Genomic DNA, 144,179 nt, shown 5'->3' with positions numbered 1-144,179 from the left:
TTTTGTTGTTTTTAATGGTGGTGGTGGGGGGTTGGTAATTTTATTGTAAAGGTGGTATACTGAGGGTTACAGCCACATGAGTCAGGTAATGAGTGCATTTTATTTAGAAGAGTGTCATCCTCTCCCTTGTTCCCTCCCAGGTTTAATTCTCCTATTTATCATTCTCCCTAAGTTAGAACACTCTTCTATTTAAGCATATTCTATGCCCTCTCTGTCCTCCCTAGGGTTAAAGGAAATGAACCAACCAAACTTTACTGTCTCTGAGAATCTTGTTGAGTCCTGCCATTAAAAGAATCTATGGTATCTCTCATCTCTTTTGCTGTCCTTTGGTGATTTCATATTATTACAGTATTTCACCTTGTTATCTGATATATTGTATATATGCTGTGATTCAAGTAATGGAACACTAGCCATGGGTAAAAGAACTAAGGGACATATTATCTGAAATATTGTATATATGCTTATTTGGTTATTTGAAATAGGATAGGGAAGGGGGGAAACAAGATGAGGGATGGGGGTTAGGGGAGGGAAATGGGGACCAAGACATGAGAAAGGGTATCAATGTTTGTGAAGTAATACACCTTTTATCTGGTGAATATAATGTAACCCTTCTATTAATTACAATAAAAATATATGGAAAAAAAGAATCTTGTAGAAGAGCAGAGGGCTGGAGGTGAGAGACTGAAACTTTAAATGAATGAATTTTTGTTTCTCCTTAATCTTATTTTACTTTAATGACACAGATTGGCACTATATTCTTCTAAGGCAAGAACTCCCATAGATGATGCTTCAGTTTTACAATTTTACTTTTTAGTAATTTTGTGATTCTTCTCAGTCTTATAGACCTCAATGAATATTTTTTTCTAGAACTTATCTCATCATTTATCCGTGAGTTCCAAACTTGCCTTAATTTTGCAAATTATTTTGTTTTAAGAATACATCTGAATTATACCATCGTTCCTACAGGAATTCTGACTAATGTTAATTTTACCACAAAAATCTTATTTTCAAAATGTATTCTGAAATGGGATTGCTATTGTTTTTGAACAATGTTGATAGCCTCTACGAATGCACCAAATATCCATAATTATGATTACAAAGTTATTAACAGTAATGATATGGAATAAATTTCAGGTTGAAGGATAGTTAAAAGAAGATTGTAGCAGGCATGATGGCTCATGCCTGTAATACTACCTACTCAGAAGGCTGAGACCTGAGGATCGAGATTCAAAGCCAAACCAGGCACTAAAGTCCATGAGACTATTATCTCCAGAAAACTGGAAGTGGTACTGTGGCTCAAGACGTAGAGTGGTAGCCTTGAACTGAAGAGCTCAGCGACATCGGCCAAGCTCAGAGTTCAAGCCCCACAACTTGGGGGCGGCGTTAGAAGACTGAACAGTTGAAAGAATTAATTGCTATGGTGATATTGTTGAGACCATTAATTGCACAGAATGGGATGGTAGGCGAGTTTTCCAACGACACTGAGGAGCCCATCAAAAGAATGAAAGGGTATGAAGGACTTAATTTCTTAACTCAAGGCATGGACAAAGAATCAGAAGGCATAATATGTGATCTTACGAGAATCTCTTTTTTTATCAGTTACATAAAGTACATAGATGAAGATAAAATATACAATGTGATTGGACAAATTCAGGGTTAAAATAGGTCCTGCATAAAGGTTATATGGCAACCTGAAAAAATCAAGAGTATTTTCTGGTAAAGAGTTTGATTTGTAATCTTGAATGCCCTCTTCTTTTTTTGGTAAGATTTGCTAAGGGTTTGTCAATTTTGTTAATTCTTTCAAAGAACCAACTCCTTGTTTTGTTGATTCTTTGTATAGTTTTTTTGGATTCCAATTCATTTAATTCTGGTTTGATTTTAATAATTTGCTTCCTTGTAGTGGGATTAGGGTTGGTTTGTTGCTCTTTTTCCAGGAGCTTAAGCTGACACATTAAAGTGTTGGTTTTTGATTTTTCCAATTTGTTATTGTAGGCATTCAGAGCTATAAATTTTCCTCTGAGTACTGCCTTTGCCGTTTCCCAAAGGAGCTGGTATTTTGTGTGCTCCTTTTTGTTAAATTTCATAAACTTTTAGATTTCTGTTCTGATCTCTTCGATGACCCATTGGTGATTCAACAATGTGTTTTTTCATTGGTAGGGATGGGTGTTCAGTTCCAATTTGATGCCCTTGTGGTCTGAGAGAGTGCAGGGAATAATTTCAGTGTTTCTGAATCTGTCCAAGTTTGTTTTATGGCCTAAAATGTGGTCTATTTTCGAAAATGTTCCATGTGCTGCTGAAAAAAAAAACATATACTTTGTTGTTGCTGGGTGAAATAATCTGCAGATGTCTGTTAGATCTAGTTGGTCTATATAGTTGTTCAATTCTAAGGTTTCTCTGTTGAGTTTTTGCCTTGTTGATCTGTCCAAAGGTGAGAGTCATGTGTTAAAGTCACCAACAATCACTGTGTTTCGATCTATGTGTGGTTTCACTGAAAGTTAAGTTTGCTTGATGAAGTTCGGAGCTCTGGGATTAGGTCTGTAGATATTTAGGATGGTTATGTCCTCCTGGAGGAAAGATCCCTTTAGTAGTATGTAGTAACCTTCTTTGTCTTTTCTCACTAGTTTTAGTTTGAAGTCTATTTTATCTGATATGAGGATGGCAGCTCCTGCCTGTTTATGGGGCTGTTAGATTGATAGAGTTTATTCCAACCTCTCATATTCAAAAGGTGTTTGTTTTTTTGGGTAAGATGTGTCTCTTGAAGACAGCGGAATGATGGATCTTGCTTTTTGAACCAACTAGATAATCTATGTCATTTAATTGGAGAGTTAAGTCCATTGATATTGAGTGTCAGGATTGCAAAATATTTATTAGTTCTTGCCATTTTTACAAGCTTTCATTATGGCATGTGTCTTGATAGTTTTGGTGGTACTTAGATGTTATGAGTTTTAGGTGCCATGTCTTTCTCTGTATTACATTTGTGTTGGTTTTCTATGTGTAGAACATCTTTGAGAATTTTCTGTAAAGTTGGTTTGGTTGATACATAATGTTGCAGTTTTTTCCTGGAATGGAATGTCTTTATTGTTCCCTCAGTTATGAATGAGAGGTTAGCTGGGTAGAGTATTCTTGGTTGGTAGTTTTTTTACTTCAGGGCATAACATATATCCTTCCAATCTCTTCTTGCTTGCTTTGTCTCTGCTGAGAAATCTGGGGTTATTCTGATTGGTTTGCCTTTATAGGTGATTGTTCTCTTCTCCCTGGCTGCTTTTAGGATCCTTTCTTTGGTCTCTATTGATCCAGTTTGGATTATAATGTGGCTATGGGATGTCCTTTTCTGGTCAGGTCTTTTTGGGTTCTAAAAGCTTCTTGTATTTGGATGGGCCTGCCCTTCTGGATATTTGGGAAGTTCTCTGAGATGATTTCCTGAAGTATATTTCCAATACCATTGACCTCTTTCTCCAGATCCCCCTCAATACCAATTAGCCTTAAATTAGGCTTCCTAATTGTATCCTGTAGCATTTTCTCATATTTCCTAGATTTGAATTGACTCATTTTCTGTTCTTTTTCTATAACAACTAAATTATCTTCAACTCCGTAAATTCTCTCTTCTGCATTGTTTAATCTGCTATCAAAGCTATCTACTTTAATCTTCATCTCCCTTGCTTCTAATTGCTCATTTTTGATGCCTTGCATCTCTTGTTTTAGATCATGTATGGATTTCCTAAGCTCCTTGATTTCCATTTGAGTGGTTAGCTCAGTAGCTTTATTCTCTTTGGATATTTGTTGGAGTTCAGTCACCTTTTTGTTTGTGGATTTTGTGAATTCGTCCATTTTTCTTTGAAAAATCTTTATTATGGCCTCCTTTATGGCTTCCCCTTTTTCACATATCACCTTGTTTTTGTTTTCCTCTTGTTTAGCTGTGGCTTCCTCCCTTGTCCCTTTCTTTATGTTTTCACATTTTCATTAATGATGTTTATCAATTGCATTTGTATAGCACTTGGAAGGCTCTCCTCTAGATTTGCCACTGACTGCTCCATTGCCTGTTTATGTTGGGTGGGAGATGCTATTCCTTGATTTGACATTTTTCTTGAGTTTCTTGTTCTGCCCATTTGAAAATGGGAGGAACATTAATACTAAACAAGTTTATAATTTTTCAGATATAACCAACCTAGACCTTTTTAGTTGGCTGACAATAGATATTAGGTGTTTTAGATTGATAATATCACTCTCTCTTTCTTTTTGTGCACTTACATACAAATCTAATACAACCACAGGTTACCAATTTATGACCAAAACAATAAGCCCCTCAATCTAATCTCTTTTGTATTTAAGTCCCTCTGGATCTCGGGTATAATTGAACACCTAGATACACAGCATTGCTCAACAACTATCAAATGTAGATTCATGCATTATAAGAGCTGAAGGATCAACAGAGGACCAGAGATAGAAAAATTATATGAAAGATGACAAGGTAGATAGGAAAAGAACAATACAGGAGTGTAAGATTATTGTAGTAATGAAGAAAAGTTATCGTGTAAGGATAACTGACCTAAGATGATAGACAGGTAGTGTATTTGAGCAGAAAGTTTAGATGAACTTAGATAAAACTTATGAAAATAAGAAGAGTAATAAGAAGACTATATAGAGAAAAGAGGGTGGTAGATATAGGAGATTTCAATGACACAAATTTTAAAAAGAATAAAGAAACAAAACAGCAACAAAATAAAAGAAAACAGAAGACATACACACACACACACACACACACACACACACACACAAACAAAACAAAAACAAAAAAACAAAAAAGAATAGGTGGGGGGAGATTCCTCACTGTTCTGAGTTCTTACCCAAGAGATACTAGGGTTGAGAATCAGGAGTTTAAAAAGCAGGTGACTGTATCAATATGGATATTGTCTTTATTCAGACTGTACCCAGAGCTGTCACTGTGTTTCTAGGAATGACCACAGTGACAGCAGGGTTGCGGGCAAAGAGAGGAGAAAAAAAAGAAAAAAAAAAAAAGGAATGAATCATAACATTAGTAAAAAAAAAAAGGTGTAGGTTAAATGGCAAAGAGAAAAATAAGAACATCTAAAAATGCAAATGAAATGGGGTAGAAGAAAAAAAAAGGTATTCTTCAGTTTTTTTTGTTGTTGGGGGGGCAGGAGAGGAAACTCGTGTCTCCACTAAATTCGGGATCCAAACACTTCACAACGTCTTCTTCTCTTTTGATTTGGCTTTGCGGTTTTTCGGATCAGATTGCTTGTTTCGTAAAACAAAGCTGAAAGATCCGTGAGTGGCTTTGTTTACCAGGTCTGGGGCTGGTGCAGGGGATGGACTTCAGCAGCACTGGGGCTGGATTTCCGGCTAAGCAATTTCTGGGAAATCCTTTGCCAGTTAGAACGATGGCGCTGTCAGCAACACCTCTAATTCTCCAATTGCTTTGGTGGGGTCTTTGCCTGCAGTCAAGATGGCGCTGCTCTCAGCTGGAGGGGGAGGGGCTCCCTCCCAATGCTGTTCCGCCAGCAGAAGGGAAACTTCTCCTCGGAGGTACTCACAAATTGTTGGATTGTCGGGTTCCGTGAAGCTGGCAGGTCCGTGCATGGCTGGGTGTAGGCTCTGGGCTCGCAAGCTCTGTGTGGCTCTGTCTGCAGCTGGCGGGTCTGCGCTACTGAGATGTGCTTTCTCTACTCTGGCTCAGAAGAGCCTTTGTTTCCCCGGCTGGCTGGAGGGGCTCCACACTCTCTTCTCGAGCTGGTATTCTGCATTTTTTTTCCCTCTCTGCCTGAGTTCTCTCTGTTCCTAAAGCTTACTTTGGCTCAATCCTGGGAGAGGACTGTCTCCTGCACTGCCAGTACATGAATCTTGGCAGGAGCTCAGTACATCTTACACTGAACCGCCGCCATCTTCCGCTGATCTTTTCGAACCTGAGAACTTTAAATCCTCACATCCTGCTGGAAAATAGGGTCTATTCATAAATTGTGTGAACTAGCCTTTCTCTGGGAGAATAAAATTATCCATGTGTGCGTGCGTGCGTGCGTGCGTGCGTGCGTGTGTGTGTGTGTGTGTGTGTGTGTGTGTGTGTGATTGAAAGCATGACTTTCTTTGGTGCTGTCATGAGGTCAAATCCAATGCAGAAATAGTTCGCACCTAAGAAGAAGCAGTAGATGTACCAGAAGGATTGCAGTATAGTAAAGATTATATTCTAGAAGATTAGATCAAATTAGTATATTTAGGTGGAGTATATCCTTGTGATTCCTGTGTTTACTACGTTAGCTTAAGAATGTAGGAGTTTATCCACTATTGGGTTGAACTTAAAGGCAAGATGCAATAATGACCCATTGCCATTGGTATTTAGCTATGTGGTTTGAGGCTTACACACAAAAGTCTCAAGGCTTAAGGAGAGATGTTGGAATGAAATTTGTTATCCTTCCTTGGGAGTGGTATTTCCAATGATGTGATGATTCCAAGTTATGATTCCAATTATTTTTATTTCATACTTTCTGCTGGAATATCTAGGAGTTATATTCTTGAGGGAGGAAAAAAGCACGATCATAAGGAATGACTGTGGAGAAAAAAAATTTAGTAAAGAGTCCTTTAATAGCATAAGGGAAGAGTTAAGGAAGCCAGCGAAGGAAAATTAAAAATCAATAGGAGAAGAAATGGTTATTAAAGGAGGACTACAAAGTTATCAAGAGTGATTTGTCTGACTTTGGAGACTGAGAGAATGTGGGGGATTCTAATCAGGAGCTATGACAATAAGGAAGTGGAGATCGCCAAGGATTGTTGCAAGGCATGGAGAGCTCAGAAATGAATGATGAGATGCTTTTCATTTGATAAAACCTTAATAGAATTGGGGATGGGGTGTGAGGTCAGACAGGAGAAATTCCCATGGAACACAATAGCATGCAGGAAGGTGAACAATGAATCAGAAGAAAAGAAAAATCTATAAGAACATACTAAATCCACCAGCACAACGATGTTCATTGCAGCGCTATTTACCATAGCAAAGATATGGAACCAACCTAGATGTCCCTCAGTTGATGAGTGGATCAACAAGATGTGGTATTTGTACACAATGGAATTTTATGCTGCTGTCAGAAAGAATGACATTGCCCCATTTGTTAGCAAATGGAAAGACTTAGAAAAGATCATATTAAGTGAAGTAAGCCAGACTCAAAGGAACTTAGGCTCAATGGTTTCCCTCATTTGTCATAATCAGTAGAAACCTTGGGCTCTCCTAACAGAGATTTGCAATAAAGCAAAACCTTGATACAAAAGGCCATATAGTAGGACACTAAAGGAAAGGATCTCTAGGATATAGAAACATAAGCCATATAATGAATGATTGTTGTTCTTAAGGTACTCTGTTATCTCTCATCTCTTTTTCTGTCCCTTGGTTATCTCATATTGTTACAGTGTCTCACTTTATTACCTGATATATGGGATATATTTGTATTTGGTTATTTGCAATTGGATAGGGAAGGGGGGAAAACAAGATGAGGGGTGGGGGTGGGGGGGAGGGAAATGGGGACCAAGACATGTGAAAGGGTACAATGTATGGGAATTAATGCACCATCTATCTGGCAAATATCATGTAACCCTTCTATTAATTACAATAAAAATATATAAAAAAGAGAAAAATCTACTTCTTTGCCCATTCATACTTCAAAATATTTTTAGAAGTTAATGCAAATCATTCCATATTTTACATCACCTTAATTATCAACTCATTTTTCTATTCAGACAAAATTATATATTTATATATATATGGAATTAAAATTCCTAAAGTTCCTTTTGTACATGCACATGTACATTTATAGTAATAAACATAGATTTGTATTTAAGTAATATTTATGAGTTAATTGTAAATGGAAGTACATATTATTCATAAATAATGATATGAGTTAAGTATGCTAAAAAAAAAAACTTTTGTAACCAGGTATAAGTTTCCCTCAGGAAAACTTAAGAGATTGAAATTAATTTATTTTAAAAGGAAATGATGAAACAGGGGAATATAAAATGCCATTATTTGCAGATATAATGCTTATCATCCTGAAACACATAAAGTTAATAGCTAGGACTATTATTTTGAATCAGTTCAGCAATGTTTATAAAAATCATAAACTTTAAATACTAGTAAAAATTTAACAGTACCAATAGTCAACAAGAACCCATAAGAAGTATATATAATTCACATCATCACAAATATATAATGTATTGAGACTGAAACTTAAGAAAATAATCAAACGTCCTGTAAGAAAGTGTAGACTGTGAAAAAGTACACACATGAAAAGCACTGTTCCTCGATGGGAAGATTATATATGCTATCTGTGCAAATTATCTTTCAATTTAGCCCATAAGTAGAATATCATTTTTCTAAAATATAGTTATATTTATTGTTTAACTTAGCAAACTTTATATAAAGTTTAAATAAATGCATTAACTTGCAGAAAAAAATTAAGTGAATTTATAAAACAAACTAAAGTATGCAGATAAATGCATGTTCATGTGAGAAATTAAGATGTAATATAAACTTATAAATAGAATAATAAAACCAAACAATATGATTTTATTTTAAGAACTAAAAAACAGACCAATGAAGCATAACTTGTTACAGAGATACTCATATATTTGAGAGAATCATTCTATTAAAGTGGTACCACACACAAATCAAGGCAGAAAATTTATTATTTGATAACTTTGGAAAACTGGTTTATTATATAAAAGATAAAACTTAAATACTAAGCATAGTTGGACTGTACTTGAAAATTCTACACATAAAATAAAAAAAATTATGACATTAGTGTTGGCTCAGTGGTGGAATGCTTTTCTAGCATAAATGTGCTCTAGGTGAGCTTCCCTACACCACTCCCTGCAAAGACATTAGAAATATGTAAAAGTACAATAATTTTGATGTGGATTGACTGAGACTTTAAAAACAAGATTTCAGAAGCAAAAACCACTGGGGATAGTAAGATACAATAGGATAGATCAAAGAAAACGCATTACTATAAAGGAGAGTTTATTGTGGGAATAGAATAAAAGAAAAGAAAAATGTTAGTTTAACATTCAAAAATCAAACTGCAATTCAGCATAAGTGGAACAAAACATAAAAATGGGATTTTGTAAATGGGTACAGAAAATATTTGATAAAATTTGATATATATTCATTTGAAAAAAAACATAGCAAAGTACAATTAGAAAGGCATTTCCTCAAGCTGAAAAATCTATTGACAAAATTGTACTTAATAATGATCCACTGAGAAGTGAATGGTGCACTTTCTAGGTTAGGGGAAACAAGCAATTCTGCCTAGTCTTATCAGTTTGTTGCTAAATTTTTAAAGTAATAATCACTGCAATAAAGCATTACCTTATTTATATCTGTAATGCCTCTGCTAATCATCTTTTCAAAAATAATAATAATAAAGAAAAATAATAATACTCAAAACAGTCTCTCGGAAAATCACAAAAGTAGAAGACTTGTATTTCCTAATTTCAATTTCATGATAAAGCTATTTTGATCAAGAATTTGTTTTGGGGCCGGAGTTTGGCTTAGTGGTAGAGTGCTTGCCTAGCGTGCACCATGACCCCTGCTTGATTCCTCAGTACCATACACATAGAAAAAAGCTGGAACTGATGCTGTAGTCAAGTGTTAGAGCTATAGCCTTGAGAAAGCCCAAGGACAGTGCTCAGGCCCCAAGACTGTCAAAAAAAATTGTTTTCTCCTTAAACATGGACAACTAGGTTGATGTGATATCATGTATGGAAATATACATATGTGTCTAAAAAACATATATCAGATACAAATTTATATACATTTTTCAGTTTTTAAGATAGATGTATTGCATGAACACACTAATTAATATTCATACTTTTGATAAATAGTCCTAGTGTTGAGAACAAATATTGATTATTTCCCTTCTGGGAAATAATGAACCATGACCATCACATAATTTATAAGTATTTAATTAAAATGTTTAATAAATTTCTATTTGAAAGCTAAGATTATAAAACTGAAAGAATTAATCTAAGTTTTTTTTTTTTTTTTGCCAGTCCTGGGCTTGGGCTCAGGGCCTGATCACTGACCTTGGACTTTCTCAAGGCTAGCACTCTACCACTTGAGCCTCAGCACCACTTCCAGCTTTTTGCTATGTATGTGGTACCAAAGAATCAAACCCGGGTCTTCGTGCATGCTAGGCAAGCACTCTACCACTAGGCCAAACTCCCAGCCCTTAATCTAAGTTTTGAAGGACTCTGTGGTAAAAAAATTATCTTTGTGAAAATTGTGATCAATTGAATAAATTTGGCAATCAAATTATTGAAAAATCTGTTTTCAAAAGGCAGCACTAAAATTCAAAGCCAAAGATTGAAAGACACTATTGTCAGAATATACCCAACAAATAATTTTATGTATCTATTACAAAGGACAACTCAACTGTAAGGAGGCAATCCAGTAGTGAAAGAATTGTTATTTTTTGTAAATACACTGCACAATAGAAAGATGTAGATAATCTTAAGTATATAGAAAGATATTCAGCACCATGTCTTTGTGATAATTCAAGTGAAAAAAATCAAAAAATTCCAAATAAGATGATTGGGAGGGGATGGGAGGAAGGAAATGGGACAAAAACAGAAAGGGTATCAATGTGTGAATATCTGGTGAATATTACTGTAACCCCTCTATACATTACCTCAACTATAAAAATAATATTAAAAATCACAAAATTCCAATAAATGCCTACTGTATATAATGAAATTTAAAAATTTAGTCATATCAGGTGTTGTCAAGGATACAAAGAGACTAATATCCTTTTATTTTGTAAGATAAATCATAAAATGACAAAAATGTGGAAAACAATTTCAGTAGTTTCTTATAAATTTCAACATACATTTTTTATACCCTTTGAGTTATTTTTGTTAAAGACTAATGAATACTTTTTATACCAGGATTTGTGAAAATTGTTCAAAATCTATTTCTTCTTTACAATTTTATTAAAATTTAGACATAAAATTCATGTGTGTTTAGCATATACAACACAATGTTCTGAGATATGTGTAAATAGTGGAATGACCAAATTTGGCTAAACAAGACACACTATATATATTTGTTGTATGCTCATCAACTGTGTTCTGCAAAGCACTACTGACTCCTGCCTGGGCCCATGAATTAATTAAAAACAGGAGAAAATCTTGGCATCCTTGTCCCCATACATTGATACCCTTTCACATATCTTGGTCCCCATTACCCTCACCCCCCCCATCTTGGTTTTCCCCCTTCCCTATCCAATTTCAAATAAACAAATACAAATATATCCAATATATCAGATAACAAAGTGAGATACTGTAACAATATGAGATAACCAAGGGACAGCAAAAGAGATGAGAGATAACATAGTACATTAAGGACAACAATCATATTATATGGCTTTTGTTTCAATATCCTGGAGGTCCTTTCAATTAGCTTCATACTATATGGCTTTATGTATCAAGGTTTTGCTCTATTGCACATCTCTGCTAGTAGAGCCCAAGGTTTCTACTGATTATGAAAAATGCGGGAAACCATTGAGCCTAAGTTCCTTTGAGTCTGGCTTACTTCACTTAATATGATCTTTTCTAAGTCTTTCCATTTGCTAACAAATGGGGCAATGTCATTCTTTCTGACAGCAGCATAGAATTCCATTGTGTACAAATACCACATCTTTTTCATCCACTCATCAACTGAGGGACATCTAGGTTGGTTCCATATCTTTGCTATGGTGAATAATGCTGCAATGAACATTGTTGTGGTAGTGGATTTAGTATGCCCTAGTTTCTGGATGATTGGGTAAATGCCAAGTAGTGGAATTGCTGGGTCATAGGGGAGCTCTACGTTTAGCCTTTTGAGGCACTGCTATACTGCTTTCCATAGTGGTTGAATGAGTTTGCACTCCCACCAACAGTGTAGTAGTGATCCCTCCTGGTCACATCCCCTCCAGCATCTGTTGTTATTAGTTTTCCTGATCCTGGCCATTCTAACTGGAATGAGGTGGAATCTTAGATTTGTTTTGATTTGCATTTCTTTTATGACCAGAGATGTTGAGCATTTCTTTATGTGTCTATAGGCCATTTTTGTTTCTTCTTCAGAGAAGACTCTCATTAAGTCTTTGGCCCATTTTTTAATGGGATGGTTGTTACTTTGGAGATTAGTTTTGGAGTGATTCAATTTTTTTGAGCTGTTGACATATTTTAGATATGAGGGCTTTGTCCACTGTATGGTTGGTGAAAATCTCCCACTCTGTAGGCTTCCTGTTTTAGGAAGGACAGAATTGATCAGTAACTGGGGACCAGAACTATCTAAGAGGAATAGTATAAACTTGAATGGAACACCCATCTCCTCCCCACCCCCCCACACACATACACAATTGAGTGCAATTAGCCATAATAATGAGGATTTACTTTGAAGCTGGAACAATCACATCTTATGGGACTAGATTGTTACTTTCATATGATGACAGTGATAACAACTTTTCTGGAATCCTCAGAGAATCAGAACTAAAATAACAATCAATTAGGACACACTTTGCAACTAGAATTGTCTAATTATGCTTACCCTTTTCTCCTTGACCCAATTCTTCCTCTATTTAAACCTTAAACTCATATCCATACCCCCAAAATGAGCTGAAAATTACTGAAGTGTTTAGTTTGTCTTTTTTAGTAATGTGTTTTTGGTCTCTTAATAAAGCTGCTTTCTTAAGATCTTCACTGTTGGAAATAGAGCTGTGGCTCAAGGGGTAGAACACTAGCCTTGAACAGGAAAACTCCAGAGATAGCACCCAGATGCAAAGTTCAAGCCCCAAGACTAGAACAAAAACAAAATAAAGCAACCATAGACATACCATTTCTTCATTCTTCATTTGGTGAGTAGCTATGAAACTGAAGTCTTATTATTTAGTTTTTTTTTTTTTTTTGCCAGTCCTGGGCCTTAAACTCAGGGCCTGAGCACTGTCCTTGGACTTTCTCAAGGCAGGAGCTCTACCACTTGATCCACAGCACCACTTCTGGCTTTCTTTTTATGGATGTGATACCAAGGAATAAAACCCAGGTGTTAGTGCATGCTAGGCAAGCACTCTACTACTAGGCCAAGCTCTGGGCCCTGAAACTGAAGTATTAGCACTCAGTCTCTACTCTTGGAATTGCATGTGTCCGGTACAGCCCCATTGCTCCATCTATAATGTGAAGAAAGAGGTAAGGGATAGAGAAAGCTTTATTGTCAGGCATGGGCATCCAGGAGAAGTCAGGTGTATCTTGCCCCTCACCTTTGGGCACTTTCCCAACTTCTTAGTTGTCAAGAGAAGATCAGCTTTCTTCTGTCACAATGGTTTACTTTTTCCCACAGGTTAAAAGCAATGGAGTCAAAAAATAATGTACACAAACACCTAAAATGGCTAGACAAATTAAGAAAAAAACCTCCCTCCTCTACATTTTTTCTCAAATTTCATTTTTTTATCATAGCAATAAAGAACTGATCAGGGGGGCTGAGAGTTTGGCCTAGTGGTTAAAGTGCTTGCCTAGCATGCATGAAGACCCGGGTTCGATTCCTCGGTACCACATACATAGAAAAAAGCCGGAAGTGGTGCTGAGGCTCAAGTGGTAGAGCTCTAGCCTTGAGAATGTCCAAGGACAGTGCTCAGGCCCTGAGCTCAAGCCCAGGACTGGCAAAAAAAAAAAAAAAAAAAAAAGAACTGATCAGGATGGTTTGGGGAGAGCTGATTTTTCATCTATGGAAGTATCAGGTCAGACCCTATCCCACAGCATATGTGAGAAACAGGTCAAAATGAATGTAATACATGGACATAAGACCTGAGCCAATAAAGCTACTAGAAGGAAACACAAAGGAAAAGCTTTGTTCATTCAATGTACAAATTTTTTTAAGTATATGACTCCAAATTGACAGACATCGACAGCATGAATAGACAAATAGAATTATATAAAATCAAAAACCTCCTTAACCTCCAATCAGACACTTAAAGATAAAAGTACCCATTGAATGGAAAACATTTTCAAACAATGTATCTGGTGAGGGATTAATATCCACATACATGGATAAACAAATATAATGTGCTTATGGAAAATAAAATCAATCATAGGTAATCTAAGTAAGATAGTTGAATCACTTATGCTAAGTAAAAAACTCAAGACAAAGTAATATGTCCTGTATGATTACTTATTCATGAACTCCTCAGACAGACAAAAGTCAGGTAGTTTCCTGGCACTGAGAATGGTGAACAACCGCACAGAACTAACTTTTGGGTTGACGTAAACCTATGTATTTACCATGGTGGTGATTACACACTTGTTTAAACAATTGCCAAATTAATTTAAATGCAAAATAGGAGAGAATATATTATTCTATGCAAAATATAAATGACTAGAGTTGATTTAAAATATTTAAAGAATATATTAACAAATCCTAAATGAGATGATTGATTTGATGGATTAAAATTATTTTTACTATTCAACAGCATTGAATACAGCATGCCAAAAACAAGAACAAGTGACAAATTGAGGACCTATTTTATGATTTGAAACTATCCATACATTAGCAGGGAGGATATACAAATAGCACAAACATTTGGATTAAGAGGCTTCCACTTAAATAGAAAATGAATAAAGAATATTAACAGAAAAATGTATAGATCAGGTAATGGAAAAGGCTATAATGCATATATATATATATATATTTATATAATCTCAGGGACCAGGAGTTTTCTAGTGGTAGAGTACTTGCCTAGCATGCACAAAGACCTGGGTTTGATTCCTCAGTACCACATACATACAAAAAAAACCAGAAGTGGTGCTGTGGTTCAAGTGGTAGAACTCTAGACTTGAGAAAAAAAAAATCGGGCTGGGAGTTTGGCCTAGTGGTTAAAGTGCTTGCCTAGCATGCATGAAGACCCGGGTTCGATTCCTTGGTACCACATACATAGAAAAAAGCCAGAAGTGGTGCTGAGGCTCAAGTGGTAGAGCTCTAGCCTTGAGAAAGTCCAAAGTCCAAGGACAGTGTCCAAGGACAGTGCTCAGGCCTTGAGCTTAAGCCCAAGACTGGCAAAAAAAAAAAAAAATCAAGGACAGTGCTCATGCCCTGAGGCCAAGCCCAAGACTGGTAAAAATAAAAATAATAATAATAATAATAAGAAGAAGAAGAAGAAGAAGAAGAATATTTAAAAAAATCTAGTAACTTAGAAAACTAAGTATTAAATAAAACACAAGATGTGAAATGCCATTCTTTTGCCTGCTAGAGCCCATAGAAATGAGAAGGGATACATAACTGTATACGCACTGATAGCAAATGGTATGTGAGCAGCAGTCCTTTTGTATGCTTTTGAGTACATAACCATGCTACCGAATGACTGTTGGTATGTAGACTACATGATTCGCATTGATTGGTACAAATAATTGATGGCTTCTTGTTAAGGATCTATTTCCCCCATACCTCCTTGAATATCACCACTGTGATGATTCAATTCCATGTGGCAGGATTTATTAGTCAACTATTAAAAACACTTGGCCTTCAGCCTGCCTAATATTGGTAACAAATATTGATAACCTTTTGTATTAGTCTAGTTTGGCTTTCTTTATGTTTTATTCTTCTCAATTCCAAGCCACATTTGCCAGTGGTTCTTTCTCATTCAATAGAGACTGGGGATTATTCTCTGATCCATACCAATAGACTTTTGTTTATCTGTGGATATGCTTAACCTATGTTTTGTTTTACTGAGCATAACTGACCTATTTGGCCATTGATCTGACATTTGTCTTATGAAGCCTATTTTAATGGCTTTAGTTTTTTTTCTCCTTCACACTTTAGTACATTTTCACATAAATTGCAAAATTTTTCTGAGAGATTCAAAGGATGACTCAAAATTACGGAAAGATATATATTTAAATAGGACAACTCAGAATCATAAGCCCACCACATTTTCTGATGTTAAAATAAAATTTTTTCCTAAGGAAAAATTAACTTGGATTTTAGTTCTCATAGAAACATTCAAGAAATATGAACAGGTTTTGTGAATCTCATAAAAATCAATACTGACCATCAATATAGTTCTTCTTGGCCCATCATTTTCTATAACCTCATCCTAATTTCTAGATAAGAGCAGTGTTAGCTGGTTTTTAGGTCTTTTAAGGTACATTTCTAACAAGCTTTTAATCCTCCAAAAATATATTCACTGTTTTGAGATGATCTATTTAAGACATTGTCAAATATTTTCCTCTATCACAGAGGGAATGTGTTTTCTTTATGCCTAGCATCTCTATCTTCCCAGGTAAGTATCACATACCTCAGCAATGCTGGTAGTATTATTGGTACCCTACTAAATGTTGTTCACAGCAGACTCCCTTCCTGCGGTTATACTTTTTTATTTATGTATATATTTGCTCTCCTAGGAATTTCTAATGGGATTTTTTACCCCCTCTTGAAATGTTTTCTCCAAATTGCTACTTCATAAAAATAAAATAAAAAATACACTACATGAGTTATTCTATCAATTACAACCCCACCCTGTTACCTTTGTTATGCTCTGGTCTGGCTGTCCCCTAGCTTGCACATAAGGTTGAGTGTCTTGAATGGTTCTTGTATTGGGTCCCTAGTATCCTGCTTTGCCCTTGGAGTTTATCAGAGCCAGGACTTTGCTTTAGAGCTTTTGTAGTATCAAAGTGATCTCACATACTAATGTTGGATATTTTATCTCTGGACTATTCAATCTCTTCTGATAAGTTTATTCTAAGTTTCCCTCAACAAACTGATATTGACTCTCAAGGTAGAAGATCCTCCCTTGTCACAATAGCCACAATTTACTGCAAGATTCCAGCATCAGCACTGTAAATATATTCAGCCATTCATTCCATTTTAGGTGAGAACATTACTTCATTGTTGTGCCTCGTACAAATATCACACTGCCCTTGCTGTAACTCAAGAAGGAGAATAGAAAAGGGGAAATGGAAGCAAGGATGAATAGGTCACCTAGTTTGCTCTCTTGATTCACAGAACTTCAATCAGTGGCCTTAATGGTCAACCCCGACCTTACATACATGCTCTCTGGCTGCTGTCCAAAGCCCCTTCATTCAGCATTTTGAAAAGCCAGCCACATCCCATGTAGCCCAGCCCATACTGGATATTCTTGGGTTATATAAATTTTATTTTCCTGATTGTTTCAATGAATATGTTTCCATTTATTTTCTTCTTCCCATAATTCCTTGCAGTTTTGTCACTGGTATAGTCTTTTCTTGCCACCATGCTTTATCCTTGACATACCTCCCAGCTTTCATCTTAATGTTTCAGTGAATATATTGGAATATTGTGAAGTGGAAATCTTGCTGGATGTGCCATCTTATATGGAAATCTGTAATGTTTTATTATATGGTAAAACAAGTCACTACCAAATATTCCTCTTTTTCTAATTTGTCTTGGCTATTATTTTCCATTATTCATCCACAAGGAGTTTAGAATCATTTTGTCAAGTTCAAAGAAAAAATCCAATTGGAATTTTAATTGGAAATGCATTAAATTGATTAACTTGGGAATGATTGCTTTTTATTTTTAATTAAATTCCCAAGCACTGTTTTTTTAAGCTTTGCTAATTATAAATTTCTAAATTTATTGCATTTTCGTTGGAACCTGTCCCCTGCAATTTTTCCTTTGCAAAGCAGCAAAGTGGATAAAGGTATTGTCCTTAGCATCACCTAGCCCAAAGCTTGATTGAATGCAGAATTATATTCCAACTTCATCAACATTCCTGGCTACTACTAGGAATGTTAATCACTGTCTCCTACTCACTACCCCTAAATCAGAAACTAACTGGGTGGGTTTCAGCAAACTCACCAAAGGACCCTAACACAAATCTTGGTCAACAACCATTGAATTTAACTGTGATCAACCATGTAAAAATGGGGAACGGGTTTCTTGTAAGTGTCCTCACACATAAAATGGATTTATAATTGTACAAACTTTGTAATGTTGTTATTAGGTGTAAAGAATAAGGCATGGAAAAGATATGGTGTAATTTTTGATACATTGTGAGTATGTGAGTACAGAATGCTTACTAGTGATCTTTCTAATGTTATTTTACATTGAGTCATAAGAATCATGACATAATACTTATAATACAGATTGATGTTCAATATTTGTTTCAAAAAGGAGCATATTTCTCTTTTGTTGTGTATGCTGGATGAGTGTATTTTATAAAATGATGTTATAAATTTTAGATTTTCTATATGTTATTTTGTCCTTCAAATAGATAAAACATGATACATATTGCTTAACTCTCCCAAGACTACTTCATTTCTGTAAAACATTTCCTGCAGTTGAAAATTTTGGCTGATGCATGTCAAAACTCTGTTGTTATGCATATAAATTCCCTCTGGCATATCTTCATTGTGAACTGTATTTCATTCTTAAATTATCTTTTGATTTTGAGGTTTCATATAATATTAATTTCCATTCTCAGGTTCACTTTGCTTTTACCTACTTAATATACTTTACTCATTGTTTTAATTTCAAGCACTGTCTTGTCTCTCCATATTGATGCATCTTTTATACACATTATATAGCTGTTTTTCAAAATACATATAGAATCATCTGATCTAATATGAAATCTCACTGTCATTAGAATTATGATTACATAATTGTCCTATACCCATTTTCACTTTTGAAAAATCCTCTTGATTAATATTCTTAAATCAACTGATTTGCCTCCTATTTATGCTTACTCACTTTTTCACTTCTGTTATATGCAGGATGATTTGTTTTATTTTTCTCACATAATTTGGAGGAAGTATTTCCATGATTATTGGCTCATTCACTTTCTCAAAATATTTGTATGCTGTGCATTTCTGATTTTCAGTATCTAAAAACAATCATTGTGACTCATCATTTACAAGTTATTAAATATCTTATGCATTTGCTCTTAGTCAATTTAACATGAATTTACATTGCTACAGACTGAGCTGTGTTTTCACTAAATTCATATGGCTAAAGCTCTTATTCCCAAGGTAACTGTATTTGCAGATTAAGCTGTTAGCACGAAATTAAGTGAATTGAGCCCATAAGAGAGATGTTGACCTTCCATAGGGTTAGTGCACACATACTGAAGAAAGCCTATATGATGACAAAGCAAATAGGGCCCCACTGCTGCCAGAGATGAGGGTGGATCAACCTAGTGACCCTTGATCTTACATTTTGAGCCCCAGAACTGCAAGAACACACATTTCTGTTTTAATGACATTCAAACAACCTTGTTAGGCTATGACAGCCTAAGAAGACTGTGAATACTATGCCAGCTACTGTAACTGAATTATCTTCTTAAGGTTATCTTGTTTCTAGAGAAGTAATTAATATCTAGACCATTTTGTAACTATTTAAAAACAATTTTCACTTAATTTCACTTCAATGGCTTCCCCATTATTTCCTCCTTTCTATTTTTATGCTTACCTTTTGATACATTGTACTATCTAAATCTCCTCTAGTAGAATATGCACACATACACACATACACACATATGTATGCATTTCAGGGAGGATATTTACAAATGAAAATAACTTAGTTATGGGTAACCTTCTTAGGTCTCAAACTTTTTTCCTCAATAGTATGTTGCTTATAGCTCCCTACCTCAGCATCTTACTGTGCAAACAGTAGGTTTCCACCATAACTTTTAGAACTTCAGATGACATTTATTTACTTTTTGTAGTTTTGTGAACCACAATGAAAATGATCAGATATGGCTTTATATTTGAGGCATTCAAATCATGGCTTTTGAGTCTCTAGTTTTAAGAACTGAAGAAACATTTTCTTGACAGTTATGTTTAGTATTTTCATCTGTATTTATTATATTTCTTCTACTTTCAAACATTATTATAGTGGTGTGTGTGTGTGTGTGTGTGTGTGTGTGTGTGTGTGTGTGTGTGTGTACCTGTCCCAAGGATTAAACCCAGGACCCTAAACTCATGCTTAGCATTCTTGCGGTGTCTAGTGATTTCTTCAGTCATGCTTCCAGTTTAGATTTTGGCTGGCCAATAGAGATGGAATCTCATAGTTTTTCTGTGCAGGCTTTGTTCAAACCATAAGCCTCTGGTCTCAGCCTCCTCTTTTTTTTTTTTGCCAGTCCTGGGCTTGAGCTCAGGGCCTGAGCACTGTCCTTGGACTTTCTCAAGGCTAGAGCTCTACCACTTGAGCCTCAGAACCATTTCCGGCTTTTTTCTATGTATGTGGTACCAAGGAATCGAACCCGGGTCTTCGTGCATGCTAGGCAAGCACTTTAACCACTAGGCCAAACTCCCGGCCCTCAGCCTCCTCTTTAGCTAGGAGTACAGATAGATATGAGAAACTATACCTAGCTCAATGTATACATTTTTGATGCAGTGTAGGTTTTCTCTATACATTGTAATCTATTTGAGGTCTCAGTGCACTTCTCTCTGTGATCGTTGTTCAGTTCTATACTTTAGATCATGAGTGTATTTCTTGCCTTCCAATATCATTTGTCAACATATTTTATGCCATAATTTTTATTTTTGTGTGCATGAATTGTCTTACTAATCTTTTTTTCCTTTTTCATTTGTACAATTTCACCTTAGTTTTCTGCTTCTTTTTAGAATAAAACATACATTTGCATATCCTATTGCAAAAGTCAATCTCTTGAGTCTAGGAGATAATTTCCCTAGGTTTTCTATCTGGATTCCTTTCTCATTTTCGTTGTTTTTTTTTCTTCTATATTCTCATCTCAAAACAGGTGAAATTTAGCCATCCATGTATTTTATAGCTCACTATTTTTATCTAGTTTTTCACATTTCTCTTGGCATATTCGAAATAGTTGAGATCTCACTTTGCATCAGATGTGCCTCTATTGCACTCTTTCTACCATAGAATCTTCATTTGTTCCAAGCCAGATTGACTCAATTTCATCCCAAGTTGAAAGACTGATGGCAAGGTAAAGTCCTCTCCCTGATCCTGTGTCGTGCACAGTTTAAAGCTCATGGAGGAATCTATGGTTCATGTGAAAATGTGCATGCACACATGTCTAAATGAGCTCTGAGAATTTCTGACTACGAAATAGAAATAAAATTTGATGTGTAGATGACCAAGGTTTCTTTTAATAAGAGAGTAAGACTGAGGAAAGTTTTGTAACTTTATCAAGGTCATTCAGGGAGCCAGAATGTCAGGGTTATCCCAAAGGTCTTGAAACTCAGCACGTTTTACAGAAAATTGAGCTTCTTAAGAAAAGTTTCTTCACTGGAATAGCTAAGGAAAGCCTGGCAATGGGAGGAGTATATTTCCTATCTGATAAGTAATGTCAGCCACTCCTATCTTGGATCTTTGCCCTACCTCCTGAGCCACAGAAACTTCTGGCTTTTTCTGTATATGTGGTACCACAGAATAAATCCCAGGGTTTTGAGCATGCTAGGTAAGCACTCTACCACTAGGCACACTCCCAGCCCTATCCTGGATCTTCTATAAAATAGAAGCAAGATTCAGTTCATGTGTGCCTACATGTTATCTACCAAACAGAACTTCAGTGCAATGTATTTTACTTCTTCCAAATGGTTTAATTACACTTACTCAAGGGATTTTTTTTCCTATTCCAGGCTATTTTAATTCCTATTGCTGCCATTTCTTCATATGACCCTTCATCATAGTTACTGGATGTTTTGGGTCCTTGCTTAGGCTTTGTTTCTGCAGGCACCCAGTATTCTTATTTGCACAGGCCATGTTTTATTCAATTCTTTCCCCATGCCACGCAACATAAAAGTAGGCCCACAGGAAGTGTTTTCACAGTAGCTTCATCTAGGGCACCATTTTCTAATAGCATCTTTCTCTGGAGACTACTTACAGGAAAATTAAAATTTAATTAATAATCTAATAGTATCTGCATTTCTCTTAAGTTTGCTCAAAATAGCTTCTGTTTACCTTTTGCTTTTCTTTCCTCTTACATGGACAATTTTTCATCGATATTAAAATTTCTTGTTCAGCATACATTTCATGAGAGATTCTTTCCTCTGTGCTCCTCACTGGGTCACTATATTGGGAAACATAAGAGAGAAAGATGCAATCTTTGCTGAAAATTCTTTCTGATGTGTCAAACAGACATGTGTGTAACTGATCGAAGTCGAATTTGGAAAATTCTCCAATAAAGCTATGCTCAAAGAGAAGAGATCAAGTAATTTAGCTTGAGGGAGTATCAAGCTTTCCAGCTTGTTCTTTTCAGAGAATAAAACCTAGCAAGAGAATCTAATCCCAAAGTACCAATAAAGACTCAATTCTCTGGAGTCTTGAATATATATTGAGCAAGCCTTACCTCCTTCTGTCAATGATGCTATTTAGGAGTCGAAGGGCACCGAGACTTCAAAAGGACACCACTCGACCATGACCAACAGCCTCAGAAATAATGAACATTTTTACAATGATGAAAAAATAAATCCTTTTCCTGTGTCCTTCTAAATTTACTTTGACTAGCTATTGAACAGGCGTCTTGTAGATTCAATACATCACAACATATTAAGTGCTGCTCAGCTCCCGCCACTCCTGCTGCCCCGCTGTGGACGTCTCTTTCTGTTTGCATCTTGCTCATCCCGTGTGCATATAAACGAAGCATCTCCAATTCTGCTCTCAGAGTGGGCCACGTCACACAACTGAGATTTCAAGAACAAATATCAACAGTGGCTAAGCCAAACATATCTTGTCAAGAGAGTGCCACTGCAGTGTAAAGATTGATTTGTCGAGGGAGGTCTTGCATATAAGTAGATGTGAAGGGAAGGACTGAGGTTAACAAGTTTCCACCGTGGGAGTTTATTTATAACAAAATAACAAAAGGACAGTACTGCCTCTGACAATTACTCTCCACTTCTTTCTGCATCTGCGGCTAGCTACTCTGTTTATCACCCAGTATCAGGTAGGGCAAGTCCAGGTTGAGCTGTGTAAATAAAAAGTTAACCCCCACCCACAGTATATGTCTTATTTTCTATTGGAATTACTTCATACTTCTCTGTACCATATGGATGCTCTGTGTGTCCAGCTCAGAGATGTGGGGAATGTAAGGAATCAAGAGGAAAATGGAAGTCATGGAGTTTATAGTTTATGAGGTGCTCTCAAGGCCTAAGCCCAAAGGCATCACAGCAAAGAATATGTGTAGTAAAGATTTAGTTGTATCTACTTTGAATACTGAATCCTCCATGTTGAATTAGGCAGGCACCATTGGAGCAGTAAGGCATGGCTCAGTCCTCTGGTGGTGATTAGCTCAGTACTTCAGGAAGAAAGAGGGTGAGATCTGAGTACAGTTGGTTAAGTGGAATATGTGGGTGGTAACACATATAGTAAAGTGACAGAATCAGGGCCATGCAGGTGAACTGTTTACATAAAGAGAACAGGCAGGCATGAAGATGATTTTAAGCAGAAAACTATACACTCAGCATGTTTTTATTACATGCTCCACGAGCACGTCTTTCATTTTATTTCACTTTTGATATTTTGTTCTTTTCAAAGGTCATTCAACAAACACAGAATACTCTGCTTCAAGAATGGTACCATGAAAAGACATTCCTCTTCTTGCCGGTGCAAAGGGGCAATTGAACTTACTTCCATTTTATTCATCTATCAAAACTCTGCACATAGCTTAGTGGTGCCTTTCAGAGACAGTGTCACGGACAATTCCATAAAAACAGGAAAAGGAAAATAAAGTAAATCATTGTACCCAATTTGATACCTTTATTTTTTTTCTTTTACTTCGTTTGCGATCTATGAATCTCTTGAATTTAATGAATTATTTGAAGAAGAGGTATAAGAGTAGACAAATTCATATTCTTCCTCTGAGTTTCTAAACCTCATCAGAAAGAGAAGATTCTTCCACATGAAATAGACCATAAACAAAAGGCAGAGTTTCCATGTAGCCTTATTACCTGCTTGATTAGGTCCAAGTACTTTGCTTTTTATTATTCATTCATATGTTCATCCATGCAATCACTCAATGAACATAAATTGAGGACCCATAAAAGGTAAGGTACTTAAATGGCCAATGTTTTGAATGACAGGAACCAAGTCAAGGATAGCGATGATGAGTTCTTACAGACTCTATAAACCACATTCCAGACACTTCAAAACAAAAGAGACACATACCTGTTGCCTGGAGATTATAATGTCCAAGCCTGTGCTTAAATCTGCTGTGTAAATAAATGAGTGTATTTTCCTCATAAATTCCCTTAACACTGACTATTTCTTACTACTTTCCAAAACAAAAACATATACAGAATCTTTCAGGAAAAAAATTCTGGAGCATGAACTCACTATTGAATAATCCTTATAGGCTTGGTGGTCACTAATGGCTTAGAGAGGCCAATGGGAGCCTGAAGCTTCATCCCAGGATCTCCTACTATGGAAAGTTGTTATTAGGAGGAAGGAAACAATATTTAATTGTGTGATTGCTATTTTTTTACAACCAAAATAAAATTGTGGCCAAGTAAAAGTTTAAACCATTAAAAACAGCAACAACAACAAAGCAGTAGTACTATCACCCTAATACATTCTAATCCTTCAATTCTAATTGGAAACAAGTCAACTATCAAGCTTTATTTTTCATTTCTAATTGGCTGAAAACTAGAGAGCATGTGCTTTTATTAAACTTCACCGATCAAAAGCATCTGCCTTCACAGAATCACTAATTCTGCTCATTATAGCAGCCCACCTGAAGTACCCCTTGTCCCTATCCATAACTGCAAAGCCAATTACATTCACATATTTGCAGTACAGTTTTGCTTTCACTGTTACATACTGTAATTGTGAAAAGATAATGAAAATTATTACCTGCATTATAAAAAACTTAGTGAAGGTCCTACTGTAAATTATATGTCTTATGCAAGTTCCTCAATCTTGTTCTCTAGAAAATTCTGTTTGTCTGGAGCATTTAAGTTATACTTCCTTTCCATACCAGACTTGTTTCCTGCCTTCCTTTCTTTCTCCTTTCCTTTCTTTTAGACAAAGTCTGACTATGCATCCCAGGCTGGCCACAAACTCATGATTTTCCTGTTTCTACCCCTGATTGTTGTGATTAAAGATAAACCACTGCCTATGCAATTTTTGAGATTTTATATCGCAGCACAGTCCCATTGTATAGTTAAAATTCAGTTTAAAACAGGTTTACTTGTGTATGCACTTAAAAGAGCCAGTCATTGGGATAAGAATGAGACTTTTCTTTGCTGAGTTGTAAAACTATTACTGTCTCTCTCTCTCTCTCTCTCTCTCTCTCTCTCTCTCTCTCTCTCTCTCTCTCTCTCTCTCTCTCTCTCTTTCTCTCTCTCTCTCTCCATCCTTGAACATATGCACAATGGCATTTGTCACAATCCATTCCTATATTTGGACTTTCCAGGGTTTATAGCCGCTGTAAGAGGCCATTCTAAGAGTAAGTATCCCTAAGTCAGGGTTCCTGTCTTAAATCTTTTCATGTCTCTCATTTCCTACATTCCTACTTGATCAAATTTCCTTAGTCACAGTAGATACTTACGTGTACACATGAATTAAATGGATTCCAGTTGACTGGAGTCCTTTCTGCAAGGAAATTCCTTTGCTGTCCCCAATTAGGATGTGACAGAGACCAAGACCTTTTGGCTAAATGAATGGGGCTCGAGCACTATTTGTTTCTCTGATACAATTCACACAAGTTCTGATTAAAAGGGATGAAGTCCTTTAATATTATTAACGATATTAAGGAATGTGTCTGTGTCTTTTAGAAGGACAGTACACTGGTCATCTTCTAGGAAAGCCTCAGTTAACCAGGATAATGTGCGACTTAATGATTAAGCAAAATTTTTCCTTCCACAGTTAAGGAGGGGAGACAGAGAAAGCAGAAGCCAGTGTTCTTAGCTTTGAGTATCATTGCCAAAAGAATTGGAACTTTGAGGTCAGTATCTGCAAAGTGAAAGATTCTATTTTAAAAGCAAAACATAAAATACAATTCAAAAAGGGAAAGAAGTTGGCTCAATGTTAAATGTACAGATTGGTTTAAATTACCAGTGAGAGAGAGAGAGAGAGAGAAAGAGAGGGGGGGGACTGGCAAGTAAGAAAACCAAGGAATTAATAAAATGGGAGAATACCATGAAATTGGTTTTAAAACACAAATTGGTGTATTCTGTTCTAGAAATAAAATGACATAGTGTAGTGTTACCATTAATGTTGGCAAAATGAGAGATGAGGAATTGAAGATCAACAGTCCTCGGTTACAATGTTCTTCCCAGGTGTTCAAAGACAAGACAATAAGTATAAAATATGCTTACCGAAGAAAAGTGATGTCATGCACGGCTGGTAATGAGGGCATTCTACTTTGTTCTATTGTCCTTTTCCTTAGATCAGAGGTAGGGTGACTTTCTGATAGGGTTTCTTTGTTCTGGAAAAGGTGACAGGCATAACTACTGTCCTTTCTTTCTTCTCATTGGCCTCTTTCCATAGAGGAAAGGACAACTGCTTTAGGCGGACTGAGTCAGATGCCCACTGGAACTCACTCAAGTAATGCACAGGTTCTACCTTGTGTCTGTCTGAGATCCTCCATCTCCCAGGACTGATCAATCTATCTTATTGAATGTTCTTCTCCCTTGCAAGAAAGAACCCACCGCTGGACACAGTGGCTCACGCTTGTAATCCTAGCTACTCAGGAGGCTGAGATCTGAGGATCGTGTTTCAAAGCCAGCCCAGGGCACAAAAGGATCTGAGACTCTTATCTCCAATTAACTTCTAGAAAACTGGAAGTGGTGTGAAAGCACCAAGGTGTAAGGTGATAGCCTTGAGCTAAAGAGCTCAAGAGCAATGTCCAGGCCCTGTAAGACCCACAACAGACAAAAACAAACAAACAAAAATGACCAGGGGCATCTTTATTTCAGTTCATGAGGAAGTGGGGTCCATTCATTCCTGCAGACTTTTCTGACAAAATTTAATTGGGTATAATGTCCCATTTTTAGTGCTTGAATCATGGCCATTTCTTTAAGCATAGTTTATCAGAAGCTTGATTTATCAATCACTGTTTCTAAATGATTAATAGAGTTGGAGTCTTTAGTCTTGTTTTAGCTAATTATTCTTGAGCCTTTTTTCCTTTATAGATCAAAAACAGAGGGCGTCCAAATGGTGTAATTGTCACCTCAAATCAAATTGTCACCTCAGATACACACATCTGAATTAACCAGTTCTAAAGTCAACTTATTTTCGATGTAGTAAGATTCTAAGGAAGAAATAATTTACCATGCTACACCCTCCCTACTAAATAAAACTAATGTACTATGTTATCTTTCATCTCTTTTGCTGTCCCTTGGTTATCTCATATTGTTACAGTATCTGATATATTGGATATATTTGTATTTGGTTATTTGAAATTGGATAGGGAAGAGGGGAAAACAAGATGAAGGGTGGGAGTGGGGGGGAAGGAAATGGGGTCCAAGACATGAGAAAGGGTATCAATGTATGTGAATTAATGCACCTTCTATCTGGTAAATATAATGTAACCCTTCTATTAATTACAATAAAAATATATGCAAAACACATGACTTTTCAAAGGAGAAATTTCAGGATTGATACACATTTATTTTCCAGTCTTTCAGAGCAAGATTGAGAATAGGGAGTACTAGAGAACAGTTAGGAAACAGGGGAAATTAACTCTGTATTTTCCTTAAAACTTGGACAGCAAGTTGATTGGCAAAAGGGGATAGTATTTATGGATATTACTGAAGATCTACCTGAAGTACGTTATATGTTGAAATCGGCAAAGAAGTTAATGGAAATCTTAACAGTAATTACAGAAACTTCCTTTCTTCTGTTTTTTTTTTTTTTCCTTAAAAAGCTAATGATTCCTCAGGATCCTGTCTTTATCCTACATTTGTGTATGCTTTACCTATGGACATCGCCACCAAACATACATGTATCCCTAAACCAAATGCTTTTTAATTGTTTGAAATATATTGAGTATATTTTTGTGACATAAGTTCGACTCATATTCATATTGCCATTTAGAGATGTAACCATTTATTTCTACTTAGTTTATAGATCTTCACTCTATGCTTTATTGCAGAAATATTATATACCTATATTTCTTGGTGTAAATAATTATTTTTAAGTTTCTCACTTAAGAATGAAATTGCAACATCAGTGAATATACACAAGTTTAAAGAAAATGCCTAGTTGTTTCATAAATTGATGGCAAAAAATTTCCACTCCTCAATTTATGGTTTCTATCAATTGTTTAGAGCTACACATTGAATGGTTCAAAGGACCGACTGAAGTAGATTGAAGGTTTGCCCAGTCTGTTTTCTGCCATAGTAAAAAAGAATCTGAGATTTGGTGTATTATAAAGAACAAGATGTGTTTTGCCCTTGTTCTGGAAATGGAGAAGTTTAAGATCATGCTTCTGGTATCTGATGATTGCCTGTGTGCTACCGCATCCTGTAGAGAAAAACAGATGCACAGGCAGAGAAGCACAAGGAAAGACTTATGCAAGGAAAGACTAGGAGCTGCATGTTTACAACCACCTGTTTTGTGATAATTGACCCATTTCATAATGAGGTATCAATGCAGCAGTAAAGGTCATAGCTCTATGATCTAAATTTAATTAAGCCCCCTCCCCCCCTGTGAAAGCACTGAGGCTTGAACTCAAGGAAGGTGCTGTCCCTTAGTTTTTGGCTCACAGCTTGAACTTTTAATTCTCAAACCTAATGTAAAACTCCACTTCTAGATTTTTTCATATATTTTTATTGTAATTAATAGAAGGGTTACATTATATTTGCCAGATAGAAGGTGCATTAATTCACATACATTAATACCCTTTCTCATGTCTTGGACCCCATTTCCCTCCCCCCTCACCTCCACACCTCATCTTGTTTTCCCCCCTTCCCTATACTAGTTCAAATGACCAAATAAGCATATATACAATATATCAGATAACAAGGTAAAATACTGTAACAAATTGCTGTCCACTTTTATATTTTTGGTGACTATTTGAAAAATCTCACAAAGTTTCCTGCTCAGGCTAGCTTCAAACCATGACACTCAGATCTCATCTTCTTGAGTTGCTAGGATTATAGATGTGAGTCCCTGATACCGGAAGACTCCATCTTTTAATACCATTAACAAGGTCATTTACGTTTCAGCATGAGTTGTAAAGAGGAAAAGCATTAAAACAAAATAATCAGTATGTATGGTAGAGGAGATTATTTTGCCAAGAGTGACTACAATGAAATTACTCTAATATTAATTTGGATGATGTAGGAAATGAGAACTTTAATAAAGATTGGCCCATAATGGAATGTTAATTGAATGATAACTTTAAGACACTTTCACCTTTTATTGCAAACAGTGATGTGACAAAAAATAGATATTTCCTCAGACATACAGTGAAATACCCATACTTAAAAAGTAGCTCTGGCTTGAAGAGGAAGAGAGAATACAGTATATATAGATAGGACTGGGAGAACACAGCAATAGATTCTTGAAACTACCCAGGAGTGCATTTTTATTTTGAAGTCAGAGCATCTTCTAAGGAATTGAGAACAAATTTGAACCCCCTGGAGTGAAACTTCTACATTTAAATATATTTGCATCGTGTGGCCATAGCAAGGGAGAGACATAACATTAACTTTATTTAAAATACTTTTACTAAGCATATGCAACAAGGACCACAACAGAGCAAAGCAAAAATTAAAAAAAAATATTTAAGGAGCCTGAAGAAAGATGTTCAGCTCAAAGATTGAAAAAATTAAAACACTAGACTGGGTTCACAAGCCTGACTGAGTGTCCTATAAAGCTGTATACTTGGAAAGCTGACAAACATTCTGTGCATTGTCTTCTTGGAGATTTAAAGGAAACTGATCTCTCTCTTGAGAATGAGTTTAATTGTCCACAACACTAGGTTCTGCACTATACGTGAAGGAGTTTCATTATAAGTTCAGGCTGTAATGCAGAATGATTTCTGCATTATATTTCAGAACTTCCTCACCTCCAGTTTTGGAACCTCCGCACCCTTCTCTACCCAAAATGGAAGCATAACAAGTTAATATTCTACAAGTCATGTGCTAAGGGAGTGGCCAGTCTAAGGGAAGAGAGAGAGAGAGATCAGGAGTACCACACACCATGCAGAGTGTTAGGAAGCAACTGCATTCAAAGATAGGAAGAAATGCTTTTTCCTATTTAATATGCCCCCTCCAAAGGGACATTTTTCATATTCTGAAAAAGCTACACTCACAGCGAATTCAGGGCTAGACTTGATATAAAAGAATATTCTAGTTGATTTAATCATTTCATTTGAAAGATTTTTTTCTGCCATTGATTTGTCATTAGAAATTGCATGCAAAGGCCACCTATTGTTAGTTTAATTGCCATGTGTTTGACTTATTCCCTTCAGCTGTGTTAAGATCCTAGAAGTCAATGAATGATTCCTGTATACAACATGTTCACACACACACACACACACACACACACACACATCCCAAACATGCCAACCTTGGACACTATATCTACCAAGATACTCAAACAAACACTTGATGATGATTAATTACTGAGTAATAGATTAAATCTAAAAGAAGTTTTACTGGTCTAGGTGTGTTTGTTGTTGCTTTGTTTGTTTAAAACATTTTCACTTTCCTATTTGAAGGAAGATTGACAGAACCCTGGACACTGAAGAATGAACTGTACTCAACTCATGTTATGTGAGCAAGTTTCTTCCTGCTGAAGGACTGAAAAACTGTAACTTAGAAACCAGAGGTTGTTATAAGAGCAAGTGAGGTGGAGGGGATCAGGCCATTTGAGACAATCAAAAAGTTTTTGAACAGTTTGCACCAGGCAGGAGCTTTCTCCTTTTTTAGGATTCGTCAAGACTGAGAGTGATGGAAACAGAATCGGAGATACTCAGGGAGATAAATGACTGGGAGAGATTTATTGATGAAGCATGTGTAGAACTAAATGTGGAAGCTAAAACAGCAGAAAATGAGGTCCAGGAGAGGAAATTGAGGGAAGAAACAGCATGTGTCAAGGGAGAAGGAGCGTGTAGGGAACATAAAATGAAGGCAGACTGTGACTGTGAGGCATGGTGTAGAAGAGGCTGAAGCACTCACTCCTCAGGTTGTTGGGGCACTCCTCTGGCCATGACACCAGGGTTAAGACATGGGTCTCAGGAATTATTACTGGTGAAACATGAACCAATTCGTGCATTTGCACTACTTGTCAAACTGTATTTCTGAACATCATAAGCACTCAGTGATGGTCCAAATACACAACCAAGAATGATTTGTTTGCAGGACTTGTGGATATGCACTGTAGAGTCTAGTTAACTGTATGACTTAACCATATACACCTTCTTGGAAACCTGAAATAGATCCTGAATCATCATACAGTGAGAAAAGGATATCAATTACAATAGAATTTCTTGTTTTCTCCTCCCTCTCTGCCTCCCTCCCTTTCTTTGCTTTTTGTATGCCAGTGCTTGGGCTTGAACTCTGGACCTTGAATACTGTCCTTCAGCATTTTTGCTCAGGGCTAGTACTCTACCATTTGAGCCACAGCTCCATTTTTAGCTTTTTGGGTGTTAATTCAAGAAAAGAGTCTCATGGAATTCCTGCTCTAGTTAGCTTTGAACCTTGATTCTCAAATCTCAATCTCCTGAGGAGCTATGATTCCATACAAAAGCAACGAGTGCCCAGATGAACTATTAATTAAAAATTCTTGTTATAAGTGCCATTTTAAAGCATTCAATGCATGTTAATTGCTACCTTTAAAAGTTATTTGTTTTGATATCAGTTTAAAAACTCTTTTTTCATCTTTTATGTATTAAGTTTTACATTGTTTTGATAGTATCTTATGCTTCTTATATGTGCATCACATGGCTTCTGTCCTCAGGGATGAAAACATTAGAAAATCCACAGGAAATACGCTCCTGGAAAGATAGAGGTGTTTGTTCCTGTCAAATCATGTATCTCAAAGGCAGTGTCTTATATGGATCTTAGGAACAGAATCACTGTGAATGATGGACAAGACTTTTCAGGGACCATGAAACACGCAATGAACTTGAAGAGATTCAGAATAGAAGATGAGGAATGTGTGAAAGCATGACAAAAGTATAGTGTTAGAAATAGATAAGAAATATTGTAGATAAATGACAAGGGTCATACGTGATAGAGGCATTGCAGAAGCAAAATCTTAGCTCGGGCCAGGCTCTGCCATTAGAGCTTCAGTGACACAGTGACTTAGCCTTTTGAAATTTATTTATATTTTTTGAGGAAGACAGTATTATCATGTAAAGCATTATCAATGAAAGTGTTTGTGTGGGATCTATTCAAATGTACTGGAACTCTGGCAGCAGATTTCCCCTGGTATTGCATAAACATAAACTGGTTTAAGGAAGTAATAATCTGACTTCAAGGGTCCAAATAAGAATCTCCTCCTTCCTTGCTCAACTCCACTTCTACATTCCCAGATCATAACATTATCATATCGGCTCAAAGGCCCTCTCTTGTCTACTTATTATGTCAGTTCTCAATTAAAACTGTACTTCATGAAGGAGGTGTATAAGTTAGGTGTAAAATACTACAAAATTTGTAGTGATTAATGGTTATTGTGACAGCTGTGATCTATTACTGACATTGAAAAGAACATGATCATGTCACCATTACATCTCTTATTACCATATTAGGGAATACAAAAAAGACCCAGTAATTGATGAGATTATAGGTCCTGTAATGTGGAGATTTTGATCATAGATCAGCCAAAGTGTCTATGAATTTTGGAAGTTGTTAGGAATCTTGGCAGGTAAAATCTGTGCGTGTGTGTGTGTGTGTGAGAGAGAGAGAGAAAAAGAGAGGGAAAGAGAGAGAGAGAGAGAGAGAGAGAGAGAGAGAGAGAGAGAGAGGAAACACCAATCTACAAATAACTCCATTCAAATATCACAAATATCACATCCCATGCAAGCATAAGATCTAGTTTGAAAGATGTTTTGATACAGAGGGCAAGAATGTGAGAATAAGCTTCTTAGCTTTCATTTTTTACTTATTTGTTTTTTGAAAGTATTGAAGTAGAGTTTGAACTCAGGACTTGTCCTAGGCCATTATTCTCTTCTACTTAAGCCTTGCATCCAGGTTGTTTGGCTGTAGTTATTTTTTTTACATAGAACACTGCTAACATATTTTACCCCCATAGCCTTAGATTGGAATGCAATTCTCTTACTTCTATCACCTGAGTGGGTGGAATTTCAAGTAGAAAGTACTATGCCCATCCCAGGTCCCCTGATTAAGTTAGGAGTGGGAGGGAGTAAGTGAGCAATGACTAGCATTTCTATACAAAAAGATCAGGGAATTGGGTTGTGTTTTAAATCACACTTTTTAAAAGCATACACACAAGTAAAAGCTGGAAAGACAAAACAAACCACTCTAACAATTACAAAGCATCCCAGCACTCATGAGTTTGAGGCATGAAGATAGCAAATCCCACACTATTGTGTACTACATAGTGAAAGTCTATCTCAAAAAAAGTAGGAAAAGCAAAACAAAACCCTTACAAAAACACTGTCCACAATTATTAAAGTACTAATAAAACTCAAATAGCTATTTTGTATTTCCTGATGAGAAGATGCTATAAAGCTGTAATATCTATGTTTCATATTAATTTATAAAATCGATACTCCCAAACAGAATGACATAAAGGGTAAAATACTATTCCAAATACTAACACAAACAAAAATTTATTTTTATTTAAAGCTTGCATAGAGGTAAGATAATGAAGTAGAAAAAAGTCTTAGGATTGTAGATTTTTGTCTAGTTATACTTGATATCTCAAATTGGTAAAGAAATAATTGATTACAGAAAAAAATGGTTTGACAATATTGTGGTTTGGAAGAAAGAAAGGTTTCAGGTCATTGTCAACATAGGACATGAATAAACTTCTAAATTCATGATATAGAGTAGACACTTATTGGAATTTTGTGATTTCTTTTACATGAATTATCCCAAAGATATGGTGCTAAAAATATTTGTATATACTTATGACGATTTGCAGCTTTCTATTGTGTAGTGCGATGAGTTTTCTATCATGATAAGTGCATGGTATTTCAGCAGTGATCACCCTGATGTTTTCTTTTCTATTCTAATTCTCACACTCCCACAATAATAAGCATATATACATATATATACTCTTATAGATATATATATATGTGCATGTATGCATGTATGCATATATTTCCTATATATGTGTACATATACAATTCTATGTCTATATTTTTTTAATTATAAGTTTATCAATTTTAGGTCTAGCATCTACATTTAAGGAAAAACATGTAACCTTTGTCATGGTTTATTTCCCATTTTTTTTCTTCTTTTTAGTTCTTTTTTTCATAAATTTTTTATTGTAATTAATAGAAGGGTTACATGATATTGCCAGATAGATGGTGCATTAATTCCCATACATTGATACCCTTTCACATGTCTTAGTCCCCATTTCCCTCCCCCCCAGCCCCACCCTTCATCTTGTTTTCCCCCCTTCCCTATCCAATTTCAAATAATCAAATATAAATATATCCGATATATCAGGTAACAAAGTGAGACACTGTAACAATATGAGATAACCAAGGGACAGAAAAAGAGATGAGAGATAACATAGTACCTTAAGAACAACAATCATATTATATGGCTTATGTTTCTATATCATAGAGATCCTTTCATTTAGCGTCCTACTATATGGCCTTATGTATCAAGGTTTTGCTCTATTGCAGATCTCTGCTAGGAGAGCCCAAGATTTCTACTGATTATGACAAATGAGGGAAACCAGTGAGCCTAAGTTCCTTTGAGTCTGGTTTACTTCACTTAATATGATCTTCTCCAAGTCTTTCCATTTGCTAACAAATGGGGCAATGTCATTCTTTCTGACAGCAGCATAGAATTCCATTGTGTACAAATACCACATCTTGTTGATCCACTCATCAACTGAGGGACATCTAGGTTGGTTCCATATCTTTGCTATGGTAAATAGTGCTGCAATGAACATTGTTGTGCTGGTGGATTTAGTATGTCTTTGTTTCTGGATGATTGGGTAAATGCCAAGTAGTGGGATTGCTGGGTCATAGGGGAGCTCTATGGTTAGTCTTTTGAGGGCCTGCCATACTGCTTTCCATAGTGGTTGAATGAGTTTGCACTCCCACCAACAGTGTAGTAGTGATCCCTCCTGGTCACATCCCCTCCAGCATCTGTTGTTATTAGTTTTCCTGATCCTGGCCATTCTAACTGGAGTGAGGTGGAATATTAGAGTTGTTTTGATTTGCATTTCTTTTATGACCAGAGATGTTGAGCATTTCTTCATGTGTCTATAAGCCATTTTTGTTTCTTCTTCAGAGAAGACTCTCTTTAAGTCTTTGGCCCATTGTTTAATGGGATGGTTTTTACTTGGGAGATTAGTGTTGGAGTGATTCAATTTTTTGAGTTGTTGATATATTTTAGATATGAGGCCTTTGTGTGTTGTATGGTTGGTGAAGACCTTCTCCCACTCTGTAGGCTTCCTAATTAGTTTACTAGCTATGTCCCTTGCAATACAAAAGCTCTGCACTTATCCAGCCTTTCTCTGATTTGTTGTCATTCTTGGTCCTTATTTAGAAAGTTTCGACCTGTGCCAAGGAGGCCTAGTGTATCTCCTATTCCTTCCTGTAAAGTTTTCAGTGTGTCAGCTTTTACCTCCAGGACTTTGATCCATTTGAAGTTAATTCTAGTACAGAATGAGAAAGAAGGATCCAACTTTAGTTTTCTGCATGTGCTTCACCAGTTCTGCCAGACCATTTGTTGAAGAGGCTATCTTTCTTTCATTCTATTTTTTTGGCTCCCTTGTCAAAGATTAGGTGGCCATAGGTCTGTGGTTTAATATCTGGGTCTTCAGTTCTGTTCTATTCCACTGGTCTTCAGGCCTGTTCTTGTGTCAGTACCAAGCTGTTTTGATAATTACAGCTCTGTAATAGAGTCTAAAGTTTGGTATTGAAATTCCTCCTGTGCTGTTCTTTCTGCTAAGAAGTGTTTTTGCTATACGCGGTCTTTTATTATTCCATATGAAATTTTGGATTGCCTCTTCTATTTCTTTAAAGAGCGACATTGGGATATTTATGCGTATTGCATTGAATTTGTAGATAGCTCTTGGCAAGATTGTCATTTTCACAATGTTGATTCTTCCAATCCAGAAGCATGGGAGGTTTTTCCATTTCCTTAGTTCTGCTTTAATTTCCTTTTTTAGGGTTTTAAAGTTTTCGTCAAAAAGGTCCTTTACATTCTTAGTTAAGCTAATTCCTAGGTACTTTATTTTCTTTGAGGCTATTGCGAAAGGAGTTTCTTTCCTGATTATTGCCTCGTTCCTCTCACTGTTGGCATAAAGGAAGGCAGTTGATTTTTGAGGGTTGATTTTATACCCTGCTACCCTTCCAAAGTTTGAATCAGCTCAAGGAGCTTGGGAGTAGAGTTTCTAGGATTCTTTAAATACAGAATTATGTCATCTGCAAAGAGGGAAAGTTTTACTTCCTCTTTCCCTATTTGGATCCCCTTTATGCTTGCTTCTTGCCTTATTGCACTGGCTAGGAATTCTAATACTATGTTAAAGAGGAGTAGAGAGAGTGGGCATCCTTGTCTCATTCCTGATTTTAGAGGGAATGGCTTTCCTTTTCGCCATTAAGTATAATACTAGCTGTGGGTTTGTCATACACAGCCTTTATTATATTGAGGAATGTTCCATGGATTCCTAGTTTCTCCAGAGATTTTTAACATAAAGTGGTGTTGGATCTTGTGAAATGCGTTTTCTGCATCTATTGAGGCAACCATGTGATTTTTGTCCCTGCTCCTGTTGATGTGTTGAATTATATTAATTGATTTGTGTATGTTGAACCAGCTTTGCCTCCCTGTGATGAAACCTGTTTGATCATATTGTATAATTTTTTTGATGAGTTGTTGTAGATGGTTGGCCAGTATTTTGTTGAGAAGTTTTGCATCGATGTTCATCAAAGAAATGGGTCTGTAGTTCTCTTTCTTTGATGAATCTCTGTCTGGTTTGGGGATGAGGGTTATACTGGCTTCATAGAATAAGTTTGGTAAAGAACCTTCATTTTCAATTTCATTGAAGAGCTTGAGGAGTATTGGTGTGAGCTCTGCTTTGAAGCCCTTATAGAATTCAGCTGTGAATCCATCTGGCCCTGGGATTTTCTTAGGTGGAAAGTCTTTTATTGCCTTTTCTATATCGTTGTTTGAAATACGCCTGTTTAGTTGGGTTAGTTCTTCTTGGTTCAGTGTGGGTATGTTAATATTGGTTAGGAATTCGTCCATTTCTTCTAGATTCTCAAATTTGTTGGCGTAAAGGTTTGAGAAGTATTCCCTCATGATACTTTGGATCTTGGTAATTTCTGTCGTGATATTACCATTTTTGTCTGCGATTTTGTTTATTTTGTTTATTTCTTTGTTTCTTTCTTTGGTAAGATTTGCTAAGGGTTTGTCAATTTTGTTAATTCTTTCAAAGAACCAACTCCTTGTTTTGTTGATTCTTTCTATAGTTTTTTTGGATTCCAATTCATTTAATTCTGGTTTGATTTTAATAATTTGCTTCCTTTTACTGGGATTAGGGTTGGTTTGTTGCTCTTTTTCCAGGAGCTTAAGTTGACACATTAAATTGTTGGTTTGCGATTTTTCCAATTTGTTATTGTAGGCAATCAGAGCTATAAATTTTCCTCTGAGTACTGCCTTTGCCATGTCCCAAAGTTCCTGGTATTTTGTGTGCTCCTTATTGTTAAATTTCATAAACTGTTGGATTTCTGTTCTGATCTCTTCGATGACCCATTGGTGATTCAACAATGTGTTCTTCAATCTCCATGAGTTACAGGGTTTTTGTTGGTGGAGATGGGTGTTCAGTTCCAATTTGATGCCCATGTGGTCTGAGAGAGTGAAGGGAATAATTTCAGTGTTTCTGAATCTGCCAAGGTTTGTTTTATGGCCTAAAATGTGGTCTATTTTTGAAAATGTTCCATGTGCTGCTGAGAAAAACATATACTGTGTTGTTGCTGGGTGGAATATTCTGCAGATGTCTGTTAAATCTAGTTGGTCTACATAGTTGTTCAATTCTAAGTTTTCTGTGTTGAGTTTTTGCCTTGTTGATCTGTCCAAAGGTGAGAGTCATGTGTTAAAGTCACCAACAATCACTGTGTCTCAATCTATGTATGGTTTCAGTGAAAGTAAAGTTTGCTTGATGAAGTTCGGAGCTCTGAGATTAGGTCTGTAGATATTTAGGATGGCTATGCCCTCCTGGAGGAAAGATGCCTTTAGTAGTATGTAGTAACCTTCTTTGTCTTTTCTCACTAGTTTTAATTTGAAGTCTATTTTATCTGATATGAGGATGGCAGCTCCTGCCTGTTTATGGGGACCATTAGCTTGATAGAGTTTATTCCAACCTCTCACTTTCAAAAAATGTTTGTTTTTTTGGGTAAGATGTGTCTCTTGAAGACAGCAGAATGATCGATCTTGCTTTTTGATCCAACTAGATAATCTATGCCATTTAATTGAGGAGTTAAGTCCATTGATATTGAGAGTCATGTTTGAGAAATATTTATTAATTCCTGCCATTTTTACAAGCTTTCATTATGGCCTGTGTCTTGATAGTTTTTGTGGTACTTAGATGTTATGAGTTTTAGGTGCCATGTCTTTCTCTGTATTATGTTTGTGTTGGTTTTCCATGTGTAGAACATCTTTGAGAATTTTCTGTAGTATTGGTTTTGTTGCTACATAATATTGAAGCTTCTCCTTGGAATGGAATGTTTTTATTGTTCCCTCAGTTATGAATGAGAGGTTAGCTGGGTACAGTATTCTTGCTTGGTAGTTATTTGACTTCATGGCGTGGTATATATCGTTCTAATCTCTTCTTGCTTTCATGGTCTCTTTGAGAAATCTGGGTTATTCTGATTGGTTTGCCTTTATAGGTGATGGTTCTCTTCTCCCTGACTGCTTTTACGATCCTATCTTTGACCTCTATTGATCGAGTTTGGATTATAATATGGCAGTGGGATGTCCTTTTCTGGTCAGGTCTGTTTGAGGTTCTAAAAACTATTGTATCTGGAATGGCCTGCCCTTCTGGATATTTGGGAAGTTCTCTGAGATGGTTCCCTGAAGTATATTTCCAATACCATTGACCTCTTTCTCCAGACCCTCCTCAATACCAATTAGCCTTAAATTAGGCTTCCTAATTGTATCTTGGACCTCCTGTAGCATTTTCTCATATTTCCTAGATTTGAATTGACTCATTTTCTGTTCTTTTTCTATAATAACTAAATTATCTTCAACCCCAGAAATTCTCTCCTGCATTGTCTATCCTGCTATCAAAGCCATCTTCTTTATTCTTCATCTCCCTTGCTTCTAATTGCTCATTTTTGATGCCTTGCATCTCTTGTTTTAGATCATGTATGGATTTCTTAAGCTCCTTGATTTCCATTTGAGTGGTTAGCTCAGCAGCTTTATTCTCTTTGGACATTTGTTGGCATTCAGTCACCTTTTTTGTGCATTCTATGAATTCATCCATTTTTCTTTGAAAAACCTTTATTATGGCCTCCTTTATGGCTTCCCCTTTTTCACATATCACCTTGTTTATGGGTTCCTCTTGTATAGCTGTGGCTTCCTCCCTTAGCTTTTTCTTTATGTTTTCACATTTTCATTAATGATGTTTATCAATTTCATTTGTATAGCACTTGGAAGGCTCTCCTCTAGATTTTCCATTGACTGCTCCATTGCCTGTTTATGTTGGGTGGGAGATGCTATTCCTTGATTTGACATTTTTCTTGAGTTTCTTGTTCTGCCCATTTGAAAATGGGAGGAACATTAATACTAAACAAGTTTATAATTTTTCAGATATAAACAACCTAGACCTTTTTAGTTGGCTGACAATAGATATTAGGTCTTTTAGATTGGTAATATCACTGTCTCTTTCTTTTTGTGCACTTATATACAAATCTAATACAACCACAGGTTACCGATTTATGACCAAAACAATAAGTCCCTCAATCTAATCTCTATTGTATTTAAGTCCCTCTGGACCTAGGGTATAATTAAACACCTAGATACACAGCATTGCTCAACAACCATCAAATGTAGATCCATGCATTATAAGAGTTGAAGGATGAACAGAGGACTAGAGATAGAAAAGTAATAGGAAAGATGACAAGTGAGGTAGGAAAAGAATAATATAGGAGTGTAAGAATATTATAGTAATGAAGAAAGGGTATTGTGTAAGGATAACTGACCTAAGGTGATAGACAGGTGGTGTATTTGAGCAGAAAGTTTAGATGAACTTAGATAAAACTTATCAAAATTAGAATAGTAATAAGAAGAATATATAGAGTAAAGAGAGAGGTTGATATAGGAGATTTCAATGATACCAATTTAAGAAAGAAAAGAAAAGAAAAGAGAAAAAAAAGAAACAAAACAGCAACAAAATAAAAGAAAACAGAACACACACACACACACACACACAAAATGAAAAAAAAGAAAAAAAGTTGGTGGGAGATTCCTCACTGTTCTGAGTTCTTACCCAAGACATACAAGGGTTGAGAACCCAGAGTTTAAAATCAGGTGACTGTGTTAATATGGATATCGTTTTTATTCAGACTGTACCCAGAGCTGTCACTGTGTTTCTAGGAATGACCACAGTGACAGCAGGATTGTGGGAAAAGAGAAGAGAAAAAAAAGAAAAGAAAAGAGAAAGAGAAAAAAAGAATGAATCATAATATTAGAAAAAATGGTGTAGGTTAAATGGCAAAGAGAAAAATAAGAACATTTAAAAATGCAAATGAATTGGGGTAAAAAATTAAAAAAAGGGTATTCTTCAGTTTTTTGTTTTTTTGTTTTTTGTTGGGGGAAGAGGTTAGGAAACTTGTGTCTCCACTAAATTCGGGATCTAAACACTTCACAAAGTCTTTTTCTCTTGTGATTTGGCTTTGCCGTTTTTTGGATGAGATTGCTTGTTTGGTAAAACAAAGCTGAGAGATTGACAGGAGGCTTTGTTTACCAGGTCTGCTGGCAGCGCAGGGGGACGGACTTTAGCAGCGCTGGTACCGGATTTCTCGCTAAGGGATCTCTGGGAAATCCTTTGCCCTATGGGTTGGTGGTGCTGTCAGCAACACCTCTCAGGCTCCAATTGCTTTGGCCTGGGTGGTTGCCAACAGTCAAGATGGCGCTGCTCTCAGCTGGTGGGGGAGGGGCTCCCTCCCAATGTTGTTCCCAGAGCAGAAGTGGAAACTTCTCCTTGGAGCTACTCACAAATTGCTGGATTGTCCAGTCCTGTGAAGCTGGCAGGTCCGTACTGGCTGGGTGTGGACTCTGGGCTCGCGCAGGCTCTGTGTGCCTCTGTCTGCAGCTGGTAGGTCTGTGCTGCTGTGGAGTACTTTCTCTGCTCTGATTCAGAAGAGCCTTTGACTCCCCGGCTGCTCCACGGCGGAGCTCCATGCTCTCTTTTTGTGCTGGTATTCTTCCTTTTTTTCCTTATTTTCCTCTCTGCCTGAGTTCTCTGTGGTCCTAAAGCTTACTTAGGATCAATTTCTGTTAGAGGACTGTCTCCTGCACTGCCGGTACAAGAATCTTGGCAGGAGCTCAGTACGTCTCACCCTGAACCACCCCCATCTTCCGCTGATCTCCGTATTTCCCATTTTTATTTTCAAAAGTGTTTTGATATGCACAAATCTCCCATGTCATTCTCCTACAAATTTTTTTAGGTTCATTTTTTTTCTTTATTAACATTGATTTTTACATCATATTTTAAATGACAGGTTTAACAAACGAGTGTTCAAGAAGGGAATCTCAATTTACAATCACTGGTTTTTAATATTTAGAACTTAATCAAAATTAGGCTAAGGGTTTGTATGTCATAGAAACATATTAATTTTAGAAAATAAAACATTATATCTATAGAGTCATAGGTTTTTATATCTATATAGTTATGTTTATATTTCCATTACCATGTCCATAGCACTGGGTATGCAGATATTGAGTCCTCGCTCTTGTACTCTTTGGATTTAAAAGCCACATATTAAGGATACTGTGTGCCTTTTGTTCCTTATACCACCCTGAATACTCCCGATCTTGTCTCTTACAAAATTTTGTTCTTTATAAACAAATTTTAGATTAACGTTGTCTATTTTAATAAAATTACTACTGGGACTGTGGTAGAAATTAAAATGAAATATGTCAGAACATTTGGCGAGAATTCACATCTTAGAAGTACAGAGTAATCCCTGTTGAAATAGTGTATTTCCATATTTATTTAGTCTCTCAGCAATGTTATTTTTAGTGGTGAATTGTAGATATATTTTATCAGATTTATTCCCAAATTGTTCATGCTTTTTAATGCTATTGTAAATGATATTTTATTTCACTTTTAATATTTTCATTTGTAATATTTAAAAATGAATCATTTGAATAGTTTTTTGAATTACAATTTTATACTATAAAATCTATCCATTTGAAATATACAATTCATTGATTTTTGCATATGTGAAGAATTGTGTAGCACAACTTACTTTTTTTAATTTTTTAACTTTTATTGTGATTAATAGAAGGGTTACATTATATTCACCAGATAGGTGCATAACTTCACAAACATTGATACCCTTTCTTATGACATGGTCCCCATTTCCTTCCCACCCTCCTCCCACTCAACTTGATTTCCCCGCTTCCCTATCCAATTTCAAATAACCAATAAAGAACATATAAAATATATCAGATAACAAGGTGAAATATTGTAACAATATGAGATAACCAAGGGATGGCAAAAGAGATGAGAGGTAACATAGTACATTAAGGACAACAGTCACTTATTATATGGCTTTTGTTTCCTTATCCTGGAGGTCCTTACATTTAATATCATATTATTTGGCCTAATGTCTCTAGATTTTGTTCTATTGTAAATCTATGCTAGGAGAGCCCAAGGTTTCTACTGATTATTACAAATGAGGGAGACTATTGGGTCTATGTTCCTTTGAGTCTGGCTTACTTCACTTAATATGATTTTTTTCTAAGTCTTTCCATTTCCTTACAAATGGTGTGAGGTCATTCTTTCTGACAGCAGCATAGAATTCCATTGTGTATAAATAACACATCTTGTTGATCCACTCATCAACTGAGGGACATCTGGGTTGGTTCCATATCTTTGCTAGGGTAAATAGTGCTGCAATGAACATCGTTGTGCTAGTGGATTTAGTATGTCCTTGTTTCTGGATGGTTGGTTAAATATCAAGTAGTGGAATTGCTGGGTCATAGGGGAGCTCTATATTTAGTCTTTTGAGGACCTGCTATACTGCTTTCCATAGTGGTTGAAGGAGTTTGTACTCCTACCAACAGTGTAGTAGTGATCCCTCCTGGCCACATCGCCTCCACCATCTGTTGTTATTAGATTTCTTGATCCTGGCCATTCTAACTGGAGTGAGGTGGAATATTAGAGTTGTTTTGATTTGCATTTCTTTTATGACCAGAGATGAGTACAACTTACTTTTAAAGAATTGCTTCCCTAACTTATGACCATATGAAATGATGCTAATCGAAATGAACTCTATGAAAACATGCCGGTATTTTTGTTTTTGATGTTTTGGGTGTACTAAAGTTCTTTCTTTCTTTTTCTCCCCTTTGGTTTATCCCCTGTAGTCACTGTTTTTTTGATGCTAGTATCCTGTGTCTCATATATACCTTTATCTGTTTTGGGGACGGGAAGGGGAATCACAAAATGGCAAACCAATGCAACAATGATACACACAAGACTTTAGACACCAAATAAACTTTACAACTTGGGGGGTGAAGTGGGGAAAGTGACTGTGGGAGGAAAATGAAGGAGGGGTACAACATATACAAGAAACATACTCATTACCTTACTTATGTAACTGTAACCCTCTGTACAACAACTTTACATGTTGGGAGCCAGAGTGGAATCAAACTGTACCTTGACTTGCATCAGACGATGGCTATATTGTCTTATTGCTTTCTGGCCCTATTCTATGTAAATGACCTGAGAATTACCATATGAATGTAACACCTGGAGGTTCCCTGGGAGAGGAGGAGAGAAGAAGGGGGAGTGGAAAATAAACGCAGCAGTCTCGGCAGTCTTTGCCTGGACTGCGGACATCCCGGACCCGGTGTGTCTGTCTCTCTTCTTTTTCTTCCTAGTCCTTGTCCCCTATTTCAGGAACCCCAATCTGCGAACCCTGGTTTGCTGCCGGTTGGCCCCGGCATACAGCAAAATGAAATGAAATTTAAAAATATGCTTACCTAGCTGGGTGCTGGTGGCTCATATTCTAATCCCTATTCAGACTGCATTGATCTAAGGATCCACGTTCAAATCAAATTCTACTAGCCACATCTAAAGTTGTGACTCAAGGTGTTGTGTACCAGTAGTGAGTGATAATGCAGAATGAGGCTTTGATGCCTTGTGTTCAAGTCGCAACCAGTAGGAGGAGTAGGAAGAGGAAGGGGTTGGGGATGGGGAAGGAGAGGAGAGAAGAAAGGCAGAGAAGGGGGCAGGGGAGAGGAGGTGAATGAGGGGGTGTGAGAGAGAGAGAGGAGGAGGAGAATTGCATGTTCCCTACATCTTCAAGAGTCCTTATTCTTGTCCATTTTTTAAGTACCTTTCATAGTGGATATAAAATGACGTTGATGCCTATGTTCATTAGGTGCCTATTTCTGTCACTGGCCTATTAATATGTATTATTATAAAATAAATAATTCCAATTTAGATAAAATCAAATTGTTGAATGTTTTCTTTTTATTGCTTGTACTTGTGGTACAACATTTTATAAGACTATTTGATTTAAAGATCACAAAGTTGAATCATGCTTTTGACTATGAATTTTGTGATTTTTACATTTTACATATGGACAACGACTCATTTTGAGATTTTTTTATATGGCATAAAGTAGTGGTATAAATTTATCTTTTTGAGTATTAAAATAATCTATTGAGTCTGAAGTTACAATTATTTACTTTCCCCTTCAATATGTCTCCTTTATGAACAAAACAAAATGCTGTTTGTAGTAGTAATTTGGTATATGTGCATGTGTGATTTGTGTACATGAGAGAAAAAATTTATATAAGAATGCATTTATATGGAACTCTACAACTATTTACCAGAGTTATTGAAACATGGCTATGTGGAAGTTAATTTGGTAGAGATTACTCCCCACATAAAATTAGATATATAGAAACATGCAGAATACTTAATCCTTGATTGTTATAAACATTCAGTAATGTCAGGTTTCTACTTGTGTACTTCTCTCATCCTGTCAGTATTTTGGAAACCATAAATACTAATGAAACTTCTGGAGTAGCTTATCAACCACTGTAGTCTCAACCATATTAGAATGTCAAAAGGGTGAGTTTTAACCCTAATTGAGATGGAGGATGATGACGAAGGAAATTTAATAGGAAATAGTAATGTTTCCGATGCAATTATATGTATAAACTTTATTTTTTTTTCTGTTCTGATTTACTGTGAGTTAGACAGACACATGGTGTGAAAACCAGGCAATTAAATCCAGAGAATGTAGCATGTATAAAGGTGAAACTTGGTTAAAGACAATTTGTCACAGATTCTAAATTTTGTTGATTTAACTTCTTCTTTAGGTCTATGGGCATGGTGATCAGATAATAGATGGATGTGATGTAAGCTCAGAATTCCATTCTCTGTCTCTTTTGTGTGGTTGGCCTGAGGTTTCAACATACCCTAGATTTCTGGTTAAATTGCAAGAGATTATCTAGCATGTCAAGAATCTGTGGGGGTTTCTTTCTAAGAACTCTCTGTAAACATGTTTCATCCTGGGCTGGATTGAACCTAGGCCTTTTCCCAAAGTAGAGGATGAGCAACTTTGTAATCTTGCAGTTCAGTATGCCTTGATGACTCTCAATCTTTGACCTTCCACCTTCTCAGTGCTGATCAATGCCTACACTCCTTGAAGGTCAAGGCATCTGCAGACTGCTTGGATTAAGGTCTCCACGTCAGAGCCTGTTATCTGCTACAGAGCCCCTAATGCCATTAGCAAGAAAATGAAAGAAGCCTCCAAACAACCTTCAGATCGATGCTAACGTTATAACTTCCAACAGCTGCTGCTCAGCTTCTTTATTTGTTAAGACCTCCTCCTGTGTGGAACTTTCTTGACTCCGGTGTAATTCTGTCAATTCCACAAAGATGTTTTGAGCAGCTGTTGTGTACACAGGCCTGGGTAAAACCCTGAGAAAGTGAAATGCATAGGATGAGGATGGGATGGCTCTGTTCCCTCAAGATAATAAGCATCCAACTAGAAAGAGAAACATTGCAAAATATGTAAAAGGGCTACATGTGGCCAAGAATACTTCAATCATAAAACAAAAATGTTTAGGCTGGGTTTTTAGCTCACTGCTGGAACACCTGCCAGCATGTGTAAGACCCTGGAATCAATCCCCAGCACTGAAGAAAACAAATATTTATACACACATTCTTCAATGCATTGTATTTCTAATTCCTCATCAAGGCTTAGAAAAGGAATGACTTAGAAACACGCATGGAACAATTCAATTTCTTCTTGCGGGTGTTTTTTCTTTGTTTGTTTTGTTATTTTGACCAGTCCTGGGCTTGAGCTCAGGGCCTGAGCACTGTCCTCAAGTGGTAGAGTACCTGCCTGGTAATCTGGTTAGACTAATGGATCCGTACGTATAAAATACCATGGTAAAACCCCATTGAAAAATTAGCACCCTCTTAAAGCAATTACTTTTCTCCACCTCATTATATCAAAGTTCCATTTTGAGCTACAAAAGTAGCTTTATGGACCCATATTTTTAATGTTTTGACATTATTTCTTCTGTGTTCAAAGAAAACATTCTATAATATATTAAAGATTTTGGTATTTCCTCACATTTTTTTTCTCAGCATGTGATACATTTTATTGAATATTTTGTGTGACTTGAGAAGAATCTCCTTGGTTTAGTGTTTTATAAATAACCATTAGATTAATAATGAAAATATTAAATGATATTTTAGGTCCTAAGAAACTTCATCATCATATCTGGGTAAATTATATACTTATGGCATTAAACTTTCCTGTTATGATTGCAGATTTTTCTATTTCTCTCTTAACTCTTTAATTTTCCTTTTATTTCTCCTATTGACTATTTCACATTGATTCTTGCCATGGCATCTCTTGAAAATGCACTATGGGGATATCATTCTTTCCTTTTTTTCTTTCTTGTTGTGTGTGGGTCTTGAACTCAGGTCCTGTCCTTGGACTCTTTTGCTCAATGTAGTACTCCATTACTGTATGCCAAAGCACTCCTTCCATTTTTCTAGTGGCTAATTGAAGATAAGACTCTCCAGTCCTGGGGCTTGAACTCAGGGTCTGAGCACTGTCCTTTGGGCTTTCTCAAGGCTAGAGCTCCACTACTTGAATCATAGAACCACTTCTGGCTTTTTTCTATGTATGCAGTACTAAGGAATTGAACCCCGTGCATGTTAGGTAAGCACTCTACCTCTAGGCCAAATTCCTGGCCTGAGATATCATTCTTAAAAAGTGTCTTGGTTATATTTCTCAGTGAATCCTTTTGATTCTATGTCTACTGTTAAAATATATCCAGACTTTGAATTCTTCAAACCTTCACAGTAGCCATCTCAGTGCAGGTTTCTTTTTACTAGAATTACTGGCATATCCTGGAAAACACATCATTTGCTCTTATATTTGGCCCTTTTTACCCTATGGAGAACACAGTACCGTATGATTTTAAACTCTTCAAGGGTCCACATCACTTTCTCTTTCTCACATTCAGTAGAAAAGCTACAGTACGATGAGACACACAAAGCTGTGTGCAGTATGCTTCTGTTGAATTCCTTACTCTTTGGGCATTCTATTTTATTACTTTCCTTTAACATGTTAGCCAGAGTTCTACATTAGAGACTATTGTTATTCTTATTGGAGCATCCTAATTCCTGGATTCCTATAGCTTCCTTACCTTCCCAGAATTGATTAAAGTAACACCTTCTCCATGCATTTTTCTACATCGTCTATCTAAAATGCCCATGTCCTTCTCAATCTTCTCCAACCCCTGTATTTTGAAAATTCTTTCAGTGACTTTTTTCTGCTTAACATGACATTCATTTTACTTATAAAATATGATTCCCCTTTTTCCTTCTGTGATTGGAGTTCTAGACCTGAGGCTGACTATTTTTCCAAACAAATCAGGTTTGATAATTCATTTCAGTTGACTATACAGGGGACAAGTGACAGTGAGGGCAGAAGTGGAATTTATTCAGTGGTCATACAATGGAGGATTCAGATCCTGACTATTATCTTCAAAGTATTGACAAGAGATTCAGAATTATACAAGGAATGGACAAAAGTAGGGGACAGAAGAATGTATATTCAAGCAGTCTTAAACAAATTGTGTTCGTGTTGATTATTTTCTCAAGTTGGTTGTGAAGAATCTTGTTGGTAATAAAACATGGCTGCCATCACTTAACAAGATGCATATTTACCAGGGCTGTGTCTAAAATCTCAGGTGACTGTAGGAGAGAATGACACAAGAACAGGACATATTACAAGGGAAAGATGCTGTTAGTTAGGCCTTCAGGTTTAGAACAATGATTGGAGATATATAGGCACCATAATGATGGTATGGAACAAGAGGTGGTAATGACAGCCCGTTGATTGTGATGTTAACCTTGAAGGGAGAACACTCTTTAAATGATTAACATACTTATGTGTGGAACTGAGTAGGAATCTGACCTACAATTTAATTCAGGAAAAGAGGCAGATTCAAAATTGTCAGAGATACTGTTTTTGTATTGTTTCAGTAAATGATTATACATTTCCAAACCAAATAAACAGTGTCATTACTTAAAAACAACTACAACAAAAACAGCCTCTAAATCCTTTATACCTTTGCCCAGCACTTCCTTAGATTATAAACTTTATAAAGACCACAATTTTTGTTGCTCTTTTTATTGCTCTAGTCCTAGTATTGAGTCTGATGACTGACATTGTGTTAATGGTTTTGCTAAGATTCGAGGTGTTCTACAATCTTCTAGAGCAGGTTTATTTTTTAAGCACAATTTTAGTGGTGCTGACTTAATAATTCTTTAATTTTTTTGATAAATAGTGAGCTAATCTTACCTGGAATACCCTTAAGCAAAGGTGATTTTGCTTGCTCCCTGGGCACAGGGTTTCCAAAGTCCTAACTGTCCTAATAGTTACAAAGATTTTCCTAATAATTAACTTAAATTCTCCCTCTGTTGAAACAGAAGCCCCATTAGCTCCTTCTCTGTCCTTGTTGACTAATGAGAATAATTGGTCTCTGTCCTTTTTATAGACTATCTCTTCTGTATTTGTGCATAGCTACTGTGCCTCCTCCCAGCCATTGGTTAAGGAAGTGTGTCAGCAGATGGCCACGTGGGGACCAACCAGTCCCAGAACAGGCATAAGAAGCTCACTCTCCACAACAGAAATGAATGAAAGGGGATGTTAAATAGACAGTGAGTTTATATGGCAAAGAGATTCTCATTTGTGTTTGGGTTCAGATTTTATAATGGCAAAAAAGAAAAAAAGACTCAAAGAATCTGAAAACTGTGAGTAGCTATTGAGCTGAATTAATGCTCATTTTTGATTATTAAGATGAGACAAAGCTTTCTGATCCTTTCTTCAGAAAACTACTTGCCAAATAGTAGAGAGCTGGTAACTTTCTAGCTATTTCTATCTTTCTTATTTTACATAGGTTTTTTTCTCTCTAAAGGAACCTATATTTTTTTCGATTTTATTAACATTGATTTTTACATCATATTTCAAATGTCATGTTTAACAAATAAGTATTCAAGAATGCAATCTCTATATGCAATCACTAGAACCTATATCTATAAAATAGTTTCCAAGCTAACTTGGACATTTTTTAGCTGCCTCAAGTTCATTAGCATTTGCTTTTTTAGGTATATGTAACTATATATTTTTTCTCATCATTAAAGAGAAATCCACCTTATTTTCCCTACAAAGACACTTATAAGTAAAGCCAAACAAATAATTTAAATAGTTGAGTCAGTGTTAATGATGGAACTTGTGATGCATGGAAAGTTCTGATTTATAGTTGAGAGAGGTGGGTTAAAATTCTTTTAAAAAATTTATTTCATTGTTGAGGTAATATATAGAGGGATTAGGGATTACAATTACATTCATCAGATAGTGGGTACATTACTTCTTGAACATTGATGCCCCTTCTCATGTTTTTTTGTCCCACTTTTCCTTCCCCCCAAATCTTACCACCACATTGTTCATTATCTGCATTTTAATGTTATTTAACAAGATGAGTGGCAAGCTATATTAGGTGAAGGTTCACAGTTGCATGTGTTACAATGTATCCCTATGACAAACTGAATCCAATAAAAACTCAGATGAATTATTTTTTTCTTTCCACAGTACCAGCTAGATAATTTGTATTATCCAAAATTAATAGGATCATTTAATTCATGTGAATGACTATGTATCGAAGAATTCTCTAAATTTCCATCATAATCTGTCTTTGTAAGGTTTGGTTTTAAATAGCCAATAAACAAGCCAACTGGTGTCTTAACCCAGGCCAAGATTTCAAGCCCTGTCAAATGTGCAATGGAGAAACTTCAGAGTTACAGGTGCTTATCATTCATTACTTGTCACCTAAGATTAACACCATTGACTAAGAGCAAACTGGTGCCGTGTTATCAAAACTTATGATGATCTTCACTATAAATCAAAAGTCATAGCTGGTTCACCTGAGTCCTGATTCCTGTTGCTTCAACATTATTTTAGAGAAGGTCAAGGTGCCAGCCATGTCAACCCACTGTACAGTCAGAAACCACCTCCACTGCTGTCTTACTGCATGATACAACTGAGCAACTTCGGTAATAGACATGGAAATGGATCAAAAGAGTGATACCTCATAGGTTTAAAGGTAATCTTATGTCAACTGTGATGTGAAAAAAAAATTAGAATAGAAGGTGTGGTAGTGCTTGATACTTCGAATGTGAGATGCTATTAGACATACAAATGGAATATGTGGAAGCTGATTAGCATATTTGTTACTGGAATTTAAGTGAGAGGTACTCAGTCTATTTTCCAGGTGTTGTCTTCATAAAACTTTGAAGTCATAACTAAAACTTCCAAATTGTAATTACTAGAAGGGTTACATTATGTTCACCAGATAGAATGTGCATTACTTCACAAGCATTGATACCCTTTCTCATGTCTTGGTTCCTATTTCCCTACCCTCACTCCCTCCCCTCATCTTGTTTTCCCCCTTCCCTATTCAATTTCAAATAACCAAACACACACACACACACACACACACACACACATACACACACATATATCAGATAACAAGTGACAGCAAAAGAGTTGAGAGATAACATAGTACATTATGGATAACAATCACTAATTATATGGCTTTTGTTTCAATTTTATTAGTCATACTGCTCCTGAATTATGATACACACACATACATATACACACACACACATGCTCTCTCTCTCTCTCTCTCTCTCTCTCACACACACACACACACACACACACACACACACACACACACACACACATCTCTGTGCCTGAGATAACCATTTCTCTTTTTGTGTGTCATGTGTCCACTGAATTATTGAAAATTCTGAATTGTTATGCATCAAGGAAAACCTAATAACCACAGAAATCTTGGCATAGTAAACTTTCTTTTCTAGTTCCCATTAGCTGTTATATCATTCCCAGGTAAAATTCCCTCTGAGTACGTAAGAGCTGTGCTGCTCTTTGTATACATAAGTTGTGGATGCTACATGGCTTTAGTAAAGAATATGTAAATTGTATCTAAGGTCAAACCTGGATATGAAATGTGGAAATCTCTAAATCCAAACCTGGTTTCAGGTATATGACAGAAGAACAGATGGTTATTCAGGAAAGCTAGCAGCCTCAACTTAAGTATTGCAGATTTTCAGCCCAAGGTAGCTAGATAGTTAATCACTGAAATCTTCAACTTAGGAGGCACACTTGGCCTTGTGATGTGTACATCAACTTTGGGACCAGAGTTAACTATTGGGATAATTGTTGTTCGCCCCTGATGGTTCTCCTGCCACAGGGGACAGTACAATGAGGGGGAGAATCACAGGAGTTGTTAATATGACTGATAAGAATCAGAAGATCAAGCTGTAGATCTCAGTGTATTTAAAGAAATACCACCAGGCTTGAGCAAAGGAAATCAGTTCCAAAACATGCAGCAGATGGCCTGATAACTGTAGGTAGAAGGCCCATTAGTAAAATATGTGTGCATGTGTGTGTGTATGTGTGTGTGTACACATTTCCAAGTCAATCAATACCAGATTCATTCTGTAATTGATATAAAAAATACCATATTATGTATATATTACACATATCAATTATTCAAATATTGATATATCTAACATATCTGTGTATCAATATATATACACATAAATACATGAATTTGCATACATATTTATCTGTACACATTGGTAGATATGCACATATATAGACTCATCAAACCCAGAAATGTATATGTTAAATACAATATCTATTCACTCAAGCACATAGGTATACAAATTATACATGTAACAATCTAGTGAGAACCTGATGTCGTTCACTTTCAGATGAATAGAAAGATAAGTTGGATGCAGAAAATTCTTTCAGGAATATGTCCCACTAAAAGGCCTAGACCAATAGAATCTTTCTTTTATCTGATTTGCGATCACCTACTACACACAAAGTCTTCACTTACATGCACATTTTATTCATAACAGGCTTGGGCCTCTCTTCTGCTTCCTTCTTCCAGTTGGAAAGACATAATAATCCTTGACAGAGTCAATTCTTTTCATCTGAAAGAATTACTGGCAATACAGACTTGAGAGGAATTATAGTATGGTGGCCTATTGCCTTATTGTCCTCCCTAGAAATATTGGATGTATTAAATATGAAGTGCTTGAAGCTTTTGTTTATATTAACTTGTGGCTTTGCTTTGACCTATTTACTTGTCAGCCTTTAGTTCACATCATTTATTTATATTGTTATGTGGAGTAATTTGTTCTAACTGATGGATATCCTCTAACCATAAACAAACATTATGTCTTTTTTGTATTTACTGATATCTTGCCAGTCATCTGAAACCAAATTCATCACCCTTTTTTCCTTCATGGGACTTCTCTGCTACGCTGACTTCAGCTTTCTATGCTCCTTATCTTCATATCAGAGAGATATTTTTATACCCAGAAAAAGGAGGAATATAAGGGAGGGCAATATAACCAAGTGTTGTGCATAAGTATTCCTGTACGAAGGGAATTTAGAATAATAAATACAATGGATTATGAGAGGCTGCCTAAGTTAAAGGCAATATATATTTAGGCTCTGTCATATTTCAACTTTATACAACTGAATCCAACTTTCAAGAAATGCATTTGTTTAGCTTACAGCATTGCATAAAATATGATAATGGTGCTATAATTTAATTTCAACATCAAACCTCAGAAGAATCTAATATTACAAAGTATATTTCTTGGCAAGGAGTGTCTTCTCTACTCTTATCTATCTCTTGAGTCTCCTAGGTGAGAAGTCCAGGCAGAATGGTGTTTTCATTCTTGTTCCCGGCCATTGGAGGTCTCTTGTGTTGTTTTGTCCTCTGGCCTTACCTTTTATTCATCCTCCCTTCTCTATTCTTTATTTTTGTTGTCTTTGTTCACTTTCTCTGAGGACTTTCTGCCTGGCTCTGATTTTCTTTGACTTTCCTTTTCATTTCTATTTTGTGAATTTAATTCCTTTCCTAACAACAGAAACAACAACAACAAAGACTGGGAGGAACAAAAAAATCCCATCCAGACTTGCCAATGTAGAGTCTGTTTATTCATTTATCCCAATATTCTCACTTGCTTTAGAGAGTTGTGGTCAATGATTTTTCTGAGACTTATGAAAGAAATACTGAAGCAGGAGAGGGACCTATATCTATCAACCTGATCTTGCCTGCTTACACTGGCTGTGTCTACACAATGGGATTACTGTCTTCATTTCAGTTGCTCATCCCGAAACTCACATCATTATCTTAAATTGTTTCTACAAAAATTATGCTTTAATTCTCTATGTTGTTCAGAGCAGTTTAGGGATGCCCCCAAAAAACAACTGAGAAAGGCATAGTAAAATACCAATATCTTGTATTTGTCTTTTGACTGTGTGTATATTTTCTAAATGCAGGTTTTGAATATTACAAAATATCAGTATTAAATGCTGAGTTATACATTATAGAAAATGCAATGAAAAATATGCTATGTGCCATTATACACAAATATACACATTTCCATCTTATGAACACATTCTGTATTTTCCTAAATTCACTAGTTGAAAAATGCATATTTTCCTAGTTTGGGAGAAATGTCTAAAGACTATGTTGTGCTCATTAGTGTTTGATATAGTTAATAAGTAAACAGTATTTCTTTATAAGAAAATGTTTTTTATTTTATTATAAAGTTTTTTACAATTCTCTAATTACACAATTTGTTTCTTTGTAAGTTTTATTATTTTCAGTTATATAGAAAATAGATGGTTCTTCATTTCATATATTCCTATGTAGTATGTGAAAGACAACAGTTACATTTTCCTTATCTCTTTTTCATTCCAGCTTTATGTTTTAATAATAGATCTCTAACAGCTAATGTATTGTTATTATTTAGCAACAAAAAGAAATATAGATCTATATAAAGCTATGTAGCTCTCACAATAAATTTTCAGTTTTAGAAATAACTATAAAATATTCTGTAAGTATTTTCTCCACCTATCACCATATGTTTTCTTTCTGATCTCAGTATTTTTGTGGATGTTAGATATTTTTCAAGGTCTTTGTTTTCCTTTGTGTGTGATTTTGTTTGACTACTCAATTTTGAAGCAGTAATACTGTTCCATAAGGTCCTGCAGTGATGGATATGGAATCATAATTGAAAAATAGATATATTGATGCAATATAATTATATTACACCAATAGTCAAAATATCTAAGTGCATTTACTTCACAATTATGATGCCATACATGGCACACACACGAACATATGTACAAAAATATATACATTTATATTAAATTAAAACAAGTCTGAAGAGTAAAGGCCATTAATTTACCATGTTTTATACAGTGATTGAAATGAAAATCAGTACCTGTTGAAGCTTTTAATAGTTCAATATCTTTTACCAACATCTCTTCACTTTCCTCATAAGTCAAATAGGCTAGTTGAATAAAGATATAGTTTGAAAAATCCAGGCCCTACATAATCAGATTAGAAAGCCAAGCTCCCATCCTATGCTTTACTCTATTGTTAATTCATAGCATGCAATCTTACATCTCTAAAAGTCTGTTTCTCTAGAACCACTTCTGTTACTGAAATCTATACCCAAATCTATATTATTGAAGATGTTCAGAGAAAATGTAATGGTACTTGGATATAACCCAAAATATGCATGTACGGATATATCCATGAAATTTATACAGCCATATGTATACATTTATAGGTATACACACAATTACAAATGTATACAATACAATACACATGTATTCTGTGTGAATAATCTACAGGAATGTGGTAAAGATAACATAATGAAAAGTGTTGCAAGGAAACTATATTTCACAAATCACTGAATAGACTTTTAATGCAAAATAGTGAAAATGTACCTTTAAAATATATTGTTTTCTGGGCAATAGACTCATTTTTATCAATATGTTGTGTTATGAATGTTGGCTATATTAGGGATCTAGTTAATGGAAAGAAAAACTGCTATAGAGGCTGTTATCATCTTCATCAACTGGTCAAACAATACATGAACAGTAAGTGATATCAGTGTTGTATGTTGTATTTCTTCTGGTGTGATACAATGGGAGGCATTTCAATTACATGGTATGAAGTTGATGATTTCATTAAATATTGTAAAACTAAAAAGTGATCTAACCACATACATGTATAGATAAATCCTTAATTAGTAGCTATATTTTTAGTAATTATTATGCTTATTTCAATGTGTGTGAACAAATTATAAAATGGTTTTCTCTGGGATCATACCTAATATATTATTATTTTTCATGTATTTAATTTGTATGTTTTTGAAAAACACATTTTTTCGTCCTTCATGGTCTCTAGAAATTTTCTCTGGATTATTTTTCTTTCTTTTAATATGTACGTTTCTTATTGTTTAGCTTTCATTTTGAAGTAAACATAAGACTTTGTGAATCATCATATTCTATGATTTTAGAGAGTAGGATGAGCTACAAACATGTTACTCTTTTTGCTATTTCTTTTTGGCCCTTCAGTTATGTTAAATGTGTTTTTTAATTTCCAGATATGTATGAGTTTTCTGTTCAGCTTTTTGCTATTGATTTCTGAGTTAAGTGCATTGTGGCAGTGAATGTGGTTTTATTATATCAATCATTGGAAATTTGCTGAAACTTGTTTCATAGCCAAGTGTGTGGTTGTTTATAAATTGTTCAATGTGTGCTTGCGAAATCTGTGATTTCTGTGGTCAGTGGATATTTTGCTCTATCTATGCTTCTTAGATCAATCTTGCTAAATGTGCAGTTCAAATCCTCTATAACCTTTCTAAATTGGTCTATTAATTACTGAGAGTAGTATGTTAAAACAACCTACCACAGTTGCAGACTTTTACATTTTCTTCTAATTATTCCATTAATATATATTGGATGTACTACCATATTTATAGATGTTTTGAGTACTTTTCTTCCCCTGTGAGCTGATTATGTTTCCATTTACTTATGAATCCTTTAACATTTTTTCATGTATATTGATGGTTTCTAATGTGTGTGTGTGTGTGTGTGTGTGTGTGTGTGTGTGTGCGTGTGTGAGTGTGTGTGTGAGTGTGTGTGTGTGTGGTACCCTGATGTTTCTCCTTTTACTCTCTCTGTCCATCTGACTTTTAAATTTGTAAATCAAGTTGCATACATTTTTATCTGTTATTTTCACATAGCCTTCAATATAACCATAGAATATTTGACTCCTCAAATTTATTTTAAATATTAATATCATTATTTAATTTCTAACTGATTGCATCCTTTATTATTTTACGTACAAGTATTATCTTGCTCTATTTATTTCTTTTGAGGCTCTATTTATTTCTTTTCTTGTTGTCATGCTTGTTGACAAGTATTTTTACTGTTAAAAAGCACCTTTAGCCCTAACTTTTCTTACTATTTTTGAAATAGGGTCTTGTATCCTGCATGGGAGCATACCAGAGCATGATCTGGCATAAGGCTTTTGAGTAGTTAGGTCAAGGGACACCCTTGAAATGGAACAAATTTTGCCAAGTGAATTAAGTCAGGTCCACAGACAATGGTTGCATGCTCTCCCACATGTGTGTAAGCTGTACCTAATGATTACAAAAAGCATAATGTATCATTATAAAATTCTATTTATATAAGGCATGCATGGCTTGTTTAACATTTGAAGAAAAACCCCCAACATATTTTAGCACATGTACAGCCTAAAAACCAAAGCAAAATGATCTTAATAAATGTGTAAAACATAACTTTACTAAATCAATTATATTCCTGATTCCTGAAAAAACATAACTTGCAGAAAATTGGAATAGATGGAAATTCTCTAATCTAAACAGAAGGTAACTAGGAAAAGTTAGCAGCTACTTTTAAGGCTATTGATGAAAGATTTATTGTTTGTCACCTGATATCAACCACAGAGATGTCACGTTCACTAATTTTATTTCATAAGGAATACTTGAAAAGTCAACCAATAAACTGGCCAGAAGAAATAAAAGACATTCAAGTTAAAAAATAAAATCTTCTTTCTAGATCATGTCAGCTATCTAGAAAATTCTTTGTAATATTTGCTTATACGTGAGTTCAGGATAGTTTTGTTATTGATTAGCCATCAAAAATGAAGTATACTAAGAATGCCCAATCAGGAGTTGAAATAAACACACATTGCTTACAAAGTATCATGTATAAAAAATTAATAATGAATAGGACAGAAAGTTTGTAGATATGTTGTGCACTGAAAACAGCAAAGCTGCGGAGAGAAATTTAAAAGGTCATAAGGAAATGGAAAATTATATTATTGTCTGAGATCGCAAGATAACATTTAATAGGATGTCACTTTTTTCTTCCTCAAATTGGTCTTTTTGTGCAATGAAATTCCAATAGATAGCTGTTTGTTTTGATTTTATAGCATTAGGATGGGTCAGAACAAGGTGTTTTTCCCTTAACAACAAAAGGGAGATAACAAGCAAATATACAGAGCTATGTGCAGATGTGAGTGAGAATAGTGTTCTAAAGACCTTAACTGCATATACAGGACTTATCCTGAAAGCGAAAAACTTACCAAGTGTTTGGGGGTATAAATATTGAAAAGCTTCCTTAAAAAGTTAACCCCCTTTCTCCATGTCAAGATGCTCTTTTCAGGATTCAATTCAAAGTAAATTGCCTGTGAATGGTAAAAGAAGGAAAGTAACTAGACAGAAAACTTTCAAGTGATTTTTTTTGTCTTTTCGATGTTACGTGTGTGTGTGTGTGTGTGTGTGTGTGTGTGTGTGTGCACACGCGCGCGTGTATAATCTGAATAGAGGGTAGCCATATATATATATGTATAACTATGTAGCAGCCCTTAGACCTTGGTGTAAAGGCATGCTTATGCTGTCTCTGCTTCTGACTGCAACCACCATTTACTCTGAATCCTGCCTCACTTGCTGTCAAATGCTTTGCCTGCCAGTAACACCTCAGTAAAATCTTCTTTAAGCAATGCATTCTTGCATCTAGGCTATTGCTCTGAAAGCTTCCATCTGGTCTAATTCAACTCTATTTTAAGCTCTTGAGTCACATGACTTAAATCCACATAAGTGTTGATTGTACATGATTGCCTTTATTGATTGCTTCTTGGACTAAACTTATTTCACCGCCTCCATCCAACTTTAGCAAGAATTCTTCTGATCCTTCTCTCTCTCTCTCTCTCTCTCTCTCTCTCTCTCTCTCTCTCTCTCTCTCATTTGCGTCCTCTTGGGTATACTACTAAGTCGTTCCTTCTTCTTATGCTATGTCTACAAAGATATTAAGGAGTTAAGATGACCTCTCAAAGCCCAACCTGTTGTTTGAATCCATTTGTCATTGCCCAATCCCTCTGAAATGAGTTTTAATGCCTTTGATGACTAACTGTTTCATTAACTGTATTAGTCTCTTTTGATTTGAATAAATAGAAATCATAAATAAATTTTCTGTGACAAAAACCTGAGAAAAACAAAAGAAAGCAAAAAAACTTATTTTGCCTTATAGTTGAGGTTTCAGTCTGCTGATAGTTTTGTTTCAGTTTGCTTGCTTTCTTGCCTTAGTTAAGGCCAACCATCACAGTGCAGGGAGCTTCTAGAGGAGAAGGCTGCTCTTCTCAAAGTGATTGGGAAGCAGAGATCCATCAGGGACAAGCTATACATTTCCAAGCTGTGTACCCAGTTACTAACATCTCCTGTTTAGGCCCTACCTCCCAGCAATGCAATGTCACCATCAAGACATGCATCCCATAATTAGATCAAGTCCCAATTAATGGGGCTACCTCAGATTTCAATCATTCTATTACTCCTAAGTAATGAAATACAAGTTACTTACACCATACTTAACTTGTTGACTAAGATGATGTCTCACTTAATTTCTATGTAAATTTTTTGCCAGTCCTGGGGCTTGAACTCAGGGCCTGAGCACTGTCCTTGGACTTTTCTTGAGGGTAGAGCTCTACCACTTGAGCCATAGCACCACTTCCAGCTTTTTCTATGTATGTGGTACTGAGGAATTGAACCCTGGTCTCTGTGCATGTTAGGTGAGCATTCTACCACTAGGCCAAACTCCCAGCCCATTCACTTATTTTCTTTATCCAGACTACCTCCAGATGTGAATCCTGCTGACCTTTGCTTCCCCATTCCAAGGAGCACTGGCATGTATCAATATGCAAATGTCCATCCTATCCCATATCTCTGTATAGTTACCTGTTTTGCGAGCTCCTATTGTGGGAGACTTTAGGAGATAACTTTTTCCACTTTTTTTCCTTTAGAGAAAATTATATATGAGAGATATTTGATAAATTTAGCAGCAGCAGATCAAGATAATTTAGAGACATTTTGCTTCCAATGTGCTTCTATTGCTTTTAAGCATGATTGTTATAAAAAATCCTCCGCAAAAATAGCCTTTATTCCCTGCTCCCCTTCCTTCATCTTCTGATTATTCATCTAAGGTCCACTTCAGATTCTCAGTCATCATTTCTAACTCATAATCTTCCTTTGCTGAGTCCCTACAGTACACATCATCTGTGCCAAACACTCTAGAACTCGGCGTTAAACAATTCTAAGTTCAGTAATTTTTTCTAACTACCCAGAAGCACTCTAATATGTCTTTCTTCAGTTATGACAAAATTAGTCTGAATATTCAGACAGTGCTTAGCAAATATTTGTTGCCTTTCCTCCGTGCATGCAGCTGTGACTTGCATTTAAATCAATGTAATGATCCTTCTAATGAAGACCAGTTATTTGCAAAGCATTGCTTCAGGTGTTGTGTTAGTATAAGCACACCCTTTGAAAATGTTTAGGAAGGATTCCAGTGCCAAAAAGAGATGATGTGTAAATTAGCCCCCAAAGGGTTTTATCATTAAGAAAATTATAGCTACCACTGGGAGTTAATCTATCAGTCCGCTGGAGAATGTTGTCTTGTCCAACACTTGCAAAGAAAGAGCACTTATGGGAACAAATGCTACTTCACTGGAATCTAAGGAGACCAGGATTATATTTGGGTTAATAATAATATCCATTCTTACAGATCAAAGGGGGAACTCGCAATCAACCACTGGTGATCGGGTTGAAGTTGTTAACAGTGTTGCCTAAAGAGTTGCCTGTGAGCACTATTTACCATAACCAATATATGGAACCAACCCAATTGCCCCTCAGTAGATGATTGGCTCAACAAGATATGGTATTTATACACAATGGAATTCTACGCTGCCATCAGAAAGAATGATATTGCCCCATTTGTAAGGAAATGGAAAGACTTGGGAAAAAATCATACTAAATGAAGTACGCCAGACCCAAAGGGACCTAGGCTCAGTTGTTTCTCTCATTTGTAATAATAAATACATACCCAGGACTCTCCTATCAGAGGATTACAATAGCTCAAAATCTAGATACATAAGGCCATATAGGATAAGGCTAAATTGAAAGGATCTCCAGGATATGGAAAGAAGAGCTTTATTTTGCGTGATTGTTGTTCTTAATGTACTATGTTATTTCTCTTCTCTTTTCTTGCCCTTTTGTTAATCTCATATTATTACAGTATCTGACTTTGTTACCTGGCATATTGTATATACATTTATTTGTTTATCTGAAATAGGAAAAGATGATTGGGAGATTTTGCGGGGAGGAAAATGGGGACAAAAACATGAGAAGGGATATCAATGTGCGAGAAGTAATGTTCCTACTATCTAGCGAATATAACTGCAGCCCCTCTGTATAGTACAATAAAAAAGAATTGCCTGTTAATTTGAAGACTTTGAAATGCATCAAAATCTTGAATAAACCATTCTGAAATCATCAGTAAGGTCTAAGTATTAACTATTGACAGGAAACTATAATACTCAACCTTTGAACCTGTAGGTTAGTGAATACCATTGGTCCTCAACTTCTTATCAGAAATGGAAAGGATCCCAGCTTGGTGGCTCATGCCTGTAATCATAGCTACTCAGGAGGCTGAGATCTGAGGGTCGAGATTCAAAGCCAGCCCCAGCACAAAAGCACCTGAGACCTTTTTATCTCTCATTAACCTCTAGTAAATGGAACTTGGCTCAAGGGTAGGGCAGTAGGCTTGAGCTGAAGAGCTCAGGGACAGTGCCCAGGATGAGTTTAAGTCCCATGACCCACAAAAAAACAGGCATACAGGACAAGCACTCTTCTTCAGGTAAGAGATTCAGCCCTCCTGGTTACAGCTGGTCCTTGCAAGCCAGTCAACAAAGGTGTTTTGTTGTGTCCAGGAACTATTTGTTGTTTCCAGGAAACTTTATTGTTTCTAGGATACATTAAGAAAGATATTTTGGGCACACAAGACAGTGGTGGAGCTTACTGGTCGATGTCTTTACTTCCAATTCCTTGGAGAAATTACCATTTCCTTGGAGAATTACCCACTTGCAAGTCAAGTTAAATAAAAGCAGAAGATCGGGAAGGAATGCCTTTCACTTGGTTTTGTTACGGAAGACACAAATTCACTTCCTGATTCAAAGATATTTTCATATGTGAAAGTCAAGGAGTTCTGTCTACTAACTTCTATCTACTAAATCTCTAAAATAGTAAAATAATGAAGTTATTGTGAATGCCTGCTAGAGATTTGATCAGCTAATTACTATGGGTCTCATTTTCTTAGAAAAATACAACTTATGATATCTGAAGACCTTAGTGTCTTGGGTCATAGTTAAGGTTGCCAAATGAGCATGGAATGAATTTCATCAGTGTATACTTTGAAAGTTCAGGTGTCCTTTTTAGTTTTCTAATGGAAAGAATTAATGAGAAGGAAATAGAAGGGATATTTCATGGGAAAGATAGTGAGGTTTCAAGTTTTAGAAATATATCTTCCATGGTTTCCTAGTTATTATGCTGTTACTATATGTTTGTGTTTAGGATTCTCAGTTTCCTATGTATTATTAAAGCACAATGTGACTGTATAAAGATCAATTGGAAAAAATGTGTATGTCTCTGTGTGTGAATTATAAAAGTATGCATTTACAAATGATACTTGAAATATAAATAGCACACAGAAAGAGAAGGAATTAAATTATTCTTACTTTCTTGTGGTACTTGGTTGAGTCAGGCATTTGAGGAGGGGTAGCAAGTGTTCTTTTACCCAATATTACTCTAGGCACATCCATAGCCCTTTTATTTGTATTGATATCTGTTACTAAGACCATCCTATTTGCACAATGGCATTCTTGAGAAAAGACTGCAATGCTCAAGTGTATAATTTTATGTGGAAAAATTATGTTATGTAAAGTCAGGATGCATGCTTTCTCTCATAAGTAGAAGTGATTAGTAATTTATGAATGTACAAGTAAACACAATGAGGATGCATGTAAGTGAACACAAATATATTACCCAACATATGGAAAACACAAATACAGAGAATTCAAATGGTGTGATTTCTTAGAAAAACTTAGGCTTATTCTGACAAAATGAATACCAGAAAACCAAGACTTAAAGATAAGAGTGTTCAATGCAAGGGTGATAGATGAATGAGGAGAGGAAAGGAAGGGAGAATGCAGAAACAAAAATCAATGCATATCCTATGAAATTAAAAAAACTTGAATGGAGGGGATGTATTTGGAGGAATGAGGGAGAATGATGGAAAAAAGAGAGTGACATTGTTCAAAACACATCACATTCATAAACTGAATGATTCCTTTGCACTTAACAATAATAAAAATATGATTTTTCAAAATTTTGCTATTTTCATAATGGTTGGTATGTTATTGGCCATATCTTAGTAATCAGCTGTTTAACAGTGTATTCCAGTTAATAGGATTTCAAATGTATAGAATAAAATTATCCTCAAATTATGATCACTTTCCAAAGTGATTATATAATTTACACACAAAATAGTGGCTTTAATCTGGACCCTTTGATTCTTTTACTTCATATAATTATAAGTGGTTGAAAATTTTAGGCTTATTTAAAAATTTTTTCCCATAGAATAGATGATATAGTATCTCACAATAGTAGTGATTTTTAAAAATTGTACTATGTTACTAGTAATTAACTAATAACTGTTGATATCTTTACTGTTTTCTTTTTTTCTCATTTTACTGTTCAAATTTATTTATGATTTGTGAAACTGCTCTATATATGCCTCTATATATTCTAGGTCTTAAACTTTTTCTGGTTTATATGGAAAATAAATTAAAGTTTCTAATACTCATTGTTTTTTCCAATGTTTTAAGATAACTGATGAACAGAAGTTTTAGCTGATATAAATAAGTATATTAATGCTTTCTTTTATGCTTCATATTTTTATATCTTGCATGAGAATCATTTCATGCATTATGATTTCAAAACCATTCTCTTATGATTTAATTTACTTTTAGTTGTTGGCTTTTATTATTAGGACTTCAGTCTATAGAAAATGGGCTTGGGTATTAATGTAGGAAATTTCAATATTTTCTAGAAGAACAACTAATTTCCCTATAATTAGTTATTTTTTTATTTCCAGTTTTATGACTGTTACAATTTCCTTTTCTCCTGAAATGTTTGTTTCTCTTTGTTCCAATTACATTCCATTTTTGATGTGTGTTCCGGTTCCTGAGCTCTGTACATCTGGGGCATTTTTACTCAAGGCCAACAACTTTGCCAGTTGGACTACAACTTCACTTCTGCTTTTTTGTTTTCTTTTGGTTTGGGCTAATGAGAGATAAAAGTCTCATGGACTTTCCTTCCCAGGCTGGCAGTCCTGAGTAGCTAGCATTACAGGTGTTACTCACTAGTGCCTGGCTTTTGTTGCACAGTCTTAATTACTACATCCTGAAGCAAAAATGTCTACCTTCTAGTGGTGGAATTTAGTGAATAAAAAGTTCTCACATAGGCCCGATAGTCTCCCTCATTTGTCATAATCAGTAGAAACCTTGGGCTCTCCTAGCAGAGATTTACAATAGAACAAAATCTAGAGACATTAGGCCAAATAATATGATAATAAATGTAAGGACCTCCAGGATATAGAAACAAAAGCCATATAATGAGTGATTATTGTCCTTAATATACTATGTTCTCTCTCATCTCTTTTGCCATCCCTCGGTTATATCATATTGTTACAATATTTCACCTTGTTATCTGATATATCTTATATGTGCTTAATTGGTTATTTGAAATTGGATAGGGAAGGGGGGAAATCAAGAGGAGTGGGGGGGGAGGGGAAGGGTGGGATGGGAATGGGGACCATGTCATGAGAAATGATATCAATGTTTGTGAAGTTATGTACCTTCTATCTGGTGAATATAATGTAACCTTTCTATTAATCACAATAAAAAATGTAAAAAAAAAGACTTCAAGAAAAAAGTTCTCCACCTTTTCATGTAAATTCTATTTTTAGTTGAAAATTTTTAACTAATGCACAAAATCATACAATTAAATGCTTAAAGTTAAACATCCCTACTTATTCAGTTGTCTATCATTTATTTATCGTAAATCAGGCAGAATTATGTCTATGGGTTTTTGAGCCATACAGTACATTATCATTACTTATGGTCACCCTTCTTTGAGATACCATTCCAGATGGTCTTATTCTTCTCCAGCTGACATCCACTTGTCAAGCTCTGGGCTACACACTATTGTGAGTTGGAACTGCATTGGCCACCTAAATGTATACATTAATGCATGTTGCTTCTCTCTGGGGCAGCAACACAGGAACGGGGAGGGACACACAGGGCCAGCCTGTAGTCCCCCGGGAGCCAAGCAAGATGGTAAGTATGGATGACCCAGCCCTCCCCCAATTACCGGGGAAGAAAAAACCACGCTGAGTCAGAAGCAGTGTTAACCATGAAAGCCCATCAGATCTCTCTGCTGATCTCTGCTGATCTGCTCTGCTCTCTCTTCTCTTTATTGTGTCAGACAATTAGTTATATACTGTTGGGGTAGGAGAAGGTGGGAACTGGGAAGCTAGCCAATAGGAAGAGGGCCACCGTGCTACCACTAAGGGTCTGGGTGGGGCTTTCAGGTACTGGGCGGGACAGGTGCAGGAAAGCAAGCAAGACCTGTGCTGCTTCAAGACCCGCAAAGCTGCGGGAGGCTCAATGGAGTCAAGTACACAGAGATGCCTTAAGAGAGGTATGCAAGGAGTGAATGCCTGGCCAAAGCCCTTTAATTGCAGCTCAGCCGAAATCAGGCCTCAGAGATGGAGGTCAGGCCCCAACAAATGCAGGCAAAGCATTTGAAATGTAAATCTTGTGACCCACAAATATATCTTATCTCCTTATTTGTTCATTCAGTATTTGTATATTTCAAGGCTTAGAGCTTTCTCCTTCTCTGTGTTATATTCCTTTTCCAGGGACTGAATATAGTATTGTGAAAGTGGTATATTTGACAGGTAAGAATTTTGTGTAATACCACTAATTCAATTATTTTGTTTTGGAACACATATACGGTTCATACTAATGAGAAGAACGACTCAATCGTTAATGTATTTTCATAAGGTGAAAACTAAAAATCTTTGTGATATTCCTGGATAATGTTTGTTAGACTTTCTTTGTCACTTATTTAGCTATGACAAATGATTTTCAATGTATTTTTTCTATATGCTTGTGACTGTGATATAGAAATATAACTGAGTCTAGTATATCAATTTTGATTCTAAGAATATGTGTAAACTTTCTTATAAATGAGTAATTATACTACTCAATTATATGTTGCTTAAATGGTTCTTTGTATTCCTAGAAACTATATGTTTACATTGATGATGCTTGGCATTCAATTGAGTAGAAATTATTACAACATGTATAGTTACTTCTTTTCTTTCACTGGATTATCATTTAATATATGATCATATATATGCATGCATGCATGTATATATGCATGTGTGTGCATGCTTTAGCACATATCTTGGAATAATCATTTTTGTTTGGGTCTCTTTATTACAGGATTCCTTCTTCCAGGTCAGGTGAGAAGGTGAGAACTTTCACCTTTATTATCAGGTATTCTCTTTCCATATTAACTTGAAATTTATATTTAACCTAAATTCTTTATGTTTCTTCATTTCCCCTGCCCTCATATTTTCCTGAATGAACAAATACATTACATTATGTGAGAGGAATCTGAAAAAACAGAGAACTATGAAGGTCTTAGTGTCCAAAGCTTTGAAGAAAGAAGTGATGAGTCTGTGTGACCTGTCATAAAAAATTGCTACAAGAAATGCTGCTGTCAGATAACCACAGCAGTGATTTTGCCAAATGATAAGCATAATTTGCCCTCAAATAAAAAGTCAGAGTCTCAAATAAAATAAAACTAGCGACAAGTCAATCGTTAATTAAAGTTCCAGCAGCTTGGTTTTAACAAGCAGCTAAATGATTGTTAAACTCACTAAGGTTTGGTCTACATAGACCAAGTTTTGTAGGGTGGTAGCAGAGCATAATTCTGCCAATCAATTAACACATTTTAGCACAGATTACGGTGTTTTAGAAATGATCACTTAAAAAAGAAGAAAAACTGAAAACTACATTAACATTCTTGTATTCAGGCTCTTAGCTAATGGAAGACACTTTTTACTTTATATTTTTTAAAAAATGTCATGAGCCTTGTAATCAGTGGTTTTCTCCATTTACTTCTAACTTGATGGGTGTAATCCAAGTTAGACGCATCAGCCTTTAGAACTTTTACTCTTAATGACTAGAAAACAGATCAGGTACAGTCAGATGGTTTAAAATAATTCCAAAGAGCTAGCTTCCAACACTATGTAACAGATGTGTACAGAACAGCAAGCAAAGGAGAATGAAGCAATAGAAAGACACGGAGAGAAGAGTATAAGGGAAGATAACAAGAGTTTGGATTGGTGGCTGGTGCCAAAAGACCAGGTACTGAATGTGCAGGGGTCCAGGGGAGTTTATTATCCCCAAATCAATGCCCAGTTTACTCATCCTGAGTAATTGCTCTGGTATGCATCAAGGAAGAGTATTACACAGAGCTATGGGAATCATATATCCGCATAAGGTGACATGCGGCTTGAACTCAAGCTAAAGACACCAGGTTATGAGAGATAGCCTCTATAAGAGGATATATAAAGAAGATGATTTCACGGACTTCTGAGCTCCAGTTTTTTCATCATTCAATTTCTTATAGGTATGTGTCAACAGTGGATAACCTACAGGATGGTTTTCTTTATAGACTCCAGCCTTCATCAGGATGAAAAATGTTAACTTTTGCACTTTTTTTTTCTCTTTGGCTCTTTCTGTGGTATACTCTACGGTAAATCAATATCCGATATGTTAAAGTCACATTTGCGTCCTAGACAATTCTGTAAATATAGTAATAACTTATGGGTAAAATTAAAAGATGAAAAATTGTCACAATTTCAAGAATGGCTATATCATTTTGTTCAGGCAATAAAATGGTAAGTCTATAAAGAGTTAAGAAAAGGATATTCTATAGGGTACTGAGACTATTCCATGTACTGTTAGTAAGTAGTAGTTACAAAAATGTATTCCAGTGTTAAATTCCCAGAGTAGTTCCACTGTATGTAAATTTATTTTAAAAATTTATTTAAACTGGAAAGCCTTCCATTTATATTACTGGTATCTGACAACATTCTCAGGGTAATACACACAGAAGTCTTCAGATATATTATTTTTTGTTAAAATTACAACAACAAAAATTCAATAAATCTTTGCCTTAGAAGCCATTGATTTCATTTATTTTCAAAGATAATGTTTGAAATTCTCTTATACCCCTTCAATTCCAAGTCTGCATATGAACTTGCACTTTTGACAAATTTCCATTGATTCTGAGAGGATTGGAATCAGTAGACAATTGCAGACCATCCTCAGGAAAGCAATGTCCTCACCTGATGCATACTGGAATTTGAATGAAGGTATCAGATAATAGAGAATACAAAAGTGTGTCTTTGCTATAAGTTGTCTGTTTTAAGATCCAAGGAAGATGCTTCGAATGTGCACTTAGGCTATTTATATCTCAATGGTCCTTATTTTTACATTATCATATTTTAAAACAACAATAACAACAACAAAAAACCAGCATGCCATATCCACTCTGTCTATTTAGTAATGACTCTAATGCAGTGTGATAAAAAAAAACACATGCTGTGTCATGCGTTATAACTTAGGTATTCTTAATTGGATATTTGTAAGATGTTTACTAATGACTGTAGGACCAGTCTATAATATATTATAGAATAAATGTGTCAAAAATAAAAACAGTGACATCCTCTGAAACTTTATATTGTAAAAATGGCCAATCATGCAGCCCAGATGCCATTGTTTATTCCTGCTGAAGACTGTAATGGGATTCGAGCAGCAAATGAGGAAAATCATACAATGGGAAAAGTTTGTTCTGAGAGAGAGAGAGAGAGAGAGAGAGAGAGAGAGAGAGAGAGAGAGAGAGAGAGAGAGAGAGAGAGAGAGAGCGAGCCTGAATAAAAGATGTTAATCTGATTCTCAGCCACATCTGTAGCTTACACTCTGCTTAAACTGACTTCAAATGGAGTTACATTGATGAAATAGGCCAGTGCCATCATTTGTTGTCCAGAGAGCAGGAAAAAGATTTTCTTAAAAGATCTAATCTGTGACTCCAAATTGCTACCACATAAATAATGTCAAAGGAAGAGCCTGCTCTGCTGGAACAGTTATCCACATGAGGTATCAGGCTTCTCAAGATAGGACTGACCCAGCCTGGACACTGTGGGAGACTTGACAAAGCAGAGAATGGCATGGGTCATTGTTAGCAGCTCTATTAAATTTTTCTTAAGAAGTAGAAGCATAATGAACATTTTTAGGCACCAATTTCAAATAAAACACAGATGTTAAATACACTTGTATTGTACTTATCTTCTTTCCGATACCTAGGCAAATATATTTCTATCTTCAGATTTTGGCCAACTCTCAAAATCCTTTTTCTTTTACCAAAAGTGTATTCAGTGATTTCTCAGCAGATAGAGTGAATCAGTGTGGCTCTAAGATTCCTCTTTTCCCCAATAGGCTTTAATTTGGGTGGTTTTCCTTTATTTGATTTTATTTTATCTGTGACAATATCTTGCTATGTATCTCAGCTCTTCCTTGAACTGGTTACCCTCCTGGTGTATACTCTGAAATCACACAAAATGCCCAAGTGCTGGAGTTATAGATGTGAGTGATACCTCTAGTTTCTGGAACATGACCTTAATTCTAAGCCATTTATTTCATAAAAGTGTATTTATATATTTGTGTACTTATGTATTCATAACTTCATCCAAATGTTATTTTAACCTTAGAGTGACTGAACCTCTGTTTGAAACAAAAGCTGTTTTTAAACAATCAAGTCCATCTTTCTCCTGAACTTCTGATGAATTGTATGCCAGTTTTTACATGGATTCATTAATATTGATTCCTAATTGACTATTTCTTTGTCTTCAATATGTTGTGTTTTGGATAACTATGTTCTTTCTTCTTGGTAAAATACTCTGCCGTATTAACAATGCAATTGTTTTTACTTGATCACTCTTTATTTCTTGTGTCCTTTGATATAAGCCTTGAATGTGGTCAAGACCAAGTTTTCATGAACACTTGATCTGATCTCCAGTCAAAGAAATCTACTAAATGAATCAATGGAACTCGATTGCTGTAGTGATATTTACCTTGAGATTTACATTTCCAATTTGCCTGGGCCTGCAGGGTAGTCAACTAGAGCTCGAGGAGGAATAGATCTGAATGAGAGAGACAAACCAGACACAAGGAGGGAGACCAAGACAGTATTCTGATCAAGGCCTCAATATTTACTTTTGCACAGCAGAATATATATGTTTAGCAGAAAGGTAACTGACGCAAGCAGGTTGCTTAGTGATATTGCTTAGTAACTATCTCTATACAACACATACCTGAAACAAACCTGGGGAGAGGGTCAGGAGGTGGTCAAACTGTTCTGCCAAACAAGTTCTTTTTTGCTTAACAGAATATTGCAGTTGGGTCGTCATGGAAGGGGTAGTACAAACAATAAGTGATTTTTTCTATTTACAGACAGAGTCTTACAATTACTAAGTTCTTTCAGTTTACAGAAACTTATAGTTTCTGGATGTCATAATAACAGCTGTTTGGTTCCCAGCACAATTAAGTACTATAATTTTTTGGGGGTCCCAGTGTTCTCTTCAATGAGTAGATGCTGATTGCTGAGTATAAAGCCAAGCACTTGGAATAATTGGTGTTGAACTATCATTTGTTTAATGTCATCTATCATCTGTTTATCATATGGACAGCATTACAAAGTTTCTCATTCATCATTCAAAAATCCAATGAAAGATTTTTTTTAGGTCTCATAGAGTATATATCATTTGTAAAATAAACATTTTGTAGAAGTTTTACTCAATCAAATATGAGTAAACCTCTTTTATACTTAATCTTTATATTATTCCAAGACATTGAATTTTCATTGCCTTTTATTATTCCTAACTTTCTTACAACTTAGACTAGAAAAGTTAAATGGCTCTCCTTTACTTAAATGAAGTTCTTCAGTGCTCTTTCCTCATACATTTATATTACAGGACAAAAATATGTTATTTATTTTTTATAAAGCAACAGTATGGTGTAGAGGTTATGCCACCAAATATTCCTTTTCTCTATGCTAATTCAGGTTCCCAAGTATGAGGAAGCAAAACAAAGAATGTTTAGGGTTTAATTTTTAATAAAAAGTTTCCCAAACTCAATTAAATTCTTAGTGAATCTTGAGTGAAAATGAGATATATTAAACCACAAGAAGCAGTCATAGACATCTAATACATTGGATAACAAGGATTACAACGATGGTTTGGAATCATATGCCTTCAGTTGGTTATTAGACTTTAAGAATGGGATTTCAGGACGCTCTCCTAGATGCATTAGTCCCAGTAAAGTACTTACCAGATAATTCATTATAGTCTTTTCGGGGGATGGGGCAGGGGAAGGGGTTGTAATTTAGAAGAATGCAATTAAAACTGAACTTGATAATTAATTCTGAACTGGTGAGAACTAGTTCCAGAGATTATGACTATAATGCTGTGTAGCCATTGATATAAATATTCATGAAGTTTCATTGTTTTATGGTTTTTTCAAGCACACAGCTTATCTGAAGAAGTAAAATTAAAGTACCATTATTTAACATTACAATGCAAATAAGAATCAATGAGGAAAGAATAGTTAATTCAATAGAGAATGTGAATACATATAAGCATATGTAAGAGACTTTTCTACATATGTGCAGTTGTATTATCTTCTGAGCATACAAATTATAAGACTGAAAGGAAAGAAGAAAAAAGTGGTTTGAGTAAACAATTTTGGACTTTAATCTGGTCAACACTGGGTGAGTGAAATTCATTGAAATCGACTTAACCTACCAGCAAAAATCAATCAACATATAAAACTAATCATGTGCAGCAGAAGAGAGAATGAGAAAATGGTCTTTCTTATTCTATTTCCATTTTTTACTGAGCCATAATGCCATGATAGCTGACCTTGAAGTAGATTCATCTATAACATGAAAATTTCAAGTAATCTGATAGAATAAACAGGGTATGATGAATGGATGAATGGATGGATGCATAGATGGAAACTACAAAGAGAAAAGTAGCCAGAAAGCAGCCATCTAAGAAAATTGAAATAGATTGGAGAAGGTGGAAGAAGAAAGGAGGATAGATTCAAATCATAGTCTTAGATTTGATTTAATTTTATTCAGAGAATTCCCTCTTAATAAGATTCTTATAATTGCTATTTGTTTATATCCTCAAACTTGATGAATCAGTACAAACAGTGTGTTCATTGAAAACTTTATACAAATTTGAGAAAGATTTAAGTCTGCTGCACTGGTATGCTCAGTTCATTTATTGTTAAGCACCATGAAGTCAAATTCAGTGTTATGTGATTAAGCTACATCTGTCTTTGTGCAAGCACTCACCATATTTCTTTAAGTTCAGCAGGTGTTTTGCAAAGATTCTAAAGGATTTTGCACAAAATTAGTGCCTATAATAAAGCAATGCTGATAAAGAGACAGCTTTTTATGTCACTGATGTATTATAGTTTCTTTCTAATAAATGTCATTGCTAGATATTTCAAAACCTGAAGCAGATTTGCTGACTGCACTGTTTTAAAGCATATTTGCTGTGCCTTATTGCTAAGATGTTCTTTTATCGACGTACAGTTTAGAAATTTTATTTGACACTGTTGACTACTAAATTAGCAGCTTTTCAACTTTGCAAGACTTCTGTCACACAACTGACAGAAAAGGTAGAATGTATCAGTTTGCATTAATCTTTTTTGGCACTATCCTTAAGCAATTTGAGACATATTAATTAAGCTTCTCAGTTTGTGAAACAAATGCAAATAATGATTATTTTTGCATGCTTCCCCTCAGAATCTCTGTTACTCTCTGTCTCTGTCTTTCTCACACAAAACTTACCAAGAGTCAAACTATAAATGTAATCATTTTCATTTTTAGTTATTTCATTTTGATGGTTTAAATTTGAATGATTCTTTAATCAGAGGATTTTCCTGAGAAAGTCACTTGTCCTTTGACTGATTGCTGCTTTGTTTGCCTGGCTGATATTTTGTTGGCATTTTGTTGATCTGTCTGTGTGGCTTTATTCATTTGGTTTGAGCTCTGGATTTATGAAATCCTCAGCTCATCATCTGAGCATGCTCTTTTCAGTGGGCATCTAAAAGAATGCAGTTTCTACTTCAAACATAGATCACAGATAACACATAGGCAAAATTAGTTCATAAACATGGACATAAACTGACTTCAGCAAAAGTTATGTGGGAGGCCCTAATATGAGCTGCAAAACAAAGACTGGACCTTTAATTTTGGACATAGCCGAAACTCCTCATATAAAGCATAATCCACAGTACAACTTTCACAATTTTATTTAGTTAAAAAAAATCTAATCTTCTGAGAGAGCTTGGAAATATTGAAAAGAAAAGAAGAGAAAAGGATATTATTGTCTACAATCTATATTCTCACGTTTTTTTTAAATCAAAAATAAGCATTCATTCGTTCAAAAGCAGTTTCTGTGGAAATATATCTATTTGAAGTGGGTGACTGGGAAAGCTACTAAACCTATAGTATCATTTCTAAATCACACATAGAAAACAAAAATCAAATAGATTTTACATATTTGAAGATATACACTACATAGATGTATCTAAATGGTGCATGGTATCCTATAAATACAGACAGCTCTTATGCATCTTTCTAAAACCCTAAAACATCCTTGTGACTCCTGCCTGTAACCTGAGCACTTTGCAGGGAGAGACAGAAGAACTGCAAGTTTGAGGCCCAAATGGATTACATAGCAAGTTTCAGGCCAGTCTGGGATACATAACAAATGTACTTTATAAACTGAGTATATGAAAAAGCTAAATCATAGAAAGATCTTTTTAAAGTACACACTCCACGAATAGGGCACACCTAGATCTTCATTATATTTGTACAATTTATTGAGGTGTATTTCTATTACCATATAATTCACAGCCAGCAAAGTATGATGTTTTGAATGTTCACTGATAATCAGTACCAACCAAAAAATCTAGTTCTCAAGAAATGAAAATAAAATATTCATTTAGTTGTCATACATGGAAAGGTAAAAATAGAGAAAAAAATACCTTGGATTGAAACACGACAAGGGTCTTCTCCCTCTACTTAGTCTGTAGAAAGCTTCAGAAGATGATGTCCCATCATTATAATTTGAAAAGGTTGATCAAACTGCTATAGATTCATATTCCCAAGGCCCATCAGAGTTCTACTTAGAAAGCTTTCAGATGATTAAGAAAAAATAAACTCTGTGCCTACCTTCCCAAGAAAAGATGGACTATGAAAAATATTTTACCTATTAGAACATGAGACAGGAAAGAGATTCCATTACTAGAGCAGCTAATCAACTACACAATTTTAAGAGGACAGGAAAGTTGGACCTTGAACTGGTCAAGACTCTTTCCTATAAAATAAGAGACTGAAACCATGTATAGGAAGTAGACAAACAGTGGTCCTCAAGAAAAAGTGAAAAGGGGGGCCGGGAGTTTGGCCTAGTGGTGGAGTGCTTGCGTAGCATGCACAAAGACCCAGGTTCAATTCCTCGGTACCACATACATAGAAAAAAAAGCTGGAAGTGGTGCTATGGCTCAAGTGGTAGAGTGCTTGCCTTGAGGAAAGCCCAAGGACAGTGCTCAGGCCCTGAGTTCAAGACCCACGACTGGTTAAAAAAAAAAAAGAAAAAGTGAAAAGAAAGTTTGTTTTTGGAGAAGGGTCACAGGATCACTTTGATTTTAAGATTTCCCTTTAATCCAAGTAGTGGTAAACAGCTTTGGGGAGAAGCTCTGGGAACTATTACTGAAGACTAATTGCAATTATAGAACAGATTTAGGTAGTCATAGGAAGAAAAAGGCTGGAAATATGTGTGTCAGGAAGCTTTTTGTTGTAACAAAAGCCTGAGCAGGAGAGTTATAAAGACAAAAGATTATTTGGGCTTTCAATTTCAGAAGTTTAATCCAGGATAGCTTGGCCTTGTTCTTAGGGCCTCTATGGCAAAACAGCACCTTATTGCTGTATAATATTTATTGCAGAATTGTGTGTATGTGTGTGTGTGTGTGTGTGTGTGTGTGTGTAATGTAAAAACAAATAAAAAAGCCCAAACTGTACCAAAAATAGGGTAAGAAGACTTGGGGTCACACAACCCTCTAAAATGGCATGAAGGAATGACTTCCCTTTAGGCCCTCTACACTTAAGGTTTTCTTTATCTATGACTATTACAAAGCCTGAATTACAGCCTGTTAGAATGTGGATTTGGGGGCTATATCTCAAATAGAATATATGACACCCTGGAAAAAGTCTTATGATAACCTGCAGAGCATAGAATTTCCTTATGATGATGGACTGACAAAAACAATACATACACCGCCTACTCTGAATTTGTCTAGTAAGACGTGCCAAGCAGCAGCATTACACTCAAGAGAATGATTTTTCCCCTACTATGACAAAGTCATAAAATATTCTTAGAATGCTGACAGTGGAACACTATGTCAGTAAATCTCAGTAGTATCCCAGTACTGATGATAAATATTGGTCATCTAGAACAGGACATTGAATCTGTTGTCAGACTGAAAGCATTAAGAGTAACTCTAAAATTACAATCTATGCTTAATTAGCTTTTCTCGCTGCATTTGTTAAAGGCTTGGTAAAAGGCGATCTTGTTCTTGAGTAAATAATATTACTTTAGTCCTTCATGTCGTGACAAGATGAAAAGGAAAACTGTAAAAGTATACTAAGAATCCAACAGATAAAACAAATAAAAAAAAACAGGTTAAGAGATGACATGGATTTAAAAAAAAAGTATCAGAGAAAGATTGAAAAATTATTGGGGAAAAATGGGCAAACTGCAGTAACTACATATGGAAATAGCATTCATTGAATTTTTCAGTCTAAATCTAGCATCACCTGAAACCCAGAAGCACATGAGAGTACAAATAGAATTCTAGGACAAATATTCTAATTTAGACGGAAATAAGAAATAAGACAGGTAATTTTTGTTGTTGTTGTTGTTCCTGGGGAATAAACTCAGGGCATTAGAACTGTCCTTTAGCTTCTTCTGCTCAAGGCAAGTGCTCTACCATATGAGCCACAGTGCCACTTCTGGCCTTTTCTGAGTAGTTTACTGGAGATAAGAACCACACAAGATTTTTCTGCCCAGGATGGTTTTTTAAACCACGATCCCTAGATCTCTGCCTTAGGTAAAAATGGTAAGTTCTATTGCACAGATTGTAATAAAAATCCTTTCTTTCTTTCAATTCTTTTACAACTTAGGTGTCAAACCACCTTTGGGTGTAGTTGTCAAGGGTCCATCTACAGATTTCACTGCTATACCTCTGGGAGAGGGGAACAATTCTGCTTGCTACTGTACTATTTGTATATTTTTTCCTGTATCCACACCTCTGTTTATTACAATTATTCTCAAATAGCTGTTCATTTAATTTAGATTATCTATGGTGTGTCAGTGAAAAAGATAATTTTTCTAATACCCTCTATAATACTGAAAACAACTATAAACTATAAAATAAGGAGCAACAGAGCTAACTTTCAAAGGAAAAGTTATTGTATTAAATGGTAAACCTTGATACATGAAGCCATATAGTATGACACTAATTGAAAGGACCTCTAGGATATAGAAACAAAAGCCATATAATGAATGATTGTTGTCCTTAAGGTACTATGTTATCTCTCATCTCTTTTGCTGTCCCTTGGTTATCTCATATTGTTACAGTATCTCACTTTGTTATCTGATATATTGGATATATTTGTATTTGGTTATTTGAAATTGGATAGGGAAGGGGGGAAAACAAGATGAGGGGATTGGGGGGGAGGGTAATGGGGACCAAGACATGTGAAAGGGTATCAATGTATGTGAATTAATGCACCTTCTATCTGGCAAATATCATGTAACCCTTTTACTAATTACAATAAAAAATATCAAAAAATGGTAAAGAGTATAGTAGCACTCTCAAGTCAAGTTTTATAATTCAACCTGAAGAAATTTTAAAAATATAGACAAAAACAAATTATACCAAAGATAGAGAAAAATAAATTAAAAAGTTTCAAATCAATTTTAATTTAAAAAATCCTAAAAGTTGGAGAATAAATGAATCTAACTGTAAATGAAAAAGCAAAAAATAACAGTAGAATTGATAAACTTGTGTATAAAATGGTTTGTAGGAAGAAAGACATGGATGTCAAATGCCCGCAAAACAAGGAAGGACTATTGATGTACAATTGTATTTCATGAAAATTCACTTGATAACTCCGATAAAACAGACTCTTAAATAAACTGATTGTCAATTTTGATTTCAGGAGTAATAAACCTTTTACTATTGTGTATTAAAGAAACTGAGTTTGTAATTAAGCATCTAATCAGAAAGAGTATTCAAAAAATTTTAGTACGTAGCTATATACAAAAATGAAACAAAACACTTAAAAACAATTAAACCAGTTTTGAACAAGTTTCCAGACAACATAAAACCAGGAAGTTCTTCACTCATATAAAGAAATCTGCCTAAGTGAGGTGTGGTGGCACACACCTGTAATCCTAGCTACTCAGGAAGCTGAGTTCTGAGGAAATGGTTCAAAGCCTTACTCAGATACCAAAGGTATTACACAATAAAAACTTACAAGGTGCCATTTAATCCTATCTACTTCAAGAGACTGAGATATGAGGATCATAGTTCCAAGCTAACCTGCGCAAGAAAAGCCATGAGACTCATATCTTCATTTTAACATGGAAAAAGCTAGAAGTGGCACTGTGGCTGAAGTGGTAGAGCAGAGAGCTAGCCTTGAACAAAAGGAGCTCAGGGTAGTACTCAGGCTCAAAGCATAAACTCACGCAGGAAAAAAATGCATTATTTATAACAGCATCAAAATATGACCCTATTTGATGAAAACTACAAAACACTAATGAGAAAAAGTAGCAATAATAAATATTGAGATAACAGCATTTATGGTTTGGGAGATTAAAATGCCCAATATGTTGTTTTTCCCCAAATTGACATATATGTTTAATGAAATCTCAATTATAATCTCAGCATGCTTTGTTGAAGAAATCCACAAATTTATATTAAAACACAATGTAACTAGGATACCAGTGACCAAGTAAGAGTTGCTATTGCTAACTGAAACACCACAAAATGGAAATGATATCTCCTTGTTTTGCCTAATATTTTGGCTGAGAGGTTGCAAAAGAGGCTGCAACAAAAGATTTTGGTTTGTTGAATTTAAAGTAGAATTTCAATACATATTTTTTTCATATTTCCTGCTGGAAGGCTTGATTGCAAAACTGTAAATTTAAAGAGTAGAATAGGACTATTTGAAAAGGGTGTATTATGTAACAGTTGTTCTTAACCAAATTCTCCAAGGTTGCTCAGTTACCATGGCCAGCAGAAGAAAATTCATCTAAATGATTTCTGAGGCTACATACCTTGAAACTACTTGCCTAATTCAGTAGCTTTTCATACGTTTAAAACTCCCCCTAAATCTCCATCAACCTCCCACAGATTCAGATATGTAACCAAACAGAGATACCAGCTAAGCCCTGGATACCTATTACCAAATCAAACTTGGGTGGAATCAGCTTGATCCCTAATAGATGTATGGTTTTGTTGATTTGTATCATTGTAAAAAGATTTGAAAAATGATTTAGTAGCCTGAAGAAGAAAGGGTATCATTAGGATGGCTTTATTGAGATTAGTTCCTTTACCATAGACTTTTAGGATTAGGTAAGCTTTAATAGCTACAGAGAGTGACCATATTTTCTTTCTTCAGCGAGGTAATTTAAAATGTGATAGTCTCAGCAAAATAAGGCATTTCTTGGTTTAATACAGAGAAAGAAATCTAAATAGAGTTTGTAATGTTGAATATCCCTCTGGTTGCTTCTACGGAGCTCAGAGTATGATCTCTTCACCACCTCATGGGAACCACTTTGTAGAGATGTCAGAAACAGTACTGACCTAGCTGAATTGAACAGAATATAAGAAGGAGAGATTCAGCAATGATTTGATCTTATAGATTTCATAGAAACTCAGGGAACCCAGGATGGCAGAAACTAATTGGCAGCTATAAGTAAGAATATCTAAGATAAAAGGTCACTTGTCAGAAGGATCTATCAAAATAGCGTGGATTTTGAAATTTACTAATCGATAAAGTTCATAACAGCAAAACAAAGGTATGGTAGGCTTAGTTGCTACTTGAGCTTTTCAGTCCACACCTTTATGTTAGGTGACCAGAGTCCATATGTTCACATGATAGAAAATAACAGCCCTTTATCCACTTTTCACACCTGGATCAGTTCACAGTGCAGAGCTTCTCAAAAGTCAAATGAGACTAAAAGTCATGCATTATATTCAGGAGTGCATATACATTCATCTTTCTCCTAAGTTTCTCTAAGATAACATACAAGAAATGGAGGAAAGAGAATCTGAATAACTAACTAAAAGTTTCAACCAAGAATTTTCAGAATCCACCAAGTAAGCCACTGATTCCTTTTTGTTATTAGGGGTTGGGTGATGATTTAGATGCTGCCCTGTATTCATCTCACAGTAGGACTGACCAGCAAAGCAATTCTGAGATTATGGTTCTGGCAATTGCCTTTTCGTAAATGACAGTGGGTAATGAAATCATAAATAAAGGCTGGTAAATGGATTAATGAAACCATTGAAGAAATTTAGTAGTCAGACAAAAGGCTTTCTATTAGATAATTCACACCTATGATTTGACCCCAAAGATTCTATGAAAACTGGAGATACTTCATTCAAAGCTTAGGAGTTACATGTTACTTGGATCATACACTGTAACAACTATAAAAGAGGCCACCCAAATGTTGGAGGAGTATCTATGTAAAGAAGGAACTAGGATCATATTCATCTTATCCTTCTTTTGGAATTATGAAAAAATTATAATTAGAAAAATCTGAACATTTATTGTGTCTTGAATGAACAGCAAGAGATTAGACAAAATAACTAAAGACATCTCAGAGAAGGATAACTGTGAATAAGAACCACATGATTGAAAAACAATATATTTCAAAAAATAGGGATAATTAAAAAAATAGAATATTCGGTGGAGGTAGAAGTATATCATCTGTTTGTATATGATCATGAATTTCAAATACATAAAAATCTGACATGTACAGAAGAGATTAAAAAATTGAAATCATCTTTGGTCCACATAAAAATTAGAAAGTAAGTAAGAAAGTGTCAGAGAGCCATCATAATGCTTGGTGGGAGGAAATATATTGCCACAGTGCTTTCCAAAGAAGGAAAATGCGGTGTCCAGATTTACTGAGTCATCTCACCGGAGCGGAGCAAAATTAGTGTTTTCAAGCATCAGATGTGTGACTGACAGGAATGACCTTTTAGGTTCCTGCCAAACCTGAAATTTGATGACTTTATGACTACAAAATTATCATAAAATTTCACCTCCACTTCTTATTCATTCTGCCCTCTCTTCCCCCCTGTCACTGTTTCATTTCTATTTTGTTTTCAGCAGGCCTCCTGAGAAATCTGTTTGGATTCATTTATTCTAGACATTCAAATTTAAGAGTTGACCCCTCAGTCAATGGTTACCAGTCTATGGTAGCACAAAATTATTTCATTTTTATAAGATTTCATCTTGTATTTCCCAAGATACGTCTACGAAACTTTATTTTATAAACTTACTGCCCTAAAAAAGTACTTGCAGTTTTTTTTATCTGATATAAATAAAGCGTTATATGACTAAGAGGGTCTTAGAGAAAAACAATCATGCCTCCATTCAGATGCCTATATCATTGTACAGATAATGGACTTCTGAGTTTTCTTTCTGAAGAAAATCTGCATTTTTTTCAAAATATTATTTCTAAATAGCACTTATAATGGTTTATACACTCATTTAAATTGGAAGTTAATCAATATTCTGGTCCATTCAATTCAATTAACATTTTTGAGAGGAAAACAAAGTCCAGGTAGACAGCATCTTCAGAATCAACCTCTGAACTTTTTTATCATTGTGTTGCATGAGTTCACTTAATGGAACTGGAATTAAGGGCTGTCTTCCCATCCACTGTGGACAACAGGAGGAGCAGGCCTACATAGGGCATATTTGCTTATTTCCAGCTCAAGAATCCCCTAGGATCAGCAGTTCCTGAAAGCCGGTCTCATTACAAGAAAGCTTTTACATATATACACACATACCACACACACACACCACTGAAATCAGATTCTTAGATTTCTTTGAAGCTACTTATTGTAGATGTGTGAATTGTCTTTATAGTTTATTCTCACCTCACACTTCTCTTCACCCTGCTACAAAGGAGACACAAAAATATGCTTTGCTATTTCACACCTCTCTTGCAGGTTAGCTGTGATAGTTTAGAATTCTCAGTTTTACACTCTTCTTGAGTTCCTTCAGTCACCTGTACTTAAAACTTTAGTAACTCCTATTTTCACTATCAATTGAATTGATCAAACATGACTTAGTACCTATTCTCTTTATGAGACAATTTTTTTCTTGAGGCTTTGACTTTTGTTTTTTTTTTCTTGAGTATGTTATTCATTTATTGAGTTTTTTTTTCCCCTAACATAAGGTACCACTCACAGGGCATCTTATCAGTCCATATCTGAATTTAAATTTTACACAAAACTCCAATATCATAATATCTTCAAAGTTCTCTGCATTCTTCAGTTGTCTTTTATTTACAGCTAGGTTTGGGACTCAGGTACAAAGCCTCTGACCCCTAACACTGTTATAAATCTCAGGCCTCTATCTTCCTTGCTAAGAATAATTGCCTACTTCCCTCTTCTCTTCGCACTTGGGGTGCTGTCACTGGTCCATTAAAGGCTGAGGATTTAAGTTTAGTGAATGTGGATACCATTCTTTAGGCATGTATTGAATGTTGCTTGGACTGCAAATTATCTCTGACAATGCGTTAATCTTGACCCTGTAACTAGAGTGAAAATGCGTGAGAACAGGTACTGTGCCTTCCCACTGTGTTCCCACTGAGACCAGTAATGGCTTCTTAAGTGTGGGTTCTTTGAAATTCAGAAAGTTTTTGTGCAAGTATATCGAGCCTATCTCTTCTGCTTATCAAGTTTCCTGTCTTATCCCAGAAAGTGGATTCTTGGAACAATTCAATTACTACTGGTTAAGCTTTCCTATTCAGGGCTGCAGAAGCATTATCTTTCTGTTGACCATCTCTTTTTCCAGTAGTCATCCTTGGAGAAAGTTGGAAGATCCTTCCAAATTCAATCAGGTTGAAAACGCTAATGAATAGCGCGGTCAAGATTTTGGAGTGAACGGAGAAGTTGCCTACCAAGAATTGGTCTGGGTTGTGTCCTTTATTTTAACACTCACTTTTATTAGAGCTTCAAGTAACTATTTTTCATGTTATATTTGCACTATATAATGTAACTATTTTAATGTTCTACTTACATACATTATTTAATGCCACATTTACATTATTTAATGTTGGATTTACATCCAACATCCCTAAGGAACATCCCTAAGGAATTTAAACTTCATGAGCATGACTAAAGCCCTTGTCATCAGTATATCTAGTATTGCTACTGAATGTATATTCCTCTTATCTCTTAGACATTCAGAAGGTTAGTTTATCACCCTGGATTTGACGCTAACAATGTCTTAATCTGTTTGTGTTTGCTGCCACAAAATGTCAAAATAGGGATGTTTTCTGAGTAACTTATGAAGAAGAGAAATTTATTTTCTCACAGTTCTAGAGGAAAGAAAAGGCAGTAGGCATTGATATCTGGTTAAAGCAATTTTCCTTCATTCTGGTTTGTTAAATGGCCCATAAGAGAATCTAGCCAAGTGTTCTAGGAAGTGTCCGTTTTAAGGTTTTTATGCTCGTTAACAAAGAGGACCTATTCTTCTTTTGAAGTCTTTATGTCTAAATAGGATCATCTTACACATTTATATTTTATACGGGATATATTGTTCATATTTAGTGATTGGGCAAAATCCCAGTGCTGGGTTTTCCAAGTGTGTTCTAGTCTGAGAGAAGTAAAATAGATAAGTAACTTTAAAATACTTTGAAAAGTCCATGAAATACCAAAGTATTACAATATGGGTTTAATGTTAATAATGACAATTACAAATGTGAAATAAAATTAAGTGTACATGAAACAATAAATTTTACCTCTAATTTACATGAATTAATGATAAGAATTTTAAGACAAAGGCATTTTGGACTCTACTATCAAAGGAAATACATGACTTCTCAAAGGATAGGAAGACAATGGTTAATTATCTGCTTAAATTTCCTTTCTATTAAAATTTTTGATTAATCAATTTGTATAATTTCCAGTTTCTGATCTTTAGAAAGAGATTAAAACACATCAATTCTGGAAGCCTAACTTTTACACATATGACTGATAGGTAGTAATTTGATGGCCCTGTACATTAATTTGTTCAGGTTGTCATAATAAACTATTACTACTAGGAGTATAGCTTAGAAGTAGAACAGTTGCTTTGCAAGCTGAAAGCTCTAGATTTGATCCTCAGAACCACTTGCACACAAGCACCAATTAAAATATTATCAACCGGTGTGTTGCCTAAACAATATTTTTTGTAATACTAATAGAAAATTGCAAGTTCAAGTCTAAAATGCCAGGTTTTTTTTTTTTTGGGGGGGGGGTCATGTGTCTTGAACTCAGCCTGGGCACTGTCCCTGAGCATTTCAGCCCAAGGCTACCACCTCCACTTCCTGTTTTCTAGAAGTTAATTGGAGAGAAGAGTTTCAGGTCCTTTTCTGATGGGGCTGGCTTTGAACCTTATCCTCAGATCCCAGCCTCCTGAGTAGCTAGCATTACAGGTGTGAGCCACGCGGCTTAAAATGCCAATAATTTGAATTTCAGTCTCATGACTCACCTTCTCGTCTGTAGGTAACGTGCATCCCATGGTGTCTTTATATAGCTTCCTCTTTTGCGGCACACAGGAGAGCTAGTTTTCTAGTATTATTAAAGATACCAGCCCCACAGAATCAGGAGTCCATTCTCACAATGTCATTTAACACTAAGCACTTAATGACAAAATGTGCATCATATTAAGCTTCATGGGCGTTAAGTTTGAATTGGGATGAGGTTGGAGCAGGAATATTCAATCCATTCCTGAACTGGCTGTTATCACCACATACTAAACACAGGATATAGTGCTTATATAACAGGACACAATTTCCTCAAAGCAGAAATCAGAAGTCTGAGATTCCTATATGGTCATCTATTTAGGATAGTCATCCATTCCCTGTTTCTTCATGTGGACTTCTTTTCTATATGTATATATGTATGTATGTTCTACTTTTCTCTTCTTATCAGAACACCAGTCATATGGGATTAGTGCCAAATGTGATAAGCTACATCTACCTTAATTAGATGTAAAGACTCCATCTCTTTTCTTTCATATTTTTTTATTAAAGAATTTATTAACATTGATTTTTACATCATATTTCAAATGACATGTTTAACAAACAAGTGTTCAAGAAGGGAATCTATATGCAATCACTGGAACTTAGTTTTTAGAACTTAATCAAAATTAGGCTAAGGGTTTGTATGTCATAGAATCATAACAATTTATGAAATAAAACATTATATCTATAGAGTCATAGGTTTTTATGTCTATATTGTTATGTTTATATTTCCATTACCATGTCCATGGCATTGGGTATGCGAATATTGAGTCCTTGCTCTTGTACTGTTTGGATCTAATAGCCACATATTAAGGATATGCCTTTTGTTGCTTAGGTCTTGACTTGTCTGACTAAGCATGATTCGCTCTAGATTCATCCACTTCCCTGTGAATGCCATTATTTTATCTTGTCTGTTGACTATGTAGAATTCCATTGTATATATGTATACCACATTTTCTGTATCCATTAATCTGCAGTAGGGCATCTGGATTGATACCATCACCTGGCAATTGTGAATACTGCAGAGATGAACATAGCTGAGCAGGTGTCCTTATCATATCTTGGGTTATGATGTTCAGGATAGATGCCCAGAAGTGGTATGGCAGAATTGTAGGGAAGGTCAATTTTCAGTTCTTTAAGGACTCCATATTTTTTATTAAAAAAATCTCTGTCTCATAACACAATCATATTCTGTAGTACTAATGGTTTAAGACTTCAATATATAATTATTAAGGCACAATTATGCCAGAGCATGTTACAAAAATGTTGAATATTTGAAAAGTACTTTTTTTATGTCTATTTAATCTGGTGACTTACTCAGAACAGCAAATACTCAAATGATACATCACCGAAAAATAACTGCCACCTATTCATTTATAAAGTAGGACTCCAAGGACAGTCCATTGTGTGAGCTCATGTCCTAATTTACTTTAATATAATAAAACATATTCTTTAAAAATATGTTCCCAGCAAGTTACTGAACATGTTAGATAAAGAATATGTCTTTCTGTGTTCATCTAACCTTCAGGGTGTATAATCACCCTGGAATGAAAGTTTCAGAAGATTGTTCAATAATTCACATTAATCACTAATTGACGCAATTTTGTCCCTCTTCACTTGGCTTAAATCAGTAGAAATGTTTTAAATTCCATTCCTCACCCCCAGCTCCAGCCAGGAAATTCTGCCTGCCCTTGTGAGTTCATTCAGTCAGACACAAGCAGACCTGACTGTCAGCCTCTTTTGGTATGCAGAGCTGACTTCTTAGGGCTAGTATTATTAAGATTGAGTTTTGACATTTCAAAGGAAGACTGGAAGATTTTTTTACCTCTTCTGGAATTTGAAAGAGAAAGATAGTAAAGTTTTTTGTTTTTGTTTTTGTTTTTTACCTTGTGTCATATCCACTCTCACCAATCACTTCCCCCCTCCCACAAGCATCGTTTCTACTAATTAGAGAAAATTTTGTCTGTACCTTTAAGACAAGATTTACTTCATTTCCTAGATTTACTTCATTTCCTAATTAACTGCGAGAATAAACAAAAATAGACTTTGATTTTAGCTCTCACAATGGGTTTTCTAGCTTAAGGATCAACTTCGCACACAAGGTCTCTGCTACTCACCTCTCACGATCATCGCTCACACGTAAGACTCATTAACATTTTCCTCACTTCCATGTTCCAAGGACAAAAATAATGCAGACTAAAACCATTTGTTTTATTCTAATAGGAAAACCCATTGGGATTCTATTCTAAGAGTTTCAGATTTAAAAAAGAACACGTGCACATACACACAAGGCTGAGAAATAACGAACTCTTGGTTTAATTTTCCTTTATCTTTGTAAGTATTTATCATGTTTTTTATCATAAAGTTTTATATCAGTTTAGACAAAGTTCACTTACTATCCTCTGTGGAATGCTTGCTTCAGAACCTTTATTTTTCTATTGTTACTGGGGTAAAAACTTGTCATTTCTCAGAAATAAACCATTCAAACTGTGTGTAGTAATCAGAATACGTACATGTGAAAAAATGTGTGATAGTATGTTTGGGATTGTGTATTTATATATCTTTATTTCATTTGAAGTAATATTTTATTATTCACCTGCTGATTAAGGAGCAATGTAAATGATCTGAAATATTCTGCATAGCTTCTTGGTTTACTGTTGTTTCTAGTAAAAATATACATATTGAAGCTCTTGATGTTGTTATGATTTGCAATCTTGTTGAAATATTAACCTTGACATTGTGTTATATAATTTGAAATTTATTATTTAAATAATCTCTTGTAATCACAAGTCTTATGATTTTGTCTTAAATTTTTATTTTTGATCAGTTCTGAGGCTTGAACTTTGAGTCTGTGCTATCTCTGAGCCTTTTTGATCAAGACTACCACTCTACTACTTTGAGCCATAGCATCATTTCTGATTTTCAGGTGGTTAATTGGAGATATGGGTCTCATGAACTTTTCTGCCCAGGATGGCTTGAAATCCCAATCTAATCTCAACCTCCTTAGTAGCTAGGATTAGAAGTGTGATCCACCAGTTCCTGGATAATTTTGCCTTGAATTTGCTCTTACATTCTTTAGGTATACTTTTTCTGATGCTGAATTCCAAACTAAACTTCTTTGTTCTAACCATGGTTTCATTAAATCCAAATGAGATAAGAATTTATCTACTTGTATTTAAAAGTACTAGATTTTGGGAAAATAGCTATCTAGAGATGTATGGATTCCAGTGTGCTTGCCAATCATCATACTATCCTGACCTGAGAGGTCAGCTGTCCAAACCTAGAGGTAGAAAAACAAATCTGACAGCAGATACACCTATTTACTTTACCTGTTGTCACAGTAGTTGGTTGGCAGTTTTCTGACTACTTAGCAAAACCAAGGTAATCATGATTTCTAGGCTCATAAAGAGGTAGGACACTAGAAATATCCTATTTGAGATACAGAATAAAACAAGATGAAAATAAAATGAAAAAAGATTCTCAGCTTACCTTACAGATAATACAAAAACAAAAAGAAAGAGAAAGCAGAAATTCAGAATAACCACTTACGTAAAACTGTCATATGAATCAAATCAACACATTTTTTATTAAATAATTTATTAACATTTTTACATCATATTTCAAATGACAAGTTTAACAAACAAGTGTTCAAGAAGGGAATCTCTATAAACAATCACTGGGACTTAGTTTTTAGAACTTAATCAAAATTAGGCTAAAGGTTTGTATGTCATAGAAACATTAATTTATGAAATAAGACATTGTGTCTATAGAGTCATAGGATTTTATGTCTATATTGTTAAGTTTATTTTTCCATTACCATGTCCATAGCATTGGGTATGCAAATATTGAGTCCTTGCTCTTGTACTGTTTGGATCTAATAGCCACATATTAAAGATGTGCCTTTTTTTCCATAGGTCTTGACTTGTCTCAGTAAGCATGATTCGCTCTAGATTCATCCACTTCCTTGCAAGTATCATTATTTTATCTTGTCTGTTGACTATGTAGAATTCCATTGTATATATGTATACCACATTTTCTGTATCCATTAATCTGCAGTAGGGCATCTGGATTGTTACCATTGCCTGGCAATTGTGAATACTGCAGAGATGAACATAGCTGAGCAGGTGTCCTTATAATATCTTGGGTTATGGTGTTTAGGGTAGATGCCCAGAAGTGGTATGGTGGGATCATAGGGAAGGTCAATTTTCAATTCTTTAAGAAACCTCCATACTGCTTTCCAGAGTGGCTGAACTAGTTTACATTTCTACCAGCAGTGTAGTAGGGTTCCTTTTTCTCCACAACCCCGCCAGCAACTGTCATTGTCTGAGTTCAAAATCTTGGCCATTCTTATTGGTGTAAGGTGGTATCTTAGGGTTGTTTTTATTTGCATTTCATTTATGACCATAGATGATGAACATTTTCTCATATGCTTTTCTGCCATTTTAATCTCTTCTTCTGATAAGTCTCTCTTTAGTTCCTTTGCCCATTTAGTGAATGATTTGTTGGGTTTTATTTTTTTTGGGGGGGGGATTCGTTTCTTGAGTTTCCTGTAGATACTGAATATTAAGCATTTGTCAGATGTATTATTGGTAAATATCTTTTCTCAGTTGGTTGGTTGTCTCTCTACTTTTGCAACTATGCTTTTATCTGTACAGAAACTTTTTATTTTTAGGTAGTCCCATTTATCGAATCTCTCTCCAATCTGTTGTGTCCCTGGGATTCTGTTCAGGAATCTTTTGCCTGTGCCTATGAGTTCCAGTGTCTCTCCTACTTCATCATGCAGCAGTTTCACGGTTTCCGGTCTGACATTGAGGTCTTTGATCCACTTTGAGTTAATGTTTGTGCATGGCGAAAGGCTAGGGTAAATTTTCAGTTTTCTGCATGTGGCTACCCAGTTTTTCCAGCACCAATAATTGAATAGACTGCCCCACAATTTTTTAAATGAGGTTTATATATATTAATTAGGTATATTTTCAAGACTAAAATATTGTTTTGTGCTTAACATCTATTATATGAAATGAGTAGAAAATAATTTTTGAGGACAAAATTAATTACATAGTAAAGCTCCCAGAAAATTATTATGAGAGTGACAAGAGACTTAAATTTGAACATTTAAGTTATCTCTTTCTAGAAAGAGAATGACAAGTCTATGGGATAGAGGAGATGAGTATCAGTAGTTATAGAAATAGTAGAAGAATAAATTTTCTCAGTGGGAAAAGCTTTGAATAAGCTTTGAATAAACTTTAGTTGGCTGTAAAAAGAAGAAAACAAAGTAAAGCATAAATTTATGATATAAAATTATTTAACTATTCTAATGATGATGAGAAAAATGGTGTAGGTTCATAGATACAAAAATGTTATCAAAGAATAAAAATAAATTCAACAAGCACATAGAATATAATATGATAGCGAAACACCACGAACATGCTAAAAGCAGATTTAATATGGAGAAAATTTGTAAAGTGAAGGGGAACTGAGAGAATTATTCAGAGTTCAGCATCTGGAAATAAATATACAAAAATATGGTAGAAATTTTAATGTGTAAATAAGACTATTAATGTAGACCTTCAGTACACCAGCAAAAACCATAATATAATGCTATACATTTGTATCAATAAGTTGAAAATGTATGAGATATCAAGTTTTTCAAAGCATAAGTTTCAGGAAGAAAAGGAAAATGCATAATTGTCAAAGACTTCCTAAGACTTTTACCATGCTTTTCAAAAACACCGGTTTCAATTGGCCTTTCTGATAGTTTTTATAATCCACCAAAAGGATCAAAACTTTTGTACATGCTTTGTTTACATAATCAAAAATAACAATCAATATCACATCCTTTTTTTGGATTGAGCATAACCTACATAATGCATCCAGATAAAACTAAAATACAAACTATATCTGAGTAGATATTCTGAAATTAAAAATTCACTTATAATGTAAAACCAATTTGTGATCAGGTTGAGTTTATTTTAAAAATAATATAGTGCCTAAACAGTATAAACCATATTAAAGTAATTGAATGCATTAATAAATTATAGGTGAAAATAATAGGCTCATATTATTTCAGCTTAATAAGCACAGAAAATGGCATTGTGTAAAATTCTACATTCACTCGTTGTTACACCTCTAAATAAATTAGGAATAGAAATCTTTCCCCTATTTTCAACCAGAGAAGGGTTGTTTTAAAGAACCAAGACTTTATTTTTCTTACTAAAATCAAAAGCATACTCTTTAAATTTTGAAACAATGAAAGATTTCATTTTCCACTGCATTCTGCCTTCATTGTTACAAAATTTCTAAGTGATGCAATTAAACAAGAAATAGAACAATTCACAGGGAAGAAACAAATTATTACTGCTCGTATGGAAAATGTACTATTAATATTTGATATTCTGATAAGCTGTTATTTAAATGGTAACCTTCTATCAATTTGGATGTATTATTGTTTAGTGTTTCATACAATTGAGAGTGTTAATTCTTTACTGATTGAAACATGCTCAGCTTGTTATTTGATGTATTGAAATTTTAATCAAAGAAATGCTGAAAATAATTCTCACGACAACCACTTCACCTTAAACCAATTAGAGGTTTCTAAAATGTTTCACATGTTATTTATTGCCATAGGTTGTCTATCTGAAACTCATCTTCAGAGCTGGTTGTCCTTCCACCCTGAACTTGAGGGTTGGAGACTTGGCAGAGCTTTCTGTTCTCTGGGTGTCTATCTGTCTCTGGAATTTTGCACCATATGTGCTATCCAATTCCCTATTTTTAAGAGGTACAGATTTTGTTCTCAAAATCATTTTCTTTCGCTGCCCTACACCCTTTCTCTTGCCTCTTTCACAGACAATTTGTTTGTAACTTTAAATCACAAAAGGCTTAAGCATGTTAGGCACAAAATCCAGAAACACATACTTTCCCACTTATCCATACTTTCCTCCCCAAAGGAAAATAGCAGAGCTGACAGAATTATTGAACCACTTGAATGATATGGGGAGGAAAGCTAAATAAAAGTAGAAATAGATTAATATTTCAAAATAAAATCACCTCATAGCACACACCATCATATCTCATGAACTTTACCACTTCAATGTATTCTCGCCACCCTCCAACTTCTGATCTAATATCTATGTCTTTGTATCTGGGGGTTGGTTATTCCAGAACCTTAGAAGGTCACACTTACTATAGCTAAAGATGAGAAATGGTGGAAAATTAACCATCACATCCCCACAGCTTTCAATGACACAATGGAATATGAACAATGAGTCCCCCCATCAAAAATAATACCTACAGTGCCTAAGGCTTTAAATAAGTTTCCAAGTCTCAAAATATGATACCTAAAAATGAAAAAAAATAAATTCAAAAATGACTTGGCACATGTAGGCTAGGAAAAAATTTTCCAATCTCATAGGAAAAGATAAATAACAGATGTAAATTTGGAGAAAAATCTATGTTAAGATTATGTGACAAACACCGTTAATTTGACAATCTTTTCCACTTCCAAAGTAAGGAGCACATTGTTTTGTGAAAATAAATGGAAAGACACAAAGTGTCTACATAAAATTTATTGGATATGAAATCGAAGAAGATGACAGCCATAGAATAGAGAATTATTAAACACATTTCATGAGTGGTTTCCGCACTGATTTGGAAGCAGGAAATAACAAAGATCGTCAGTTAAATTGAAGCTAAGCTAAGTCAAGAGAAGTTATCCAATATAAATCATGGAAAATATGTTTTAGAGGTTCTGGAGCGTGTTCATTGAATTCTAGTTTTGGTAAACATGTTCTTGTGTGAATTATCCAGTGGCATCCTTCTTCCATGCTCGGGGTTCTTATTCTATCTACTAGATACTGTGACATCTGCAAATTGTTCTTCTTGGGTTTTAAAGGGAAAGAAAACCTTTAATCAATAATTGGATATCTTCACCAGATATACTATTTGTCCTCCACATTTCTTAATTTCAGAGCTCTATGTATCCTTACATTATTTCTTTGTTTGGCCCAGGGGATTCCATTACTTGCTCAGTCCTATCTTTGATCATCCTTTTGTAACTAGATATGTGGTAGATCCAAATATACTTGGTGGTATGTAACTACTGTTATTTTTTTAATTTAACATTTTCTTTCACTTCTTTCATATATCTTTAAAAACTTCAAAAAAGTGCATAAATCAAAGACTGATATTTGCTTTCATCACTTCTATGTTTCAAGGTCATATCCAGGACATGTGAAGGAATCCTAAAATTGAGAAGTATAAATGTCAAGATATACATAATGGAAATATGTTTACTGAAGTTGTGCATGAGCTCTGTAGCTCAAGATGATGTCTTCAAATCTCACTCAAAAGAAACACAACAGAGTGACCTTGGAGCAACTGTGTTCTCTATGATATAAAGAGAACTGCCCTAGTTTGCCCTCAATACTTCCCCACACCCTCTCAAAGGAGTTTTGTGTGCCTCATATTTCAGCATTATTCATGTTAGTTTGAGAAATTAACTTTTTGATATCCTATTTAAGGGTGATTATGGAGAGAAGGAGCGACAGGGATTTACCCATTGATGCTGTAATCAAAAACAGAAAGCATGAGTTGCAGCTGTTCAGCTCTGTCTAAGCAAAAAACAACAACAAAACAAAACAACAACAACAAAAAACAAGGCTCCTAACCAGCCATCACCAAACACCTTTCACTTAGTTCCCATGGCAACAGCTCTATCCCCTGGCTCCCAAGATGTCTCTAATGCTTCCAACTAGTTGGATTCATTGGCACCTGCTTCCCTTGCCAGCTCTTGTCAAAACTTATTAGAATGAGAATCTTTTCTGATAGCACTAGTGGGAGAAGAAAGCAAACAGATTTCTTTCACCGGAGGTTTCTTTCAACTCCCAGTCAAACCAGCATCTCTTCAGTTCCTAAGGAGTGTGTTTACTTGGGCTCACTGTGCTCTGGTTAGACATTCTCTTACCAGCAGACACACTGAAGCAGTGATGTGCCCAGCTGAAAAGCTGTTATTGCCGAGGGCTTTTGTTCTAGCCTGTGATGCCCAGGTTTATGATGCTTCAGGTGGGAAGGAAAGAGTTATTCCAAGGAGCAGGTGTTCTGGTCCTTGAGGAAACATCAGCCAATGGGAGCAGTCACTGATGATGTAATGCTCTTAACATCTTCCAACCTTCTGAGCTTGAGGGTGGGGATTTGTGGAGGTTTGGATTTTCTCTGGCCTATATTGAACTAGATTTTTTTCTCTCCAGCTATTTATGTCCTGTCACTTAAGTTTAGGCTTTCTCAAGAATACTGGCATGCTGCTTTTAAGACAGGATTCAGAGCAGAGCCAGACAAGCCGGATAAAACAGCAAGTGTGACAGCAAACTTTTTGCCTATTATCCGGTATGGTGGTTTTATGCATCTTTGTAGCAAATGATACCTTTCTTCCCTCTACCTGAAGTGACCCCAGATTTGATAACAGCCAAATTATTTTACACTTATTCATTTCTTCAGTCTTAAACCATCTATTAAAACCTCCAGTGCTAATGATGATCCTGTAATTTTAGGGTAACAATCAGTCTCAGGTTCCCCAAAGTTCATGTTTAATACTGAATTTGACAATGTCCTGGAAAATCAGAACCAGACCTTCAAAGTGAAGCATCAAACAATTATTTAAGAAAAAAAATGAGAACTTTAGAACAAATTTTGTTGCACAGGAAAAGTTATCCCTGCCTAACTGAAACACATGCAATTTTCTGTCAGGCCAATGATTTGATTTCTACTGTATCTTAGGATTGTGTGTATGTGTTCAGTAATGGTTTCATAGTGACAGAAACATTGAATTTCTATTGATCAAAAGCATGTAGACTCATTTTCAACAGTTTGTAGTACTTACTTTCTTTACCTTCTTTCCTTTTTTATTTGTGGTCCCCAAACACTTCATCTTCTAAAGAAAATTAGTGACTGTGGGAGAATCTACTGAAGTTTTTATTGAGGAGATGGAAAATGGGTCTTACACTGTCCTTCACTGGGGAATAAAATTAGATATATTATTTTACCTGTCCATGGAGATGCTTTGCTTTTTGTACTCCTCTTTACAAGGGTTCCCAGGGCCACCATCAATATAAGATAATTATACCAGTTTCTTATTTACTTTATTGGGAAAAATAATTTTCATTAATCCTTTTTTTCTGTTTTATTTATTTATTTATTTATTGTAATTAATAAAAGGGTTACATGATATTTGCCAGATAGAAGGTGCATTAATTCACATATATTGATACCCTTTCACATGTCTTGGTCCCCATTACCCTCCCCTCCACTCCATCCCCCCCCCCTCTTGGTTTTCCCCCCTTCCCTATCCAATTTCAAATAACCAAATACAAATAAATATCAGATAACAAAGTGAGATACTGTAACAATATGAGATAACCAAGGACAGCAAAGGAGATGAGAGATATCCTAGAGGTCCATTCCTCCATTCAATTAGCTTCATACTATATGGCCTTATGTATCAAGTTTTTGCTCTATTGCAGATATTGAAACAAAAGCCATATAACCAATGATTGCTGTCCTTAAGGTGCTATGTTATCTCTCATCTCTTTTGCTGTTCCTTTTTTATCTCATATTGTCACAATCTCTCACTTTGTTATCTGATATATTGGATACATTTGTATTTGGCTACTTGAAATTGGACAGGGAAGGGGGGAAAACCAAGAAGGGGGGGGGAGGGTAATGGGGACCAAGACATGTGGAAGGGTATCAATGTATGTGAATTAATGCACCTTCTATCTGGCAAATATCATGTAACCCTTTTATTAAATACAATAAAAATATTTAAAAAAAGAGATGAGAGACAACATAGTACATTAAGGTCAACAATCATTCATTGTATGGCTTTTGTTTCAATATCCTGGAGGTCAATTAGCTTCATACTATATGGCCTTTTCTTTTTTTTGCCAGTCCTGGGCTTAAGGTCAGGGCCTGAGCACTGTCCTTGGATTTTTCTCAAGGCTAGAGCTCTACCACTTGAGCCTCAGCACCACTTCTGGCTTTTTGTTGTGTATATGGGGTACCAAGGAATTGAACCCTGGTCTTCGTGCATGCTAGGCAAGCACTCTGCCACTAGGCTAAACTCCCAGCCTTCTATTTGGTCTTATGTATCAAGGTTTTGCTCTATTGCAGATCTCTGCTAGTAGAGCCCAAGGTTTCTACTGATTATGACAAATGAGGGGAACCACTGAGCCTAAGTTCCTTTGAGTCTGGCTTACTTCACTTAATAGGATTTTTTCTAAGACTTTCCATTTCCTAACAAATGGGGCGATGTCATTCTTTCTGACAGCAGCATAGAATTCCATTGTGTACAAATACCACAACTTGTTGATCCACTCATAAACTGAGGGACATCTAGGTTGATTCCATATTTTTGCTATGGTAAATAGTGCTGCAGTGAACATTGTTGTGCTAGTAGATTTAGTATGCCCTAGTTTCTGGATGGTTGGGTAAATGCCAAGTAGTGGAATTGCTGGGTCATATAATGCTTTCCAATGGTACATTTAAGAGTGTGGGAGACCTTGTAACTAGTACTAGATTTTCTTTTTTTATATATTTTTATTGTAATTAATACAAGGGTTACATGATATTTGCCAGATAGAAGGTGCATTAATTCACATACATTGATACCCTTTCACACATCTTGGTCCCCATTTAAAAAAATGTCTTTTAAGTTCTAGGAATATACTATTGTCAAACATACATTTGGGAATTGCTAGCTCAATTCTTTTTCTTTTGTATAGTACTAGATTTTCATTGTATGCCGCAGACAGAATCTATGAGTAGCTAGGACTCAAACAATTTTAGAAGAAATTTAGGATTATAAAAATCAATTAAAGAATTAATTCAAGATAATAACATTTTGCTAGATCAAATGGTAGTAGACATAATTTATATTTATACACAATACACACACACACACACATACACACACACTTGGGTGTGGAAACCTGTGCTACCTGGCAATATAACTTTGATACATCTAATTTGTACAAGTACAGCTTCTTGACAAACCATGTGTCCTTATGAGACTTATAATTTATTCTGGAACTAGACCACATTGAGGGCCAGACATGTCAACACATGGGCTTAACACGAGCAATGGAAGGAATGATGTGATCAATCAGTGATGTGACTAGAAACACTGAAAAACTCTGGAGAGAAGGAGACAAATTTAGGATGTCAGACTTAAAATCTCCACTTCCAAAGCCCAGTTAAATTTTGTGGAAGCCATTGCCTTATACTTTAGCCACATATGCAGTCTTCTGCATGCCTGCTATAATTTAAAAGTTAAAAAATATCACAGAGAAAACACAGATTCAATAATATAAAAATTGTAATATACCTGTTGCAGTAAACAACAGTCTTTGACGTTGTTCCTAACTATACTCTTTAAAGTTATTTTAGCTGTTTAATACTGTTCTTTAAACTAACAAATTTATAGTCGATCCTTCTAACACTGAAAAGCTTTATTTTCTAACTTCTTACTTTATAAGAAAAAGTTAGCACTTAGGACATCACAAACACTAATATCCACATGCATACAACCATACATAAACATACATAACAGTATGATACCATTTCTTGGGTATTGGGTTTTCATTCTTGAGTTAGCAGTTGTTTTTTTATTCCTTTATTTTCTATTAGTTACCACTAGTCTCTCCCTGAACCCACTGACAGAAACACAACATCTTTAAGCCCAGTCTTCTTGAGACTAACTTCTCAAATAAAAACAATTGTATCAACTTTCCTTTGGGACTTCCTTTCAGGACATTGTTCTGTGAGTGCTGTCTTAAATGGCTTTTTATGGAACAGCTAACTTCCCTATTCTCTTCCTGGGACTCTTGTCTCTCCCACTCTAGCTCCTCCATGTTTTTGTTGATGTTGTTGTTGCCAAAATCACAGTATTTTTCTTTCCTCCTATGAGTCGTTTATATAAATTCTGTGTCTCATGTACATTTTTTTAGTTCTGTATTGGCTATTATTCTTTTTTTTTGCATTTCTTTTTATTTATTTATTTTTTAAATTGTAATTAATAAAAGGGTTACATGATATTTGCCAGATAGAAGGTACATTTACTTCAGAATTATCTAGTTCAACTTTTACAGAAGTATCGAAAGAAATGTTCATCTTCCACTATCTGGACTTGTAGCTTATAAACATGGTATATGTTGCTGAGTGTTCATGGCGTGATTCCTGAAGACCTCTGCTTTACAGGTATGGGCCCCCTGTATAGCACTATCAGAAGAATGTGGGGCGCTGGGAGGCGAGGTCTAGAGGAATGTCTGCAGGTGTTTGAAGCATGCTTTCAAAGTGGATCGTGGCATCTGAGCCCTTTGCTCAGTGTCTATAGGGTGAGTTGTTCTTTGTTTGCTACAGAGTCTTGCCATCATGTACTGTCTCAACAAGTTTAGAAACAATGGGGTAAGTCAATTCTGGGCCAGAGTTTCCAAATACGTGAGCCTAAGTAACTTTTTTCACTTTATATCTCAAACATCCATTTCAGTGATGGAAAACTGATTAACATATAACACTTAAATTATTTACATCTTCTGTAAAATTAGCCTTTCCTCATTTGTATTTCTAATATAATGTTTTCCAGGATGGAGAATATTTCATGTATGACTTTTAGGACTTTTGACAAATGGTGTTATTCAATGACTAAATTTCCCAACACTGATTGCTAGTAGGTAGAAATCAAATTCACTTGTGTATGTGTACTACCTGTAATGTAACTGGATTTCTGCATTTGTTCTATTAGGTTTCCTATATATTTGCTGAACTTTCCTTGGTTCTTGAATAGGTATGCTTAAATTATTTATTAATTTATTTTCTCTGATTGTATGAGGTCAAGGATTTCTTTCCTGCCTTTTTGATACTGGTGAGAACATTCAGCAATATTTTGATTATGAATAACAGTATAAAAGTAACTATTTTTCTTCCTCCCTGAAATTAAGTGAGAGTTCAAATCTCTCACTACTAGGTATGTTGCTATTAGTAGCTCTTTTTGCTTTGGCTAGATGTGCTGGGTTAATTATCACCTTGATCAATTTGAGAAAAATATTTAAAGTTATATTGTTGTAATTTTTAATTTCTATTTTTTCTTGGTCTCCTTCTTAAACTTTAAATAGTTAAATATTAAATCTCTAGTATTGTCATTTTAAAATTTGTTCTTTCTCTTTCTATATATATTTTAAAGCATTTTATTGAATAGAATTATATAACCATAAACTATAAAATTCACTCATTTTAAACCTAAGAATCTTCAGTAAGTGGACAGGGTTCTCTCCCATTAGCAAAATTCATCTTGAGCATGTTTCCATCATTCCAAGGCGAACCATCTTGTGCCAGTACAGTGAATCCTGACTTCTGTTCTACACTCAAGCAGCTTCTAGGTGGGTCCATCTTTCTCTTTGGAAAATATGGAAATTATTTTCCCAGTGTACTGCTTTAGCATCTTATCAAAAATTGTATATGTGTTGTAGTATGTATTTTTTGCCAGTTATACACTATTTTTAATTATTATTGCTTTATAGGAAAATTTCAAATCTGGTAAACCTTTCTCATTATTCATTCTTATCAACAATTCTTCATTATTTTTCTTAGTTGAACACACATATTTGTGCATATAAATGTTCATATATACATATACACATATATGCATATGTATCCATACTTTACTAAGATTTTACTAGGTGTATATTTGGAAATGTAAGTCTGAAGTTATTTGTGTCATAACAAATGCATAATTTCTTTAGGGTTTCTTTGATATTATTCTTTGGAATATAATATTTTGTTAAAATTAAGATGTTGTGCAGAGGAATTATAACTCTATACATTAAACAATGAGTACAATTTTTCTTGGATCATGTCATCCCTGTTTTTGCTGTTGCCTGTTTTGCCTTCCTGTCCTTCCTGCAAGCAGCATAGTTCATTTTTACACAGTGCATGCTGAATAATATAACTGCATTTGTCTGCCTTTCCTCCCTACATTTTTCCAGTTAATTCTTCTTAAATTATTGTTTTTTCAAGGTTACTTTTGCAATCCAGACTGGACCATTTTACTACTGTATCTTCAAGGTCTTTTATTCTTTCCATTGTCACTTCTACTCTTCTACTAATTCCAGTGGATGAGGAGCTTCCATTAGTTACTATAGTTTAATTCTAGCATTCTCTTCTTTTCTTTTGGCAATAAATTCTATTTCTTAAATAAGTTTGTTCTACATCAAAAGATTTTGAGGGCTTATTTAAAATTATTATAGATAATTTAAATCTCTGCACTGTTTGATTCATGCTGTAGTTTCCCTCTCAAAACTTTTGCCACATCACACTCTATCACTGAGAGGAAAGAAAATTATCCCAGTTTTCTGTCATTTGCTCAGTTCTAAAATGGGAGTGGACAGAATGGCTTTACCTCTTCATCTGGTGAGGTGAAAATGTATTATCTCTCTTGGCCTTAGTGTAGGGGAATGATTGACTGACTCCGACCCAGAGTCTTTGAAGAGCACCAGGTGGTTGAAAGTGGGGCATTTTGGGCCTGGAGTTTGGCCTAGTGGTTAAAGTGCTTGCCTAGCATGCATGAAGACCCGGGTTCGATTCCTCGGTACCACATACATAGAAAAAAGCCGGAAGTGGTGCTGAGACTCAAGTGGTAGAGCTCAAGCCTTGAGAAAGTCCAAGGACAGTGCTCAGGCCCTGAGCTCAAGCCCAGGACTGGCAAAAAAAAAAAAAAGTGGGGCATTTTTTAGTGTTTCCAGTCTGTTAGCAAGAGAAAACTGTCTTTATTCAGAGCTCATTTGTGTGTATGTGTGTGTGTGTGTGTGAGTGTGTGTGTGTGTTTCCTCCTGCTTCTGTTATATTTCAGAGTTGTGAACTTCTCTATCTTGCCAATTGTGAAATATAACATGGTTGACCTGTGGGTCAAAACTGAACCTCTATCTGACTTTGTAAATAAATTTTTATGAAATGCCATTCATTTTTTTTGCTACAAGGGCAGAATTAAGTAGTTTGGTAAAGGCTGTATTGCCTGAAAATATACATCTATTTGGTCTTCAATGAGAAAATTTTTTCTGACTTCTAATATAAAGGAGAAAGAGAGAAGAGAGAAAGAGAGAGAGAGAGAGAGAGAGAGAGAGAGAGAGAGAGAGAGAGCAGACAGAGATTGAGAACATAAAGAACTGATGAAACTCATTGTTGAGTTGATTTTGAATCATCTTGATTTTCTAAACATATTACCTTATTTTAACACCTTTCTGAATTTTCCAATAAAAGCTAATATATTTTCCAGGATATGATTGCAATTCGAGATAGGAATATTAGGAAATATAACCACTATGTGTCTTGGCTTGAATCAAAGCCTCACTAATTTAATTTAAATTATTTACTCAGATAACACCTGACATGCACATTTATCCTTTTCTACAAACAGTTTTCAACAGGAGCTCAACAAGGAAATGAATATCTCCCAGAGAAGAATCAGGAATCAGGGAAGATCTGGGAAGTTAACTATAGTAGAAGAAGTAATGGATTTTAGCTCAACATAGGAAAACAAAATCATTTACTTGTTTGTATATATGTCTGTCTGAGAGACAAGCAATATATCTCACACTGGAAAAATCATAAATCTGAAAGGACAAACCACTAACAGATACAACATTTGATTGCAACAGAGTTTGCGATGAAAGAAATAAAAGGAAAACAATGGAAAACATGATGTCCAAAGCTAAAAGATACCCACTTGAAAGCCAGGTAGGCCATGGTGGGATTAGTAGATGAACTGTTCAAAGGGAGTGTGAAAATAAAGATTTCCAAATATGTTATAGAGTATTGTGGTAACCACACAGAAATTCCTAGTCCTGTTCTGAAATGAGGACGAGAGTGGTGTTCAACAGAGTAGGAGATGGAACAGAGTTGAGATGCATAGTTGGTGAGAATGGGGAAATACCTCAGACTGGGGGACCTCCCACTGCGCCCAGGCATGCCAGTTGTCAGGGTTATGGGTGTTAGGTGGGGATTTCCAGGTGCAATAGGAGAGAGCAAAGGAGAGGAATTATTTCTTCCAGGTGGACCTAACAACATTCTCCTGAGGTATACTCACGGTGTGGACAAGTGTCATAGTCAAGTAAATCTCAGAAATAAAGAGTGGAAAGATGCAAGATGCTCTTACATCTGCAGAATGTAAAGGTGAGATTGCAGCAGGGCACACAGGTGTGTATATATAAATATATATATATATATATATATATGGGATTGCTTTTTGGTGACAAAGTAAGTTAGCCTCAAAATATGAGTAGGTGTTTCAGTAAATAGGCAAGGTGACTGTCTTTCGGATAAAGGCATTAACTGGGGTATCTGAGGCTGTCTTTGAAATCTAATCTTGAAAATTGATGATTTCATTGCCTTTATTTACATCCTTCACCTTAGGGAAAAAGGAAGATAGGCATATTTTTATCTTTATCGTATAATAAAAATAATTTTATAAATAACTTGTACAATTTTTATAAATAACTTATTGTAAGATAAAAATATGAACAGAAACTCTCTGCAAAATGGATTGGTATTTAGGTAGTCAATAAAGATTATTATGATAATATTATGACTTTACTCTTTCCCCTTCTTTTGAGAGAACATACGCTCCTAACTATATCTTTTGATATTTCTTTTCCTGCCTCTTCTTGTTCTTTGCTTCCTTCATTTGTTTATAGTCTCAACAAAAAAAATAAACAGCCACTGAGGTTATTATTTACTAAAGGATTAATTATGATTGTATTAACTTAAACTCTCTTGATGTCAGTGTTACAAAAGTCATTGTGCTGGATTCTTGGAATTGGATAGAAGTCAATATAAACATATTCAAAACTGTATAATGAAAGAGGATGATGTCATTGGGGTGGGTGTTGGTATGCTGTTCTCCATGGCCCTGTGGTCCAAACATATGCAAAACAATCCATAAATATACTTGCTGTTCAGAAGACACCACCGTATACAATTTTGAGTTTTTTTAAACTTTTATTTATCTGTTAGGTATTTTCCCTTCTAATATTACAGACTGGATAAACCTAATTAGTATAAAAAAATCTAGCTTGATTGCCAAAGGGCATGTTATAGCCAGATTGTTTTCACATCATCTTATGACTTCTTACTGTGAGTTTGCTTGGAGTAGGGCTGAATGTTCAATAAATTGGAAGGCCTGGTTTCTTCCATGAATAATACAAAACCTCAAAAAGATTTCCTCAGAAATTCAGCCATCATTAGAATTATTCAAAGAATGAAAACTTTCTCCTGAAAGGAATTCCCAGAAGCTCATTTGCTATGTAAACAAATCTCTTGTCCTTAAGGTATGGTTGGTGCATATAAAATATTCAAATGTTGATACCTGATAGATTCTAGGAAAAAATAACTAAATTTATAAGTATTTCCCAGAGCAGGGGAGACCCTCATGGTTTAATGAGTCTTACAAGGTAGGATAAATTAGTGCAGAACATATCAAAGGTCTGACTTTTATAACTAGTATCATCAGGGCTATAATACTGAGACCCATTTGTTCTATGGGAGTATAGAAAATGAGACCTGTATCTTTCAGTCCATGAAAATTTGTTTCATTGGATTGAAAGTAAGGATGACAATGACTGTTATACAGACATGAGTAATGACAATATGTCATTATTTTTTAAGCTTGTCTTTTACTGTGTCCTTTTAGTACAAATCACTCTGTGGAGAACTTTTATATTTATTACCTCATTGAATCTTTGAGATAAAGCTCTGTGGTAGTTTCCAGCTTTATTCCTAAAATAGCAGTCACTATCAGGGGCCCCACACATGTGGTTTTATGCAATGTCAACAACATGGTCTATTCTAATGTAGCTGTGGTGGCAGGCACACCAGCATGTCCCAGATCAAGAGTTTCGGGCATTTAAAGTGATTTCAAAATGAATACCAGTTAGAGCTTAAATTATGGTTTTCTAATTCCTAAGAGAGTGAAGCTAGGCATTTCTGGGCAAGTTGTCAGAGTCACAGGCAAGAGTTCTTCCATTCAGGAAGGAATTTTCACAGAGACTTTCAGACTATAAAGAGTGAAGAAGATAGTTAGGGCAGAGAATCCTCATTGTAATCAAGTTTGTAGGCTAACTGTAACTCATCAGGCACGTGAGACTCATACAGTTGCAAGGTCAATTCCAGGTCTTGCTCATGATTGCACTAAGTCCTCTTATATTCTGATAGTGTCTCACCAATACTATTCCAAGTGCTTGTCAGCAAACCCGTAAGCAGATATTACTACTATACTGTCATCACCATCGGGGTTACCACTATGGCCACTGGTGAAAGTAGCAGCAGTCTTTGCTAATTGGACATTATAGCTTAGGAAGTCTGGACGACTTTCATAAGGCCATTAAAAGAGCATAGATTCAGAAGTTGAACTCAGATTGTTTGCTTCTTCAGAAAGTTGTCTTAAAAAGACATGATTGTTTTTTTCTTGCAGGATAAAGGATCAGGTCCATTTATTCATTCAGTAAACTAGTAACTATAGAGTCTGTGATATGGTCTAGCTACTATACTAGGTGCTAGGTGCTTAATAAATATTGGTTTGCTAGAGAAATGTATGCACTCATATCTGAAGATTCTCAATTTGAAATAAACCAACTTGGAAGTCCTAACATTTTAGTGTAAGGACTAAAGGGAAGGCAGATCTCTTTCATTCCTTTCATTTTCCTTTAGTTAGGTCTGTACTCAGCGGCAGAGGGACTGGTTTTTTTTTAAGCATACGGAGCTGAACATCTTCTAAGTGCTGTTGAAGTTCACTAGAGTGATGCTCTTCTCCCTGCCCCGTCCCCCAGAATGAAATAAATGAGTCTTAGGAGTAAAAAAGAAGAAGTAGAGGAAGAAGAAGAAGAAGGAGGAGGAGGAGGAGAAGGAGAAGTGAAGGAGAGGGAGAGGAAGAGGAAGAGGAGGAAGGGGAAGGGCAAGGGGAAGGAGGAGGAGGAGGAAGAAGAAAAAGAAGAAGAAGAAGAAGAAGAGGAAGAAGAAGAAGAAGAAGAAGAAGAAGAAGAAGAAGAAGAAGAGGAAGAAGAAGAAGAAGAAGAGGAAGAGAAGAAGAAACAATCTCCTAAGAAGTAAATCCTCCAGCTTCATCCCCAGCTACCTTTTTAGTAAATTGCATCTCAGTTAACCTCAGTGTATTTTGAGGTGAGGCGCATGGTCCCATCCAAACAGTCCATTCACATTTTCTTTTCCTCATTTGTACTATATCTATCAACACTCTTAGCAGATGGGAAGTCAGAGGTACTTAACTACAGAGAAGAAATGAAATCCACAACCTTGTAGGGACCCTTCCTCATAAAGGGAGGCCATGAACCAGGGAAAAAGCAGACTGTAATTAGGATCCATCCTGGCCTCATATTCAGATCTGGTCTCAAAAGTAAGGCAAGTGAAGTGATTTCAGTTCTCCAAGCTTATAACTTGGCACAGGCACTCTGGAATGGAAATCTCAAACTGAATTCATGCTTTTTGGTGGGGTCAGGAGATTTTCACATGAAGTGTGACTTTCGCTTCTGACAAGAAATGACATCGCTTGATCAGCACGTAATTCTTTGAAAAAAAAAAAACATTTGGCTGAGCTAAATGGAAACGCATCAGGCACAGACAGATTAAATTTTCCTTTAAATAAACATGGCCTTTCAAAAAGGCAAGGAAAAAAAAACGTTTGGAGCAAAACAGGCTGGGCATGAAAATTTCACATGAAATACTTCCTCTCCTGAGTAAGAATAAAAATCCCTTGCTGGCTTAACCAAGAGAAGAATTTAAAAGTGTTTATGCATTGGGAAAAGATGCGGCTTCCCTGACACCAAATTCAACTCTCCTCAGGACTCTGAGTCTGCAAAGACAGTTGCTATCTCACCAGAATTGTTTGGAATGCTGCTTCATCTCCAGGACCAGTATCTGAGGAAAGGAACATTTTGTTTTGACTGCTGATTTCAAGGGGTTAAGTCCATTATAGTGTGGAGCTGTCATAGCTGAGCAGGCAAGGGTTGGGGGAAAGCAGAGAGAAAGTGACTTTGTTAGCTGGCTTTATTTTTCTTCTTTTTTTTATTCTATCAGACCACCTACAGTGTGTTTAGTCTTGCCCCTAAGTTAAATCCTTTCTATAAACATCCTCATAGACACACAGAGGGATGTGCTTTTCTAATATCCTAGGTGCATCTCATCTCAATCAGCTTGACAATCAAGATTAAGCACCATAACATCCTAAAAAGATCAGCAGTTTCTTCCTGTTAAATGCAATGATTATATTTTAGGTTGATTGCTTTGCATTATGAAATAGTGTCGATAAGGGACCAAGACATGAGAAATGGTATCAATGTGAAGTAATGCACCTTCTATCTGGTGAATAAAATGTAACCTCTCTATTAATTACACTAAAATATATATGGAAAAAAACCTATAAAGTTTTCCACAAGGTTTTATTGCAGATATTTCTGACTCATTGCCTTTCTGTTTCTGTTGTACATGCCTTTCTTATGTGCCACGCCCATATCTGTCCTTATACTTTAGTTGCACTGGTTTCAGTGAGAAGGTTAGGGTCTTTCTTGCTTCTTTTCCATTGTCTACCACATTTAGTTAATTAGCAAGTCTAAATAATTTCATCAGCCACCAATCTGTATGTTAGAGACACTGGATTATAAAGAATAATCCTGTGTTGGAAATTTTTGTCTAATAAAAGGAGGAAACCAAAACAAATACATAAAAAATGAGAATTGGTGGGGACAGATAGATAAATAGAAGCATCTATCATTTTTGCTCCATTAATGAGAATCCAGAGGAAAAAAGAGGAAAAGAATCAGGAACTGTAAAGAAGATGATGATGAGGTAATAACAAAATAAACTACAAACTTTGTATGAAATGGATAAATTTTTACATACAATTTACCTAAACCTGAAGCCACTTAAATATATCTCTAATGAGAAACAAACAAAACAAAGAAAAGCCTTTTACCTGATGGAAGCAATGCCCAATTTGATCACACTTTGGAAGAAAATTAACATCAATAATCTACAAATTCTGCCATGAAATAGAAAGTGAAGAAACATAACTAAACTCATTCCATGAAGCCAGTATCATATTCATTCCAAAACTGGAAAGAAACACAACAAAAGAAGATAATATTTGGCTAATGTCTGTAATGAAGACAAGATTTTCAAAATTCTTGAAAACTTAATTCTTCAATATTTAAAAACTATCATATGTTATGATCAAGTAGTTTCCATTCCAGATATTCAAAGATAGTTTAACATATGTAAATAAAGGAATGCAATATATCGCATAAACAGGATCAATAATAAAATCACTTGATTATATCAATTGACAAAGGGAAAACATTTTACATAATTTATTGTCATTTTATGATGGAAGCTTTAAAGTGCTCAGTAATGGGAGAGACATACATGGCAATATAGGCTATACAAGACAAGCCATGATCAACATTGTACCAAATGGGAAAAACTAAAATTATCTCCCTAAAGTTAGGAGCAGACAAGGGTATCCACTCTTGCCACTCTTACTTACTATAGTGATGGAATTTCTAATCACAACCATGAAGCAGAAAAAAAAAGTTAAAGAAATTCCAAGAGTGAATAAGAAATACATTTATTCCTATTTTTAGAAAATATGATTATCCACGTAACAGACTCTACAGAATCCACCAAGAAACTTCTAGATCTGATAAACACTGCTTATAACAAAGTAGAACAAAAAGTTTGTATTTAAAGTCTGTAAGCTTCCTGTATGCCAAGAATGAACAGGCTGAAAAAGAACTCAATTTTATTCACAACAGCTTCAGAAATAATAAAAGTCTTTAGATATTCATTTAACCCATTGATATAAAGCCTTTACAAACAAGTAATACAGTAGATTAAAGAATACCTTGTAGAAGGCATCAGAAGATGGAAAGAGATTCTAGGATCATAGATTGGTATACTTAATATCATAAAAACGCCCACAGTTCTAAAAATAATCTCTAATTTCAATTTAATGTCTGTAAAAATCCATGTGCCATATTTTACATAAAGTAAGTCAATTTTAAAAAATATGCTAAAAGACCTCAAAATGCAAAAAATAATTTTGAGTAAAAAGAGCAACACGAGATTTAACAATAGCAAGCTTCAAATCATACTACAGAGCGATAGTCACAAAAATAGTATGACATTAGCACAAAAGTCTCAGCATATTATTCATCCTCATTTATATATTCAGTCTTTCAACACACCTTTATTGAACATCTACTTTGAAACAGAGGAGACAGAACACTAAAGCACAACTCCACCTCATTTTCACTATATTCCAACGAGAGAACCCTTTTTTCCAAGCATTTATCCAAAAACATATGAACACACATTTTAATGGAATCCATTTTAATATAATTCACTTGTGTGTGTGTGGGGGTGAGTCATGGGGCTTGAAATTGGCCTAGACGCATTCTCTGAGCTCTTCAGCTCAAGGCTACCATCCTACCCCTGGGCCTGGGGGTTATTTCTGAGCTCTTTAGCTCAAGGCTACCGCTCTACCCTTGAGGCAAGCTCCACTTTCCATTTTCTAGAGGTTAATTGGAGATAAGAGTCTCAGGTCTTTTTGTGCCCTGGCTGCCTTTGAACCTTGATCCTCAGATCTCAGCTTCCTGAGTAGCTAGGATTATAGGCATGAGCCACCATGCCTGGCTTTCTGTTTGATTTCTAAAAGGAGACATAGAGTTGTGAAATGTGGTGCATGTTTAATTCCCTATTAGCCCATTTCAACTCTGTGCATTTTAATTTCCACATTATCATTACTAATCCCAATCTCTTTGCAAGTCCCCCTGTATAGATTACTATTGCTATAGGTATTTGTCCATTTGGAAGGCTCTTTAAAAACCTTCTTTCCTCTCTGCAAATGGAGGTAATACATTTTTCTGACACTGGAGTTTTGGTGGGAGATAGGTGTGCTAATCTCCAAAATCTATCACAAGTGAAGCACACTTATATGGAGCCTGTGGTTTTCAGCCTCCTCTTGGCTGCATAGCCTGGAGATTTTGTGACCTATTCAATTGACATTCGGATGAAAGAGCAGGCATTCCAAATGCTGTGCATGTTGTATTGTGGCCACATGGCCATTCCCTTGCTCCCTGTCATGTCCGCATGGGCATCCTCCTAGCAGATGCTTTGATATGGGTGAAGTCCAACAATACAAATGTTTTGCAGTTCTTCCTGGATTCTCATTGTTCCCCTGACCTTGTCTCATCGTCTTCTTTCTACTTACTGCAATCGACTCATACATGCTTAGCAGTAAAGGCCTTTTGGTACTATGACATTATACACAAATTTCTCAGATGGAGAGTTAAATAGACAAGTTTGGGCAACAGTTTCACTGAAGGAGAATAAAACTGGCCGGTTCCCACACATCTCCCCAGAAAGAATATTCACTGTGGTGGCCTCATTAGCAACTGCAATATGTTTCTGCTGCCAAGGAAACTACATCCTTTTTGATGTTCAGTGCCAGAGCTTGATCTCAAACAGAAATGAAAAGGGAATTCTACAGCAGTCTGCCCCCTGTTTTTTTTTTTGTTTGTTTTTTAATTCCTACACCGTAATCTCAGCAGGCCCTTTCTATTGGCAGCATCAGTTCTACTCATGCAATTAGTCACATGAGTGGGAGGTGACAGGAAAGGCAGGATTGGGTGGGGTGGGACCCATCAATGCATCCTTTACCATTTTCAGAAGAGGTGAGCACTCTCCAGCAGGGATGATAGAACACCCAGCAGATGCAGAGCTCCCGGTAGAGATGTAGACTGAGGATGCTGGGAGAATCCCTCTGAATGCCAAGATGCATTGCCCAGCAGCCACCTTCTCAGAGATTCCATGTCTCTTCAAAAGTGTTATTATCAACTGTCTGTGAATTTCTCACAACAAAATGCAAATGAATTGAAGTCATCTAGTGTCAAAATGAGCCACAGATGTTCAGTCTTATTTAGTCATCAGACCCATTCTCTTTGCTGACCTCTTATTCAGGTATTTACATGACTAAGTGGAGCGATGGGTATGGATATGGATTGAAACCTAACTGAGAAATTATATTTGCTAATTTTGGCTGTTGGGTCTTAGGATAAGGTACTCTCACAATCTGAATACTTTCTTGTAAAATAAACAAACCAATATACAACAAAAAAAGGCATCTAAGCCTCTACTCCATGAGTCATGTGGAGAGATGCCTATCACACACACATTGGTCATGGTTTGCCAGTTATTGTTGGTGGAATTGATTGTTACAGGATGCGTGGCCAACACTAGTACAAAGGACAATTTTCTAGGAACAACTTCAAAGAGAAGAGAAAACATCAAGAATATGTTACCTGAACTTCATACTTCTGTCTTCAGCCATGGCAAACATGATACAATCAGCATCTGGGTGCCCACATAAACAGCTGTCTACATGAAACAAGGCAGGAAGTCCATACTAAATAATGAAGATGGAATACATTAATTACACAATGGTAAGTAACTACCATATAAAATATGACCATTATATGATTGTTATTACTTTTACTACATTATTCATGCTGGCATAAATATAACAGCCCACTAGTCACCAGTGTCATACTGTTTTTATTGAGAAGGAAAACGGAGCTCAAAGCATTTAATGACCTAATGGATAAACCTCTAAAACACCAGAATAATGGTTGGAATGCATGAAAAGAGGTTGGCAGGCTTGCCAATAGGACAACTTGATGACTGAATTTTAATGGTGATTTCGTTTGCCACTGACAGCTTCTTAGACACTCATCCTTATAACGACTCCAAACAGGTTACAACATATGGCAGGATGAATAGAAGAGCCAGGTTGCTATGGCTCAGGACATTAAACTCCATTCTGTGATTCTTGCCATGCCATTGGAACTGCATATTCTCTCTCTCTCTCTCTCTCTCTCTCTCTCTCTCTCTCTCTCTCTCTCTCTCTCTCTCTCTCTCTCTCCTCTCTCTCTCTCTCTTCTCTTCTTCTCTTCTCTTCTCTTCTCCTCCTCCTCCTCCTCCTCCTTCTCCTCCTCCTCCTCCTTCTTCTTCTTCTTCTTCTTCTTCTTCTTCTTCTTCTTCTTCTTCTTCTTCTTCTTCTTCTTCTTCCTTCTCTCTCTCTCTCTCTCTCTCTCTCTCTCTCTCTCTCTCTCTCTCTCTCTCTCTCTCTCTCTCTCTCTCTCTCTCTCTCTCTCTCTCTCTCTCTCTCTCTCTCTCTCTCTCTCTCTCTCTCTCTCTCTCTCTCTCTCTCTCTCTCTCTCTCTCTCTCTCTCTCTCTCTCTCTCCTCTCTCTCTCCCTGCTAGTCCTGGGTCTTGAATTCAGGGTCTGGGCACTGTCCTCAGGTTTTCTCAAAGCTATCAGTCTACAACTTAAACAGAAGCATCACTTCTGCTTTTTCTGTGTATGTAGTACTGAGGAATTGAACTCCAGTCTTTGTGCACACTAGGCAAGCACTCTACCACTGGGCCACCCTCCCAGCCCTTCATTTCTTAAAACAGTGCTTTAGATCCATACTAGTTCCTATCAGACCAAATCCCTGTGGTAATCATTTATTAAAAACAAGTGGAGAGCAATTTTATCAACTCATGTTTCATATGAAGTGATGGAGACAGATATTGGTTCATAGATGTTTTCCCAAGGACACATTTGATGGAGTATTAGGTTTAAAGAATTTACCTCCTTGTTCTTTCAGGCTATTATACTATCTCTTGTCATCTCTGAGTACCTATAGAAGAATGTGTCTAAAATAGAAGGGAGAACAATGGTAAGGCTGAAAAGATTTCTTAAATTTGCAATTCTCATGATTTCTTCCTAGACCTACTAATTTTGTTTTCTGATCAGCTTTTTTCCCCTGCATGCACGTCTGAAGTGGACAATACAGGTAAAATTTTAAAGAACAAAAACAAACATTAACTTTTGGAAATGAGCCAAAAGTGATTAAAATTTATCATGGTACAAAACACTCAGAAAATAAGTCATGTGGATTGTAACTTTTATTCTCTGTAAACGGTTATTCTGTTTTATTGTTGGGGTACTGTATAAAGGGGTTACAGTTACACTTGCCCAGGTAGTAGGTACATTACTTCTCACACAATGATACCCCTTCTCATGATTTTTTGTCCTCATTTCCCTCACCCACCCCTCCCAATCATCTTGTTCTCCCTTCCCTTTCCTATTTCAAATAAACAAATAAAAGTACATAAAATATACCAGGTAACAAAGTCAGATATAGTAACAATATGAGATTACCCAAAGGGCAAAAAAGAGAAGGGAAATAACATAGCAATTAAGAACAATAATCACAGAAGATAAAGCTTTTGTTTCTACATCCTAGAGATCTTTTCATTTAGTCCCATCCTATATGACCTTATGTACCTAGATTTTGAGCTATTGGTAATCGTCTGCTAGGAGAGGCGTAGATATGTTCCAAATTGTTACAAATGAGGAAAACCATTGATCCTATACTCCTTTGGGTCTGGCTTACTTCACTTAATACAATTTTTTCCCAAGTCTTTCCATTGCCTTTCAAATGAGGCAATGTCATTTTTTCTGATGGCAGCATAAAATTCCATTGTTTATAAGTACCACATTTTATTGTTCCAATCATCTACTGAGGACATCTGGGTTGATTCCATATTTTTGCTATAGTAAATAGTGTTGCAATGAACATCATTGTGCTAGTGGATTTAGTATGTCCTTGTTTCTGGACCAATGGGTAAATGCCCAGTAGTGGAATTGCTGGGTCATAGGGGAGCTCTATGTTTAGTCTTTTGAGGAATTGCCATATTGCTTTCTGTAGTGGTTGAATGAGTTTACACACCCTCCAACAGTGTAGTAATGATACCTCTTGGCCACATCCCCTCCAGCATCTGTTGTTATTAGATTTCGTGATCATGGCCATTCTAACTGGGTGAGGTGGAATCTCAAAGTTGTTTTGAGTTGCATTTCTTTTATGGCCAAAGATGTGGAGCACTTCTTCATGTGTCTGTATTCTATTCATAGATGGTTTTTTCTGAATTAGTGGCACACCATATATTCTTCTGGGGATTTCTGTGCAGAGTTAAAGCTGGGCAATTAGGTTGGGTCTTATTATTTACTATACCATTAGTGAAAATCATCATTGTTTTGCTATTACTATACACCTTATATTTTCACTTCTAGGAGAAATTCAGAAACTAGAATACAGGATATATAATACCAATGCCAAGCATGGCAAAACTTATGCTCTGGTCCAGCTTTTGTCAGGATTGTCTTGGTACTGAAAAATCTTTTTTTTTTTTTGTTTGCCAGTCCTGGGCTTGAGCTCAGGGCCTGAGCACTGTCCTTGGACTTTCTCAAGGCTAGAGCTCTACCACTTGAGCCTCAGCACCACTTCCAGCTTTTTTCTATGTATATGGTACCGAGGAATCAAACCCGGGTCCTCATGCATGCTAGGCAAGCACCTTAACCACTAGGCCAAACTCCTGGCCCCAGGTATTGAGCAATCTTTAATATTTTCCATGTTATTTTACACAGTATTTAAATAAGTGTTTCTTATTTGAATTATTACAGGAACCTGAATTGTATATATTTAAAATTAGGAAGAATAGTATCACAAACCTTCAGGTATTAATGAACCATTTTTAACAATTTCCAAAGCATGGAAAATTTATTTATGCTCCTACTTTTTTCCCTTTATATACACACTGGAAAGATGGAAGGAAGGAAGGAGGTAAGGAAGGAAGGAAGGAGGGAAGGAAGGAAGGAAGGAAGGAAGGAAGGAAACAACATGCCAAATGAGAAAGTCCTCCCCAATCTTCATATCCTCAGGTAAGAAAAGGAACAATTTATATTGTTATTAAGACATTTCATTAGATGCCTGGTACATATACATGCTTATATATGCAGATATATAGATATGCATATGTATACAATGCAGATTTTTAGATAATATATAATGTGAATACACACACAACATACTTCCAAGTTAGCATTATGACTTGTTACAATTTGTATTCAGTAGCATATTCTGCCATTTTTTACTGATATTGCCACTCAGTTGTTGAAATCCTAGTTACTTTTTGCAGCATTTACTTTAAACATCAGCTTCTTGAGGTCATAGTCTTTGATTTCTCAGGGTGGCTGGTTTCACATAGAAAATCTCCCTTCAGTAGATGATTGGATCACGAAGATATGGTATTTTTACACAATGAAATTCTATGTTGCCATCAGAAAGAAGGACATTTGTAAGGAAATGGAAAGACTTCAAAAATCAGATTAAGTGAAGTAAGCCAGACCCAAAGGAACATAGGCTCAATGGTTTCCTTCATTTGTAATAATTAGTACAAACCTGGGACTCTCCTAGCAGAGGATTACAATAGCTCAAGCCCAGATACATAAGGCCATATAGGATGAGGCCAAATTAATGGACATCCAAGACAGGGAAACAAGAGCGTAATTATGAGTGACTGTTATTCTTAATGTACTATGAATTTTTTCTCTTCTCTTGTGTTGCCCTTTGGTTAATCTCATATTGTTACAGTATCTGACTTTGTTACATGATATATATATATATATATATATGTTTATTTGAAATAGGAGGGGGAAAATGAGGGTAGAGGGTAGGGGGAAAGAAATGGGGACAAAAACATGAGAAGGGGTATCAATGTGTGAGAAGTAATGTGCCTTCTATCTGGCAAATATAGCTGTAACCCCTCTATACATTAAAATTAAAAAACAGAAACTCTCAATGACACTTCTGGGGACAGTCAGGCAGACCAGTATGCAGAGAGACAGAGAGGCTAATATCTGCCTCCTCTCCTAATCTGCCTGCTGTTGTGTTTAATAGAAGAGCCTTACCTCCCTTCAGGCTTAAGAGTGTGTGCGTGTGTGTGTGTGTGTGTGTGTGTGTGTGTGTGTGTGTATGTGTGTGTGATACAGAGCACTTTAAAATGAATTTGTAGATTTCTCCCCAAAGGGAAAAGCTTTTATGCAGAAACACAGGTGATGGGACAACTGGAAAAACAGGCATTTCTAACTGAAGTGAATTTCCCAACAGCTGATCCTACCACGGGGCTGGCTGTCTTTATCCTGAAAATGTCATCCTTCTTTAGTCTGTAAATATCATGCTATAGAACACCTTGGCATGGGCTTTAGGAAGAGATGGTGCCCATGATGCACACAGGCGGTTTACTGTCAAACCAGGGACAATGCCTCTTTCTTGGATTTAATATAAAGAAAAGGGAGGGGGCAGGACAGGCTGCTATGGAGAAAGGACATGCCTTGTCCCACCTGCCATCCCATTGTGGCTTCTGAAATGAAATGATGAAAGAATGCTTTTGTCCTCCCAAATGTCCATCTTACTTGGGCATATTTGCTTTTTACTTTCGAACATGTGAATTCTTGGCATATGACTGTGGCTTCCCTTTCAAAACTGCACTCTCAGGTTCTCTTAAGGGCTACGCAGGGGTCTTTCACCTTGCAATATCTCCCAGGTGCAGACCAAATCTCCTATTTCACCTTTTCAAAGTCTGACACTTCACTTCGTAAAGATGTAGGTCAGTTAACCAACACTAAATAAAAAATAAATAAATAATCCCCCCCCCCAAGAAATGTAAAGATTATCATTGTTACTGTGGAACATTCTTTACTGTGAATTACACAGTCAGATTTGTCTGAATTCATTACCCAATTGGGAACAGAAAATGGCAATTTCATTGTGAAGGGGGAAGTAATTTTTGGCATGTGGATCAGTCCTAGTGAGAACCAGTGTGAGGCGGAGGCTGATATACTAGAATCTGTGCAGCTAGAAGACAGTGTGAAAGGTTGCTAGTGGTTCAGAGCGGAGGAGGGTATGTGGGGGAGAATGAAAAGCAGAGGAGATAATGACAGGGAATCAGAGAAAGAAGTAGTAAGTATGAAGGATAAGCTTTATCCATTTGAAATTTTGCTGGTTCTGCACATGCAGAAGCTGCAAGAAGGTAGTGGTTGAGCCCTGAGTGTCTGGAGAGAGATGACCTGTGAACTAATCCCAGCTGCCCTACTTCCCAGCTCTGAGACTATGGACAATTTATTTAGCTTCCTGAAGCTTTAGTTTCCTTATCTGTCAAAGTGTTCAGAGGTCAGAAGGCTGTGCTGAGAATTAAAGAAGGTAATGTGCACTGGACATTTAACACAGTGTTTGGCACACACTTTGTACGGCAAATACTAAGATGATCACATTTGTTTTTGTTTTGGTTCTTTTCTAAAATAAGGTAATGATAACTATTACCAGAAATTCTTCTGGCTTCTACACTACCCATTTTGTTTGGCTCAGTCATGGGGATTCTCAATAGTCAATGTTTAAGAATAATAATTAATAGAACATTTAAATCATTATATTGATGAAATAGGAATAATGAATTATTTAGTGCATTGTATAAAGACTCCTGCTCTTTAGATATGCTCAAACATCCAAGCCTTATAATAGCCCATTTTATAGGTGACAACATCCTGATGCAGAGAGATTGAGGTACTTGGTTGTAGCCCTTCAAATACATTGCAGAACCAATGTTGAGTCAATGTGATGGGATTTCAGAGCATCAAATCCTGGAGAGAACAAGAAACAAAATAAAGACCATGTGCTGTAAAGTAGGATTGGTGGCCAATATAGTAATTGTCATTTTCTCCTCCCAAAGAGGATTCTTTTCTTATTAATATAATTATCTCTCCACATAGGATTGCTTCCCTTCTTCAAGAGGGTAGCCATACCAGGCATGATGGCTCATGCCTATAATCCTAGCTACTCTGGAGTCTGAGATCTGAGGATTGTGGTTCAAAGCCAGCCCAGGCACTAAAGTCTATGACTCTTATCTCTAATTAACCACTAGAAAACCAGAAGTGGCACTGTGGCTCAAGGGATAGGGCAGTAGCCTTAAGATGAAGAAGAGCTCAGGGACAGCACCTAGGCCCAGAATTCAAGCTCCATGATCAACAACAACAAAAATACAGGGTAACCTCCCCCATTATAGAAAGAAATATCTGATAATTGTTCAGAAGCCTGGTCTCCAGTTCAGTTGCCCACTCAATCGCTCCGTGATTTATGGTGGGAGCTGACTAATTATGTTGAGTATAGCTTTATTGTAGGCTATTGCCTTATGATAGTATTTTGGTTCATTGAAAAATCAAAGGAAATAGTGGAAGATTATATTGCCAACCACAAATACTAAAAACCAGATGATATTTTTTCTAATATTAAAATTAGTGTCCCTCTTTTACTCAAAGAGGGAATCTATGGTCACAAAACTCTGACTGATAATAATTTTGAGAAGTTCTTATTATTTACCTATCAGATTCAGTCTCTGAATTGGATTCTTTGAGAATCTAATTGACATGGAAGAAATTTTTTTTTTGCCAGTCCTGGGCTTGAGCTCAGGGCCTGAGCACTGTCCTTGGACTTTCTCAAGGCCAGAACTCTACCACTTGAGCCTCAGCACCACTTCCAGCTTTTTCCATATATGTGGTGCCAAGGAATCGAACCTGGGTCTTCGTGCATGCTAGGCAAGCACTTTAACCACTAGGCCAAACTCCCAGAGGAAGAAATTTTTAAATACAAATTTTCAGTCTTCCTGATAGTGGATTCAAAGGGGTTTTTGAACTTTCTATGACCAAACAATTATTATTGTATTAGAGTATTGTACAAATATATACGAAATATTATTTCCTTCCTATGTTTTCCTGAGCCTAAGTTGCCACCACCACCCCCCAATTGGACTTTTTATGAGAGATGATATTTTCCCATGTTTCCTTTGTAATACTTGCAAAACCTTTACAAGAGCTGTGTAGAACAGTTGATTGGGTTACATGTGTTCACTGGATTGAAATCTATTGTAAACAAATCTGCAGCATTCTTGTGTAAAACAAAAATCTTCCAGAGAAACAGAATTAAAGTTATAGAAAAAAACTCCTCCTTGACACTGAGGAATTGCCTCCTTGAATGGCACCCTGAGGGCATGGGCACAGATTAAATGACCTTTTAAGGTAATGACCCTTTAGAAAGGTTACTCTTGATTCAAAGGCCAAGTCTAGACAAGCAAATCATTTTGGAGAAAATAAAAAAGCTCAATGCAGCCAGCAGACTGAGTATTTAGTGAACTAGTCTTTAAATGAAATGATATTCTTAATATTCCATTAAGAATTGAAAACCCAGCCTAGTGTATGACAGAGGTACAGTACTATGGCCCAACAATGCCACAGCCTAACCTGGGGGTGAACTGTGGCATAAAAACTTCAGATTGTAGACTTCAACAAGGTTCTTACAGCACATGTTTTCTTGTCTTTGTAATAGCAGAGCACAGGATGAAATGAGTTAACAAGCACAGAAGAAACACATACACTGGCACAGGGTGCGTATGGGATAAATGGCAGCTGCTATTATTTTTAGGCATAACTAATGCACCCAAAACTGTCTGATTTATCCATTTCCCTTGATAGTTGGAAGAAATTAATGCGGTTGTTGAAGCAGAGACGGAGTGCATAAAGCACTGGGCAAGGCTGAAAAGGCTGACTTAATACATGTGATTTAATTCCAGAATGTGTTTCTGAAAATCCCCTGACTTCTTTATGAATATCCGTTATCTCTCTGCTTAAAAAGAAGGTGCACAACACTTCTTGTAGCATTTTGGCTGCTTGTTTTAGAAGGAGACATTGATAAATTGGAGGGGATCCAAAAATGATAAAAGGATTAGAGGATATGACCTACAGAGAAAGATTATTAAAAGAACTTCATACACCCTGCCTGGAGCAATGATGACAGTGGGCAAGGGATATGAAAATTGAACATAAATACCAGGAGTCGGTAAGAAATTGGAAAGAAATAATTTCAGGTGATTAGTGAGTAGACAAACGAGGATGGATGATCCCAAGCCAGAAAAGCAAAGACTTCAGTAAAGTACCGTTAGGAGAAAAAAGTAATCATCAGAGAGGTTAATCAACAACTTGATTCTTCCACCACTGAAGGCCAATTTTTCAGAACCATAAAAGTTTGTTTATTTTGACCTTTGCACTATATCTAGCCCTTTACCTTTAGGTAATTATGCAGTTCTACAAACCTGAAGCACTAATGTGCATTTCTTCTCCATATGCATCTCCTTTTCCATAGTGTAGATGAGTGGATTGGTGACAGAATAATAAGTCTTCTTCCAAAAATACTAGAATCTATGAATATGATCAAACAACCCACAGTTCTAGAGATGAAACACAAGACCAGTCCATGACAGTAAATGCTTTCCCATTGAGCCACGTGCTGAGTTTCAGAGACATTGATTTTTTGGGGGTGATGGGGGGTTGGGGAGGGAGGAGAAGGAGAAAAGAAGAGGGCATAAGGGAGGAATGAAGTGGAAGGTAGGAGAAAAGGGAAGGAGGAAGAGGAGGAGGAAGAAGAAGAGGAGGAAGGGGAGGGAGAAAGAACAGAAGGGCATTTGTAGCTATACTATACATAATTTGAGGATTGTGAAGTGATTATCTCCATTTCAGATCTAATATCAACAATCCCAGGAAGTTTCAGAAAAGAGAATACACATGAATAGGAGGTAGCAAGATATACGCTACAGATGGAAATTGGAGGGATGCATCCAGGAGTGAAGGATCACCGAAAACCACCAGAAGTTGAAAGAGGCAAGGAAGATCTCCTGAGATTCCAGGCTTCTGAACTCCAGAACAATGAAAGAATACATTTATATCATTGCAATATTTTTCTCTAGAAGTCTTAGAAAACTGAAGGACTCAACATAAAGTCTAATTTTTCAAAATAGAATTCCGAGAAATTCTGAACATCAGCCAATAGACACCTCAGTGATGGTATATTATGGCTGCTTAAGGCTAAAAAAATGAGTACCTGTAAGCCTTTGGTTTGTGATAGGTAGAGCTTGAGAAATACTATGGAAAAATGGAGATCTGAGAGTCAGACATGGTCTGAGATCTGGGGCTGCCCATATTAACTCACTAAAGCTTTAGGTATTCAGGGAAGCTGCCAAACCAGTGTGAGTCTGACAACAGGAAGAGCCCAGGATACTCTGCAGCTCAGAGCTAAAGCATTCCAGTAGGTAGAGTAGCTACAAAGTGGCTGATGAGGAACTTCTAGATATAGAGCATTGATGGCTCCAGGCTTTGAAAGAATGAAATAATCAGCATTAACAAGTTCATGCATGATTCATCCTTAGTGTGTGGGTCCAGAAAACCTAGGAGACAATAGTTACATATAGGCTAGACTTAATATGCTTGTTTTACAAGTAGCAATACATACAAGACACAGAGCCAGAAACTTTATCACCAACAGAGGGTATAAACTGATCTCCACTAAACATGTAACAATCACTGTACCACAATTACTCAGAAAGATGTCAAAACAAATCTCCAAAAAGGCTAAATAAGGGGATTTAAAAAAATTAGCAAATTACTTTACAGACACAAATGTCAAGGAAACATTTTAAATATTTGAAGAAATATGTAACAGTAGAAAAAAGGAAGATAGTAATACTTTCATGTTACTAGAAAATAAGATTATCTAACAGACATTTATCCTGAGATGTTAAAGTGTGTGCTGCTGATTCCAGGATGCTTAAGATAGTGTGATTCCCAGGACAAAGAGTTGCTTACTTCATGGCCAGATTCATGTCTGACAATGATTGTAATTTTCCTGAATATCTGCCTAAATTTTTTCCAGAATTTAAATAAAACTTAAAAAGAGCAGCTTAACAAGTGTTGCAAAAGGAAATAGGTTTCTGTATGGAACATCTAAAAATATGAGGCAGCCTCTGGTGGAAGGTAGACCAGTATTCCCAAAGCTAACTTGAGCTAAGGCCTAACACTTAAGTCTGGTTAACTGGCATATATATATATATATATATATATATATATATATATATATATATGCCACAGTGTGAGCCAAGCCTGACCAGGGACAACTGTGACTTACTTTGAGGAAAGGTTATGATATGATGAGTTTTATTTTGCCACACTTCCCACATGAACTGAGGGAGAGTGAGGATAAGTAAAGTCGACCAATGTATGTCCTTGTGATGAGATGCTAGGCTTTGAGTGAGATACTTTACATATGTTTAGAAGGCAATGGCCACCATTTAGGAAACACAGGAAGCTAGCCACTCTCCTATAAAGTATATGTAGAGTAATTTGTGCAAATACAGTTATTTTCATTTATGAATGAATAAAACAAGGTTAAGAGAGGTATTTCATTCACCTATATATCCCCCAAATAAGGTGGGGGTGAGGAGGGAGAACCTCTCAAGATTTGAACCAGGAATGTCTGTTTTCTGAGGATGGATAGTTCTGTCTGAAGACTTCACAAGTGGTGATTCAGAATGGGATTCATCTTCTCTCTTTCCATTGATGATTATCTATATCCTAGGCAACTTCTTATCAAATGACAAATGATGGTAGCAGAGGACAGAGATGCTATCTGTGGTTGGTTGCTATTGTGAAGGAAATGGCAACCTCTACTGTCTGGCTATTGCTTCCAAGAACACTCTGTGCTCAAGAGTATTCCAGCATGAACATTAAGGAAAGAATTATGAAAGCACTGAGAACAGGAAAGCAAAGTTAGAGAAAACAGTAAGGACTACTCAGTTTAGGTTGCTTCTCAACAGAGTTCATTTTGAAACTCACAGAACAGGGGTTTTTTATAGTCATGAAAAAATGATTTAAATACCTGCTGTGTAATCTTAATATTTCTATACCTAAAATTTCTCATTTGCAAGTAGCAAACTGTAAATGACAATATGAAAGAATAAGCATTAGGGATGAAATATTATACATAATGTAGTAGAATCATGCCCTGCATATGGTAGCCACAAGTTTATCATGAGAGAATACTGGAGTGGTTACATGACCAGCATAATTTCTATAAGAGTTGCCTCTACTCCACTCATATTGTGGGGACTCAAAGAAGATTTAGATAGGATCCTTGCCCTGGGGGACTCATTTATGAAAATCACAAACACTTAAACTTATTCCTTAAAAATCATGTCATTGAACATTCAAACAGCATTTTGTGTTTATCCTCATAGAGCATGTTTTGGAATAATCATTTAGAGGGCCTCAGATATCATTGTTTTCTAGGGACCCAAGAGTTTTGATAAATGCCCCTTGCTATTGTTATAGAATGGCTCATGAGACTTTGGGGGAGAATCTTTGATTAGATTGATTTACCTTTTATTCCTGACATAGGTCAAGAAGTTTTCATTCTGTTCAATACTGGGTTTTGTTAATACTTTTATGACTCAATTGCAGAAATCATGGAGCTTTTCTTCATCCAAATGAAAACATGGCACTTACATGAATTTGTTTCTGGCTACTTTTGATTGCAAGATGAACCTCATTTTTGAGGTTGTGTATTTGCCTTTTTTATATCTTGCTGGGTAAAGGTTGATGATATTTTTGACCAAAGAGCCTAAAACATGCAAGACAGCATTGTTTAAGAAATACTGCTGAGAAAGTAGATTATCCAACTGCATGTGCACTTAAAAATGAAAGTTTTCCAACAAAACGATAAAACAGTGATATGAGCATCTTCTTGGTTATGATGGTTTTGTCCACTGAACATATTACTTTCTAAGTCTGTGGTGGCATATATATTTGTAAATACAAAATTAGTATTATTTCATGGTGTATGAAGTAGCAAACACGCTATATTATATCATGTGTTCAGTCCTGCTTGCTTTTCCTCTGACTTAAGTATAGCTTTGAAGAATTATTTTGGCAGATATATATTAATGGAAAGGTCTCTTTGACTATTAATTTATATCATCTTAAGTAATTGGAGAAAGAGGTTTTAATCTATTATGTCAGTATATGAATATACCACATCTAAGACTTTTGGTTTCATTCTAATGTAATAATGTAGTTGCATAGGAAAAGTATGTGGCTTTATCTTGCCATAAAACTTTCAGTATAGGGGCTGGGAGTTTGGCCTAGTGGTTAAAGTGCTTGCCTAGCATGCATGAAGACCCGGTTCAATTCCTCAGTACCACATACATAGAAAAAAGCCGGAAGTGGTGTTGAGGCTCAAGTGTTAATGCTCTAGCCTTGAGAAAGTCCAGGGACAGTGCTCAGGCCCTGAGCTCAAGCCCAGAACTGGCAAAAAAAAACCAAAAAAAACAAAAAACTTTCAGTATATATGGCTTTATTTTGTAATGCATTTACTGAGAAAGTGACAGTCTTTTACTATTTCTTTATGACTAATCAATTGATTTTGCTTTGGATAGTTGGTACTTGAATCATAAAAAGAATACCATATAATTTTCTTATCTATTTTTATAATGGTTTCCTGAGTTAACTTTCAAACTGATTACTCTGAAATTCAGGAGAAAAAATGGTTATTTTGTTTCTCTATGAGAGTTACTTTTTTTATCCACTCTCTATTATTTTCTATTTTTTAGGATCCATAAAATAGTATTTGTTAATTTATATTCGGATGTTCATAACTACTGTTTGCTAAAATTTGACAGGACATTTTCAGTTTACCTTGGATGCCAAATGCTGTTCTCAGTTTTATTTTCCAAATCATTAACTTTTTTTTCCTACTCCATCTAGTGTCTATCATATCATTAGCATTTTAAATGTCATTGCTTACATTTTCATTTCCAGACTTATGATTTATTTTTTTCCTTGTACCTCTGGATCTACTTTGCTTCTGTATATTTGGTTTCATAACTTTTGAATAAATTAAGTTATATTACTCTATTTTAACATCTTTAGCATACTAACACCAGACTAATACTAAAACAAAAACCTAAATATTTGTCTAAGTATATAACTCATTTTATATGAAATATGAAAAATGAGTTTATTCTGAGCTACCTGATATTAATTGGTTTGGCTGTCATACTCACTAAATTATTACATTAAAGAAATTATTTAGAAAAAAGATGAAGAGATAGATGGGAGAAATAATATTGATAAAGATGTATTGTACTCATAATTTAACTTGAATTGGAACCCCTTTACACAACTACTTAAAAATACAAATTTTAACTTGTATGCTCAGTTAAGATGATATTTTAAGATTTCTTAAAGACAATAAGGAGGGACTTATTAGAAAAGAGAAAGATTCCAACACAATGTGTGAATTTCCCCTTCACAATGTTACAGTTGGCAACTTTTCAGATGCTTCCTGATTTGAATATGATTTTTAAGTTTGAGTTGCTGCTCTAGGTGCAGAAAAAGTAGTCTGAAGAATATAAAAAAGAAAAGAGAGAGTTTGTGAAAGCATATGTGATGAGCTTTTGAATAAGGCTGGAATTGCTGAAATATTGGATATTTCTTGTTATTGCTAAACTATCATTCCCTAACAAGACATATAGTTTTGAGGTACATTGACACTTTGGACTCTTCACTGGAAATTAGGTTTTTATGGGCATTTCAGTGGTTTTGCTCTACAATGATGGTACTTATATTTCAGCTTTTTCACAGAGCCCATAGTTACCTTGATTCAGGTCAATATCATCAAGTTATCTCTCTCTCTCTCTCTCTCTCTCTCTCTCTCTCTCTCTCTCTCTCTCTCTCTCTCTCTCTCTCTCTCTCAGTATTATCGTTTTTAGCAAAAGAATTGTTACATGTAGAGACTTGGGAATTCACATTTTCATATCTACTGCAAGGAAGGAAACATCACCACAGATACAGATTTTAGTGCCAGAACAGGTGTATCCTTCAATGACCCTCAATCTTGAGAATACTTCCAGTCTCATTGTTGCAATGGTATCTGAATTCTTGGGCACATGGGTGCATTTCTGTCATCAGAATCAGAAGACCCAGGCCAGTCGCTATGGTGGCTCATGCCTGTAATCCTAGCTACTCAGCAGGCCATGCTCTGAGGATCAAAGATCAAAGCCAGCCCGTGTACAAAAGGACCTGAGACACTTAACTCCATTTAACCTCTAGAAAATGGGAAATGGGGCTTAGCTCAAGGGTAGGGAGGTAGCCTTGAGCTGAAGAGCTCAAGGACCTTTTCTCTCTGCAGATCCCTAATAGAGTTCAGAATGAATAGCTAGTTTGAGGCCATGTCTGTTGACTGAGCCATCCAGCTCATATATTCATAAACCATGCACTCTTCCCATTACAGCATGCTAAACCATCTTGAGTACTGCCTGTATTACTTCCTAAATCACTTCCATTGTTAGAAAACAAAGCCTCTTGCTTTCCTTCTTGAGACCCCCTTTCCTGCATAACTCAAATGTTTTAATTGTCTTGAGTTTTCAGAGAGCCTCCCCTCCACCCCCATTCCCTACAACATGCCATTGCTGACAGAAAGGCTGACAAGGCAGCTGACACCAGTGGCTATTACTTTGAGCAGTTTCTAAACAATATCATTTTGCTGCCCTTCTGCTTTCGGGGAAATTATAGGGTGCTTTCTTCTTTGTGGAACAATGGAGCTCAGCTCCCACACCAGGGGTCCTGAACAAATTCCATACCAACCTCCAGAGCTTCAGTATTAATGCAATTATCTCTGAAGATGTCAATTCCAGCCCTCACAACCTCATTATATTGACTCATCTAGTTTGGCATACTGAAGGAAAGAAGAAGGAAGCTATGAACATACAACTGAGTATATGTGACCATGTGCACTTGCAAGTACATGCACATATGTGTCTGCATGCATGTGTGTCTATATGTCTGTAGTACACACACATATATGTCATGCATGAATTCATGTATAAAAGCTCCTGTTAATTTGAAATGCATTGTGAGTACATAAGAGTAATATTTATAGAAATGCATGGTGACAGATCAGCTGTGAATGTGAACTAGGGGCTGGTAAATTCTCATTACCTTCATCTACATGACAAATGAGATGACCTGCTAAACAGCTGGTGAAAATTCAATCAGATATCTGCAAATAGAGAGCATACCATATAAGAAATGGTGAAGTTTTGTGAACATCTTGGACTAGAATCATACTGAATGAGGAATAAGAGAGAAGTTTCCTTTATGTCTTAATCTGCAAGGCTCTTGATATGATGACATTTTTAGTGGATGGTACCACTCTATGACAACTCAAACAATTCTGATTCTCTTTTTCTTCCCATGACACTGAGAAAATGATCCCTGACTTTCCTTGATCTGGAAATTCCCATTAATCCTTCTTCCAAGATACAACATTGCTTAATGTGAGATCTATATCTATATCTATATCTATATCTATCTATCTATATCCGTTTGTCTGTCTATCTATCTATCTATCTATCTATCTATCTATATCTATATCTATATCTATATCTATATATCTGAGGAGTAGGGATCTGGCAATACATTTGAACCATTTTGAAAGGTAAGAAAACTATTGAGAGTTTTTTTACTTCAAGTAACAAAACCTATGAAGTCCTGTGTTTTAATATATGGTGATATAACACTGCAATTACTTTACTTTTTTAAAAATTCACTTCTTTTCCTTATTTTTATGTGTATGCATAGTTCTGGGAATTGGACTTTGGGCCTCAAACTTACAGAGCAGGATCTTTAGTAGGTGAGTCATGCTTCCATCCTCCTTTTGCCTTAGCTAATGTTATGGTAGAGAGTTCCTTTATGCCTTGGATAGATTGGGCTTTGATAACATCCTACTAATGTTTCCCTGTGTTTCTTGGAATGACAAGTGCATGTTACTGCCCAGAGTCATTGTATGCCCTGTATTACTGGAATAACACGTACATATTTCTTCACCGAGTTATCTAGTCAGTTGAACTCTCATAAACTTTTATGTTTAGGCTGGCTTTGAACCGAAATTCCATGCATCTCCATCTTCTAAGTAGAAGGATGAATGGTTTGAGTTTGCTCATTTCACCTTCTATAACTTTGGATGTTCTTTACTTCTATGTTATTACAATTGTTTACTCTGTTGTTATAATAATATAATATTACATATAATATTACATATCTTATATGACATACAATCACATAAAAACAGTAGGTATACACTAACACTAACAATTGTATTTTAAAATGCATCTTAGGAATATTAGAAAAAATCAATATGTTTGATTATGGAAATGTTCAATTTAAAATTAAAAAGATTGTTGCTCAACAATCTTAAACTTATATATGTACAAAACCAATCTGGGGTTTTGCAAACTGAGGTAAGAGGCATGGAATAGATTTAGAAATCTGTATTTCTAACAGTATCTGCTCACCTGATGCTTAGATCATACTTAGTAAGGTGTAATTAGATAGCCAAATGAAATTACATGCTTTTGTGAAACTGTCTCCTGAAAACTCTTCTTCTATTAAAACATTTATTTGCAAGACTGAAGTGCTGCTTTTTTGTGCTCTCTTTCCTTTTGCTTTGTATAATTTGCATTGTTCTGCACAGGCAACAAAGCATCTTTACGTTGTGCAGAGATGCTCTGGAAACAAATTCTGAGACATAGGTTTTTGCAACCAAGAAATAATTATAGAGACAATTGTAGAGAACATCCACTGGTCAGGCAATGGATATGGCCTATCTCCAAGAAGCTAGAGAACAACAAGAAGTGAGATGACTCACTTCACCAAGTGAAATACTAGGACAATACTTAGGTGACCACTGCTATATGGCCAACATTCCCAGCAGGCAAGGGAATGAGTTTGTCTTAAGAGATGAGGAAGATCTGAACAACAGACAACTACATTTTACCTTATTTAATTCTTTGCTAGACTGGATACACTTTCTGAAATAAGCTCCTCCAGGGCTCTCTGGTAAGGCTTTCTTATATAGTTCAATGAAATAAGTGAAAACTGCAACTGACACTCATTAAAATTAGATATTTAATACCAAGAAAAATCCAAGTGAATGACCTCATATAAACATTCTTTTCTGCCTGCCTTGTGTAACAGTCTTCTACCTCATCCTGAGGACAAGACACAAATACTTCTGCCCCCTTGTGTATATATTGGTGGGAACAATGAAGCTGGATGATTCATGGAAACAGTAGTGTTTAGTAGGGGAACATGTTTCTTCCCTGTTAGATACTGTCTCTTTCTGGGAACCATTACTTTCATTTTACAGAACCCAACAGATTGGGGATGAGAAGCAAATAGTTTCTGAATCACTGAAATACACAAGAAATAGAGCCCACTCTACATCTATACCTAGGAACAAAGATTGGAATCACTGTTGGAACGATTCCAACCATTGTTGGAATTACTGATGCATTTTGGTAGATCATCACCAATTCTCATAGAGCATCATCAACAATCTGGTTCCCTGTTGCCATTTCAACAGGCAATTTTGTTACCTCTCAGGCATCATCCAGGGTAGCATGGAATATGGCCACATGAGAAAGCCCCAATCCCAGTCATGTTTTACAGTAAACTAATGCAGTTGTGTTCGTGGTAAAATTCCATGTTGTTAATTTAAAATTGTTGTACGGCTTAGGTATAAATGTCAAATAAGGGTCACCGGGCAAGAAAAGAAAACTCACATTAAATATGTCTCCATTTCAGTATTCCAAAAAGACCAACTTGAGAAAATTAGAAGATGTGGAATTGGGTATGGGATGATCAAATATCATGCCAACACAAGAAAGATATTAAGACAATTCTGTGAATATTCTTTATATAAAACGGGCTTCTACATGGAGGGATCACTACTATACTGTCAGTGGGAGTGCAAACTTGTTCAACCACTGTGGAAAGCAGTATGGCAGTTCCTCAAAAGACTAAACATAGAGCTCCCCTATGACCCAGCAATTCCACTACTTGGCATTTATCCAATTGTCCAGAAATAAGGACATACTAAATCCACCAGCACAATGATGTTCATTGCAGCACTATTTACCATAGCAACGATATGGAACCAACCCAGATGGCCCTCAGTTGATGAGTGGATCAACAAAATGTCGTATTTATACACAATGGAATTCTGTGCTGCTTTGAGAAAGAAAGACATTGCCCCATTTGTGAGGAAATGGAAAGACTTAGAAAAAATCACATTAAGTGAAGTAAGCCAGTTTCAAAGGAACATAGGCTCAACGGTTTCCCTCATTTGTCATAATCAGTAGAAACCTCAGGCTCTCCTAGCAGAGATTTGCAATAGAGCAAAACCTAGATATGTAAGGCCATATAGTATGACCCTAAATGAAAGGACCTCTAGGATATAGAAACAAAAGCCATATAATGAGTGATTGTTGTCCTTAATGTACTATGTTATCTCTCATTTCTTTTGCTGTCCCTTGGTTATCTCATATTGTTACAGTATCTCTATTGTATTTGGTTATTTAAAATTGGATAGGGAAGGGGGGAAAACAAGATGAGGGGTGGAGGTGGGGGGAGGGAAATGGAGACCAAGACATGAGAAAGGGTATCAATGTATGTGAATTAATGCACCTTCTATCTGGCTAATAAAATGTAACCCTTCTATGAAAAAAAACGGGCTTCTGGAATTACCATTATTGAAACAAGATGCCCATTCTCCATAGCCCTACATGGACATATAATTTTTTTAGGTTGCTCCTTGGATATGCTTTGACCTTGATAAAGGTGATTTTCTTTAGGTAAAGTAAAGGAATGGGAGATTTCATTTCAATTGCGAGGTGCTCACATTCCAACATCTAGAAGAAAGGGAAGGCCTTAAAGAGAATGACCAGATTTGAACCTCATCCCAAAGTACAACAGAACTCTCTCTCTATATATATGGATGCATTTGATTCCTTCACTAAAATGTAAATTATAATCAGCTCCTTTGTAACAGAGACAGCTACTTCAGCTGAATTCTTCAGATACATTGTCAGTAGAAGACATAAGGATAGAAAATTCTCAAGAATGACTAGGATTGATAAAAGAAGAAAATGTGAAAATGCCAGAGGTATCACCACCTTTTCTGCACTTTAATACCTAGTGGATCAAAGTTGCAATGTAGTTCTTCTTTGTGAATCCACTAGTGTTCCTAGAGTGGGAAGTGTGGGAGTGGACAGCGTGCCTTGCACATTGCTAAGGAAAGGTGCCAAAACATCGTGATGCCCTTCTGCAATCTAGGATTACAGATTGGTCTTGGAAAGAAACGAAAGTGGCAAGAATGAATAGAATCAGTGAAAAATGCTTGAGACGTTCACTGATGGTTTTGACACTTCCAATAGCATTTTTCTCCAGTTTATACAACTGTCAGTTAGTCTTTACTAAGATATAACTAATTATAATTTCACATCTGCTCCTTCTTTATATATTTGTGCAAAACTAAAACTTCTAGTTTGTCTTTGTTAACTCTTTACCTCAGCAATTCTTTTTTCATTTATTTTTATTGTAATTAATAGAAGGGTTACATTATATTCACCAGATAGAAGGTGCGTTACCCTTTCTCATAACTTGGCCCCCATTTTCCTCCTCCCACCCCTGCCCCTCATCTTGTATTCCTCCCTTCCCTATCAGACTTCAAATAACCAAATACGCATATAGTTAAACAATATATCAGATACCAGGTGAGATACTGTAACAATATGTGATAACCAAGGGACAGCAAAACAGTTGAGAGATGACATAGTACATTAAAAACAACAATCACTCATTATATGGCTTTTGTTTCTATATCCTAGAGGTCCTTTCATTTAGTGTCATTCTATATGGCCTTATGTATCAAGGTTTTGTTCTATTGTTAATCTCTGTTATGAGAGCCCAAGGTTTCTACTGATTATGAAAAATGAGGGAAACCATTGAGTCTATGTTCCTTTGAAACTGGCTTACTTCACTTAATATGATTTTTTCTAAGTCTTTCCATTTGATAACTAATGGGGCAATGTCATTCTTTCTGACAGTACCATAGAATTGCATTGTATATAAATACCACATCTTGTTTACCTCAGCAATTCTATGTAGAACATTACCTTTTTTCCTTCCCTTTAAGAATATAGGATACAGAGTTACATATACAAAGCCAGGTGCTGGTGGCTCACTCCTATAATCATACATCCTCAAGTGTCTGAAATATGAGGATCACAGTTTGAAGCCAGTCCAGGTGAGAGAGACCTTGAGACTCTTATCTCCAGTTAACCACCCAAAAAACAGAATTGAAGCTATTAGTCAAACGACAGAGGGAAATCCCTGAGCAGAAAAGTTCAGAAACTTCCTGATGGCCTGAGTTTTTTAAGTCCCAGGACTGACACAAAAACAAAGAAGCAAACAAACAAAATGCAAAAGTCACATTCCATCAGTGCCTTTAACCCACTCTGTTTTTACGTACATGATACAGCCTGAGTCTTAGCTTGCTCTAAAATAATGTGGTATGAAAATAGGATTCAAATAATGTAAATAAATACTTAATAACCACTATGTCCATCCTATGACATTGATATTAACAATCTGCCATATTGATCATTATTAATAATATAAATCATTGATATATATTTAATAATCATTAATATTATTCATAACTATGAGTAGCCTGCAATAATAGCCTAATATAAGTTTTTGAGTCAATGTTTCATTATATAAATAAGATTGACCTCAAACTTGGGATTCTCTTACAGAGTGGAGAAATTACAGAATTGTGCTACTATTCGTTTTATTTAATATAGCTGTTAGTTTTAAAACGTATCACGAACTAGGAGATGAAACATACAAGACTGTTATAATTGTGTACACTAGAAAGAAAGGAATCTATAGAATTATGGATATCACAAGTGCATGAGTGTTTCCAGGCCATTTCATTATAATTGTTTGGCTTGCCATAAATACTATTTTTACCTTTTGCCTTATTTTTTTCCTGTATTTCAAGAGCCTAAAGTTTTCAGAAAGGTAAATACCAGGCAAACATAGCTGTAAAGTGCTTTGACCTCAGCACTGTCACAGTAGAAAAGAAGCATTTCACGTTCCACATTTCAATTTCTCTCTGACCTGCATTATCAAAAAGCAGTTCCTATTAGCAAATTAATAGCTGTTGAGGCAGCTATCAATATTGAGTACCATTCATGTTAGATTGAGCCTCAATTGCCAAACAGAACGTGAACCAACCCAGGATGCCCCAATGGGAATGAGCTTAAGATGTTTCCAGCTCCCCCACCCCACACCCTCATCTTTCTGGCTGCTAAGGAAAAGTACTAGTCAAAGACAAGTGGGAGGAGAAGGGCATGGAGGAGGGAGATAAAACAGTTCAAGGTTGTATTTTTCTGACTTCATTCCTGCAATGTCGGCCTTACCCTTTATGACAAGGTCTGGGGAAGATGTAGTTTATGATGTGCTTCAAGTGTGATAAAGAAGCTGAGAGGTGAGCTCGGGAAGGGTTAGGCGTCCTTGAGGCCCGGATGGGCTTGAGTACTCTGTGAGGATGGATGTTATTAAATTGAATTATTATTATTAGCACTTAGACAATGTGGAGAGGAAACGGAGGAGAAAGGAAAGCAGAATTAAAACTGCATACAGATTACATTGTGGGAGAATTCTGAGCTCTGTAGCCTGACCTGTAAATATGGCATGGGGCCTTAGGGTGGGCTGGTTATTCTGTAGGCCTACCTTAATTCCATGAGCTATGCCATGAGACTCCCTTTAAATGTATGGAGGGAAGTTTCTGTCTCTTCCGTGGTTTCACTGAAAAGAAAAAGAAAAGGCAATTAAATAGAATTTGTAAGTATGCTCATTGAGTTATCTCTGCTGTTGTCAAAAACGGATTCTCCTCCTCTGTATTTGCTCATGCTATTTCACAGTCCTCAGGTCCTTCAAGCTTTCCTGATCTGAGTCCTAGTATTCCCACCTTTCTCAGACCAGTTTTGAAATTGCTGTCATCATTTTTATTGGTAGCAGTTAACATTTTACGAAGCACTTACTATGTGCCAGGCACTGTGCTAAGCATTTAGCATTTACTATCTCATTTTATTTTCACAGGTGCGCTGTGAGGAGGGATTCATTGACCCTGCACTAGTTTACATTTGAGAATCTTATTTTTAAAAGGTGTACAGTCTGAATGTAGCGCTTCCAAGCAAGCATTAGAAATGCAGTGTCATCTCATTTCTTCCTAACTCTAAAACAAGTGATCCTAAACTCTACTGGTTCTCATGAAACATAAACAGAGCACCTAAGCCATAATAATATGTCATTCTTATCCCTGTTCTTCATTTCTATTTATTCAGCTGGGAGTATAAATCAAAGTAATGTAGGAAAATGGGAGGAACCCATAGAAACTCTCATGTTCTGAGGAGCAAACCAGATTTGGGACATAGCGGTACTCCCATTTCCACCTCCAGCTGTCATCAAAACAAATGAGTTCTGGCAAGGAATGCATGAGGTTTCATGAAGGAACAATAAAAGCAAAGAAACATTGGTTAGTGATGTTACTGCTTGCCAGCAGTATGCTGAGAACATTTCATACCTGGTCTTGATAAACAAAGAAAAATAATAATTAATTGAACTACCGTAGGGAAAGTGCTTCCATGAAAAAGAGGAAGATGCAGTAATGAGGAGGAAATACTGAGCAAAGTAATTGTTTTATAAAAATCTAAGACAATGTATTTAACATGACTTTAATCCTGTGGGGTGTTCACAAAGCTCTACATTTCATTCTTATATTATTTGATCTACCAGAGGCAATAACCTTGGAAAGATTCTCTCCACTTGGAAATACTTGGGTTTTCTTCTATGTTGATAATTTCTGTCTTCTCAAGCTTGCAGGATGGATGTTGGGCCCACTCTTCACCTCCATTCCTTCACAGATGAATAATCTACTATCTGGACTATCAAAACAACATCTTGTGTATTCGTGCTTTTCTTTCTGTCCAGGTTAAAATCATCCTGCCACAAGCCCAAGGATAGGCTTCTTTCTCTTCTTCTTTTCCTTGGAAATAGAAGGGCTTTGGATTCCAAGCCTCATATTTTCCAGGCAGATCCTTTACCATGTGGACCACAGTCCATCCCAATAACAGGTTTCTTGAAAGATTAAATTACATCCCTACTTCTCACACCACCTCCTTGGAATAAATATTGAACATCCTGATCTTGTCCTACAAAAGTCCCCAGTGCTAAATATTCTTCTCATTCCCCTAAGCCTCAGTAATATCATATTATTCAACATCTTGCTTTAGTCATTTAAAAAATCTATACATTCCTTCTAGAATGTTCTCCCTCATGGTCCTCCTAGGGTTTTCTATGGCCTGTTATTTCACTAAATCTTCAAATGTCAGACAATCTAAAGTAAGTATCTTTTGTCACAGTGACAAGATCCTATTAATTATCTAAGTAGCACATATATCTTCATTTGTTCTTTTCATGTTCATTTTCTATCTTTTCCTTTCTGACTAGAATGCTGATTTATGGAAATAAGCCTTGTTCAATTTGTATAATCTTAGTGATAAGACAATAACTAGTACACAGCAGATATTCAGTAGATTTTCTTGAAAGAGAAAAGGAAATGAATGAGTGATTCTCTACACCAACGCACTGAGTACTTATCACTCAAAGAATGAGCTAAAAATTTCATATAAGAATGTAAATGCTGTGATGAAAGTGTCACTAAGATTTATTGAAGCCAGGAAGATGATTAGAAGATGACACGTGGAGGTCGTGTCTTAAAAAAAAATCAGCTTAAATAGAGGACATGAGAAAATAGCTCTGTAATCAAAGAAAGTATTATATTCTTGAACAGAAACCCTAAAACTTACTTGAAGTAGTGCAATAGAAAGCATTTTGGATAAAGCACTGAGTATAAAAGAAGAAAGTAGTATCCCTATGAGATGACATTACAGAAAATCACTAGAAAAAATATATGGCTATAGTTTTTCTGATATACATCACAAAAATGGTACACAAGGAAGCTAATGTATAAGCTGGGGGAGGTAGATGGAAAATTTTTCAAATGCTGTCATTCTTTATTCAGCCAAAGATACTAGAGTCTTTGTAATACTTTGTGTAAGAAATCTGAATGCTATGCTTGACTGTCTTCTATCCCTCAATATTCAAATCTAAGTCCTTGCTGCTATTTGTAACTTGAGTAAAACAGAAATACCTAAAATGGGCTAGTCTCAGAATAGCTTTTCATTTAAGAGAATGAAAGTCAATTTAAATGTTTAGTAAAATGTTAACATCATATTAAAATATAATAAAATGAAAATATTTTATGGATTTTTCTTGTACTGTTGTATGTGTTTTGTGTGTGTGAGAGAGAGAGAGAGAGAAAAAGAGAAGACAGAGGAGTCAGAAAGTTGTGTTACATCTCTCAAATAGCAAAGTATCTATGAAGTTTTTCTCTCTCTAAATTTGCTGAACTTTTTTAACCAAATGTGTATTAACTATTCTCTGTCTAATCACATATTTCCTTTTCTATTCTTCTGTCTTCTAGTGCCTTTCTGGTCTACTCAATGGAATTTAAATTAAATAGGTCTAAGATCTTCTCAGTCATCTTTCTTACTTATTTTAATGGCTATGTCTTTATCACAGCCTCAATTCAGTCTCTTGTTGCCATCCTATCTACATCATAGCATCCATTTTCCTTTCCTTCTCATCATTATTTCTTCGTAGCCTTCTCTCGCGTCTCTTTGAATACTCATTCAATACTTTTTGAGATAAATTCTTGCACACATTCTCTTTGTTAAAATATTAAAATAACTTTTGATTGCTATTGAATTCTAAGTGCCTTAATAGTGTCTTGAAAGCTGTGCCTAATATATCTTTCTAGTGTTTAACTTACTTCATATCTTTTTCAGCAACTGCTATCATTTTGGAAGTGGCACTAAAGGTCTGTGTGTTAAAGGCTTGGTGGTGCTTTTGTTGTAGGGGAACCTTAAAGGAAGGAAGTTGGGGCACTAGAGGTGACATATCAAACGAGATATTAGACCCCACCTTTCCCTTTTTCTCTTTATTTCCTAACTGCTGCGGTAAGCAGCTTTGCTCCATCATGTGCTCTTTGCTATGACATTTTGCTTTTCTAGGACCTCAAATCATGCCGGCCAGCCTATCATAGACTAAAATCTCTGAAACTTTGAGCGAAATGAATATTGTCTCCTTAACAATTGATTATCTTAAGTATATTGTTACTGTAGTAGAATTTCTTTGTCAGTTCTGGGGTTTTCAACCAAGGTCTTTGTGCTCCCCTGGGGTATCTTGCTCATAGCTGGTGTTTTACCACTTGAAATAGACTTCCAGCTCAGAAGTTTGCTGGTTATTAGGAGGTGGAGTCTTGTAGACAATTCTGCTTGGGCTGGCTTCTAACTGTGACTCTACAGGCCTCAACCTTCTGCTGAGCCAGGATTACAGGTATGAGCCACTAGGTACCTAGCACAATAGCAGAATTCTGAGTAACAAAATGATACACTTTTACTTTACAACTTCCTTATCCTTTCTTGAATCTTAGGATATTCTATGTTCTATCTTACTTGTATGTCCTCTAGTAGCTATTTGTTTTTATTACTAAAATGTTCCATAATGTTTCTAATGTACTTGTATTATTTAGTAATTTCTGTGTCTTAAACTATAAGTAACATGAAGGCAAATTATTTTTTATTGTAACATATTGAAGAAATTTAATATACATACAACTTGTTGATTAATTGGCTGAAAACATGAATAGATTCAAAAATGAATCTACTTGAATTCTACACCTGCACAATGGAAAATATATGGCATCTTCTTTCTTTTTGTCAGTCGTTGGGCTTGAACTCAGGGTATAGTCACTATCTGTGAACCTTTTTTTATGCTCACAACTAGCACTCTATTACATGTCGACTTTTTCTGAGTAGCTTATTAGGATAAGAGAGTCATGAACTTTTCTGCCCGTTAGTTTCAAACCATGATCCTTAGCTCTCAGCCTCTGAGTGAGCTACCAGTGCCTAGTTTCCCCTCCTCCTCCTCTTCCTCCTCCTCCTCCTCCTCCTTCTTCTAAGGATGAAGAAACAGTAAGTTTTAAAAACTGAATATGGTAAAGAATTTTGTTCAGTAGAATCAGAAGGATATTGTGAACAAAACGATGTGACATTGTAGAATTGGTCATTTTGAAAAAGACATCTGAGAGGTTCAGTAGTTGAGCTAGTCTGTCTCATCTGTATATGAGGGGACAGATATACATGTAACTGGGATCCCATGCTTGCTTACCTCATAGACTACCTGGCTCGATCCGTATTCAGTCTCTAGCCTTCTCTGTATTTCCCATTTGTTATGAGCACCGATACAGCCAGGATAACAAAATTTACTTTTAATGTCCCACAGTTTTATATTGATCTTACAGTCTCTAGAGCAGCTAACATATGGGTAGACTCTTGCATAGGTTTTCTGATGGTTGGTATGCATGTTCATCTCTTAGAAAGGAGAAAAGCACTAGCAATTGTACATATGTGTACTTAACCTCTATGTTATCACTTCTTATTGCAGTAAAGTGACTTCAATAATTCTCTGATGAATTCATATTCAAAAGGACATGTACCAAAAACAGAAAGAGTTAAAAAAAAAACAGCAACAGATAAACAAAAGTGTCTTTATGCCTTTAGGAATTTCATTGACAAACTTTAAAAAAAAAACAGGAGTCAAAAAAGAAAGAAAAATATTGGATTTAGAAAAAACAATGATTTTAACACTATAGGAAACCATTGCTTTTGTTAGATGAGATAATATTAAAATAAGAACAAAGTTAGAAACTGCAGTTCATGTAATCTTATATTTTACTCTAATTTCATCTATCAAAGATAATGGTCTCTAAGCTGTAAAGTGTGAAAAAAATGTGTCAAGAATAGATACTGAAAGATCTTCAAATGCCAGCTGGCTGCTTTAAATAAGTGTAATCCTTGGAGCACTCACTGGATGTGTTCAATGTAGTTTCCATTTGCTATTCCCAATACTTGGAAACTCTATTTCAGTGCTTAATACCAGATCTACAACTCTGACCTAGAATAAAAAGCCACAAGATTGGGTAGTATAGGTTTTCCACAATCCAAGAAAAGGTAATTAGAAGCTTATATCATTTCTGTGCCCCAACATGGGTGGCAAAACATTATCCTTGGAGGATTCCCTACTCACATGTGGTTTTATTTACCCTCCTCAACAGTGTAGACCATTTAGCCATGTTTTTCTTTTGTTTTCAATGATTATGATGCTTTGCCTCACAAGCTGGTCTATATAGAGAATCTAAACTGTACTCATTCACTGAGAAGTCTTAGGGCAAGGCATCTTTGTTTCTACCACCTTTGTTACTACTTTTTATTTTTTTTAGCATTTTCTTAGGAAGATTTCAGGCTGCAGTGATACACTCAAATTGTGGAAAGAAAGACTGTTGGTACTTTGATATAGGCACTTTAAATTTCAGACATAAAGATTTTTCAAAATCACCCATTTTGAATGATGGCCTGCAATGATTTCTCCCTTTTTCTTCCCCTTTTGTCCTTTCCTCCCTCCATTTTTCCTCCCTTCTTTCCTTTACCTCTTAGTTCTGTTTTCTTGATGAACTGGACTGTGTACTCTATTACTTTCTTCTAAAACCTCAGTTTGCTAATGAGCAGTCTGATGTACAAGATCTAGCCAACCTGAAAGAGAAGAGAGCATTTGATACTATAAGTTATTTATGAGGATGAGAGAAGAAAACTTTTAATCCTTCAGTATAGGATATTTCAATCTACTTTATTGAAGATCATGGAAATAATAGATTTTACTCATAAACAGCGATATTAGGAGTAGAAGATATAAACAACAGTCATTCTATTCATTTTTGACTAACTAATAAGTATCACACAGATTTTTTGTGTTAAAAACCAATTTAAAATTCTATCATTTCCAATCTGAAACTTTAAAGCTACATCACATTACTTATTCTTTTTATTTATACAAAAGAATCATCTATTTTTGGAAGGTAAAAATGTTCCTGGCAATATACAAGTGTGTTTTTAAGTTTAAAAATGGATTCCTGCCAGGTGCTGTGGCTCATGCCTGTAATCCTAGCTACTCAGGAGGCTGAGATCTGAGATCACAAGTCAAAGTCAGCTCAGGCATTAAAGACCAGGAGAGTCTTATCTTCAAGTAACCACTAGAAAACCTCAAGGGGTAGGATGGTAGCCTTGAACTAAAGAGCTTAGGGACAGTCCAGTCCCAGAATTCAAGCTCTATGACCAAGAGGAAAAAAAGCATTCAGAAAGGATTCCAGTAATTTAGGAAACAGAATAAATAAATACAATTAGTTTTTTAGTGCAAAGTCTTAATGTGAATCTCCAAGTACATGCTATACAATATGCCATATTTTCCCAACTTTTGGGAATGGGAATGGGTTCATATTTTTTATATTTGCATTCTTATTTTGGTCATATATCTTCTACTTATAGGACTCACTTTGAGGAAATATGCCTGTTATCAAACATTAAGATTCTTCCAGAAATTAATTTACATTTTCCAAGAGGAGAAATACCTTCAAACAAATATGGGAAAGGAAGAGACATTGTATAATTGATCAGTCATCCTGGATAGATAAGAGAACTTTAAGCAAATCTAAGCAAACAGAGAGCAAGGAATAAGGCTCTCAAAGAAAATCTTGGCTCAAAATATGACTGCTTAGAATGATTTCTATACTGTAAGTGGCTTTAGGATTCAGTTTTTAACATCATTGTAGGCCAAGTAGGTAGAAATTTATTGTCTGTGTTATAAGACAGCTAATGAGCTTTGAATATGTTCAGCATTTTAGGCTTCATGTATCAATGTCTTAGTAAATCAACGAAGGCTCCGTCAATCTGGAAGTTGGAGTTGAGCATACTTTAGGCCAAAATTCATTCTGATCTACTCATCCTAAACCTGCTGACATGCCCAGCCAAAGTGCAAATTTTTTTATTCTTTTTTAATCCTAATAAACCAATCATAGTTATTATTTTACAACAAATGAATAATTCAAGTTGCCAAAACAGATTATTAATTTTTGTTGTTATTTTTGTCTTTACTATTTTTACTTTGTTTAGATTAAGATTTCTTAATCCAAAGGGTTGGTAGTTGGGCCTAGTGGTAGAGTGCTTGCATAGCATACATGAAGCCCTGGGTTCACTTCCTCAGTACCGCACACATAGAAAAACCGGAAGTAGTACTGTGGCTCAAGTAGCAGAGCACTAACTTTGAGAAAGCCCCAGACAGTGCCCAGGCCCTGAATTGAAGCCCTAGGCTGGCAAAAAAAAATAATAAGATTTCTTCTTGTTGTAGTATATTATGCAACATTTGTTTTAATATTGGCTATTGGCTATACAGTGTCATGGCCTCCTAGGTTTATTTGTTTGAAGTGTTTATTTTATCATGTGCCATTGTACATTATGTGTAAAGCATATTGTATTGTATTTTTCTATGATGGTGAGTTCCTTTGAACCATTTGTAAACATATTTTGTAATTGGGGCAGAGGAATTTGTTTGTGTGTGTGTGGTACAGATTGAATCAAATGGGTCACATATTTGAGGCTAGTCCTCTGCAGTTGAGATATCGTCTCAATGCTTGTGTCATGAGATCTTAATTCTTAACAATGTAATAATTTTTCTCAGTACTTAAAACCAAATTCTGAATGGAAGGGGTGATTCTGATTATGATGCATTGGACATAAATGGACTTTAAGTTGAAGTCCTCTCTGCAGCCATTTGAACATTACAACTACTGCTACTACTACTACTAAAGATAATAATTGTTTGATAGTTAATTGATTTCTTTAACTTCCAAAAATAATTTGCTCTTGTCTTTTTCTAATATAAAATTTCTTCCATTTTTATTTTTACTTGCATATCCTGTAATTCCAAGTGAAAGGCAGATAAAGTGTTACAGTTCTCTTTTCTGTGCTACTCAATGACCTTCTATGGGTGAACTTTTCAGTATTGCCTTCCTTAGTGTGTTTAGAAACATAGAGGGTGATTAGTCAAAAAAAAATCTAGCACAAGAGTAGTTGTAGAGGGAGAGGACTGGGACTTGAGACTTCCATAAGAACTATCAAAAATTTTAAGCTGGATGGGTATAGTGTAGATAAACATTAGAGACATTTTTCTTCCCTCTCTTTTCTCGAAAACATTCTATGCTCCAATTTACTTATTATCCCCTGGACTCAATCACAGAGAGAGAAAAATGATGAGCAACCTTCCTCCTCCTCCTCCTCCTCCTCCTCCTCCTCCTCCTCCTCCTCCTCCTCCTCCTCCTCCTCCTCCTCTTCTGTTAATAATGATGCTAGCTAGTACCAGTTTAGATTGTTGGAAAGTTAATTCATTTTATTCCATGGGTGTTGTAGGCCATTAGACTTGAGTCTCAGAGGTAGAGGCAGTCTACAATTGAGTTGGTGATTCAAGTGTCATAGTTATCTTTCCTGTAGAACATTTTTTTTCATGCTATCCATGAAATTTCTATTACTTAACTGATAGCCTTGCTACTAAACCTTTGTCTTTGTGTAGTTCTCTCAAAGGCATATCTCTATTCCATTTATCATTTTATTCCTAGTGTTTAATATATGATCAATAAACTTTGATTTACTTGTGTTAATTAGTTTATGGATGTGTATCATAAAAAATGTACTCACATGATAGAATATTTAAACAGCCATGAGATTTAGCTCCAGATCATTCACTGGATAGCTATTGGCCTTTGGAAAAATTGCTTAAATTCTCTAAGGCCTACATTCTCATATTCTGAGTAATGATAAATGCTACTTTGGTTAAGGTAAAGGTGGTAGTATCCAGTAATTATTTATACAGATAAAGGCATTACATGCATGGTATTATGGTATTAGTGATTATTAATCTAATCCCTAGGGGTTTAGTGTTCAGGACATCTGACTAAACAGCAGGACTGGTCTTCCCAACCTGCTAAAATGCATAAAACTACCAAGATAGTAGTGAGAGATAATGCAACACCCAGCATGGCAGCATCAATAGAGCAAGGGGGTAAGGAATAAATAAGGGAAGTGTGGGTGCTGAAATGAGTTGATGAAATAATGTCACTATGTGCAGAAATTCATAAGAGGGTTTTCTGCCTCTGGGCATTGCATGGGCTGAATATTCGCTGCAGTATTCAGAGTTTATTGACAAGATATCAGAAAAAGGTGAGCCGTAGACAGATCTAATAAAAGCCGGACAGCCCTGTGCTCAAATATCTCCCACTGCAGGCCAACAAATGAATAGCAGCTCTCTGTGAATGTGTATGTGTGAGTGTGTGTCGATGTGTGATAAACAAACTTTACTCAAAATACTTCTTTCAAATCTGTTCAACTACTGACTTCCCCTCCTCATCATCAGGAAATGAGAATTGAAAATATTTAAATACTGGCAGAGGGTTGGAATCTGGGCGGCAAACCAATATTCTCTATTAAAGTCCGAGATTTAAAGATCCATTTATCAAAACCTTTGGTGTGTGCCCAAGTCTTCCTGAATTAATGCATGCATGCATATGAAAATCAATGTTTCCTGCCCATATAAACACTGCAGCTCTGAATCAATCTCTCAAAGCCGAAGAGGGTTAAATATTTAAACAAGCTATGTATTGAAATACATTTTTAATGCCGTGAAGTCATTCTGATGAAAGATTACTCAGGAGCCTTCATTACTGAGTGTAGAGAGTAATGTGGTATTATCGGAACAGATGGCCCAGCTGTCTGTGGGCTCTGGCCCCCCTCAGGGTAAATTCAAATACTACTCCTAGAGTCAGCTGTTGGTAGCCAGTGGCCTGAATGGATGGCTGCCTGCTTCTCCACATCATGACCATGATGGAAGTGGTCTTGAGAAACATTTCCTTAAGGAGTCAAGCACTGCTTTGATTAGCTTTGGGTTGATTTGATTTCTTTGCAGGTTCTCTGTGTTATAGGGTCCATTTCAAAGGAATGCTGAGGTTCAGAAATCCAGACTGTATAAGCTGACCATTGTATTACTTGTCATCTGCTTAGACATCTGCTGGACAATTCTCAAACACCTGCAAGGAACATGATTGAAGGCTTCCCTACTTGCTACCTGTTTCTGATGCATGGAAAGGTCTTATAATGAATAGAAAGGCCATATCTTTGCACTTTATGGTCTCATTTTCCTCTTTACTACCTATGTGGCTTTGGGAAACTTGCGTACTATCTCTGATCCCAGTTGCTTTTATGTCTGATCTCTGATAGACCCATCTAAAGCAGCCTTCTGGGACACATACTATGTGATCATAGAAGAGAATCATGGAGACTGTGCCATTAACAATAATCAAGACTGGACTGAGAGTCTGATGTAGGGATTTAGTCCTCAAACACTCTCTCCAAACACTTTTCAAATCCTTTGTCTTGCTACATTTCTGTTTTCTTGCCTCTAAAATGAGATGCAAATGTCTCATCAATCTGTCCTGCCAATGTATTTTTAAAAATTGGTTGAAATACTACTTCCAATTGTGAGAATTAGAGGTGATAAAATGGTGAATGTCTGGACATTGAGGAGTGGCAGGGTCAAACGTCTGACTTAAGGAAGTTCAGGGAATTTGTAAAACTCCTTGGGTGGTCTGATCTCACTCTATTTAGTTATGAGACCCTACTCTCCCTCCCAAGCTGGGCTGTGGATTAGATGCTACCATGAAAAACAGTCATCTGAGATCAAATGTGAGTCTGATAGGATCAAAGTAAGAAAGTATGTGACTTATGCTGAGATGATAAATAATGTGTATACAATGTGTACTTTCAACAAAAGTTGAAGGTAAATGGGATGATAGGCCAAGTCATTGTGTTCTTGATTTACATATCAATCTATCTAGGCAGTTTGGGAGATATTTCTAATTTGAAAAGATGTCACTGCTGTTGGTGATGGGTGCTCAGTAAGTAATGGCACTCTTTCACGGGAGAAGTGTAACAGCACACACAATCAACAAGTACCCATGATTTTTTTGTGTGTGAAAAACGCACAAAAAAATTTGGATGGTATTGCAAGGAAATGCTTTGGCAGCTTTTCAATACAGCCTCCTTGTTACAACCCCAGTAATTCAACAAGGACCAAATCATAAACTATAAGAGGAATTGGCTCCAGACCTTTTTAAGCCACAGACTGATAGCTGCCATTTTCATTAGGTAATTCCTGTCATTCCCTGTGCTTGCTTATTAGCTATGGAAGCTGATGGCTATATCAATACAGCAGGACTAGGCTGGTGCCAAGCCCTGCAGCCGTGCACTAGTTTGGCATGTTCAAGGGTCCCCAGTTTCATTATTTCTTTTCTTACAGACTAACTAGTTTTTACATTCAGCTTATTAATTTCCTCTTCTACCCATGAGGCTCTACAGCTCTACCACTAACATCCAACATCATGTTAATACTGGCAGTGTCACCAATTCATCCTGTTCCCTTGAGGCTAAGATGGTTGAATCAATTGCTCCCTCGTGAAGATATTGTAGTTCCTTTAAAAAAAATGTGATAGTCAATTTCCAGTTCAATCACTGGAAATAAAGTTATGAAACCAACAACTGAATCTTCTGGAATCCTCTAATAAAGTTTCCTGTTTGTTTCACATTATTTTCTCACTTTTTCCTACTTAAAACACACGCAAACATATATATATATATTATATATATACATACACACACACACACACTCACTATTCTCTTGTGATGTTTGTATTGTTCCAATGCTCTCTAGTCTTGATTAATCTGAATTGCTTCCATTTGGATTGTAATAACTCCCATTCTTTTTGCTACACATATTTAGTGCTACATCATTATAAAAGTATTGGAGATGCCCTATGAATTATCCATGGTCCTTACCTTTTACCAGGTAACTACAGTCTGTGTAAGTTTGGGAAAACAATTGATCTCTCATCTATCATGGGAATAATATCTCTCCCATAAATTCTTGTTTGAGTAAAATAATAATTTGAGCAAGGTTTCTGAGTAAATTATAAAATGCTACATAAACATAGGTATCGTTTATATTATGCTTATGTCCAATTGTATTGGCTCTCAATCATTTTTCTTGGTATGTAAAGACCAAAATATTTTTGTTGGTTTTTAGCAGAGTGATTTGCACACAAAGTTTGAAATGATTGATTCATTTCTGCTTTCAGTTTTATGATGCAAGATCTAATAATA

At 35.8% G+C, this 144,179-nt stretch overlaps 2 long non-coding RNA genes across 4 annotated transcripts; both read left to right on the top strand.

Annotated features, from left to right (window-relative positions):
* Positions 1 to 65,775: 65,775 nt before the first annotated feature.
* On the top strand, positions 65,776 to 111,013 carry LOC150049743 (uncharacterized). Of its 3 annotated transcripts, XR_016538881.1 has the most exons (5): positions 65,776 to 65,860; positions 66,081 to 66,119; positions 66,670 to 66,697; positions 109,511 to 109,732; positions 110,942 to 111,013. It is a non-coding gene; the product is annotated as an uncharacterized LOC150049743 (long non-coding RNA). The 3 variants fall into 3 exon arrangements; XR_016538879.1 differs by lacking the exon at positions 66,081 to 66,119 and having other exon boundaries at positions 65,783 to 65,860; XR_016538880.1 differs by lacking the exons at positions 66,081 to 66,119; positions 109,511 to 109,732; positions 110,942 to 111,013 and adding an exon at positions 100,645 to 100,956 and having other exon boundaries at positions 65,783 to 65,860.
* Positions 111,014 to 112,952: 1,939 nt separating this feature from the next.
* On the top strand, positions 112,953 to 118,954 carry LOC150049742 (uncharacterized). Its single transcript, XR_016538878.1, has 3 exons — positions 112,953 to 113,058; positions 117,554 to 117,611; positions 118,741 to 118,954. It is a non-coding gene; the product is annotated as an uncharacterized LOC150049742 (long non-coding RNA).
* Positions 118,955 to 144,179: the final 25,225 nt, after the last annotated feature.

Source organism: Megascapheus bottae, chromosome 19 (assembly GCF_031878675.1).
Source record: "Megascapheus bottae isolate mThoBot1 chromosome 19, mThoBot2.hap1, whole genome shotgun sequence".
Lineage (NCBI taxonomy): Eukaryota > Metazoa > Chordata > Mammalia > Rodentia > Geomyidae > Megascapheus > Megascapheus bottae.
Note: the sequence above shows the minus strand (reverse complement) of the source record. Positions and strands in the feature narration are given on the sequence as shown.